Raw genomic sequence first — 144,179 nt, forward strand, 5'->3', positions numbered from 1 at the left:
AGCGGGGTATACTCCGGCCTAGGCTATTTTATACAGCGGGGTATACTCTGGCCTAGGCTATTTTATACAGCGGGGTATACTCTGGCCTAGGCTATTTTATACAGCGGGGTATACTCTGGCCTAGGCTATTTTATACAGCGGGATATACTCTGGCCTAGGCTATTTTATACAGCGGGGTATACTCTGGCCTAGGCCATTTTATACAGCGGGGTATACTCTGGCCTAGGCTATTTTATACAGCGGGGTATACTCTGGCCTAGGCCATTTTATACAGCGGGGTATACTCAGGCCTAGGCTATTTTATACAGCGGGATATACTATGGCCTAGGCTATTTTATACAGCGGGGTATACTCTGGCCTAGGCTATTTTATACAGCGGGGTATACTCTGGCCTAGGCCATTTTATACAGCGGGGTATACTCTGGCCTAGGCTATTTTATACAGCGGGGTATACTCTGGCCTAGGCTATTTTATACAGCGGGGTATACTCTGGCCTAGGCTATTTTATACAGCGGGGTATATTCTGGCCTAGGCTATTTTATACAGCGGGGTATACTCAGGCCTAGGCTATTTTATACAGCGGGGTATACTCTGGCCTAGGCTATTTTATACCCGGGGTATATTCTGGCCTAGACTATTTTATACAGCGGGGTATACTCCGGCCTAGGCCATTTTATACAGCGGGGTATACTCTGGCATAGGCTATTTTATACAGCGGGGTATACTCAGGCCTAGGCTATTTTATACCCGGGTATATTCTGGCCTAGGCTATTTTATACAGCGGGGTATACTCTGGCCTAGGCTATTTTATACCCGGGTATATTCTGGCCTAGGCTATTTTATACAGCGGGGTATACTCTGGCCTAGGCTATTTTATACCCAGGGGTATACTCCGGCCTAGGCTATTTTATACAGCGGGGTATACTCTGGCCTAGGCTATTTTATACAGCAGGGTATACTCTGGCCTAGGCTATTTTATACAGCGGGGTATACTCTGACCTAGGCTATTTTATACAGCGGGGTATACTCTGGCCTAGGCTATTTTATACAGCGGGGTATACTCAGGCCTAGGCTATTTTATACAGCGGGGTATACTCTGGCCTAGGCTATTTTATACAGCGGGGTATACTCTGGCCTAGGCTATTTTATACAGCAGGGTATATTCCGGCCTAGGCTATTTTATACAGCGGGGTATACTCTGGCCTAGGCTATTTTATACAGCGGGGTATACTCTGGCCTAGGCTATTTTATACAGCGGGGTATACTCCGGCCTAGGCTATTTTATACAGCGGGGTATACTCCGGCCTAGGCTATTTTATACAGCGGGGCAGGGGCGTAGCTAAAGGCTTATGGGCCCTGGTGCAAAATGTTAGCTTGGGGCCCCCCATCTCCCCCCGATCAGGCAAAGTCCTATCTAAAGTTATATCCAATTACTCTAATGTGCCACCATGTTCTAATGCCCTGTCACTGCCTCCACCTCATGTACTGCACTACTGCCCCCTATAGATAATGCCCTGTCACTGCCTCCACCTCATGTACTGCACTACTGCCCCCTATAGATAATGGACTGTACTGTGTCATTGTCTAATCATTGGATTCCAATCTTTGACTCTACAGCTGAAAAACTACAACTCTCATCATGAACTGCCAGTTGGAAACGATGGGGGTTGTAGTGCTGCAACCTGAAGAGCCACATGCTGCAAAACTACAACTCCCATTATAAACTGCCAGCAGGGCATGATGAAGTTTGAACTTCTGCAACCTGGAGAAGTCACCTGATATCACCTGCAGTCCTATGTAACACCACAGATAACAGTGATATCCCTCTGAGTACAGATAATGTAGTAGTCACCTGCAGTCCTATGTAACACCACAGATGACACAGTGGTATCTCTGAGTACAGATAATGTAGTAGTCATCTGCAGTCCTATGTAACACCACAGATTACTACATTATCTGTACTCAGAGATATCACTGTGTTATCTGTGGTGTTACATAGGACTGCAGGTGACTACTACATTATCTGTACTCAGAGATATCACTGTGTTATCTGTGGTGTTACATAGGACTGCAGGGGACATCTACTACATGATCTGTACTCAGAGATATCACTGTGTTATCTGTGGTGTTACATAGGACTGCAGGTGACATCTACTACATGATCTGTACTCAGAGATATCACTGTGTTATCTGTGGTGTTACATAGGACTGCAGGTGACTACTACATTATCTGTACTCAGAGATATCACTGTGTTATCTGTGGTGTTACATAGGACTGCAGGTGAGGCCGTTATCTGTGGTGTTACATAGGACTGCAGGGGACATCTACTACATGATCTGTACTCAGAGATATCACTGTGTTATCTGTGGTGTTACATAGGACTGCAGGTGACACCTACTACATTATCTGTACTCAGAGATATCACTGTGTTATCTGTGGTGTTACATAGGACTGCAGGGGACATCTACTACATGATCTGTACTCAGAGATATCACTGTGTTATCTGTGGTGTTACATAGGACTGCAGGTGACATCTACTACATGATCTGTACTCAGAGATATCACTGTGTTATCTGTGCTGTTACATAGGACTGCAGGTGACTACTACATTATCTGTACTCAGAGGGATATCACTGTTATCTGTGGTGTTACATAGGACTGCAGGTGACATCTACTACATTATCTGTACTCAGAGATATCACTGTTATCTGTGGTGTTACATAGGACTGCAGGTGACTACTACATTATCTGTACTCAGAGATATCACTGTGTTATCTGTGGTGTTACATAGGACTGCAGGTGACATCTACTACATGATCTGTACTCAGAGATATCACTGTGTTATCTGTAGTGTTACATAGGACTGCAGGTGACATCTACTACATGATCTGTACTCAGAGATATCACTGTGTTATCTGTGGTGTTACATAGGACTGCAGGTGACATTTACTACATGATCTGTACTCAGAGATATCACTGTGTTATCTGTGGTGTTACATAGGACTGCAGGTGACTACTACATTATCTGTACTCAGAGGGATATCACTGTTATCTGTGGTGTTACATAGGACTGCAGGTGACATCTACTACATTATCTGTACTCAGAGATATCACTGTTATCTGTGGTGTTACATAGGACTGCAGGTGACTACTACATTATCTGTACTCAGAGATATCACTGTGTTATCTGTGGTGTTACATAGGACTGCAGGTGACATCTACTACATGATCTGTACTCAGAGATATCACTGTGTTATCTGTGGTGTTACATAGGACTGCAGGTGACTACTACATTATCTGTACTCAGAGATATCACTGTGTTATCTGTGGTGTTACATAGGACTGCAGGTGACACCTACTACATTATCTGTACTCAGAGATATCACTGTGTTATCTGTGGTGTTACATAGGACTGCAGGGGACACCTACTACATGATCTGTACTCAGAGATATCACTGTGTTATCTGTGGTGTTACATAGGACTGCAGGTGACACCTACTACATTATCTGTACTCAGAGATATCACTGTGTTATCTGTGGTGTTACATAGGACTGCAGGGGACATCTACTACATGATCTGTACTCAGAGATATCACTGTGTTATCTGTGGTGTTACATAGGACTGCAGGTGACATCTACTACATGATCTGTACTCAGAGATATCACTGTGTTATCTGTGCTGTTACATAGGACTGCAGGTGACTACTACATTATCTGTACTCAGAGGGATATCACTGTTATCTGTGGTGTTACATAGGACTGCAGGTGACATCTACTACATTATCTGTACTCAGAGATATCACTGTTATCTGTGGTGTTACATAGGACTGCAGGTGACTACTACATTATCTGTACTCAGAGATATCACTGTGTTATCTGTGGTGTTACATAGGACTGCAGGTGACATCTACTACATGATCTGTACTCAGAGATATCACTGTGTTATCTGTAGTGTTACATAGGACTGCAGGTGACATCTACTACATGATCTGTACTCAGAGATATCACTGTGTTATCTGTGGTGTTACATAGGACTGCAGGTGACATTTACTACATGATCTGTACTCAGAGATATCACTGTGTTATCTGTGGTGTTACATAGGACTGCAGGTGACTACTACATTATCTGTACTCAGAGGGATATCACTGTTATCTGTGGTGTTACATAGGACTGCAGGTGACATCTACTACATTATCTGTACTCAGAGATATCACTGTTATCTGTGGTGTTACATAGGACTGCAGGTGACTACTACATTATCTGTACTCAGAGATATCACTGTGTTATCTGTGGTGTTACATAGGACTGCAGGTGACATCTACTACATGATCTGTACTCAGAGATATCACTGTGTTATCTGTGGTGTTACATAGGACTGCAGGTGACATCTACTACATGATCTGTACTCAGAGATATCACTGTGTTATCTGTGGTGTTACATAGGACTGCAGGTGACATCTACTACATGATCTGTACTCAGAGATATCACTGTGTTATCTGTGGTGTTACATAGGACTGCAGGTGACTACTACATTATCTGTACTCAGAGGGATATCACTGTTATCTGTGGTGTTACATAGGACTGCAGGTGACATCTACTACATTATCTGTACTCAGAGATATCACTGTTATCTGTGGTGTTACATAGGACTGCAGGTGACTACTACATTATCTGTACTCAGAGATATCACTGTGTTATCTGTGGTGTTACATAGGACTGCAGGTGACATCTACTACATGATCTGTACTCAGAGATATCACTGTGTTATCTGTGGTGTTACATAGGACTGCAGGTGACATCTACTACATGATCTGTACTCAGAGATATCTCTGAGTACAGATAATGTAGTAGATGTCACCTGCAGTCCTATGTAACACCACAGATAACACAGTGATATCTCTGAGGACAGATAATGTAGATGCAGCACAAGCTGGAGCTCAACGCGGTAATGGAAGGCACCTGACTGGATATGGAGGGGGGTATACACTGACTGGATATGGAGGGGGGGGTATACACTGACTGGATATGGAGGGGGGTATACACTGACTGGATATGGGGGGGGGGTATACACTGACTGGATATGGAGGGGGGGGGTATACACTGACTGGATATGGAGGGGGGGTATACACTGACTGGATATGGAGGGGGGGGGTATACACTGACTGGATATGGAGGGGGTATACACTGACTGGATATGGAGGGGGGTATACACTGACTGGATATGGGGGGGGGGGTATACACTGACTGGATATGGAGGGGGGTATACACTGACTGGATATGGGGGGGGGTATACACTGACTGGATATGGAGGGGGGGTATACACTGACTGGATATGGAGGGGGGTATACACTGACTGGATATGGAGGGGGGGTATACACTGACTGGATATGGAGGGGGGTATACACTGACTGGATATGGAGGGGGGGTATACACTGACTGGATATGGAGGGGGGTATACACTAACTGGATATGGAGGGGGTATACACTGACTGGATATGGGGGGTATACACTGACTGGATATGGAGGGGGTATACACTGACTGGATATGGGGGGTATACACTGACTGGATATGGAGGGTGCATACTGACTGCACATGCACTCTCCTCTATTTCCTCCTAAAACCTGATCGTCAGCAGCTGCCAGGAAAGGGTTACCAGTTCCTGTGAGGCTGTAGCTCCTCCCACACCCCTCTCAGACACAGCTCCTGGGTGTTCCCTATCAGCTCTGTGGCCAATAGGCCGGATTCCCTCCTTGCTCTGGCCCCTCCCTCTGCCTTTAGGAACCTGAACTTCCTCTTCCTGTTCTCAGTCTCCACAGGACGGACCTGCAGCCGGTTTGTGGGGAGAATCCATGGCTGCTTGTGCTGATGTGAAGCTGCTGGTAACACTATAGGTGTGACCAGGCAGAGGGTGAGGGCTGGTGAGGACACTTGCTGTCTAAGCTCCGCCCCCTCTGGTGAGGACACTTCCTTTCTGAGCTCCGCCCCCCTCTGGTGAGGACACTTGCTGTCTGAGCTCCGCCCCCCTCTGGTGAGGACACTTCCTGTCTGAGCTCCGCCCCCTCTGGTGAGGACACTTGCTTTCTGAGCTCCGCCCCCCTCTGGTGAGGACACTTCCTGTCTGAGCTCCGCCCCCTCTGGTGAGGACACTTCCTGTCTGAGCTCCGCCCCCTCTGGTGAGGACACTTGCTGTCTGAGCTCCGCCCCCTCTGGTGAGGACACTTCCTGTCTGAGCTCCGCCCCCCTCTGGTGAGGACACTTGCTGTCTGAGCTCCGCCCCCCTCTGGTGAGGACACTTCCTGTCTGAGCTCTGCCCCCTCTGGTGAGGACACTTCCTGTCTGAGCTCCGCCCCCTCTGGTGAGGACACTTGCTTTCTGAGCTCCGCCCCCCTCTGGTGAGGACACTTCCTGTCTGAGCTCCGCCCCCTCTGGTGAGGACACTTCCTGTCTGAGCTCCGCCCCCTCTGGTGAGGACACTTCCTGTCTGAGCTCCGCCCCCTCTGGTGAGGACACTTGCTGTCTGAGCTCCGCCCCCTCTGGTGAGGACACTTGCTGTCTGAGCTCCGCCCCCTCTGGTGAGGACACTTGCTGTCTGAGCTCCGCCCCCTCTGGTGAGGACACTTGCTGTCTGAGCTCCGCCCCCTCTGGTGAGGACACTTGCTGTCTGAGCTCCGCCCCCTCTGGTGAGGACACTTGCTGTCTGAGCTCCGCCCCCTCTGGTGGGGACACTTGCTGTCTGAGCTCCGCCTCCTCTGGTGAGGACACTTCCTGTCTGAGCTCCGCCCTCCTCTGGTGAGGACACTTGCTGTCTGAGCTCCGCCCCCTCTGGTGAGGACACTTGCTGTCTGAGCTCCGCCCCCTCTGGTGAGGACACTTGCTGTCTGAGCTCCGCCCCCTCTGGTGAGGACACTTCCTGTCTGAGCTCCGCCCCCTCTGGTGAGACACTTGCTGTCTGAGCTCCGCCCCCTCTGGTGAGGACACTTGCTGTCTGAGCTCCGCCCCCTCTGGTGAGGACACTTCCTGTCTGAGCTCCGCCCCCTCTGGTAATCCCTCAGTAGTTCCCTGGTTGGAGTTTGGAGGTCCCCTCTGTGTATCTGCCCCTCACAGCAGCTGGGCCCCATGCTGGCACTTAGTTTCCAGTGCACCTCATAGTAAGTAATTCCATGTTGCCCAGAGATGCACAGTGCCGGCTATTCTCTCCCTGTTCCATGTGCCCTCCTCCCCATCCCCATCCCCTCCCCATCCCCATCCCCATCCCCATCCCCTCCCCATCCCCCTCCCCATCCCCTTCCCCTCCCCATCCCCTTCCCCTTCCCCTCCCCATCCCCTCCCCATCCCCCTCCCCATCCCCTTCCCCTCCCCATCCCCTTCCCCTTCCCCTCCCCATCCCCCTCCCCATCCCCCTCCCCATCCCCCTCCCCATCCCCCTCCCCATCCCCCTCCCCATCCCCCTCCCCATCCCCATCCCCATCCCCCTCCCCATCCCCATCCCCTTCCCCTCCCCATCCCCTTCCCCTCCCCATCCCCTTCCCATCCCCATCCCCTTCCCATCCCCATCCCCTTCCCATCCCCTTCCCCTCCCCATCCCCCTCCCCCTCCCCCTCCCCATCCCCCTCCCCCTCCCCATCCCCCTCCCCCTCCCCATCCCCATCCCCCTCCCCATCCCCCTCCCCATCCCCCTCCCAATCACCATACAGCCCCCCATCACCATACAGCCTCCCGCCCCCCAATCACCATACCGCCCCCCCCCCATCACCATACAGCCCCCCCCCATCACCATACAGCCCCCCCCCATCACCATACAGCCTCCCCCCATCACCATACAGCCCCCCCCATCACCATACAGCCCCCCATCACCATACAGCCCCCCCCCAATCACCATACAGCCCCCCATCACCATACAGCCTCCCCCCATCACCATACAGCCCCCCCCATCACCATACAGCCCCCCATCACCATACAGCCCCCCCCATCACCATACAGCCTCCCCCCATCACCATACAGCCCCCCCCCATCACCATACAGCCCCCCCAATCACCATACAGCCTCCCCCCATCACCATACAGCCTCCCCCCATCACCATACAGCCTCCCCCCATCACCATACAGCCCCCTCCCCCCATCACCATACATCCCCCCCATCACCATACAGCCCCCCCCCATCACCATACAGCCCCCTCCCCCCATCACCATACAGCCCCCCCCCAATCACCATACAGCCCCCCCCAATCACCATACAGCCCCCCCATCACCATACAGCCCCCCCCCAATCACCATACAGCCCCCCCATCACCATACAGCCCCCCCATCACCATACAGCCCCCCCAATCACCATAAAGCCCCCCCATCACCATACAGCCCCCCCCATCACCATACAGCCCCCCCCCATCACCATACAGCCCCCCCCCCCATCACCATACAGCCCCCCCCCAATCACCATACAGCCCCCCCCCCAATCACCATACAGCCCCCCCCCCCAATCACCATACAGCCTCCCCCCATCACCATACAGCCCCCCCCCATCACCATACAGCCCCCCCCCAATCACCATACAGCCCCCCCCCATCACCATACAGCCCCCCCAATCACCATACAGCCTCCCCCCATCACCATACAGCCTCCCCCCATCACCATACAGCCTCCCCCCTATCACCATACAGCCTCCCTCATCACCATACAGCCTCCCCCCATCACCATACAGCCTCCCCCCATCACCATACAGCCCCCCCCATCACCATACAGCCCCCTCCCCCCATCACCATACAGCCTCCCCCCCATCACCATACAGCCTCCCCCCTATCACCATACAGCCCCCCCTCCCCCCAATCACCATACAGCCCCCTCCCCCCAATCACCATACAGCCCTCCCCCCATCACCATACAGCCCCCCAATCACCATACAGCCCCCCCATCACCATACAGCCCCCCTAATCACCATACAGCCTCCCCCCATCACCATACAGCCCCCCCATCACCATACAGCCCCCCCATCACCATACAGCCCCCCTAATCACCATACAGCCCCCCCCCATCACCATACAGCCCCCTCCCCCCATCACCATACAGCCTCCCCCCTATCACCATACAGCCTCCCTCATCACCATACAGCCCCCCCCCATCACCATACAGCCTCCCCCCAATCACCATACAGCCCCCCCCCATCACCATACAGCCCCCCCCAATCACCATACAGCCTCCCCCATCACCATACAGCCTCCCCCCATCACCATACAGCCCCCCCCAATCACCATACAGCCTCCCCCCATCACCATACAGCCCCCCCCCATCACCATACAGCCCCCCCCCCCCAATCACCATACAGCCCACTGGTGAGGTGGTAGTGCTCTCTAATGAGGGCTCCTCCTCTATAGACTATACTGGTCTCCCTCAGTATCCTGAGGTGAATGGACCATATTGTGATGCTGTTACTGTCCCATATTTGCAGGCACAGGTCCCACTTTAATGTTCCTCCCAGGGTTCGTGGCGCTGTTGTTGCCGCGTTTCAGCCTGGTATCATTCTACGCTACTCCTGACTCCATTCTAGGGATTCCAGGATTGTTTGAGCGTTCCAGATCCGAGGAGTCTGGTCACATAGTGCGCACTGACTTGAGGGGGCGGGGCCCCTCTTCTCCAGGGTGGCGGCCTGGTCCAGAAAAGCACGCCAAGCCCTGATCCTGTGGCTCCAGCGGTGAATTCGCTTTCCCAGGGTGGCGGCCTGGTCCAGACAAACACGCCAAGCCCTGATCCTGTGGCTCCAGCGGTGACCTCGCTTCTCCAGGGTGGCGGCCTGGTCCAGACAAACACGCCAAGCCCTGATCCTGTGGCTCCAGCGGTGACCTCGCTTCTCCAGGGTGGCGGCCTGGTCCAGACAAACACGCCAAGCCCTGATCCTGTGGCTCCAGCAGTGAATTTGCTTTTCCAGGGTGGCGGCCTGGTCCAGACAAACACGCCAAGCCCTGATCCTGTGGCTCCAGCAGTGAATTCGCTTTCCCAGGGTGGCGGCCTGGTCCAGACAAACACGCCAAGCCCTGATCCTGTGGCTCCAGCGGTGAATTTGCTTTCCCAGGGTGGCGGCCTGGTCCAGACAAGCACACTAAGCCCTCATCCAGTTGCTCCAGCAGTGATTTCAGTAATGATGGATCCTCCAGAGCCTTGTCTGACGCTTTCCGCTCCGCCTGTAGTTTGTGAGTAAGTGTCGCTCGGTGGGGTAAGGGGGGGGGGGGGGGTTGACTCCAAAGTTTTAGCTGCCCTGAAAATGTTTGTGGGTAAATTGTCCTCCCCATCTGGTGCCATTTACTTTCAGAGCAGCTGTCCTTCCCTAATAGATGGTGCCCCCCCCCCCCCCCCCCCCCTCCCTCATTAGATGAGGAGGTAAAATAATAATTGTATTCCAGCCAATATATGGACACTTGGTCCTTGGTATCGGTGGATCAATATGTGATGGAAAGGGAATGACCCCCACAGACAGAGTATGCCAAGTCAGCTACCTTGGATTGAGAAGACACCTGGCTCCAGACGTGCTTCACCCGGGTTGGGCTATGGGTCATAGGTCGCTATTCTGAGTCTGAGGACACTTCTATATGTAGGGAAATAAGATGCAGGTACAGTCTAGGATTTTAATCAGCGAATAGCTAGATAGATCATGATAATAGATGACAATGATAGATGACAGTCTGCGGGTATCTCAGCTTAGGCCGGTGTATTAGCACAACTACCTGACTGTCACAATATAGCTCAGTAATGTACATGTCAGACTGTTAGGAGACACTTACATCTGCCTATTACAGTGTGAACAGCACCATCTAGTGGTCATGATTTTAATTACACCTGTGCACATATATACTTTCTGTTTTATACAGACTAATAAGGTTAGTTTTACATGGAATCAAAGTGAGTTGCAATTAAAATAAGATTATTTCATTTAAGTATTTTCACATTTTATCAACAAAAAATGGAAACAAGCTGACATCCAGCGCCATCACTAGCAGCATCGTCCCCATACACTTCACAGAAATCCAAGGCTGGTTGCTGCTTGCCTGTGGCCTGGGTGGTCTCAAATTGTTCTGTATAGTGCATAGGTGTTCTTTATAGATATTCTATATAATGTATAGGTTTTGAGAACTGGTTATATATATATATATATATATATATATATATATATATATTGGGACAGTATTTATGATGCATATAATCACACAGCAGGACAGGACTCCCATAGACACTTTGCTCTGGCTTTGGCTTATGCTTGCACACCAATCATCGCCTCTTTATTGGCCCAACCAGTGGCTCTGGTAACACGTCTCTTTGGGTCCCGTGGCGGTGCGTCACCCAGGTCAGTTTGCAGGTATGTTCAGATAAAAGCACAAGGGCTCCACCTGCAGAGGCCCGTACATCACCATGCGTTCTCCCAGACCTCCGATCCATCTAGATTATAGACCCCAGGTAACGAGCAGTAGGACGCCAGTGAGCGTAACAGCGATGGCTCCTTGATTCTACCAGCACCTCTATAAGTAAGCAGCTGGTATCTTGTGTTTTGGTTTTCAATTCAGTTTTATATAGAGTCTGCTGTCTGGTTGTATATAGAGTCTGCTGTCTGGTTGCTGCCTTGTCTGTACACCTCCTGCTGCGCTTAATATTCTATTATATTGCGCCCCACCACAACCACTCATTGCATTGTTCATATTCTTGCACTAGTTTGTATTCCAGCTCCTCCCTGGAGTGGATGGTTTTTATGAAGCCGGCTTTCCTTCTGCAGAATTGCGGAGGTTGCTGGATCTCCTTGATGGTTTGTTGGGTATGAGGAGGGAACCTTAAGCGGCTTTAGCCCCCTTCTGTCGGGTTATGCCTAAGGGATTTTCGCTTGCTACTTCTCTCTTACTACTGAGGATCCAAGTGGCCTGAACACTGTATACATCTCAGTAGGCCATTAAAGGCTGACCATGGGCTTTGAGGAACAGGCTTGAAACTTAACATGGTAACATCTCTGCCACTATATTAGTAGGATGTTGAGTGTCTCTCCTTCCAAAAAGAGTATAATTATTTGATCATAAAACTAAATAATAATAAAAAAAATAAATAAATTCACCCCATAAATATTTGTCATAAAAGGCACCATTACACAGTACACTTGTTCCTGAAATGCAACAATAAATATTGGCACGGTCATTCAGGCCATTTTGGGCTGTCATGAAGGGGTTAATCATAAAACTAAGAATAAACAAACACACATCTTTCCCATCAGCCCAGTTGGTTTGTGGATGGACATTATGAGTGTGGTCTCATGCATTAATAGCTTGGCTTTCCTTCCTGTCTGTAGACATCTATCTTACCAGTCCTTCACTGCTTAGAATATTATATTTATTTCAGGGTTCACCATGTTCCTGGTATTGATGACATTTGTGCAGTGATAGGTCTCAGTTTTGTTTGCAGGTTGTTTGTAAGCTTCTCTCTGGGTCTAGTATGATGGGCAGGCCATGCCCACCTAGTGGACCTCAATGGATGTCACTTCTCACCGGTCATCCTGGCCATGTGGCAGCATTACGGTAAGGTGTGGGAAGGTGGTTCTCTTTGATGGACTGTTGGGAAATTGCTGCTGATCCTGCCGCACTGCTGAAGTTTACAATTGATCATTCATTGCACTTAAGGTAGTCTGGTTTCTTGGGATCTTGCTCAGAATTGTATTTATGCTTAATGTTGGATAGAGAAGATGTCACTTAGTCTTCCCTATATGCCAGGCTCTTAAGGGGTGAAGAAGGGAGCACATGCCCATGGAGTGCCATCGCCTTTCAATTATCTTGGCTACTTATTCAGCTTTGCCCTTCGGCTTGCAAGTCCTCATACGAGGCCAAGTTGTTTGAGCGGTTTTAGTAGACTTTGATATTTGTGAGGTCCTTTTCTCTTAAATGGGGATATCAGGAGAAAAAACCGATCTGAGTCTGGGTCCATAAGTTAAGGAGTGATTCCGTGATTACAGGGTGTGAGCACCACTGCAGACGGTCTCATGCTCGGCCTGTTCAGAGTGGCTTGTGGTCGACTTTCAGAAATCATGGTTCTAGGTAATAGATTCTTGGTTCACAAGGATTAACCCCCCACTTCTTCACTGTTTTAATCTTGCTCCATTTTTCAGTCTTTTCCATCCCTTGCACTCTCTCCCAGTGGCTTAGAGACACACTCCCTTACATTAGAGGTGGCTATGGAGCAGCAAGACCTTTCCTAGACTGAGTTCATTTGCAATAGGCGTTACCATTTGCTCTTGCTTTGCACACTACATGGGTTTTGAAGCTGCTGTTTTGGTTGTTTTAAATTTATCTTTTTTCTTCTCTAGGTTCACTCATTGGTTTGGATTGTGGAGAACTCTACACTGTGGGCTGCTCAATCTGCAGAGATCAGGCATGGTGACAATAATCTGCGGTGTGTAACATCTAGGACTCTTGGTATGGTATCCACTACCTCTCACTGAACACCCACAAGTCCTGTTTTGTTCGATGATGCTCTAGGGTGGAGCGTCACCGGTTAAAGGGCGATAAAAGATTGATGGCGGTTGATGGAGTGCTCTGATATATATTGAGCTGATGTAATTCTCTTGCATCCAAGATGGCATTAAGCAGGCCCTCTTTGTTGGGTGGTGGTCGGAGCCCCGTGTAGGGCTACAAGGTCTCCTCCGTGGCGGAAATTACCTGCTAAGCAGGCGTGTTGGGTTAGTAAGGCGGACTTGCACGGCAGGAGTCTGTCGTCCGGCATACCCCTTTACACCCCTCGGTCTAAGAGTTCGGCACTACGTGCCCGGTTATTGGTTTGGTTTGAGAAATAATTAAAAGCTGTGGCCGATCACCACCCAGCAAAAGTTATATCAGTGTCTGTGTCTTTATTCCTGGCAGCTATGCTTATTAATTATGGTTTTTGGTTGCTTTGGGTCTATGTGCAGTCAGATACGGCCATAGGACACAGCTTGGGCCGCCAAGGCAGATGTCTGGAGGAGGGGGCGCTGGTACTTGCTGTCATCTGATTAGGTAAGAGGCCCAATCAGATGACAGCATGTGCCAGCGGGCGCAGCGGGACAGATTAGCGCAGTGCTTCCCAACCTTTTCCACCTCGGGGCGCCCCTACTAAATGATGTTCTACAAAATAAGAAAACCGTCATACAGTGACTCACCGGTGATGTCTTCTTTGATCTGAGGCGTCACTTTCCCTTTTCCTCTTCATCCGGCCCAGACCTCCAAGATGATTCCTTCCAGATACGTTTCATCCCCTTAGAACCTGCGAGACAAACAATTTAGGCTCCGCACATTTCTAGCACGTTCCTTCCCTTCCTCCCTCCTGTAGGCTCCCATAGTAACTGCGCTGTGTGGTGTAATGTGCAGTAAAGTGAGTAGGAATGTGGGATGCCCCCTGTATGTAGGATCCCCTGCTGTGCCCCCATGAGCTAATAATGCCCCCAGAGGTGCCCCCCATACAATAATAATGCCCCCAGAGGTGCCCTCATGAGCTAATGGTGCCCCCATGAACAAATAATGGCCCCAGAGGTGCCCCCATACACTAATAACGCCCACAGAGTTGCCCCCTATGAACTAATAATGCCCCCAGAGGTGCCCCCATACACTAATAATGCCCCCAGAGGTGTTCTCATGAGCTAATAGTGCCCCCAGAGGTGCCCCCATGAGCTAATAATGCCCCCAGAGGTGCCCCCATATACTAATAATGCCCCCAGAGGTTCCCCCAAGAACTAATAATGCCCCCAGAGGTGCCCCCAAGAACTAATAATGCCCTCAGAGGTGCCCCCATATACTAATAATGCCCTCAGAGGTGCCCCCATGAACTAATAATGCCCCCAGAGGTGCCCCCATGAACTAATAATGCCCCCAGAGGTGCCCCTAAAAAAACAAACATCCTACTCACCTAATCCGCGCTGTGCAGGCAGCAGCTCTCCTCCTCTTTGGGCTCCATCTTGCGAGCCGCAGGGACGGGACTTCTGGCAGACGTGATGAAGTCACATGATCACGCCTGCCGGAGAGGTCACGGCCCGGCCTCCCATAGGCTGCTGGTATGAAGTGCCGGCAGCCTATGGGAGAGAATACAGGAGGAGGACGCTGACAGGTCCTTCTCCTGTATTCTGATCGCTTTAATGTTCCGCCCGCTCACTGTGCTCACTGTGCGGGCGGAACATCAAAGCGATCTGTGCATCCCGAGAAGCTGCGCGGCCGCAGCTTCTCGGGATGCTTAAAGTGACACTGTCACAAGTGGCAAGGGAGGGCCGTGCGGGCCCCCCTAGTGTAGGGGCCCGGTCGCCATGGCGACCCCGGCGACCCCTATAGCTACACCACTGCCCCAGGGTATACTCTGGCCTAGGCTATTTTATACAGCGGGGTATACTCTGGCCTAGGCCATTTTATACAGCGGGGTATACTCCGGCCTAGGCTATTTTATACAGCGGGGTATACTCCGGCCTAGGCTATTTTATACAGCGGGGTATACTCTGGCCTAGGCCATTTTATACAGCGGGGTATACTCTGGCCTAGGCCATTTTATACAGCGGGGTATACTCTGGCCTAGGCCATTTTATACAGCGGGGTATACTCTGGTCTAGGCTATTTTATACAGCGGGGTATACTCTGGCCTAGGCTATTTTATACAGCGGGGTATACTCTGGCCTAGGCTATTTTATACAGCGGGGTATACTCAGGCCTAGGCTATTTTATACAGCGGGGTATACTCTGGCCTAGGCTATTTTATACAGCGGGGTATACTCTGGTCTAGGCTATTTTATACAGCGGGGTATACTCTGGTCTAGGCTATTTTATACAGCGGGGTATACTCTGGCCTAGGCCATTTTATACAGCGGGGTATACTCTGGTCTAGGCTATTTTATACAGCGGGGTATACTCCGGCCTAGGCTATTTTATACAGCGGGGTATACTCTGGCCTAGGCCATTTTATACAGCGGGGTATACTCTGGTCTAGGCTATTTTATACAGCGGGGTATACTCTGGCCTAGGCTATTTTATACAGCGGGGTATACTCTGGCCTAGGCTATTTTATACAGCGGGGTATACTCCGGCCTAGGCTATTTTATACAGCGGGGTATACTCCGGCCTAGGCTATTTTATACAGCGGGGTATACTCTGGCCTAGGCTATTTTATACAGCGGGGTATACTCTGGCCTAGGCTATTTTATACAGCGGGGTATACTCTGGCCTTCAACACCCCCTATACAAACCTAGCACCACTACACGTGATAAGGATTACTTTGGGTTCAATGACAATAATTAGAGGTCACTATAAGCCAAATGGCATAGGACAAGAAAAAGCGCTCACAAACATTACTATCTTTGCAAACCCAATTAGCTTCCTTACACCACCAGAATAAAATGAAGTCCAGCAAGGACAGGGCCCGTGAAATTTCTAGAATTCATAATAAGCTGCACCTACCTAACCTACACCAACATAACATGGCCCTTAGGAAACTAAGAATGAATTTCCAGTGATAGGATAACAGAGCAGGGGCCTTACTGGCTAAACAACTAAAACTAAAACAATTTGAGGCACAATACTTGGGCTCCTTTACAACACAAGATTATCTATGGGCAGTTGGGATATCCCCTAGAACCATCCCCTCCCTCCCACCCACGGTGACGGCTGGCCTTAAGGTTTGGCCCAACCCCTCCCAAGACATACCCTTAAGAGCTCTCCAATTACTGCTCCGGTACTGACCTCTCCCCGTGGACACGGGCAGGCATTACCACAATAATAGATATTGGTGACTGCTCGGGCCTGCCTCCATTCGAGCAGATTGCCTCCACTCACAACCTTTCCCATAAGGAATTCTTTATGTACTTGTAAATAAGGCGTCTATTGTGTACAATTGAATGGAAATGGGACTCCCCCCAACTTTGAGTCCTATTTTTATAATAAGAACAAACATACCAAGGGGATTTTAGTCATATATGCTTATCTCATGGCTGTAAACAAAACTGGGCCTCCGTCCTTCTGGGTGCAGAGCAGGGAGCAGGATCTGGGTGTGTCATACGCTGCTGAACAGCGGCCATTTGTATATACACTACCAAAATAAACTTCTAAATGTGTCAGTCATATGGAAGGATTGGGCAAATTGCTGTACAATTGGTACTACACGCCCTACTGTCTATCAAAAATCTATCCTTCAGTATCTCCCTTGTGTTGGAGATGTGGGGACCACACCGCCACCCTTATGCATATATGTGGGCGTGTGATCGTATCAAAGGGTTGCGGCCCCAGGTCAAGACTAAAATTAATAGTCTAGTGGGGTATCCTATTCCACAGGGCCCAGCGGCAGCGCTTTTGTCACTGAACCTGGACAACTTACCCCTGCACCACCTCACCCTTGTTTTTCACATCCTAACGGGCACGCGAACGTCCATTGCCAGAAACTGGATATCCCCTACCCTGCCCTCGCTAACTATGATTCTAGCCACGGTACAAGCGAATTACACGATGGAAGAACTTATTGCCCGCCATCAAAGCTCCTCCCAACAATAAAAAGTGGGCGGATTGGCCCGCTCCTTTAGATCCTGCTCCACTCACTGCCCAAGCCCACCTCCATTGGCGTTAATACTATGCAATGCTTCTCAATGATAATTTATGATGTTGTGTCAAGCCAACTCCTACCCCTTCTAGACCACCTGTCTGGAGACAGTTTGTAGTTAATTGTTTGGATTGGTTGTTGACTGATCCCCCCTGTTGTATTTCCATAATACGTATCTTATCCTTCCCTGGCACCCCCCCGACCCCCCCTCTTTCTCCGGATTGCCTGTGTTCAGATAATTCTGGATAATACTGGAGCGAACTGTAATATTAGCACACTTGGCAATTGGCGGGCACTCCCCTGCTATATGTATCACTCCATAAGGGAGTTACTCCCTCCTTGTCTTTTTACAATGTTTTATACTTATTTGAAAATTTCTATAAATAAAGTTTAAAAAAAATAAAATAAAAGCTCCCTGTGAGCGGGGTCGATGGGGATTACCTTTATAGAGGGAAGTGACCGCCATTTGCATCGATCAGGGATCCACAAGCTGCTATAATCTCCAAACCTCCAGACTGTAAGAACTAAGTGCAGCTTCCCAGCTGAAATCTCCCAGCACTCCCTGCTTGCCCCGGGCATTGGCTTTTTGCTGTCCTCTTTGCTCCAGTCTCTGTGCCCCTATAGCTCAATGTCTGCTCACAAGCTTACTGACTGTTTCCAGTATTGGTAATTGTAGGAGAATGCACCCTGTAATCTGACTGCTCTCCCACTCCAGCGTGGCCCCTGATCTCAGGCTGCCATGGGGGGCCGCTCCCCTGCTGTAACCACCCACCCTGCCGTGTCTGCGGTCACTTCTGCTTTGTCTCGCCTGAGTCTCACTATAAGACGGCGGTTTCCTGTGTAAACTGGAGCTGCACTAAATGCTGCTTGTGACCGCTCAGTATAGTCAGCACCATGGAGCGGAGCAGCAAGCATTGGCCCCTGTCCTGCCTGGCCCCTCTGTGCACCGGGATCTTATGGCTGAGCATTGTGGGTAAGCAGCTGAGCTGAAGATTATAGGAATCAATGTTATAACGATGGGGGGTATGAGTGGAATGATCACATGTTGGTCCTGTACAGAGATGGGGCAAGGGCGGGCCCCTGGTGGTCCTGTACAGAGGTGGGGCAAGGGCGGGCCCCTGGCGGTCCTGTACAGAGATGGGGCAAGGGTGAACCCCTGGCGGTCCTGTACAGAGATGGGGCAAGAGCGGAATACGGGGTCCTGTACAGAGATGGGGCAAGGGCGGGCCCCTGACGGTCCTGTACAGAGGTGGGGCAAAGGCGGGCCCCTGGCGGTCCTGTACAGAGGTGGGGCAAGGGCGGGCCCCTGGCGGTCCTGTACAGAGATGGGGCAAGGGTGGGCCCCTGGCGGTCCTGTACAGAGATGGGGCAAGGGCGGGCCCCTGGTGGTCCTATACAGAGGTGGGGCAAGGGCGGGCCCCTGGTGGTCCTGTACAGAGATGGGGCAAGGGTGGGCCCCTGGCGGTCCTGTACAGAGATGGGGCAAGGGTGGGCCCCTGGCGGTCCTGTACAGAGATGGGGCAAGAGGGGAATACGGGGTCCTGTACAGAGATGGGGCAAGAACAGAATCCGGGGTCCTGTACAGAGATTTGGCAAGGGCGGGCCCCTGGCGGTCCTGTACAGAAATGGGGCAAGAGTGGAATCCGGGGTATTCTACAGAGATGAGGCAAGAGCATAATCCGGGGTCCTGTACAGAGATGGGGCAAGAGCATAATCCGGGGTCCTGTACAGAGATGGGGCAAGAGCAGAATCCGGGGTCCTGTACAGAGATTGGGCAAGGGTGGGCCCCTAGCGGTCCTGTACAGAAATGGGGCAAGAGTGGAATCCGGGGTATTCTACAGAGATGAGGCAAGAGCGGAATTCGGGGTCCTGTACAGAGATGGGGCAAGAGCGGATCCCTGGCGGTCCTGTAAAGAGATGAGGCAAGAGCAGAATCCGGAATCCAGTACAGAGATCGGGCAAGAGCGGTCCCCAGGGGTCCAGTAAAGAGATGGGGCAAGAGCGGTCCCCAGGGGGTACAGTACAGAGATGGGGCAGGAGCGGAACACAGGGCCCTGTACAGAGATTGGGCAGGAGCGGAACACAGGGCCCTGTACAGAGATGAACCAAGAGCGGAATCCGGGGTCCTGTACCAAGATAAAGCAAGAGCGAGCCCTGGGGGTCCTGTAAAGAGATGAGGCAAGAGCGGGCCCTGGGGTCCAGTACACAGATGGGGCAAGAGCGGAATCCAGGGTCCTGTACAGAGATGGGGCACGACAAGGCCCTGGGGGTACTGTAAAGAGATGGGGCAAGAGCGGGCCCTGGGGTCCTGTATAGAGATGGGGCAGGAGCGGGCCCTGGGGTCCTGTATAGAGATGGGGCAAAAGCGGGACCCAGGGGTCCAGTACACAGATGGGGCAAGAGCGGAATCCAGGGTCCTGTACAGAGATGGGGCACGAGAAGGCTCTGGGGGTGCTGTAAAGAGATGGGGCAAGAACAGAACCCGGAGTCCAGTACTGAGATGGGGCAAGAGCGGACTCTGAGGGTCCTGTACAGAGATGGGGTAAGAGCGGGTCCCTGGGGGTCCTGTACAGAGATGGGGCAAGAGCAGGCCCTGGGGGTCCTGTGAAGAGATGGGGCGTAAGCGGAAACCTGGGGTCCTGTACAGAGATGGGGCAAGAGCTTGCCCTGGGGGTTCTGTACAGAGATGGGGCAAGAGCGGGCCCTGGGGGTCCTGTAAAGCGATGGGGCATAAACGGGAACCCGGGGTCCCGTACAGAGATGGGGCAAGAGCCTGCCCTGGGGGTCCTGTATAGAGATTAGGCAAAAGCGGGACCCAGGGGTCCAGTACACAGATGGGGCAAGAACGGAATCAAGGATCCTGTACAGAGATGGGGCACGAGAAGGCCCTGGGGTGCTGTAAAGAGATGGGGAAAGAGCAGAACCCCGAGTCCAGTACAGAGATGGGGCAAGAGCGGGCCCCTGGTGGTCCTGTACAGAGATGGGGTAAGAGCGGGCCCCTGGTGGTCCTGTACAGAGGTGGGGCAAGGGCGGGCCCCTGGCGGTCCTGTACAGAGGTGGGGCAAGGGCGGGCCCCTGGCGGTCCTGTACAGAGATGGGGCAAGGGTGGGCCCCTGGCGGTCCTGTACAGAGATGGGGCAACGGCGGGCCCCTGGTGGTCCTATACAGAGGTGGGGCAAGGGCGGGCCCCTGGTGGTCCTGTACAGAGATGGGGCAAGGGTGGGCCCCTGGCGGTCCTGTACAGAGATGGTGCAAGGGTGGGCCCCTGGCGGTCCTGTACAGAGATGGGGCAAGAGGGAAATACGGGGTCCTGTACAGAGATGGGGCAAGAGCAGAATCCGGGGTCCTGTACAGAGATTTGGCAAGGGCGGGCCCCTGGCGGTCCTGTACAGAAATGGGGCAAGAGTGGAATCCGGGGTATTCTACAGAGATGAGGCAAGAGCATAATCCGGGGTCCTGTACAGAGATGGGGCAAGAGCAGAATCCGGGGTCCTGTACAGAGATTGGGCAAGGGCGGGCCCCTGGCGGTCCTGTACAGAAATGGGGCAAGAGTGGAATCCGGGGTATTCTACAGAGATGAGGCAAGAGCATAATCCGGGGTCCTGTACAGAGATGGGGCAAGAGCATAATCCGGGGTCCTGTACAGAGATGGGGCAAGAGCAGAATCCAGGGTCCTGTACAGAGATTGGGCAAGGGTGGGCCCCTAGCGGTCCTGTACAGAAATGGGGCAAGAGTGGAATCCGGGGTATTCTACAGAGATGAGGCAAGAGCGGAATCCGGGGTCCTGTACAGAGATGGGGCAAGAGCGGATCCCTGGCGGTCCTGTAAAGAGATGAGGCAAGAGCAGAATCCGGAATCCAGTACAGAGATCGGGCAAGAGCGGTCCCCAGGGGTCCAGTAAAGAGATGGGGCAAGAGCGGTCCCCAGGGGGTACAGTACAGAGATGGGGCAGGAGCGGAACACAGGGCCCTGTACAGAGATTGGGCAGGAGCGGAACACAGGGCCCTGTACAGAGATTGGGCAGGAGCGGAACACAGGGCCCTGTACCAAGATGAAGCAAGAGCGAGCCCTGGGGGTCCTGTAAAGAGATGAGGCAAGAGCGGGCCCTGGGGTCCAGTACACAGATGGGGCAAGAGCGGAATCCAGGGTCCTGTACAGAGATGGGGCACGACAAGGCCCTGGGGGTGCTGTAAAGAGATGGGGCAAGAGCGGGCCCTGGGGTCCTGTATAGAGATGAGGCAAAAGCGGGACCCAGGGGGCCAGTACAAAGCTGGAAGTCCCGACACTTTGCACATAATAAATATGCATATATTTGAATTGGTGAAGTGCCGGGACTTCCTTCTACATTACATCTGGGACGCCATCCCACCACGAGCACCACCACCACAACAGTGCAGTCTCCACCATTACTTCAGTACACAGATGGGGCAAGAGCGGAATCCAGGGTCCTGTACAGAGATGGGGCACGAGAAGGCCCTGGGGGTGCTGTAAAGAGATGGGGCAAGAGCGGGCCCTGGGGTCCTGTATAGAGATGGGGCAGGAGCGGGCCCTGGGGTCCTGTATAGAGATGGGGCAAAAGCGGGACCCAGGGGTCCAGTACACAGATGGGGCAAGAGCGGAATCCAGGGTCCTGTACAGAGATGGGGCACGAGAAGGCTCTGGGGGTGCTGTAAAGAGATGGGGCAAGAACAGAACCCGGAGTCCAGTACTGAGATGGGGCAACAGCGGACTATGAGGGTCCTGTACAGAGATGGGGTAAGAGCGGGTCCCTGGGGGTCCTGTACAGAGATGGGGCAAGAGCAGGCCCTGGGGGTCCTGTGAAGAGATGGGGCGTAAGCGGAAACCTGGGGTCCTGTACAGAGATGGGGCAAGAGCCTGCCCTGGGGGTTCTGTACAGAGATGGGGCAAGAGCGGGCCCTGGGGGTCCTGTAAAGCGATGGGGCATAAACGGGAACCCGGGGTCCCGTACAGAGATGGGGCAAGAGCCTGCCCTGTGGGTCCTGTATAGAGATTAGGCAAAAGCGGGACCCAGGGGTCCAGTACACAGATGGGGCAAGAACGGAATCAAGGATCCTGTACAGAGATGGGGCACGAGAAGGCCCTGGGGTGCTGTAAAGAGATGGGGAAAGAGCAGAACCCCGAGTCCAGTACAGAGATGGGGCAAGAGCGGACTCTGAGGGTCCTGTACAGAGATGGGGTAAGAGCGGGCCCCTGGTGGTCCTGTACAGAGGTAGGGCAAGGGCGGGCCCCTGGCGGTCCTGTACAGAGGTGGGGCAAGGGCGGGTCCTGGGGTCCTGTACAGAGATGGGGCAGGAGCGGGCCCTGGGGTCCTGTATAGAGATGGGGCAAAAGCGGGACCCAGGGGTCCAGTACACAGATGGGGCAAGAGCGGAATCCGGGGTCCTGTACAGAGATGGGGCAAGAGCGGATCCCTGGCGGTCCTGTAAAGAGATGAGGCAAGAGCAGAATTCGGAATCCAGTACAGAGATGGGGCAAGAGCGGGCCCTGGGGGTCCTGTAAAGAGATGGGGCATAAGCGTGAACCCGGGGTCCTGTACAGAGATGGGGCAAGAGCCTGCCCTGGGGGTCCTGTACAGAGATGGGGCAAGAGCGGGCCCCTGGCGGTCCTGTACAAAGATGGGGCAAGAGTGGGCCCGGGGGTTCTGTACAGAGATGGGGCAAGAGCGGGCCCTGGGGGTCCTGTAAAGAGATGGGGCATAAGCGGGAACCCAGGGTCCTGTACAGAGATGGGGCAACAGCCTGCCCTGGGGGTTCTGTAAAGAGATGGGGCAAGAGCGGGCCCTGGGGGTCCTGTAAAGAGATGGGGCATGAGCGGGAACCCGGGGTCCTGTACAGATATGGGGCAAGAGCCTGCCCTGGGGGTCCTGTACAGAGATGGGGCAAGAGCGGGCCCTGGGGGTCCTGTAAAGAGATGGGGCATTAGCGGAAACCCGGGGGTCCCATAACTAAATGAGCTAGCCAGGACAACCCCTTGGACCCAGACTTTGACATGAAATAGGGGCCCCAAAGGTCCAGCAGAGGATGACCAATTAAAGGAGTAGATCTGGGGCCCTCAGAATCATCCTGATAGAGCCCCAGTCCTATACTAGCCCTGTTGTCTCTTCCTCACAGGCGTCTCCTGGGCTCAGCGAGAGGTGACCATCCAGCAGGGGCCCCTGTACCGCACAGTGGGCTCCCACATCACCATCTGGTGCCAGGTCAGAGGTTACCAGGGCCCCTCAGAGCAGACCTTCCAATACTCCATCTACCTGCCATCCGCCCCCGACAGGGAGGTCCAGATCGTGAGCACCCGGGACCCCTCCTTCTCCTACGCCATCTTCAGCCAGCGTGTCCGCAATGGGGACATCTACATAGAGCGAGTGACCGGTGACCACACTGTCCTACACATCGGCCAGCTGCAGGAACGGGATGCTGGAGAGTACGAATGTCACACTCCCAACACCGACCCCAAGTTCTACGGCAGCTACAGCGCCAAGGTCAACCTGAGCGGTAAGCTGTGCTATATTCTAGAGCTTGTAGTACTGCGCCTAATAGCTGATAATACAGGACTTGGTTATGGATCATTATGTTCTAGTATTTCTAGATAGTCCACAGAAGTTCTTGCTTGTTGACTCATTCTAGAATGCATTCTAGTTTTGAAAAAAAGATGAAACTGTTCTAATTTGGGGAGATTTTTAGAACTTTTTCTAGGTGATTGGTGAAGTATTCCAGAATTTCATCTAGATAGTGTGGGGTTCTTGGTTTGGGATATTCTAGAATTTGTTCCTGGTGCAAGTGGCTGTTACCAGACCTATTCTACATGTTTGATGTATGTTCTAGATCAGCTGAGTGCACTAAGATTGAGTTCCAAAGAGTGTCAGGGAATCCCAGGTTATAGTATAAGCTTCTAGATGAACATGATCCCTCTGTGACGTTCTCTTCCTTCATCTCAGTCCTTCCAGACACTCTACTAGTCACTATGTCGGAGCAGAAGCTGGACAGACTGGAGGGAGGGTCTCTGGAATTGACATGTCAGGTGTCTGGTAACTCCTCTCAGCACACTCATCTCGCTGTCTCCTGGTTTCTGACCACTGACAAAGACCTTCACATCTTGTCCTTGTCTCGAGACTTTGTTCTTGTCCCTGGAAATTCTTTCTCGGAGAGGTTCTCCTCTGGAGACATCCGCCTGGACAAGCTAGGCAATTCTTCATACAGACTGTCCATCAAGGATCTGCGCTTGTCTGACCAGGGAGATGTCTTCTGTCAAGGATCTGAATGGATCCAGGATCCTGATGGGACATGGACAAAGATCAAAGAGAAGAAGTCCCAAAGGACGATGGTCAGGATCTCTGCAAAGCAGGGTAAGTGCAGATGAATGTGGTCTTCACTGATCCTAGAAAATCTGGTTCTAGATCATGTCATGTAATGTTCCTGATATCTCTACATAATCTAGATAAGTAATTCAGAATGAATGCAGCACTCGTGTAGCGATGAATGTGGTGCCAGGCGGTATATACCAGCGACCACCCGGTATATAGGTAATATAAATCAGAAGAATACCGCAGCACTCATGGGATAGAATTCAACACAACGTGTTTATTTTCCCAAACCGCGGTATTCTTCTGATTTACACAATCTAGATAGTGAGTGAGTCATGATATCTACTGTCTGGTATGTTGTTCTGGATACGTCACGGTGGACCTAGTCTTGCTCTTGATGTGTGCTCCGGACAGTGTCAGTGCTCTGGTATCTTATAGAGTAGAGGTTCTAGGTCTACCTGTATAAAATGCATTCTGGAGAGTCCCAATCCAGTTCTGATTCTAGGTGGAGATTTCGAGGTACAAGCAGAGACCACAAACCCTCACGTGGAGCTAAGGAGTCCCCTGGAGATCACCTGCACCGTATCCACACACTGGCTCATTGGTGGCCGCTTCCATGTCACCTGGCTGCTTAATGGCGTCAAGATGACAACATGGGACCCCTCTGGCATCAGCAGCCTCGGAACAAACTACACCGCACGGGGGGCAACGGGGCAAATGTATGTGATAAGAAAAAACCAGGAAACCTGGGCCCTACGCATGGGCCAAACCAGAGAGCAAGATGGAGGCTCCTACCTGTGTGATGTCATGGAGGAGAGGACCCAGAGAAGAAGACAATCCTCCCCAGTACAGGTCACCATAGAAACACCACGTAAGTAACCATAGAGGAGAACAAATATACCGCATAGGGGACAGTATTATAGTAGTTATATTCCTGTATCTAGGAGCAGTATTATAGTAGTTATATCCCTGTATATAGGAGCAGTATTATAGTAGTTATATTCCTGTATCTAGGAGCAGTATTATAGTAGTATATTCCTGTATATAGGAGCAGTATTATAGTAGTTATATCCCTGTATATAGGAGCAGTATTATAGTAGTTATATTCCTGTATATAGGGGGCAGTATTATAGTAGTATATTCCTGTATATAGGGGCAGTATTATAGTAGTTATATTCCTGTATATAGGAGCAGTATTATAGTAGTATATTCCTGTATATAGGAGCAGTATTATAGTAGTATATTCCTGTATATAGGAGCAGTATTATAGTAGTATATCCCTGTATATAGGGAGCAGTATTATAGTAGTATATTCCTGTATATAGGGGGCAGTATTAAAGTAGTTATATTCCTGTATATAGGATCAGTATTATAGTAGTATATTCCTGTATATAGGGGCAGTATTATAGTAGTTATATTCCTGTATATAGGAGCAGTATTATAGTAGTTATATTCCTGTATATAGGGGGCAGTATTATAGTAGGTATATCCCTGTATATAGGATCAGTATTATAGTAGTTATATCCCTGTATATAGGAGCAGTATTATAGTAGTTATATTCCTGTATATAGGAGCAGTATTATAGTAGTATGTTCCTGTATATAGGAGCAGTATTATAGTAGTTATATTCCTGTATATAGGAGCAGTATTATAGTAGTTATATTCCTGTATATAGGAGCAGTATTATAGTAGTTATATTCCCGTATATAGGAGCAGTATTATAGTAGTTATATTCCTGTATATAGGAGCAGTATTATAGTAGTTATATCCCTGTATATAGGAGTAGTATTATAGTAGTTATATTCCTGTATAGAGGAGCAGTATTATAGTAGTTATATTCCTGTATATAGGAGCAGTATTATAGTAGTATGTTCCTGTATATAGGTGCAGTATTATAGTAGTTATATCCCTGTATATAGGGGGCAGTATTATAGTAATTATATCCCTGTATATAGGGGCAGTATTATAGTAGTTATATTCCTGTATATAGGGAGCAGTATTATAGTAGTTATATTCCTGTATATAGGAGCAGTATTATAGTAGTTATATTCCTGTATATAGGAGCAGTATTATAGTAGTTATATCCCTGTATATAGGAGCAGTATTATAGTAGTTATATCCCTGTATATAGGAGCAGTGTTATAGTAGTTATATTCCTGTATATAGGAGCAGTATTATAGTAGTATATTCCTGTATATAGGAGCAGTATTATAGTAGTTATATTCCTGTATATAGGAGCAGTATTATAGTAGTTATATTCCTGTATATAGGAGCAGTATTATAGTAGTATATCCCTGTATATATAATCAGTATTATAGTAGTTATATTCTTGTATATAGGAGCAGTATTATAGTAGTTATATTTCTGTATATAGGGGCAGTATTATAGTAGTATATCCCTGTATATGGGAGCAGTATTATAGTAGTATATTCCTGTATATAGGAGCAGTATTATAGTAGTATATTCCTGTATATAGGAGCAGTATTATAGTAGTATATTCCTGTATATAGGGAGCAGCATTATAGTAGTATATTCTTGTATATAGGAGCAGTATTATAGTAGTATATCCCTGTATATAGGAGCAGTATTATAGTAGTATATCCCTGTATATAGGAGCAGTATTGTAGTAGTTATACTCCTGTATATAGGAGCAGTATTATAGTAGTATGTTCCTGTATATAGGGGCACTATTATAGTAGTTATATTCCTGTATATAGGAGCAGTATTATAGTAGTTATATTCCTGTATATAGGAGCAGTATTATAGTAGTTATATTCCTGTATATAGGAGCAGTATTATAGTAGTTATATCCCTGTATATATAATCAGTATTATAGTAGTTATATTCTTGTATATAGGAGCAGTATTATAGTAGTTATATTCTTGTATATAGGAGCAGTATTATAGTAGTTATATCCCTGTATATAGGAGCAGTATTATAGTAGTTATATTCCTGTATATAGGAGCAGTATTATAGTAGTTATATCCCTGTATATAGGAGCAGTATTATAGTAGTATATTCCTGTATATAGGAGCAGTATTATAGTAGTTATATTCCTGTATATAGGAGCAGTATTATAGTAGTATATTCCTGTATATAGGAGCAGTATTATAGTAGTTATATTCCTGTATATAGGAGCAGTATTATAGTAGTTATATTCCTGTATATAGGAGCAGTATTATAGTAGTTATATCCCTGTATATAGGAGCAGTATTATAGTAGTTATATCCCTGTATATAGGAGCAGTGTTATAGTAGTTATATTCCTGTATATAGGAGCAGTATTATAGTAGTATATTCCTGTATATAGGAGCAGTATTATAGTAGTTATATTCCTGTATATAGGAGCAGTATTATAGTAGTTATATTCCTGTATATAGGAGCAGTATTATAGTAGTATATCCCTGTATATATAATCAGTATTATAGTAGTTATATTCTTGTATATAGGAGCAGTATTATAGTAGTTATATTTCTGTATATAGGGGCAGTATTATAGTAGTATATCCCTGTATATGGGAGCAGTATTATAGTAGTATATTCCTGTATATAGGAGCAGTATTATAGTAGTATATTCCTGTATATAGGAGCAGTATTATAGTAGTATATTCCTGTATATAGGGAGCAGCATTATAGTAGTATATTCTTGTATATAGGAGCAGTATTATAGTAGTATATCCCTGTATATAGGAGCAGTATTATAGTAGTATATCCCTGTATATAGGAGCAGTATTGTAGTAGTTATACTCCTGTATATAGGAGCAGTATTATAGTAGTATGTTCCTGTATATAGGGGCACTATTATAGTAGTTATATTCCTGTATATAGGAGCAGTATTATAGTAGTTATATTCCTGTATATAGGAGCAGTATTATAGTAGTTATATTCCTGTATATAGGAGCAGTATTATAGTAGTTATATCCCTGTATATATAATCAGTATTATAGTAGTTATATTCTTGTATATAGGAGCAGTATTATAGTAGTTATATTCTTGTATATAGGAGCAGTATTATAGTAGTTATATCCCTGTATATAGGAGCAGTATTATAGTAGTTATATTCCTGTATATAGGAGCAGTATTATAGTAGTTATATTCCTGTATATAGGAGTAGTATTATAGTAGTATATTCCTGTATATAGGAGCAGTATTATAGTAGTTATATCCCTATATATAGGAGCAGTATTATAGTAGTTATATCCCTGTATATAGGAGCAGTATTTTTTTTTTTTTTTAATTCTAAATTTTATTACATTTTTAAATTTTTATACATCGGGGGGTACAATTGGCGACTCGCAGGGCGCTGAAATAATCATATACAGACACATAATGCAGACAAACCTAACCACGGCTCCCATAAAGTACACTCATTTGGCATATCAAACCTACATAAAGGATAGGGAGTGAGCTAGCGCTCGACCTTGGAAAGGTCCGGAGACCAACAGAGAACAAAAGAAGGGGGGGGGAGGGGGGGAAAGTGAGGGGGGGGGGGCGGATGGGAAGAGGGGAAGTGCAGAGAGGGGTGGTAGAAGGAGGTAGGCTGCTCCTCACTTAGCCAGCAGAGACCTATATTCAGGAGACTCGGTGAACCTTTCCCAGTAATACCAGGTCTTAAAGAACCTAGAGTTTCGGGCATGAAGTTGAGCAGTCAGGTCCTCCATATGTTTGATGTCCTCCACTTTCCGTATCCACAGTGCAAGGCTAGGGGGGTCAGGTTGGCGCCACAGAGCGGGTATACAGGCCCGGGCGGCATTGATCAGGTGGCGGAGAATCGAGGTACGGTAACTTTTGAGAGGGATGTCGGACACATGCAGGAGGAAAAGAGCAGGCGAGAAAGGGAGGGGGTAGTCAGTAAAAGTGGAGGCAATACGCCAAACCTCTTTCCAGAAAGACTCCAACCGGGGACAACTCCAGAACGTATGGAGGAGGGAGCCCTCCTCGCCGCATTCCCTCCAGCATTGTGGGGACACCTCAGGGAAGATCCTGTGCAGTCGAACAGGCACCCGGTACCAACGGGAGAGGAGCTTGTAGCCCGCTTCCTGTATGCGGGAGGAGATCGAGGAGGAATGCGTGCACCGGAGCACTCTGTCCACCTGTACAGCGGTGAAGGAGGTGTTCAAGTCTTCCTCCCAGGCCCCGAGAAAGGGGGGAGATGGTTGATCGGGGGGTGAGCCCAACATGGCATAGAGGGTGGAAAGAGAGTGTCGGAGAGGGCCGGAGCCCAGGCACAGGGATTCAAAAGGTGTGTGTGGACGGGCAAAGCAGGAGGGCATGGGAAGGGTACGTAGGAAGTGATGGAGCTGAAGTGATCTCCAGAACCCAAAGGGGGTGGGGTCATTAAGGGCGTTAAGGTCAGAGAGCGAGGGCCATGCTGTGCCCCTGAGAAAGGATTGGGCACGAAAGCGACCCTCCCGGGACCAAGTGCGGAAGGCAGGGTCTTCCATCCCCGGGCGGAACGAGGGGTTATCCAGAATTGGGAACAGGGGAGAAGGGTGAGGGGCCATGAAGCTAGCGGAGAGATGCTTATGGCAGACCCGGAGTGTCGGGGCAATAGTGGGGTGGGAGCTCACAAGATTGGCGGAGGCCGGGAGCCAGGGAGCTGCCAGCAAAGACACTGGAGCAACTGCCTTTTCCAGATCCACCCATAGCTTCGAGGAGGAGTGACGGTGCCAGTCCAGCACTCTGGACAGGTGGGAGGCGACATAGTATTGATAGGTGTTGGGCAGTCCCAGACCTCCCTTTGATTTGGGGCGATATAAAACTGTCTTTGCTATGCGTGGTTGTTTGTGAGCCCATATGAATTTAGTAAGAAGTGAGGAGAGTTGCCTGAAGTATGACAGAGGCACCGTGACCGGGAGGGCCTGAAAGAGGTATAGTAAGCGAGGTAGGACATTCATTTTAAAAATTGCACAACGGCCAAACCAGGAGAAGGTGCCTCTGTGCCAGCGAAGCAAGTCCCCTTCTATCGTCTGGAGCATAGGCGGGAAGTTCGTTTTGTACAGGTCAGATGTGGAAGGGGTGAGCTGTACCCCCAAATATTTGAGGGAAGAGCGGGCCCAACGGAAGGGGAAGGACGCCTCGAGAGAGGAAGCTACCTCGGGGGGGAGGGATATGTTGAGAGCCTCCGACTTCTGGAGATTAATTTTATAGTTAGAGAGGGCCTGGTAGCGGGAGAGTTCTGACAGCAGGTTAGGAAGTGAGATTATGGGCCGGGTAAGGAAGAACAGGAGGTCATCCGCGTAAGCCGCAACTCTGTGTTCCACCGGCCCCACCCGTACCCCAGAGATGTCCGGATTACGCCTCACATGCCTGAGGAAGGGTTCCAGGGTCAGGATAAAGATCAGTGGGGAGAGGGGGCAGCCCTGTCGTGTACCGTTCGTGATAGGGAAGGAAGCTGAGAGAAGGCCATTGACCGAAACCCGGGCCGAGGGGTGGGAGTATAAAGAGCCTATCCACTCCAGCATGTGAGGCCCGAGACCAATATGCCTCAGTGTGGCAAAGAGGAAGGGCCAGGCTACACGGTCAAAGGCCTTCTCCGCGTCTGTGGACAGAAGCATGACGGGGAGGGAAGAGGAGCGGGCTAGATGGACGATGTTTATGGCTCTAATGGTATTATCGCGGGCCTCTCGCATGGGCATAAACCCTACTTGGTCAGGGTGTATTATGGCTTGGAGAAATGGGGTAAGACGAGCCGCCAGAATTTTAGAAAAGAATTTGAGGTCCAGGTTCAGGAGGGAAATGGGACGGTAATTTTGGCACAATGAGGGGTCTTTGCCGTCTTTGGGGATGACGGAGATATGGGCGCGGAGGGCATCTAGGGGGAGGGTGGAGCCAGTGGGTACCGAGTTAAAGGCAGACAGGAAGTGGTCCCGGAGGAGAGGCCCAAAGGTTTTGTAATAGGGCAAGGTGAACCCGTCGGGACCTGGGGATTTGCCCGAAGGGGACGTCTTAAGAGCCCAATCCCATTCTGAGGTTGTAATGGGGGATTCAAGCGCGGCGGCTTCCGTCTCTGACAACGTCGGCAGTCCCGATTCTGCCAGGTACGAGGCAACTGCCGAGTGAAAGGGTGGGGAATCCAGTGAGGACGAAGGGGTTGGCAGGCTATAGAGGGAGGTATAATAGTCCTTGAAGGATTCTGCTATCTGGGAAGTTAAGGACTGTTTTGATCCGGAGGAGGAAGTAATCTGGGGGATGAAAGAGCGGGCTCTCTGTTGGCGCAGTGCCCGGGCTAGGGTCTTACCCGGTTTGTTGCCAAATTCAAAATAGTGACGGCGGCATCGCGCTAGAGAGGCCTTGGCGTTTGCAAAGGTGAGATCTCTCAGCTTTCCGCGCAGATCCGCTAATTCCGACCCTGTGGCAGGATCCAGACTCGCCTTATGACGTTTGTCTAAGTCCGCAATACGCGTTATCAGAGACTGTATTTTGGCCAGTCGCTCCTTTTTAAGGCGAGTGGCGAGCTTAATAAACGTCCCCCTTATGAAGCATTTGTGGGCCTCCCATACCACTAACGGAGAAGATTCGGGAGAAGTATTAACAGAGAAATATGTAGAGAGGTCGGTCCGGACTTCGGCCAGGACCCCTGGGTCCCTTAGCAGGGTCTCGTTGAGACGCCAGGACCAGCTTCGCGGTTGGGGAGGAGCGAAGGAGAGAGAGAGTGAGATCAGAGCGTGATCAGAAAAAGAGATGGGGTCAATGGAGGCCGCCGTTACACAGTCCAAGTTTGCATGAGAAATGAAAAAATAGTCAATACGGGAATATACGTTATGCGGATGCGAGAAAAAGGTGTAGTCTTTATCGCGGGGATGGAGCAGCCGCCAGGTGTCCATAAGCTGGTAGGAGTGAAGGGATTGTTTTGCCTGTCTTAAAGAAGAGAAAGAGAGAGCAGAGTGGCCGGAAGAAGAGTCCAGGCGAGGGTCAAGAGCCATGTTGAGATCACCTCCAAGAACAACCACCCCCTCTAGGAAATCCTCGATCTCCGCTAGGTATCTCTGCAGAGAGGCAGCCTGCCCCACATTGGGAAGGTACACCGTGCCGAAGGTGCAAAGGATACCCGCCATTTTCCCCTTCACAAAAAGGAACCGTCCCTCTGCATCGGCTCTCTGATCTATAAATTCCCAGGGGGCCGTATGAGCAAACAATATCGTAACCCCTTTTGTTTTAGAGTCTGGAGAGCAACTGTGGTAAGCATCCGGAAAGTGGCGGTTGGACAACCTTTGCATTTGGTCACTGCGGAAGTGGGTCTCCTGGATAAAGGCCACAGCAGCCTTTTTAGCCCATAGAAGACGCAGCAGAGAGGAGCGCTTCTCCGGGACGTTTAGGCCTTGTGCGTTCAGCGATACACAGAGCACTGTTGACATGACTCAGTGAGGAGCAAGCCTAGGTGACAGGAGAGAAAGAGGAAAAGGGATGGGAAGGAGAGGGGGAGGCTGGAGGGAGAGAAAACCAGAAATGGGGGGAGGGGTAGACTGAAAGGGAATAGGGAGGCAAAAACCTTCCAAGCACTAGGGGGGATGGGAGCCCAAGGGACTACCGTCCGCAAGAAAAAATCCCTGTGCTGAGGACTGCGGGAAAAACGCGGAAGAGCAGGTCAGAGGACCGCGTCCGGGGCCCAAAGTCGGTGGTAATCCTGTGTAGGGACTCCATTATGGAGACGGGAGGGACAGGAAAGACGACGGAAACACTGGTAAACGAGCAGTAGTAGGCAGACAGACAGTAGGAGGGGACATGTATGAGACAAGAAAGGAAGGAACCTCACTCACTGGGGGTGGAGACTCCGCTTTGTTAGTAGGTCAGGGGTGACTGTATAGTAGAGCAAGGGGGAGGAAAGGTAGTGTGGTGTGAGAGGTCAGTCACACAAAGGTAAAGGTGGAGCGATAGCGCCTTCTGGCGGTCCCCCGCAGAGAGATAACTCGAACAAACAAATAGGTCTAATAACATGCTATAACCATATTGGCCCATAAAATCGGGCTACACATCCAGGTGTCCTGTGGGAGTAAGAGGGGGGGGGGGTGGGAAGAGGGGAAGGTAAGGGAGGGAGAAGGAGGGGAGGGGGGGAGAGGGGAGGGGAAGAGGGGGCGGGGGGAAGGGGAGGGAGAGAGCGGGGATGAGAGGGGGAAGGGGTGGTGAGGAAAGAAAGGGGGAGGAGAGGGAAGAGGAAGGGGGGGGGAGGGGGAAAGGGAAAGAGGAGGGGAAGGGGAGGGGGGGGAAGGGGGGGGGGGGGGGGGGGGGGGGGGAGGTAAGGGAGGGGGAAAAAGGGAAGGGGGGGTGGAGGGGGGAGAGGCGAGGGGGGGAGGGGAGCTTTGCGGGGCAAACAGTGATATCGTGGCAGGCCCACCTGCGGCAGATTATAGGTCCATTATTGCCAATGCGGCTGAGGTCTCGATCAGTCCCTGGTCCAGGGGATGGGTGACTGGGGAGAGAGGGGAGGGGGGGGGGGGATATCAGATAAGCGCATGGGTGGGGACTGTAGATGGTCGTTGAATCCGTACCCATGGATATCTGGGGAGGGGGGGGGGGAGGCGTTCAGTGCCCCGGGACTCAGAGGGGGGGGGGGGGGGGGGGGGGGGGGTGGGGGGTATGACCAGAAGTCAACTGGGGGGGGGGAGGACTAGGGAGAGTCGGGCCCATCCTCCAGCTGCAGGTGGTGGGCAGCAACCGCGGCAGATCCCATAACACGGCCAACTTGCTGCTGTCAAGAGTCTTACTTGGCTGGCAGGTTCCTCGGAGTCGGCCTGGCGTTTGTGTGTGCTGCAACTAGCAGGAACTGGAACCGGTCAACTGGATCGCAACGGCGATCACCCGAACATGTAGCCGACTTCAGTGGAGAGGCTGCATCTCAGCGGGGCTCGGGCTGGCGGATCAGAGGTAAACGGTCCCCTCCATGACGGGGGGAACGGGGGCCCCCACGGAGAGGAGAGCGGGATCTTCTCGTTTCCGGTCGTGGTGAACGACTCCCTGCAACAACACCAGCCGGCAGGGGTGGGAGGTCCGGGGTCGTCCAGTCCGGCAGATGAAGCGACGGTATACCGAGAAAATCCAGCGCCCCAGGCAGATCTTGCGGCGCACGAAGCAGGTAAGTGGTCCCGGCATGCCTGATGATGAGGTGGAATGGATAGCCCCATCTATAGGATGCTCCCAGGTCTCTGATGGCATCCAGGAGAGGACGGAGCAAGCGGCGCATAGCCAGGGTGCGCCGGGAGAGGTCCGGGAGGAGAGTGATCTCTGACCCCTCAAACTGCATCGGGCCTCGCTCCCATGCGCGTTGCATTATTGCCTCCTTCTGCTGGTAATAGTGTACTCGGCACAAGACATCCCGGGGGCGGTTTCTGTCGGCCGGACGTTGGCCAGCTACCCTGTGAGTACGGTCCATTTCAATAGGGGTGTCTGAGGGGTCTCCCAGGTAACAATTGAAGATGTGTTTAACTGCACGGGCAAGACGGTCTGGCCCGATATCTTCAGGCAAACCACGGATCTTCACATTATTGCGACGACCCCGGTTCTCGAGGTCGTCCACGTGTGCGATCAAGTCCCGCAAGATTACATCTTGGGAGTCCACGCGGGGGGTAATGGAAGCGAGAGCCTGCTCTGTGACGTCTTGTCTCGCTTCCAGCCCAGACACAGCGGTTGTGATGGAGGACATCGAGGCTTTGATTTCCGCCATGTCCCCGGCCCGACACTCTTCCATGCGCGTCAGTTGGGTGGTAAGCTCCTCTCTGGTGGGGAGGGCCTGAAGCAGGGTTCTCACCTCAGCGAGCAGCGCGTCAGGAGGCGCCGGGCTCTGGGGGTCTTGTGAAGCGGTGGCTGAGGGCGACAGTCCATCTCCCTGCGGGGTACGCAGGATCTGCGGCAGGGTCTGGCTCAGCTCCGGGAATGCAGGAGCAGTCTTCTGCGTGACGCGCCGGGTGGCAGGTGCGGCGGCCATCTTAGTGTGCTGTGAGGAGGACGGGGATTCACTCGCTGCAGACCGGACAAATCGGTCCAGGGAGTTACGGGGATTGACCGACCTGATAGCGGGTGTCTTCCTGCCCCCAGTGGGCATAACGGTGAAGGGGTAGCGGTGTGTGAAGTCCCGGTAATGTATCGTAAGGCCCGGAGCTGCGGTCAGATGCGTCCTCACTCTGCCATGCTCAAGCCACGCCCCAGTCTTTGCTTTTTATAGTATAATTGCAATATGATTGTTCTCAAATTCCAGCTGAAAATTGAGCAACACTGTTATTCACTGTGAGGAGATTATTTCTTCTTTAGAATATTTGGGTAATCTTTTGTGTGGTGAATGTTTTTTTTTTTTTTTTATTTATGCAGAGGTGTTAGTCTCTGTCTCTGTGTGGCAGCAGCTCACTTCTCACAGGCAGAGTCTATAATCAGCTGAGGCTTGGGGTCTGTGTGTTATTTAGGGGGAGTATGCAAAGTAACCCCCTTATCTGTGGCTGTGCTGGCTGTGTGCCTCTTATATATATGTCTGGTCTATGGCTGCCAGACCGGAAGTGTAGGAGCAGTATTATAGTAGTTATATTCCTGTATATAGGAGCAGTATTATAGTAGTTATATCCCTGTATATAGGGAGCAGTATTATAGTAGTTATGTATGAGGTAGATGAAGACAGCACTCACCCGGTATGAGACAGCTCACTTTATTCCATGGATAGCGGGTAGCAGGGAGGGAGAGGTAAGGACGCGCACTGGGACGGCCGTTTCGGGGACACGCCCCCTTTGTCGACCAGGTAATGACGTCATGTGAGGGGAGGTGTGCTATATACACAGGTAGCGTGCACGTGATCAATCAGAAAAAATATATGTTAACAGGTAAATAATATCTTACACAAATACACTTAAATCATTTCGCTCATTGAGGCCGAGCGGGCCCGTGGCGTTGAGTCGGGAGATCCAGAGAGACTCTTTTCTCAAGAGTATCTGGTGCTTATCTGCTCCCTCTGGTACCGAATTAACTCTTTCCAGTCCGAGGAACTTCAAGTCCCTTGTGTCGCCTTTATGGACAGTTCGTACATGTTCTATAAGGCGCGGGACGCCTTTTCCCGTCCTTACAGAATAGGCATGCTCCTTAAACCTTACCCATAAAGGTCTTTTAGTTTTCCCCACATAGAACGCCCCACATGTGCAGACTAGTGCATAAACTACAAATGAGGATTTACATGTAATGAAATCCCTAATCATACACTCATGTCCTCCTAGGGAAATGTAGGATACATTCAGCAATTGGGTGCAGTACTTGCACTGACCACATTTTTTATTTCCCTGGGGCAGTGTCCGAGACAGCCAGTCGGTGTTCTCAACCTGTGAGCTGGGGGTATTTAGATGATCGGCTATAGTTTTGTTTTTCCTATAAGAGACACACGGTTTCCTTTCTGCAATTTCCCTAAGGTCAGGATCTGATTCCAGCAAATGCCAGTGTTTTTTAATGGCCTCTTGTATGGCTAAATTATTGGGGGAGTTCTGGAAAATAAAATTAAACCTTCTATCAAGGGGTTTGTGTTTAGTGGAGGATGACAGAAGATTGTCCCTGTTCTGTATACTGGCCCTGTGACGTGCTTCTTTCACTATAGTGTCGGGGTATCCTCTTTCAGCAAATCTCCTCTCCATCTCGGCAGCCTGTTTATTGAATGAGTCATCAGTAGAATTCACCCTGCGCAGGCGCAGCATCTGGCCATATGGAATTGCTTTCTTAACATGCGCAGGGTGTGAGCTGCCGAAATGGAGAAGGGAGTTGCAAGAGGTAGGTTTCCTGTACACCGAGGTGTGGATCTCATTGTTGTGGATATTAACTTGGACATCCAGGAACTCCAGAGAATGGCCACCGAACTTGGATGTGAAAAACATGTTGACGTGGTTGTGCGCATTAAGGAACTGGATAAAATCAGAAAATTGTGCCTCTGTACCCTGCCAAATAATAAAAATATCGTCGACAAAACGATGGTAAGACCTAATAAACTTAATGTAAGGGTTGTTGGTGGAAAAAACAACATCGTGTTCCAGCTTAGCGAGGAACAGGTTGGCATACGTACAAGAGACCGGCGTGCCCATGGCCGTGCCGATCTCCTGCCGATACCACCTGTCCTCGTAGCGGAACACGTTGTTGGTGAGGATGAAATGTAAAGCTTCGCCAATAAAGTTAACCATAGCTGTAGGGTTATTGCCTTGAGTGACGAACCACCTGACAGCCTCTACACCCGCATCATGTGGGATGCGAGTGTAGAGGCTCTCCACGTCAATCGAGGCCAGGGCACAATCCTCGGTCCATGTGATGTCACTGAGGACTTTAAGAAAGTCACTAGAGTCCTTTAAATAGGTTGGGGTGCTCTTAAGGATCGGGTTAAGGAGCCAGTCTAAGAACTGAGATAGGTTCTCGGTCACAGAGTTAATGGCTGAGACTATAGGTCGCCCAGGTGGTACCTCCAGTGACTTATGCACCTTAGGTAAGAAGTACCACCTGGGCGGTCTGGGAGCATCAGGGAGGAGTTTCTCGGCTAATTTTAGGTCCACTGCACCTTCTCTTGTGTGCTTACTCAATAGCTTCCTAAGTCCTTCTTGTATGCCTATCATAGGGTCCCTGTTTAAAACAGTGTACGTGTTTCTATCCCCTAACTGGCGTTGGGCTTCTGTGTGGTAGTATGATGTGGACATTATGACAGCAGCCCCCCCCTTATCGGCTCTACGTACTATCAGGTCCTGCCGTGACTTCAACCAGCGGATGGCTTTGTTTTCCCTTTCTGTGACATTCATGGATACAGGTGGATATCTGAGTGCCCTGACATCCCTAAGTACGGACTTGTGGAATAAGTCGAGTGGCCCTCCGGGTGTCACCTGTGGGGTAAAAGTAGACTTTTTCCCTCCAGTAAACCTGGAATCTACGGTGGTGGGAGGAGTGTCAGAGGGAGAGGGAATGTCCGCTAGGAACCGCAGACATTCGATCTTCTCGGCATTGAAACCCATAGGTGCTTGGAATCCTAACGGTCCTATGGAGCATCTAGACAGTGTGTTATGCTGTTGTGGTGTAAATTTATTAGTAGCGAAATACTTCACTAAATTGACTTTTCTGATGGCTTTAAATAAGTCAATTTCAAACCCTACAGGGTCAAAACTCTCACATAGACCGAAATTGAGTCCCTTGGATAGGACTTGAAGGCAGTCCGGGGGAATCTCAGTTCCTGAAATGTTGATTACATTGTCCGGTATAGTTAGCGTTTCCACGATACGTTTTTCCTCTTCCTGTCTCCTTTTCCTCGTTGCCCTCCACTTTTTGCCCCCCCTTCTGGTTTTCCTCCTAAAGGGGCAGCTCGGGACGAGTTTGAGGAGGGTGCGGGGTTCATCTCCGTGTTGCTGGTATACTCATCCGATCCACTGGATTCAGACTCCGTGGTATATATATCACTCGTGTATTTACGTCTAGGAGGACCTCTTCTGTGTTTTTGACTCCAGTCAAACACATGTTGGGTCTCATAATCAAGTTTGTCTCTCATAAACTTGTCTTTTTTTCTTTCTTTTGTTTCATTTTGGAGTGTAATCAACTTAGTTTCGAGTCTCGCAAAGAAGGTGTTAGCTTGCTCTTCTAAGACTCTGTTACGTAGCTCATGCTTAGCTTTGCACAGATCTGTGGTGATCAGTTCGTACTCCTTGCAGTGTCGCTGGAGCGTGATAGACATAAGGTGCATTGCATGTTTCTGATGGGCTGTCTGCCAGGCGTGGATGAATTCTGGGTCATCTTGATATAAAGATGGTGCCTTGTATGTCCGCAGGCCTCTCGGGACTCTGTTGTTTTCCTCGTAGGCTCTTAGGGAGTTAATGGTCCAGAATAGTCTGGTCTCCCGATCTGCTAGGTGTGAGATGCGATATTCAAGTGCTCTTGTGCTGATGACCTGCACAGACTCCTTTGCGTTACATGACGCAAAAAACGCGTCCGCTCCCTCCCTCCCTGCTTGTAGAGCCTGCACCGGTGGAGTGGACTCTGCCGTTTGGATCTCCATGCTGGTCGGGTAGTGTGCTGAGTGAAGAGACAGGTATGCAAATGCAGGGGAAAGAGACAGCCGATCTGCACCACTATCCAATGCTCCAGTCTCAATGGGTCCACGGATGTCAGTATGCAGGGTACACCGCGGTATGTATGGCTGGGTGCCGGGGGTGCAAGACAGTAGGGAAGAAATACGTAATGTATGAGGTAGATGAAGACAGCACTCACCCGGTATGAGACAGCTCACTTTATTCCATGGATAGCGGGTAGCAGGGAGGGAGAGGTAAGGACGCGCACTGGGACGGCCGTTTCGGGGACACGCCCCCTTTGTCGACCAGGTAATGACGTCATGTGAGGGGAGGTGTGCTATATACACAGGTAGCGTGCACGTGATCAATCAGAAAAAATATATGTTAACAGGTAAATAATATCTTACACAAATACACTTAGATCATTTCGCTCATTGAGGCCGAGCGGGCCCGTGGCGTTGAGTCGGGAGATCCAGAGAGACTCTTTTCTCAAGAGTATCTGGTGCTTATCTGCTCCCTCTGGTACCAAATTAACTCTTTCCAGTCCGAGGAACTTCAAGTCCCTTGTGTCGCCTTTATGGACAGTTCGTACATGTTCTATAAGGCGCGGGACGCCTTTTCCCGTCCTTACAGAATAGGCATGCTCCTTAAACCTTACCCATAAAGGTCTTTTAGTTTTCCCCACATAGAACGCCCCACATGTGCAGACTAGTGCATAAACTACAAATGAGGATTTACATGTAATGAAATCCCTAATCATACACTCATGTCCTATATACAGGGATATAACTAATATAATACTGCTCCTATATACAGGAATATACTACTATAATACTGCTCCTATATACAGGAATATACTACTATAATACTGCTCCTATATACAGGGATATAACTACTATAATACTGCCCCCTATATACAGGAATATAACTACTATAATACTGCCCCCTATATACAGGAATATATCTACTATAATACTGCTCCTATATACAGGAATATAACTACTATAATACTGCCCCTATATACAGGAATATAACTACTATAATACTGCTCCCTATATACAGGAATATTACTACTATAATACTGCTCCTATATACAGGAATATAACTACTATAATACTGCTCCTATATACAGGAATATAACTACTATAATACTGCTCCTATATACAGGAATATACTACTATAATACTGCTCCTATATACAGGAATATAACTACTATAATACTGCTCCCTATATACAGGGATATAACTACTATAATACTGCTCCTATATACAGGAATATAACTACTATAATACTGCTCCTATATACAGGAATATAACTACTATAATACTGCTCCTATATACAGGAATATAACTACTATAATACTGCTCCTATATACAGGAATATACTACTATAATACTGCTCCTATATACAGGAATATAACTACTATAATACTGCTCCCTATATACAGGGATATAACTACTATAATACTGCTCCTATATACAGGAATATAACTACTATAATACTGCTCCTATATACAGGAAAATAACTACTATAATACTGCCCCTATATACAGGAATATAACTACTATAATACTGCTCCTATACACAGGAATATACTACTATAATACTGCTCCTATATACAGAAAAAGAGGCTGAAAGACAACTCCACAACAGAGAAATTTATGAAAAATTACCATCTGACCCCACAATCAAAATACAAGGTAAAGTGCAATCCTTCCTGAGGAGAAACATGGAGAAAAACGTAATAAGCAAAAAAACGGCTGAAAGACTACTGAGTGACAACCCCAAGAGACCGAGGTGGTACTTTCTACCAAAGACACACAAGTCTCTGGTATCACCACCTGGCAGACCAATAGTGTCGGGGATTGGTAGTCCAACCTAAGCTTTATCTAAATATATAGACTGGCTATTAAGACCAATCTTAAGCTCCATACCCTCCTCCTAAGGACACAACAGAGTTTCTCAAAATCCTTGAAGATGATGATTGGCAGGAAACATGGAATCTGGCAACAATAGACGTGGAGAGCCTGTACACCAAATTTCCCCAGAAAAAGGGCATTGAAGTCATCAGCTTGTTTGTAAGAGCAGCAGAAGAAAATGAAGACTACGTGAATTTCATAGCCGAGGCCCTAGAGCTCATTCTCATGAATAACTGCTTCAGCTTCAATGAGCAATGGTATACACAAAGGTCAGGTACCGCGATGGGGACACCAGTAGCTTGTACATTTGCTAATCTGTATCTAGATGCATTTGAAGAAAAATACGTCTATAACGCAACCAACCCCTTTATCTTAAAAATCAAGAAATACACCAGATTTGTGGATGACATCTTTATAGCATGGGAAGGCACAAAAGAAGAGTCCGAAACATTTGTCAGTTATCTCAACACCACCAATGAATCCAACATGCTCTTCACAAGTAACTACAGTGAACAGTCTGTTGAATTCCTCGATGTCACTGCTGAAAACAGACACAGGGGTCACCACCAAAGGGTACAGAAAACCCACAGCTACAAACAGTTACCTGCATTATAACAGCTTCCATCCGACCCATGTAAAAACTGCTATACCGTATGGGCAATTCATTAGGCTTAAAAAGGTGAATACTACAGAAGCGGATTATGAAGTCCAAGCAGCAGAACTGAAGTCAAACCTTCTGCAGAGAGGATACCCCCTACAAACAATAAATGATGCTCTCAGCAGAGTAAGAGAAATCCCAAGATACCAACTCTTCAAAAAAAAGAAGAAAAAGGTTTCAGAACAAAGGTTCATTTTCACTTTCAGGTACAATCCGGCAGCAAATGCCATTCGGCAAGCAATAAAAGACAACTGGCACATCCTGGAGAATGACAACACAATTGGAGACATTGCAGCCAGAAAGCCCTTAATCTCTTTCAGAAGAAGCAGAACCCTCAAAAACGTGCTAGTATCCAGCAATTTTAAAGATGCCCCCCCAAAAAAGAACAACTGGTTGCAACAATTAAATCCCCCAGGAAACAAAAAATGCGGCCGCTGCAATTACTGCGATTTCATGGAGCAAGGAAACCACACAAAAATAGGAGCGTATGACGTAGAAACACGCCAACCAATATGCTGCAGAAGTGACTACCTCATCTACGTCACCTTCTGCCCCTGCAGAAGATTCTACATAGGATCCACCATCAGGAGTTTCTTCAAAAGGTTTCAGGAGCACCTAAGGTCCATAAGAACAGGACAAGGGTGCCATCACTTGGTAGAGCACATCAGGACTGCCCACAACAGCGACCCCAATACCTTATCCTTTGCCGGCATCGAAAGGGTGAATACCTGGATCCCAGGCACGGACAGACACAAACTCCTTCTGAGGAAAGAAGCCAAGTGGATTGCACGCACCGATGCCCTGGGAGGACTTAGACTAAACGAAAGAAATGAACTCGTAGCTTTCCTGTAATCACTGTAGTGATGCAGGGTTCTCTTAGCCAGACAGCGCTCTTCCCAGAGGACACGTCCCCCGCAGAGAGAGAGACAACACAGCGATCCGGCAGCCCCAGGGAGCCGTAGATCTTTGTTACTTTGTCCTCACCCGTAAATCCACGGAGTGTGACAGCTCAATTAGACCTAGCAGCCTCAGAGGCCAACACAGACATATCACAACCTTCTCTCAATGAGCCTTACGCCATGTGGAATTGTATCGGCTCTGCGAACCCTATAAGGATAAAAGCCGTATATATTGTCACCAGCACTGATTGGTAGTGCAATAACTATTCCTTTTGGTTCTTAGATCCCCACATCTTGTTACACATGTTTTTATTGTAGCACTTGTTCACTTGGTGTTTTGTTTTGGAGTACGTGTATTACACCCCCCCTCCCCCCCTTATCGGTGACGTCAGAAGACGAGACTATAAACTGACAACCGATTCAAACCCCCGGAGGCCAGATGAAGCGGGAAAGTTAGCCCGCGAAACGGCTGTAGCCACGGTGCACAGCACCCTTGGACCTGTCTCCCCCTGCCCTGAAGTCACCTGCATGATGACATCGTATCAATAAATCACCATCACTGCATTAATCCGGTGAGTGCCGCTGGTTTTTACTTTCTCAATGGCTTGTGCTGATTAAATGAATTGCTTTCTCATTTACGCTGAGCACCACTGTGATGCATGAATGTCACTGAGATTTCTCAGTCAACAAAGACTACAACGCTCCTTATCACACAAGGTCACTCAACCTGAACACATAAATAGCTCCATACAACCACGGGTTACTGATAGTGCCAACACATCTACCTGCTTGTGCTTATAGTAGTTATATTCCTATATATATAGGAGCAGTATTATAGTAGTATATTCCTGTGTATAGGGGCAGTATTATAGTAGTTATATTCCTATATATAGGAGCAGTATTATAGTAGTATATTCCTGTATAGAGGAGCAGTATTATAGTAGTATATTCCTGTATATAGGAGCAGTATTATAGTAGTTATATCCCTGTATATAGGAGCAGTATTATAGTAGTTATATCCCTGTATATAGGAGCAGTATTATAGTAGTTATATTCCTGTATATAGGAGCAGTATTATAGTAGTATATTCCTGTATATAGGAGCAGTATTATAGTAGTTATATTCCTGAATATAGGGAGCAGTATTATAGTAGTTATATTCCTGTATATAGGGGGCAGCATTATAGTAGTTATATTCCTGTATATAGGAGCAGTATTATAGTAGTTATATTCCTGTATATAGGAGCAGTAGTATAGTAGTTATATTCCTGTATATAGGGGCAGTATTATAGTAGTTATATTCCTGTATATAGGAGCAGTATTATAGTAGTTATATTCCTGTATATAGGAGCAGTATTATAGTAGTTATATTCCTGTATATAGGGGGCAGTATTATAGTAGTTATATTCCTGTATATAGGAGCAGTATTATAGTAGTTATATCCCTGTATATAGGAGCAGTATTATAGTAGTTATATCCCTGTATATAGGAGCAGTATTATAGTAGTTATATCCCTGTATATAGGAGGAGTATTATAGTAGTATATTCCTGTGTATAGGAGCAGTATTATAGTAGTTATATTCCTGTATATAGGGGCAGTATTATAGTAGTTATATCCCTGTATATAGGAGCAGTATTATAGTAGTTATATTCCTGTATATAGGAGCAGTATTATAGTAGTATATCCCTGTATATAGGATCAGTATTATAGTAGTTATATCCCTGTATATAGGAGCAGTATTATAGTAGTATATTCCTGTGTATAGGAGCAGTATTATAGTAGTTATATTCCTGTATATAGGGGCAGTATTATAGTAGTTATATCCCTGTATATAGGAGCAGTATTATAGTAGTTATATTCCTGTATATAGGAGCAGTATTATAGTAGTTATATTCCTGTATATAGGAGCAGTATTATAGTAGTTATATTCCTGTATATAGGAGCAGTATTATAGTAGTATATCCCTGTGTATAGGAACAGTATTATAGTAGTATATTCCTGTATATAGGAGCAGTATTATAGTAGTTATATTCCTGTATATAGGGAGCAGTATTATAGTAGTTATATCCCTGTATATAGGAGCAGTATTATAGTAGTTATATTCCTGTGTATAGGGGCAGTATTATAGTAGTTATATCCCTGTATATAGGAGCAGTATTATAGTAGTATATTCCTGTATATAGGAGCAGTATTATAGTAGTTATATTTCTGTATATAGGAGCAGTATTATAGTAGTTATATCCTTGTATATAGGAGCAGTATTATAGTAGTTATATTCCTGTATATAGGAGCAGTATTATAGTAGTTATATTCCTGTATATAGGAGCAGTATTATAGTAGTTATATTCCTGTATATAGGAGCAGTATTACAGTAGTTATATTCCTGTATATAGGAGCAGTATTATAGTAGTTATATCCCTGTATATAGGAGCAGTATTATAGTAGTATATTCCTGTATATAGGAGCAGTAATATAGTAGTTATATTCCTGTATATAGAAGCAGTATTATAGTAGTTATATCACACAAGCTACAAAGAGATGTCGGCACTATCGCATTCAGTGGTAAGCAATGCGTTCACAAATGTGTTTTAAGTGTAGGAAGTGTCACTTATGGTGTCTCGGGTAACGGGATTGTTTAGACCCGATAGAGTTGCCTTTATGTGGTGCTCAGACAGGTATGCAGAGGTAAGTTAATCCAATATAATGCACAAGCCAAGTAGTGAAGCAGCAGAAAGATGACCCGTAGCACTCACCAGTCTTCAGGCAGTCCGTATCTTTATTTCAGGGTGACATCAAACAGGTTGGTGTGGGGCAGGGGGAGACAAATCCAGCAGATGCTGTGCCCTCGGGCTACAGCCGTTTCGCGAGTAAACTTCCCGCTTTCTCAAGCCACTGAGGTTCAAACCCGGGAGTCAGTTAGTAACCTCTCACTCTGACGTCACCGGTGGGGGGTGTGACAGCACACAAACATAAACACAAACACACGTGGTGGAAAAGTGACACATTAAAAATGTAACAAGATGTGGAGGAAAGATGGGTTAGTTACATAAAGTACATAGTATTAGGGATCGAAGTGATCCTGAACATTGCTGGCCGCTTCTGAGTAGAATCGGTGTTCCAGTAGTTTTGCCAAAGCAAACTTTATGAATGAACTGTAGAGTAGTAGTGTAGTACCGTTCTTGGCCACACTGGTGCTGTGCTCATACCAGCTTCAGCTAATGTGTCAGTTTTGTATCCAATTGGAGATGAGGCAATTAAATGTGGCAGAAACTTCAATGGGCAGACTTGGTTACAGGAAAGCCACCAGTTCATTGCGCTCATTTAGTCCCAGGCCTCCTAAGGCGTTTGTCCTAGAAATCCATTTTGCCTCTTTCCTTAGAAGCAATTTGTGGCGATCTGTGCCTGGGGACCAGGTGTTAACTCTTTCTATCCCAGCAAAGGACAGGGCATTCTGGTCACTGTTGTGCGCGCTTCTGATGTGGTCGATCAGCCGATAACATCCTTGTCCGGTCCTAATGGATCTAAGGTGTTCTTGGAATCTTTTGAAGAAGCTTCTTATTGTGGATCCTATATAGAATCTCCTACAGGGGCAGAAGATAGCATATACTATGTAGTCGCTACGACAGCAAATGGGTTGGCGTACTTCAGCCTGATAGGCTCCCAGTGTGACCCGGGGGCCTTGTTCCATGAAGTTGCAGTAGTTGCACCTGCCACATTTCTTGTTCCCTGCGGGGTTTAGTTGCTGTAACCAGTTCTTCTTCTGGTTGCCTGATTTAAAGTTACTTGATACCAGGACGTTTTTTAATGTTTTGCTTCTTCTGAATGAAATGAGAGGTTTTTTTGCAGCGATCTCTCCTATGGCGTTATCACTTTCCAGTATATGCCAATTGTTATATATCACTTGTCTTATAGTGTTAGCTGCTGGACTGTACTTGAAGGTGAAGACAAATCTTTGATCTTTTTCTTCCTTTTTCTTTTTTTTAAAAAGGTCCTTCCTGGGTATTTTTCTCACTTTTTCCAGGGCTGTATTTATTACGTGCAGTGGGTACTCCCTTTGGAGCAGGTCAGTTTTGAGTCTTGCTGCTTGTTCTTCAAAGTCCGAATCAGCTTCGTTTATTTTTCTAAGCCTGATGAATTGGCCGTACGGGATCGCTGTTTTCACATGTGTCGGGTGATAACTCTTGAAGTGCAGGTAGCTATTTGTTGCTGTGGGTTTTTTAAAACCTTTTGTGGTGACTCCATCGCAGGTTTTTTCAACTTTTACATCCAGAAACTCTATTGAGGTTTCACTGAAATTGCTTGTAAAGTACATATTGAAAGTGTTATTTGCATTCAGGTATATTATGAATTGATCAAATTCTTCTTTAGTGCCTTCCCAGGCAATGAAGATGTCATCCACAAATCTGGTATATTTTTTAATCTTTAGTATACATGGGTTGGTGGCATTAAAGATAAACTTTTCCTCAAAAGCAGCAAGATAAAGATTTGCAAATGTGCATGCTACCGGCGTCCCCATTGCAGTCCCGGATCTCTGTGTGTACCATTTGTCATTAAAAGTGAAGCAGTTATTAGTGAGTATTAGCTCTAGAGCCTCACAGACAAAGCTTATGAACTCCTCACTTTTTTTCGGCTGCTTGTAAGAAAGAGCCGATTACCTCGATCCCTTTTCCCTGTGGGATCTTGGTGTATAAGCTCTCGACGTCTATCGAAGCTAAATTCCAAGAATTTTCCCACGTGCCATCTTTAAGGATTTTCAGGAATTCGGTCGTATCCTTGCAATAGGATGGAGTTGAGTCCAGTATTGGTCTGAGCAACCAGTCGATGTACTTGGATAAGGATTCAGTGGGGCTGCCTATCCCCGAGACTATTGGTCTACCTGGGGGGGCTGTGAGAGACTTGTGAGTCTTGGGTAGGAAATACCATCTTGGTCTCTTTGGGTTTTCAGCCACTAATTTCTCTGCAGTCTTTTTACTGATCACATTCCTTTCCATGCTTTTTCTCAGAAATGTCTGGATTTTACTCTGGATTTTCACCGTGGGATCAGAGGGGAGGGGGTTCGTAAATTTCTTTGTTCAGGAGTTGTCTTTCTGCTTCTTTTAAGTAGTAGCCCTGTGACATCACTACTATATTGCCGCCTTTGTCGGCCTTTTTTAGGACTAGATCTGTGCGGGATTTTAACCATTTGAGGGCTTTTTGCTCTCTTTGGGTCAAGTTGGGGTCCGCTTGGGGGTAGATGAGTGCCTTCATGTCCCTCTGTACTGCATTGTGGAAAACATCAATATTGCTGCCTTTTTGTATTTGGGGGTTAAAGCTGGATTTTTTTCCCCCTTTGAACTCTGACATGCTGGGTTCAGTGGTATTTATGGCAGTGTCATTACTTAATTCAGCCAGTGTGATTATACTGGCACGTTCCTCTGCCGAGAGGTCTGAGGCTGCGCTGAAGCCTAGGGGTCCCACTACTGTCTGCATTTTTCAAGCAGAACAAGTATAATAACCAAAATAAAGAAAAACGGGAAGGTGAAATGCAGACAGTAGTGGGACCCCTAGGCTTCAGCGCAGCCTCAGACCTCTCGGCAGAGGAACGTGCCAGTATAATCACACTGGCTGAATTAAGTAATGACACTGCCATAAATACCACTGAACCCAGCATGTCAGAGTTCAAAGGGGGAAAAAAATCCAGCTTTAACCCCCAAATACAAAAAGGCAGCAATATTGATGTTTTCCACAATGCAGTACAGAGGGACATGAAGGCACTCATCTACCCCCAAGCGGACCCCAACTTGACCCAAAGAGAGCAAAAAGCCCTCAAATGGTTAAAATCCCGCACAGATCTAGTCCTAAAAAAGGCCGACAAAGGCGGCAATATAGTAGTGATGTCACAGGGCTACTACTTAAAAGAAGCAGAAAGACAACTCCTGAACAAAGAAATTTACGAACCCCCTCCCCTCTGATCCCACGGTGAAAATCCAGAGTAAAATCCAGACATTTCTGAGAAAAAGCATGGAAAGGAATGTGATCAGTAAAAAGACTGCAGAGAAATTAGTGGCTGAAAACCCAAAGAGACCAAGATGGTATTTCCTACCCAAGACTCACAAGTCTCTCACAGCCCCCCAGGTAGACCAATAGTCTCGGGGATAGGCAGCCCCACTGAATCCTTATCCAAGTACATCGACTGGTTGCTCAGACCAATACTGGACTCAACTCCATCCTATTGCAAGGATACGACCGAATTCCTGAAAATCCTTAAAGATGGCACGTGGGAAAATTCTTGGAATTTAGCTTCGATAGACGTCGAGAGCTTATACACCAAGATCCCACAGGGAAAAGGGATCGAGGTAATCGGCTCTTTCTTACAAGCAGCCGAAAAAAGTGAGGAGTTCATAAGCTTTGTCTGTGAGGCTCTAGAGCTAATACTCACTAATAACTGCTTCACTATTAATGACAAATGGTACACACAGAGATCCGGGACTGCAATGGGGACGCCGGTAGCATGCACATTTGCAAATCTTTATCTTGCTGCTTTTGAGGAAAAGTTTATCTTTGATGCCACCAACCCATGTATACTAAAGATTAAAAAATATACCAGATTTGTGGATGACATCTTCATTGCCTGGGAAGGCACTAGAGAAGAATTTGATCAATTCATAATATACCTGAATGCAAATAACACTTTCAATATGTACTTTACAAGCAATTTCAGTGAAACCTCAATAGAGTTTCTGGATGTAAAAGTTGAAAAAACCTGTGATGGAGTCACCACAAAAGGTTTTAAAAAACCCACAGCAACAAATAGCTACCTGCACTTCAACAGTTATCACCCGACACATGTGAAAACAGCGATCCCGTACGGCCAATTCATCAGGCTTAGAAAAATAAACGAAGCTGATTCGGACTTTGAAGAACAAGCAGCAAGACTCAAAACTGACCTGCTCCAAAGGGAGTACCCACTGCACGTAATAAATACAGCCCTGGAAAAAGTGAGAGAAATACCCAGGAAGGACCTTTTTAAAAAAAAGAAAAAGGAAGAAAAAGATCAAAGATTTGTCTTCACCTTCAAGTACAGTCCAGCAGCTAACACTATAAGACAAGTGATATATAACAATTGGCATATACTGGAAAGTGATAACGCCATAGGAGAGATCGCTGCAAAAAAACCTCTCATTTCATTCAGAAGAAGCAAAACATTAAAAAACGTCCTGGTATCAAGTAACTTTAAATCAGGCAACCAGAAGAAGAACTGGTTACAGCAACTAAACCCCGCAGGGAACAAGAAATGTGGCAGGTGCAACTACTGCAACTTCATGGAACAAGGCCCCCGGGTCACACTGGGAGCCTATCAGGCTGAAGTACGCCAACCCATTTGCTGTCGTAGCGACTACATAGTATATGCTATCTTCTGCCCCTGTAGGAGATTCTATATAGGATCCACAATAAGAAGCTTCTTCAAAAGATTCCAAGAACACCTTAGATCCATTAGGACCGGACAAGGATGTTATCGGCTGATCGACCACATCAGAAGCGCGCACAACAGTGACCAGAATGCCCTGTCCTTTGCTGGGATAGAAAGAGTTAACACCTGGTCCCCAGGCACAGACCGCCACAAATTGCTTCTAAGGAAAGAGGCAAAATGGATTTCTAGGACAAACGCCTTAGGAGGCCTGGGACTAAATGAGCGCAATGAACTGGTGGCTTTCCTGTAACCAAGTCTGCCCATTGAAGTTTCTGCCACATTTAATTGCCTCATCTCCAATTGGATACAAAACTGACACATTAGCTGAAGCTGGTATGAGCGCAGCACCAGTGTGGCCAAGAACGGTACTACACTACTACTCTACAGTTCATTCATAAAGTTTGCTTTGGCATAACTACTGGAACACCGATTCTACTCAGAAGCGGCCAGCAATGTTCAGGATCACTTCGATCCCTAATACTATGTACTTTATGTAACTAACCCATCTTTCCTCCACATCTTGTTACATTTTTAATGTGTCACTTTTCCACCACGTGTGTTTGTGTTTATGTTTGTGTGCTGTCACACCCCCCACCGGTGACGTCAGAGTGAGAGGTTACTAACTGACTCCCGGGTTTGAACCTCAGTGGCTTGAGAAAGCGGGAAGTTTACTCGCGAAACGGCTGTAGCCCGAGGGCACAGCATCTGCTGGATCTGTCTCCCCCTGCCCCACACCAACCTGTTTGATGTCACCCTGAAATAAAGATACGGACTGCCTGAAGACTGGTGAGTGCTACGGGTCATCTTTCTGCTGCTTCACTACTTGGCTTGTGCATTATAGTAGTTATATCCCTGTATATAGGAGCAGTATTATAGTAGTTATGCGGTTCAGGGAAGAAACAGAGTGCTGCACCTCAAAATTAGCAGGATATGTCTGTGCTCACATGTCTGGACCCTATGTCTTCCCCATTCTGTGAGAGCAGCAATGGTAAGTGTAATACCATATCCATACTTGTGTCGTTTGGGGGCAGCCTTCCCCGCCGGTGGTGCTGGCCGGGTTTTGGTGGGGCTTTTTGGGTCTGGTCCTGTGACATTGGGGTTGCAGGGCCGTTCCATGGCCTCCCTTCCCTGCATGTGCACGGTTTGCGGGGTTGGCGGTCGCTGACCGACACGGTGTGGAGTTAGCGTAGGGACCCGTGTGGACCAGAGGACCTGCGCGGTGGTACACGGGGCAATATGGCTTGATCAATTCATATACAGACACTCTGGTGTTGATTTTTAATATAGGCCTAGCGGCATTAGTATCAGCCATAGATGGGATGTGCAGCCGTTCCATTCTCTCCAGTTCGTGATTATAGTAGTTATATTCTTGTATATAAGAGCAGTATTATAGTAGTTATATTCCTGTATATAGGAGCAGTATTATAGTAGTTATATTCCTGTATATAGGAGCAGTATTATAGTAGTTATATTCCTGTATATAGGGGCAGTATTATAGTAGTATATCCCTGTATATAGGGAACAGTATTATAGTAGTTATATTCCTGTATATAGGGGCAGTATTATAGTAGTTATATTCCTGTATATAAGAGCAGTATTATAGTAGTATATTCCTGTATATAGGAGCAGTATTATAGTAGTTATATCCCTGTATATAGGAGCAGTATTATAGTAGTTATATCCCTGTATATAGGAGCAGTATTATAGTAGTTATATCCCTGTATATAGGGGCAGTATTATAGTAGTTATATCCCTGTATATAGGAGCAGTATTATAGTAGTTATATCCCTGTATATAGGAGCAGTATTATAGTAGTTATATCCCTGTATATAGGGGCAGTATTATAGTAGTTATATTCCTGTATATAGGGGCAGTATTATAGTAGTTATATCCCTGTATATAGGAGCAGTATTATAGTAGTATATTCCTGTATATAGGGGCAGTATTATAGTAGTATATCTCTGTATATAGGAGCAGTATTATAGTAGTTATATTCCTGTATATAGGAGCAGTATTATAGTAGTTATATCCCTGTATATAGGAGCAGTATTATAGTAGTTATATTCCTGTATATAGTAGCAGTATTATAGTAGTTATATCCCTGTATATAGGGGCAGTATTATAGTAGTATATCCCTGTATATAGGAGCAGTATTATAGTAGTATATTCCTGTATATAGGGGGCAGTATTATAATAGTTATATCCCTGTATATAGGGAGCAGTATTATAGTAGTTATATCCCTGTATATAGGGAGCAGTATTATAGTAGTATATTACTGTATATAGGAGCAGTATTATAGTAGTATATTACTGTATATAGGAGCAGTATTATAGTAGTTATATTCCTGTATATAGGGGCAGTATTATAGTAGTATATTCCTGTATATAGGGGCAGTATTATAGTAGTTATATCCCTGTATATAGGAGCAGTATAATAGTAGTTATATTCCTGTATATAGGATCAGTATTATAGTAGTTATATTCCTGTATATAGGATCAGTATTATAGTAGTTATATCCCTGTATATAGAGGGCAGTATTATAGTAGTATATTCCTGTATATAGGGGCAGTATTATAGTAGTTATATCCCTGTATATAGGAGCAGTATAATAGTAGTTATATTCCTGTATATAGGAGCAGTATTATAGTAGTTATATTCCTGTATATAGGAGCAGTATTATAGTAGTTATATTCCTGTATATAGGAGCAGTATTATAGTAGTATATTCCTGTATATAGGAGCAGTATTATAGTAGTTATATTCCTGTATATAGGATCAGTATTATAGTAGTTATATCCCTGTATATAGGATCAGTATTATAGTAGTTATATCCCTGTATATAGAGGGCAGTATTATAGTAGTATATTCCTGTATATAGGGGGCAGTATTATAGTAGTTATATCCCTGTATATAGAGGGCAGTATTATAGTAGTATATTCCTGTATATAGGAGCAGTATTATAGTAGTTATATTCCTGTATATAGGATCAGTATTATAGTAGTTATATCCCTGTATATAGGATCAGTATTATAGTAGTTATATCCCTGTATATAGAGGGCAGTATTATAGTAGTATATTCCTGTATATAGGGGGCAGTATTATAGTAGTATATTCCTGTATATAGGGGCAGTATTATAGTAGGTATATTACTGTATATAGGGAGCAGTATTATAGTAGTATATTCCTGTATATAGGGGGCAGTATTATAGTAGTATATTCCTGTATATAGGGAGCAGTATTATAGTAGTTATATCCCTGTACATAGGAGCAGTATTATAGTAGTTATATTCCTGTATATAGGAGCAGTATTATAGTAGTTTTATTCCTGTATATAGGGGGCAGTATTATAGTAGTATATTCCTGTATATAGGGGCAGTATTATAGTAGTTATATTCCTGTATATAGGAGCAGTATTATAGTAGTTATATTCCTGTATATAGGAGCAGTATTATAGTAGTTATATTCCTGTATATAGGAGCAGTATTATAGTAGTATATTCCTGTATATAGGAGCAGTATTATAGTAGTTATATTCCTGTATATAGGAGCAGTATTATAGTAGTTATATTCCTGTATATAGGAGCAGTATTATAGTAGTATATTCCTGTATATAGGATCAGTATTATAGTAGTTATATTCCTGTATATAGGATCAGTATTATAGTAGTTATATCCCTGTATATAGAGGGCAGTATTATAGTAGTTATATTCCTGTATATAGGAGCAGTATTATAGTAGTTATATTCCTGTATATAGGAGCACTATTATAGTAGTTATATTCCTGTATATAGGAGCAGTATTATAGTAGTTATATCCCTGTATATAGGAGCAGTATTATAGTAGTTATATCCCTGTATATAGGAGCAGTATTATAGTAGTTATATTCCTGTATATAGGAGCAGTATTATAGTAGTATATTCCTGTATATAGGGGCAGTATTATAGTAGTATATTCCTGTATATAGGAGCAGTATTATAGTAGTTATATTCCTGTATATAGGAGCAGTATTATAGTAGTTATATTATTTTCTATAGGTTCTCCTCCTCAGAGTGTAGCACTGTATAGCAATGTTTCGGAGATGTATGAAGGGGATTCGGTGAGGCTCTTCTGTCAGGTCTCCTCAGTCTCGCAGTGTATGGCGGTGACTTGGCTCTCTCTACGGCCCTCGGGGCATTGGGTGAAGGTCGCTTCCCTGAGATGTAATGGAGAGTTGGAGGCGGCTGGTGAATATGTCCGGAGATATGAGAGCGGTCACCTGACGGCACAGAGACTCAGAGATGGTCTTCACTGTTTGACGTTGGACAACGTGGTGGAAGGAGACGGAGGAGCGTACAGCTGCCACCTCACAGAACTGACACTACAACGTGATGAGACACGGAGATATGAGACTTACGACAGTAATCAGATCCTTATCAATGTGAAGCGTCTCGGTAAGAGTCACGGGCAAGGGATCCTTCGGCCTGTAATCACACATTATATCCATAGGGAATGGCTGATAACAGGGAGCAGTAGATAGCAGTCACTGATCTAAGAGGTTTTCAGAACAGATACTAAGAACTTAAAGGGACTGTGTCACCTAAATTTTCTCTTACCCATTAGAGTCAGAGGCAAAAACTCCTTCTTTTATTCTAATCTGTTTTTTCATTTTCTGACTGTAATTGTTTTTCATTTTCCTTTTCATAAATTGTTATGGGGCGGCCATATTGCCTTGGCTGTAATTAACAGCACTAAGTGACATGCTTTACAGCCAGGGTGGATTTGTTTTAAATCAAACTGATTTAAATCACGATTTAAATCACGATTTAAATCACTAGTCCGGAAGGCTTGATTTAAATCAGTGATTTAAATCAAAGTTTCTACCTAAACTAGTTCTTGCTACTTTAACATGCAAGTAGATGAAGATTTTTAGAATCACTTTTTATATTACTTTTTTCTCCCCAGTTTAATGGGTTAATCATTCATATTTGGACACCACTCTTCTGTTGTACTTAGGAAGGAGAAAAATAATCCTGAACTTAATAACAATTTAAATGGATTTATTCAACTGAAACAATAACAACATTACAGCATACGTTATTTGCTTAAACAAACATCCATGTTAACTAATTTGGCTAAACAAAAAAAAAAAAAAAATAGTCCAAACAATCAGAAACATATTGTCTAACTTCTTGGACTTGGTACTGAAGGGGATGATTCTGTATTCATAGGTTTGTAGAACAATAGGATTAAGGTCTTTTTCTCAACTCTGTTCATGTTGTAACATTTGAGAACATATACAGCCTTTATTCTACTGAGTTAAACAACTCAGCTTTATCTCATGATGGAAGAACCTTTGGATGGTAAAATATTTTCCTCAAAAAGCAGTTTATTGAAAAAAATCCGATTTAAATCAAAAAAATCCGATTTAAATCAAAAAAATCCGATTTTTTTGATTTTTTTAAAAAAATCATTGATTTTTATCCACCCTGTTTACAGCCAACCTCATGGATATAGACGACAATAGACAGACACTGTCTTCTTGAGATGAATGTGACACATTACTGAGCGCGCTCTGTGACCTGTGAAGAGGTCATTCCACAGGGAGCTGCTATTGTCTCCTCTATCTACTGGTGTCAATGACGCTGCAATGCTGTACAGATCACTTTACTGCAGCCTCCTCTTATCACCACACAACCAGAACAGGGAGTCTCAGCTTAGTTTTAGTCCCAGTGGTGAGAAGGAGAACTGCAGCATATCAGGATTATTATATAATATAGAAATAAAAATGGAAAAAGTCACCAAAAATCAGTTTGACATAAAAACATTATTTATACAACCAGTCATTTTCTGATGAGGCCGCCCCGATAATGGGAACGTCTAAGTGCTTTCTAATAGGTAGAAAAGGTAGGTTCCATATATGTGATAGCGAGCAAAGATGAGACAGCAAGAACAGGGCGGAAGGAAAACCACAAAACCGATAAATACGTCACAGATGTCTACATGATCATAACCGGAGAAAGAGACATAACAGAGAGAGAGATAACAGAGAGAGAGAGAGAGAGATAACACACAGAGAGAGAGAGAGAGAGAGAGAGAGAGATAACACAGAGAGAGATAACAGAGAGAGAGATAACACAGAGAGAGAGAGAGAGAGATAACACAGAGAGAGAGATAACACACAGAGAGAGAGAGATAACAGAGAGAGAGAGAGAGATAACACAGATAGAGATAACAGAGAGAGAGATAACAGAGAGAGAGAGATAACACAGAGAGAGAGAGAGAGAGAGATAACACAGAGAGAGAGAGATAACACAGAGAGAGAGAGAGATAACACAGAGAGAGAGAGAGATAACACAGAGAGAGAGAGATAACACAGAGAGATAACACAGAGAGAGAGATAACAGAGAGAGAGAGAGGGAGAGATAACACAGAGAGAGAGAGAGATAACACACAGAGAGAGAGAGAGAGAGATAACACAGATAGAGAGGGAGAGATAACACAGAGAGAGAGAGAGATAACACAGAGAGAGAGAGAGAGAGAGAGATAACACAGATAGAGAGAGAGAGATAACACAGAGAGAGAGAGAGAGGGAGAGATAACACAGAGAGAGAGAGAGAGAGATAACACAGAGAGAGAGAGAGGGAGAGATAACACAGAGAGAGAGAGAGATAACACAGAGAGAGAGAGAGATAACACAGAGAGAGAGATAACACAGAGAGAGAGAGAGATAACACAGAGAGAGAGAGAGAGAGAGATAACACAGAGAGAGAGATAACACAGAGAGAGAGAGATAACACAGAGAGAGAGAGAGGGAGAGATAACACAGAGAGAGAGAGAGAGAGAGATAACAGAGAGAGAGAGATAACACAGAGAGAGAGAGATAACACAGAGAGAGAGAGAGATAATACAGAGAGAGAGAGATAACACAGAGAGAGAGAGGGAGAGATAACACAGAGAGAGAGAGGGAGAGATAACACAGAGAGAGAGAGATAACACAGAGAGAGAGAGAGATAACACACAGAGAGAGAGAGATAACACAGAGAGAGAGAGATAACACAGAGAGAGAGAGATAACACAGAGAGAGAGAGATAACACAGAGAGAGGGAGAGATAACACAGAGAGAGAGATAACACAGAGAGAGAGAGATAACACAGAGAGAGAGAGATAACACAGAGAGAGAGAGATAACACAGAGAGAGAGAGATAACACAGAGAGAGACATAACAGAGAGAGAGAGACATAACACAGAGAGAGAGAGAGAGAGATAACAGAGAGAGAGGGAGAGATAACACAGAGAGAGAGAGAGATAACACAGAGAGAGAGAGATAACAGAGAGAGAGAGATAACACAGAGAGAGAGAGAGAGGGAGAGATAACACAGAGAGAGAGAGAGAGATAACACAGAGAGAGAGAGAGATAACACAGATAGAGAGGGAGAGATAACACAGAGAGAGAGAGAGAGAGGGAGAGATAACACAGAGAGAGAGAGAGAGAGAGATAACACAGATAGAGAGAGAGAGAGGGAGAGATAACACAGAGAGAGAGAGAGAGAGAGATAACACAGAGAGAGAGAGAGAGGGAGAGATAACACAGAGAGAGAGATAACACAGAGAGAGAGATAACACAGAGAGAGAGAGAGATAACACAGAGAGAGAGATAACACAGAGAGAGAGAGAGATAACACAGAGAGAGAGATAACACAGAGAGAGAGATAACACAGAGAGAGAGGGAGAGATAACACAGAGAGAGAGATAACACAGAGAGAGAGAGATAACACAGAGAGAGAGATAACACAGAGAGAGAGAGATAACACAGAGAGAGAGGGAGAGATAACACAGAGAGAGAGATAACACAGAGAGAGAGATAACACAGAGAGAGAGAGATAACACAGAGAGAGAGGGAGAGATAACACAGAGAGAGAGAGATAACACAGAGAGAGAGAGATAACACAGAGAGAGAGAGATAACACAGAGAGAGAGAGATAACACAGAGAGAGACATAACAGAGAGAGAGAGACATAACACAGAGAGAGAGAGAGATAACAGAGAGAGAGAGGGAGAGATAACAGAGAGAGAGGGAGAGATAACACAGAGAGAGAGAGAGATAACACACACAGAGAGAGAGAGATAACACAGAGAGAGAGATAACACAGAGAGAGAGATAACAGAGAGAGAGAGAGAGAAAGAGATAACACAGAGAGAGAGAGAGAGATAACACAGAGAGATAACACAGAGAGAGAGAGAGAGAGAGAACACAGAGAGAGAGAGAGAGATAACACAGAGAGAGAGAGAGATAACACAGAGAGAGAGAGAGATAACACAGAGAGAGAGAGAGATAACACAGAGAGAGAGAGAGAGAGGGAGAGATAACACAGAGAGAGAGAGAGAGAGATAACACAGAGAGAGAGAGAGAGATAACACACAGAGAGAGAGAGAGAGAGAGATAACACAGAGAGAGAGAGATAACACAGAGAGAGAGAGATAACACAGAGAGATAACACAGAGAGAGAGAGAGATAACACAGAGAGAGAGAGAGAGAGAGAACACAGAGAGAGAGAGAGAGAGAGAGATAACAGAGAGAGAGGGAGAGATAACACAGAGAGAGAGAGATAACACACACAGAGAGAGAGAGATAACACAGAGAGAGAGATAACACAGAGAGAGAGATAACAGAGAGAGAGAGAGAGAAAGAGATAACACAGAGAGAGAGAGAGAGATAACACAGAGAGAGAGAGAGAGAGAGAGAGAACACAGAGAGAGAGAGAGAGATAACACAGAGAGAGAGAGAGATAACACAGAGAGAGAGAGAGAGATAACACAGAGAGAGAGAGAGATAACACAGATAGAGAGAGAGAGAGGGAGAGATAACACAGAGAGAGAGAGAGAGAGAGAGATAACACACAGAGAGAGAGAGAGATAACACACAGAGAGAGAGAGAGAGAGAGATAACACAGAGAGAGAGAGATAACACAGAGAGAGAGAGATAACACAGAGAGATAACACAGAGAGAGAGAGAGATAACACAGAGAGAGAGAGAGAGATAACACAGAGAGAGAGAGATAACACAGAGAGATAACACAGAGAGAGAGAGAGAGAGAGAGAGAGATAACACAGAGAGAGAGAGATAACACAGAGAGAGAGAGAGATAACACAGAGAGAGAGAGATAACACAGAGAGAGAGAGATAACACAGAGAGATAACACAGAGAGAGAGAGAGAGATAACACAGAGAGAGAGAGAGAGAGAGATAACACAGAGAGAGAGAGAGATAACACAGAGAGAGAGAGATAACAGAGAGAGAGAGAGAGATAACACAGAGAGAGAGAGAGAGATAACACAGAGAGAGAGAGAGAGAGAGATAACACAGAGAGAGAGAGAGATAACACAGAGAGAGAGAGATAACAGAGAGAGAGAGAGAGATAACACAGAGAGAGAGAGAGATAACAGAGAGAGAGAGATAACACAGAGAGAGAGATAACACAGAGAGAGAGAGATAACACAGAGAGATAACACAGAGAGAGAGAGAGATAACACAGAGAGAGAGAGAGAGATAACACAGAGAGAGAGAGAGAGATAACACAGAGAGAGAGATAACAGAGAGAGAGAGAGAGAGAGAAAGAGATAACACAGAGAGAGAGAGAGAGATAACACAGAGAGAGAGAGAGAGAGAGAACACAGAGAGAGAGAGAGATAACACAGAGAGAGAGAGAGAGATAACACAGAGAGAGAGATAACAGAGAGAGAGAGAGAAAGAGATAACACAGAGAGAGAGAGAGAGATAACACAGAGAGAGAGAGAGAGAACACACAGAGAGAGAGAGAGAACACAGAGAGAGAGAGAGAGAACACAGAGAGAGAGAGAGAGATAACACACACAGAGAGAGAGAGAGAGAGAGAGGGAGAGATAACACAGAGAGAGAGAGAGATAACACACAGAGAGAGAGAGATAACACAGAGAGAGAGAGAGAGAGATAACACAGAGAGAGAGAGAGAGAGATAACAGAGAGAGATATAACAGAGAGAGAGAGATAACACAGAGAGAGAGAGAGAGATATAACAGAGAGAGAGAACAGAGAGAGAGAACAGAGAGAGAGAACAGAGAGAGAGAACAGAGAGAGAGAACAGAGAGAGAGAACAGAGAGAGATATAACAAAGAGAGAGATAACAGAGAGAGATATAACAAGGAGAGAGATAACAGAGAGAAAGATAACAGAGAGAGAGAGAGAGATGACAGAGAGAGAGAGAGAGAGAGAGAGAAGAAAGAGAGAGATAACAGATAGAGAGAGATAACAGATAGATAGATTAAAGATAGATAGGAGATCTAGTACCAAGGGGTATGGACTAGTACTGGGCATCAGTACCGAGGGGAATGGGCTAGTACTGGGGATCAGTTCCTGAGGGGAATGGACTAGTACTGGGGATCAGTTCCTGAGGGGTATGGGCTAGTACTGGGGATCAGTACCGAGGGGAATGGGCTAGTACTGGGGATCAGTTCCTGAGGGGTATGGGCTAGTACTGGGGATCAGTTCCTGAGGGGAATGGACTAGTACTGGGGATCAGTTCCTGAGGGGAATGGACTAGTACTGGGCATCAGTACCGAGGGGAATGGGCTAGTACTGGGGATCAGTTCCTGAGGGGTATGGGCTAGTACTGGGGATCAGTTCCTGAGGGGTATGGACTAGTACTGGGGATCAGTACCGAGGGGAATGGGCTAGTACTGGGGATCAGTTCCTGAGGGGAATGGACTAGTACTGGGCATCAGTACCGAGGGGAATGGGCTAGTACTGGGGATCAGTTCCTGAGGGGTATGGGCTAGTACTGGGGATCAGTTCCTGAGGGGTATGGGCTAGTACTGGGGATCAGTTCCTGAGGGGTATGGGCTAGTACTGGGGATCAGTTCCTGAGGGGTATGGGCTAGTACTGGGGATCAGTTCCTGAGGGGTATGGGCTAGTACCGGGCATCAGTACCGAGGGGAATGGACATAACATAACACAGAGAGAGACATAACAGAGAGAGAGAGAGAGAGACATAACACCGAGAGAGAGACACAACACAGAGAGAGAGAGAGAGAGACATAACAGAGAGAGAGAGATAACAGAGAGATAACAGAGAGAGAGAGATAACACACAGACAGAGAACACACAGAGAGAGATAACAGAGAGAGAGATAACAGAGAGAGAGATAACAGAGAGAGATAACAGAGAGATATAACAAAGAGACAGATAACAGAGAGAGAGAAAGAGAACAGAGAGAGAGATAACAGAGAGATATATAACAAAGAGAGAGATAACAGAGAGAGATAACAGAGAGAGAGAGAGAGAGAAGAAAGAGAGAGATAACAGATAGAGAGAGAGATAACAGATAGATAGAGGGGTATGAGGGGTATGGACTAGTACCGGGCATCAGTACCAAGGGGAATGGACTAGTACTGGGGATCAATTCCTGAGGGGAATGGACTAGTATCGGGGATTAGTACCGAGGGGAATGGACTAGTACTGGGGATCAATTCCTGAGGGGAATGGACTAGTACTGGGGATCAATTCCTGAGGGGTATGGACTAGTACTGGGGATCAATTCCTGAGGGGAATGGACTAGTACTGGGGATCAATTCCTGAGGGGAATGGACTAGTATCGGGGATCAGTACCGAGGGGAATGGACTAGTACTGGGGATCAGTTCCTGAGGGGAATGGACTAGTACCGGGCATCAGTTCCTGAGGGGTATGGACTAGTACCGGGCATCAGTACCGAGGAAAATGAACAAGTACCGGGGATCACTACCGAGGGGAATGGACTAGTACTGGGGATCACTACCGAGGGGAATGGACTAGTACCGGGCATCAGTACCAAGGGGAATGGACTAGTACTGGGGATCAGTTCCTGAGGGGTATGGACTAGTACCGGGCATCAGTACCGAGGGGAATGGACTAGTAACGGGCATCAGTTCCTGAGGGGAATGGACTAGTACCGGGCATCAGTACCGAGGAAAATGGACAATTACCGGGGATCAGTACCGAGGGGAATGGACTAGTACCGGGGATCAGTACTGAGGGGAATGGACTAGTACTGGGGATCAGTACTGAGGGGAATGGACTAGTACTGGGCATCAGTACCGAGGGGAATGGACTAGTACCGGCATCAGTACCGAGAGGAATGGACTAGTACCGGGCATCAGTACCGAGGGGAATGGACTAGTACTGGGCATCAGTACCGAGGGGAATGGACTAGTACCGGGCATCAGGTCCTGAGGGGAATGGACTAGTACCGGGCATCAGTACCGAGGGGAATGGACTAGTACTGGGGATCAGTTCCTGAGGGGTACGGACTAGTATCGGGCAACAGTACCGAGGGGAACGGACTAGTACCGGGCATCAGTTCCTGAGGGGTACGGACTAGTATCGGGGATTAGTACCGAGGGGAATAGACTAGTACCGGGCATCAGTACCGAGGGGAATGGACTAGTAACGGGCATCAGTACCGAGGGGAATGGACTAGTACTGGGGATCAGTTCCTGAGAGGTATGGACTAGTACCGGGCATCAGTACCGAGGGGAATGGACTAGTAACGGGCATCAGTTCCTGAGGGGAATGGACTAGTACCGGGCATCAGTACCGAGGAAAATGGACAATTACCGGGGATCAGTACCGAGGGGAATGGACTAGTACTGGGGATCAGTACTAAGGGGAATGGACTAGTACTGGGCATCAGTACCGAGGGGAATGGACTAGTACCGGCATCAGTACCGAGGGGAATGGACTAGTACCGGGCATCAGTACCGAGGGGAATGGACTAGTACTGGGCATCAGTACCGAGGGGAATGGACTAGTACCGGGGATCAGTTCCTAAGGGGAATGGACTAGAACTGGGCATCAGTACCGAGGGGAATGGACTAGTACTGGAGATCAGTTCCTGAGGGGTACGGACTAGTACCGGGCATCAGTTCCTGAGGGGTATGGATTAGTATCGGGGATTAGTACAGAGGGGAATGGACTAGTACCGGGCATCAGTACCGAGGGGAATGGACTAGTACCGGGGATCAGTTCCTGAGGGGTATGGACTAGTACCGGGCATCAGTACCGAGGGGAATGGACTAGTACTTGGGATCAGTACCAAGGGGAATGGACTAGTACCGGGGATCAGTTCCTGAGGGGTATGGACTAGTACCGGGCATCAGTTTTTGAGGGGAATGGACTAGTACTGGGGGTTCCTGAGGGGAATGGACTAGTACCGGGCATCAGTACCGAGGGGAATGGACTAGTACTGGGGATCAGTTCCTGAGGGGAATGGACTAGTACTGGGGATCAGTTCCTGAGGGGAATGGAATAATAACGGGCATCAGTACAGAGGGGAATGGACTAGTACTGGGGATCAGTTCCTGAGGGGAATGGACTAGTACCGGGCATCAGTACGGAGGGGAATGGACTAGTACTGGGGATCAATTCCTGAGGGGTATGGACTAGTATCGGGCAACAGTACCGAGGGGAATGGACTAGTACTGGGGATCAATTCCTGAGGGGTATGGACTAGTATCGGGCAACAGTACCGAGGGGAACGGACTAGTACCGGGCATCAGTACCGAGGGGAATGGACTAGTACTTGGGATCAGTACCAAGGGGGAATGGACTAGTACCGGGCATCAGTACAGAGGGAAATGGACTAGTACTGGGGATCATTTCCTGAGGGGTATGGACTAGTACTGGGGATGAGTTCCTGAGGGGTATGGACTAGTACCAGGCATCAGTTTTTGAGGGGAATTGACTAGTACTGGGGATTAGTACCAAGGGGATTGGACTAGTACCGGGTATCAGTACCGAGGGGAATGGACTAGTACTGGGGATCAGTTCCTGAGGGGAATGGACTAGTACTGGGGATCAGTTCCTGAGGGGAATGGACTAGTACCGGGCATCAGTACCGAGGGGAATGGACTAGTACTGGGGATCAGTTCCTGAGGGAAATGGACTAGTAACGGGCTTCAGTACCGAGGGGAATGGACTAGTACTGGGGATCAATTCCTGAGGGGTATGGACTAGTACCGGGCATCAGTATGAAGGGGAATGAACTAGTACTGGGGATCAGTTCCTGAGGGGAATGGACTAGTACTGGGGATCAGTTCCTGAGGGGAATGGACTAGTACTGGGGATCAGTTTCTGAGGGGAATGGACTAGTAACGGGGATCAGTTCCTGAGCGGTATGGACTAGTACTGGGGATCAGTTCCTGAGGGGAATGGACTAGTACTGGGCAACAGTACCGAGGGGAACGGACTAGTACTGGGCATCAGTACCGAGGGGAATGGACTAGTACTTGGGATCAGTACCAAGGGGAATGGATTAGTACCGGGGATCAGTTCCTGAGGGGTATAGACTAGTACCGGGCATCAGTTTTTGAGGGGCATGGACTAGTACCGGGCATCAGTTCCTGAGGGGTATGGACTAGTACCGGGCATCAGTACCAAGGGGATTGGACTAGTACCGGGCATCAGTACCGAGGGGAATGGACTAGTACTGGGCATCAGTACCGAGGGGAATGGACTAGTACCGGGGATAAGTTCCTGAGGGGTATGGACTAGTACCGGGCATCAGTACCAAGGGGAATGGACTAGTACCGGGCATCAGTACCGAGGGGAATGGACTAGTACCGGGCATCAGTACCGAGGGGAATGGACTAGTACCGGGCATCAGTACCGAGGGGAATGGACTAGTACCGGGCATCAGTTCCTGAGGGGAATGGACTAGTACTGGGCATCAGTACCGAGGGGAATGGACTAGTACCGGGCATCAGTACCGAGGGGAATGGACTAGTACCGGGCATCAGTTCCTGAGGGGAATGGACTAGTACTGGGCATCAGTACCGATGGGAATGGACTAGTACTGGGGATCAGTTCCTGAGGGGTACGGACTAGTACCGGGCATCAGTTCCTTAAGGGGGAATGGACTAGTATCGCTGAATAGTACCGAGGGGAATGGACTAGTACCGGACATCAGTACCGAGGGGAATGGACTAGTACCGGGGATCAGTTCCTGAGGGGTATGGACTAGTACCGGGCATCAGTACCGAGGGGAATGGACTAGTACTTGGGATCAGTACCAAGGGGAATGGACTAGTACCGGGGATCAGTTCCTGAGGGGTATAGACTAGTACCGGGCATCAGTTTTTGAGGGGAATGGACTAGTACTGGGGATCAGTTCCTGAGGGGAATGGACTAGTACTGGGGATCAGTTCCTGAGGTGAATGGACTAGTACCGGGCATCAGTACCGAGGGAAATGAACTTGTACCGGGCATCAGTACCGAGGGGAATGGACTAGTACCGGGCATCAGTACCGAGGGGAATGGACTAGTACTGGGGATCAATTCCTGAAGGGTATGGACTAGTACCGGGCATCAGTACCAAGGGGAATGGACTAGTACCGGGCATCAGTTCCTGAGGGTTATGGACTAGTATCAGGGATTAGTACCGAGGGGAATGGACTAGTACCGGACATCAGTACCGAGGGGAATGGACTAGTACCGTACATCAGTACCGAGAGGAATGGACTAGTACCGGGCATCAGTACCGAGGGGAATGGACTAGTACTGGGGATCAGTTCCTGAGGGGAATGGACTAGTACTGTGGATCAGTTCCTGAGGGGAATGGACTAGTACTGGGGATCAGTTCCTGAGGGGAATGGACTAGTACCGGGCATCAGTACCGAGGGGAATGGACTAGTACTGGGGATAAGTTCCTAAGGGGAATGGACTAGTACTGGGGATCAGTTCCTGAGGGGAATGGACTAGTACCGGGCATCAGTACCGAGGGGAATGGACTAGTACCGGGCATCAGTTCCTGAGGGGAATGGACTAGTACTGGGGATCAGTTCCAGAGGGGAATGGACTAGTACTGGGGATCAGTTCCTGAGGGGAATGGACTAGTACTGGGCATCAGTTCCTGAGGGGTACGGACTAGTACCGGGCATCAGTTCCTGAGGGGTATGGACTAGTACTGGGGATCAGTTCCAGAGGGGAATGGACTAGTACTGGGGATCAGTTCCTGAGGGGAATGGACTAGTACTGGGCATCAGTACCAAGGGGAATGGACTAGTACCGGGCAACAGTACCGAGGGGAACGGACTAGTACTGGGGATAAGTTCCTAAGGGGAATGGACTAGTACTGGGGATCAGTTCCTGAGGGGAATGGACTAGTACCGGGCATCAGTACCGAGGGGAATGGACTAGTACCGGGCATCAGTTCCTGAGGGGAATGGACTAGTACCGGGCATCAGTTCCTGAGGGGTACGGACTAGTACCGGGCATCAGTTCCTGAGGGGAATGGACTAGTACCGGGCATCAGTACGGAGGGGAATGGACTAGTACCGGGCATCAGTACCGAGGAGAATGGACTAGTACTGGGGATCAATTCCTGAGGGGTATGGACTAGTACCGGGCATCAGTTCCTGAGGGGAATGGACTAGTACCGGGCATCAGTACGGAGGGGAATGGACTAGTACCGGGCATCAGTACCGAGGAGAATGGACTAGTACTGGGGATCAATTCCTGAGGGGTATGGACTAGTACCGGGCATCAGTACCAAGGGGAATGGACTAGTACTGGGGATCAGTTTCTGAGGGGAATGGACTAGTACTGGGGATCAGTTCCTGAGGGAAATGGACTAGTAACTGGCTTCAGTACCGAGGGGAATGGACTAGTACCGAGGGGAATGGACTAGTACCGGGCATCAGTTCCTGAGTGGAATGGACTAGTATCAGGCATCAGTACCGAGGGGAATGGACTAGTACCGAGGGGAATGGACTAGTTCTGGGGATCAGTTCCTGAGGGGTACGGACTAGTACCGGGCATCAGTTCCTGAGGGGTATGGACTAGTATCGGGGATTAGTACCGATGGGAATAGACTAGTACCGGACATCAGTACCAAGGGGAATGGACTAGTACCGGGAATCAGTTCCTGAGGGGTATGGACTAGTACCGGGCATCATTACCGAGGGGAATGGACTAGTACTTGGGATCAGTACCAACGGGAATGGACTAGTACCGGGGATCAGTTTCTGAGGGGTATAGACTAGTACCGGGCATCAGTTTTTGAGGGGAATGGACTAGTACTGCGGATCAGTTCCTGAGGGGAATGGACTAGTACTGGGGATCAGTTCCTGAGGTGAATGGACTAGTACCGGGCATCAGTACCGAGGGGAATGGACTAGTATTGGGGATCAGTTCCTGAGGTGAATGGACTAGTACCGGGCATCAGTACCGAGGGAAATGAACTTGTACCGGGCATCAGTACCGAGGGGAATGGACTAGTACCGGGCATCAGTACCGAGGGGAATGGACTAGTACTGGGGATCAATTCCTGAAGGGTATGGACTAGTACCGGGCATCAGTACCAAGGGGAATGGACTAGTATCGGGCATCAGTTCCTGAGGGTTATGGACTAGTATCAGGGATTAGTACCGAGGGGAATGGACTAGTACCGGACATCAGTACCGAGGGGAATGGACTAGTACCGGACATCAGTACCGAGGGGAATGGACTAGTACCAGGCATCAGTACCGAGGGGAATGGACTAGTACCAGGCATCAGTACCGAGGGGAATGGACTAGTACCGGGCATCAGTACCGAGGGGAATGGACTAGTACCGGGCATCAGTACCGAGGGGAATGGACTAGTACCAGGCATCAGTACCGAGGGGAATGGACTAGTACCGGGCATCAGTACCTAGGGGAATGGACTAGTACCGGGCATCAGTACCGAGGGGAATGGACTAGTACCAGGCATCAGTACCGAGGGGAATGGACTAGTACCGGGCATCAGTACCGAGGGGAATGGACTAGTACTGGGGATCAATTCCTGAAGGGTATGGAGTAGTACTGGGGATCAATTCCTGAGGGGTATGGACTAGTACCGGGTATCAGTACCAAGGGGAATGGACTAGTACTGGGGATCAGTTCCTGAGGGGAATGGACTAGTACCAGGCATCAGTACCGAGGGGAATGGACTAGTACTGGGGATCAGTTCCTGAGGGGAATGGACTAGTACCGGGCATCAGTACCGAGGGGAATGGACTAGTACTGAGGGGAATGGACTAGTACCGGGCATCAGTTCCTGAGGGGAATGGACTAGTACCAGGCATCAGTACCGAGGGGAATGGACTAGTACCGGGCATCAGTACCGAGGGGAATGGACTAGTACCGGGCATCAGTACCGAGGGGAATGGACTAGTACCAGGCATCAGTACCGAGGGGAATGGACTAGTACCGGGCATCAGTACCGAGGGGAATGGACTAGTACTGGGGATCAATTCCTGAAGGGTATGGAGTAGTACTGGGGATCAATTCCTGAGGGGTATGGACTAGTACCGGGCATCAGTACAAAGGGGAATGGACTAGTACTGGGGATCAGTTCCTGAGGGGAATGGACTAGTACCGGGCATCAGTACCGAGGGGAATGGACTAGTACCGAGGGGAATGGACTAGTACCGGGCATCAGTACCGAGGGGAATGGACTAGTACTGGGGATCAGTTCCTGAGGGGAATGGACTAGTACCGGGTATCAGTACCGAGGGGAATGGACTAGTACTGGGGATCAGTTCCTGAGGGGAATGGACTAGTACCGGGTATCAGTACCGAGGGGAATGGACTAGTACTGGGGATCAGTTCCTGAGGGGAATGGACTTGTACCGAGGGGAATGGACTAGTACCGGGCATCAGTTCCTGAGGGGAATGGACTAGTACCGGGCATCAGTACCGAGGGGAATGGACTAGTACCGGGCATCAGTACCGAGGGGAATGGACTAGTTCCGGGCATCAGTACCGAGGGCAATGGACTAGCACCGGGCTTCAGTTCCTGAGGGGAATGGACTAGTACCAGGCATCAGTACCGAGGGGAATGGACTAGTACTGGGGATCAGTTCCTGAGGGGAATAGACTAGCACCAGGCATCAGTACCGAGGGGAATGGACTAGTTCTGGGGATCAGTTCCTGAGGGGAATGGACTAGTACCGGGCATCAGTACCGAGGGGAATGGACTAGTACTGCGGATCAGTTCCTGAGGGGAATGGACTTGTACCAGACATCAGTACCGAGGGGAATGGACTAGAACCGGGGATCAGTTCTTGAGGGGTATGGACTAGTACTGGGGATCAGTCCCGAGGGGAATGGATTAGTACTGGGGATCAGTCCCGAGGGGTATGGACTAGTACCGAGCATCAGTTCCTGAGGGGTATGGACTAGTACCGGGGATCAGTACCGAGGGGAATGGACAAGTATCGGGGATCAGTACCGAGGGGAATGGACAAGTATCGGGGATCAGTACCGAGGGGAATGGACTAGTACCGGGCATCAGTACAAAGGGGAATGGACTAGCACCGGGGATCAGTTCCTGAGGGGAATGGACTAGTACCGGGTATCAGTACCGAGGGGAATGGACTAGTACTGGGGATCAGTACCGAGGGGAATGGACTAGTACTGGGGATCAGTTCCTGAGGGGTATGGGCTAGTACCGGGCATCAGTACCGAGGGGAATGGACTAGTACTGGTCATCAGTACCGATGGGAATGGACTAGTACCGGGCATCAGTTCCTGAGGGGAATGGACTAGTACTGGGCATCAGTATAGTGGGGAATGGACTAGTACTTGGGATCAGTACCGAGGGGAATGGACTAGTACTGGGGATCAGTTCCTGAGGGGTATGGACTAGTACCGGGCATCAGTACCGAGGGGAATGGACTAGTACTGGGCATCAGTACCGATGGGAATGGACTAGTACCGGGCATCAGTTCCTGAGTGGAATGGACTAGTACTGGGCATCAGTTCCTGAGGGGAATGGACTAGTACTGGGCATCAGTTCCTGAGGGGAATGGACTAGTACTGGGGATCTTCTCTCGCCCTCGTGTCTCTTGCCTTCTCTCTTCTTGCTCTCACGTCTCGGCTCTCGCCCTCGCGTCACATCTCTCGCCCTCATGTCATGGCTCTCACCCTAGCGTCATGTCTCTTGCCCTCTGTCTTCTCACCCTCATGTCTTGTCTCTCCCTCCGGCGTGTCCTTGCCCTCTGTCTTCTCGCCCTCATGTCTTGTCTCTCGCCCTCTGTCTTCTCACCCTCATGTCTTGTCTCTCGCTCTCTGACTTCTCACCCTCATGTCTTGTCTCTCGCCCTCTGTCTTCTCACCCTCATGTCTTGTCTCTCGCCCTCTGTCTTCTCACCCTCATGTCTTGTCTCTCCCTCTGACGTCTCCTTGCCCTCTGTCTTCTCGCCCTCATGTCCTTTCCTTTGCCCTCACGTTTGCTCGCCCTCTCTCTTCTCACCCTCGTGTCTCCTTGCCCTCTGTCTTCTCACCCTCACGTCTTCTCGCCCTCACTTCTCTCGCTCTCTGCAGGTGCAGGGCTGGAGGTGGTGCTCATGTCTCGGGACCAGCAGGTGACATCCGGGACCTCCGCCAGTCTCTTCTGTAAGATGTCGGCTGGGTACAGTCTCCAGAATAAGCTTCTCTCTTGGTCCTGGGACTTCCAGCTGACTTCTGGATCATTCCAGAACCTGGTGACTGTGTCTGGGGATGGCGGCCTATCCTGGAAGGACTCTGTGCCTGGCTTCCAATCAGAGGCCCAGATCTCCATAGTGGGACATCTAAATACCCTGAAGATCTACCGGGTGCAGCGGCATCATCAGGGAGCATACCGCTGCAGGGTCGAAGTCCGGAGGAGAGACGCCAGTGTGCCCCCCGCCTCCGCTTACTCGATTACTATGAGTGTGAATGTCCAGTTACCAGGTATGTATCTCAGCAGACACAGTTCACACATGATGGGCTTAGATACACACTAAGATATCCTCTCTCCTCTGCAGCCTCTCATCTCCTGGTGGACGCTTCTCATCGGGACGTGTTGGTGACCGGCGGGCAGGACCAGGCTCTTGTGCATTGTAACATCACAGCCATCACCCCGGGCACCGTCCACCATGTTGGGTGGTTCCTGGAGTCGCCCACTTCACCCACAGTAAACATCCTAAACCTGACTGACATGGGGCTGACCTTCCACCATCCCTCATTTCCTGGGTTCCTGAGTGAACGAGTTTCCCCCCGCACCATCATCCTGCGTATCCTGCGCCCGCAGCTCTTGGGGTCCTTCTACTGCGCAGTGCGAGAGCTGCTACAGGAGAGCGGAAAATGGGTGACCCTGGCGGAACACAACTCTGGGATCACACGACTCAAGCTCAAGCCCTCAGGTAAGGCGGTACAGTGCCCGCCAGGTACAATGGCCTCCTACATCCCCTTAGCTAAGAAGGTACTGTGCCCGCCAGGTACAATGGCCTCCACCATCCCCTCAGCTAAGAAGGTACTGTGCCCGCCAGGTACAATGGCCTCCTACATCCCCTTAGCTAAGAAGGTACTGTGCCCGCCAGGTACAATGGCCTCCACCATCCCCTCAGCTAAGAAGGTACTGTGCCCGCCAGGTACAATGGCCTCCACCATCCCCTCAGCTAAGAAGGTACTGTGCCCGCCAGGTACAATAGAAAAAACAAAGGGCGACAGCGCTCCATGGCGAGGATCAGAAGGGCAAGGTGAAAAAGGGATAGGGGTGCACGGCAACCCTCACCTGATGTGGTTGTGCAAAGGGAGGCACAACACTCTGCAGCGTATATATCAAGGACCGCAGCCACTCCCGATATCCAACAGGAAACAATGATGCAAACAACCTCCAACTCCAGACTACACGGACCTGCGCCCCATAATCCGTGTAGTCTGGAGTTGGAGGTTGTTTGCATCATTGTCGCCAGGTACAATGGCCTCCTACATCCCCTTTAGGTAAGAAGGTACCGTGCCCGCCAGGTACAATGGCCTCCTACAGCCAACAGTGCCCACCAGGTACAATGGCCTCCACCATCCCCTCATATTATTTTGGTCTAAGAACTTGTCTCTCCTGTTTTGAAGCTTCTACTGTTGTTGCTGTGACCAGATCCTGTGGTAGACTGTTCCACAGATTCACAGTTCTCATGGTAAAGAAGACTTGTCGCCTCCGGAGATTGAACCTTTTTTTTCTCCAGGCGGAGGCAGCGCCCCCTTGTCTCTCCGGGCGGAGGCAGCGCCCCCTTGTCTCTCCAGGCGGAGGCAGCGCCCCCTTGTCTCTCCAGGCGGAGGCAGCGCCCCCTTGTCTCTCCAGGCGGAGGCAGCTCCCCCTTGTCTCTACAGGCGGAGGCAGCGCCCCCTTGTCTCTCTGGGTGGAGGCAGCGCCCCCTTGTCTCTCTGGGTGGAGGCAGCGCCCCCTTGTCTCTCTGGGTGGAGGCAGCGCCCCCTTGTCTCTCTGGGTGGAGGCAGCGCCCCCTTGTCTCTCTGGGTGGAGGCAGCGCCCCCTTGTCTCTCTGGGTGGAGGCAGCGCCCCCTTGTCTCTCTGGGTGAAGGCAGCGCCCCCTTGTCTCTCTGGGTGGAGGCAGCGCCCCCTTGTCTCTCTGGGTGGAGGCAGCGCCCCCTTGTCTCTCTGGGTGGAGGCAGCGCCCCCTTGTCTCTCTGGGTGGAGGCAGCGCCCCCTTGTCTCTCTGGGTGGAGGCAGCACCCCCTTGATTAACTTATTTAAATATATCTCCCCTTAACCTCTTAATGACATAGGGCGTATATTTACGCCCTGATGCCGTCAGGGACGTTCAGAGCGGGGCCGCGCGGCGGCCGCGCTCTGAACCGCGGCGGTCCCAGGTGCTGCTTGTAGCCCGGGACTGCAGGTATTAGCGGGCACGGTCCGATCGCCGTGCCCGCTAATACAGTAATCAGATGCAGCTGTCAAAGTTGACAGCTGCATTCGATTACCGGACGCAGCGTCATCCTTGGTGTCTAGTGGGGAGATCGCTCCTCCGGGATGTTATCCCGGAGGAGCGATCTCCGTAACTGAAGCCGGCCGGGGACCGCTCCAAGATGGCGCTGTCCCCGGCTCGGCACTCATTTACTTCCGGCTGCAGCAGCCGAAAGCAAACGAGTGCCGATCTCATGGATCTCTGCAGCATATCTATGCTTCAGAGATCTCTATGAGAGATCAAAGTGTATATACTAGAAGTCCCCCAGGGGGAATAACCCTAACCCCAGGGGGAGAATAACCCTAACCCCAGGGGGGGACTAACCCTAACCCCAGGGGAGAATAACCCTAACCCCAGGGGGGAATAACCCTAACCCCAGGGGGGGGGCTAACCCTAACCCCAGGGGAGAATAACCCTAACCCCAGGGGGGAATAACCCTAACCCCAGGGGAGAATAACCCTAACCCCAGGGGGAATAACCCTAACCCCAGGGGGAATAACCCTAACCCCAGGGGGGGAATAACCCTAACCCCAGGGGGGGAATAACCCTAACCCCAGGGGGGGAATAACCCTAACCCCAGGGGGGGAATAACCCTAACCCCAGGGGGGGAATAACCCTAACCCCAGGGGGGGAATAACCCTAACCCCAGGGGGGGAATAACCCTAACCCCGGGGGGGGGAATAACCCTAACCCCGCGGGGGAAATAACCCTAACCCCGCGGGGGAAATAACCCTAACCCCGGGGGGGGAATAACCCTAACCCCAGGGGAGGAATAACCCTAACCCCAGGGGAGGAATAACCCTAACCCCGCGGGGGGAATAACCCTAACCCCGGGGGGGGAATAACCCTAACCCCGCGGGGGGAATAACCCTAACCCCAGGGGGGCTTCTAGTATAAGTGTAAAAGTAAAAAAAAAAAGTGTTGTTTATAGTAAAAAGCCCCCTCCCCTAATAAAAGTCTGAATCACCCCCCTTTTCCCAGGTAATTAATAAAAGTAAACAAATAAATAAATAAATAAACATGTTTGGTATCGCCGCGTGCGTAATCGCCCGAACTAATAATTAATCACATTCCTGATCTCGCCCGGTAAACGGCGTCAGTGCAAAAAAATCCCAAAGTGCAAAATTGCGCATTTTTGGTCGCATCAAATCCAGAAAAATTGTAATAAAAAGCGATCAAAAAGTCGCATATGCGCAATCAAGGTACCGATAGAAAGATCACATCATGGCGCAAAAACTGACACCTGACACAGCCCCATAGACCAAAGGATAAAAGCGCTATAAGCCTGGGAATGGAGCAATTTTAAGTGACGTATATTTGTTGACAACGGTTTGAATTTTTTACAGGCCATCAGATACAATATAAGTTATACATGTTATATATCGTTTTAATCGTAACGACTTGAGGAACATATATAACAAGTCAGTTTTACCCCAGGGCGAATGACGTAATAACACATTTCCCCCAAATAAAAGAAATGCGTTTTTTTTTTTCAATTTCACTACAGTTTGAATTTTTTCCTGGATTCGCAGTGTAATTTATGCAAAAATTCAGCCTGTAATTGCAAAGTACAATTAGTGACGCATAAAAATAAGGGGTCATGTGGGTCTCTAGGTGGAAAAATGCAAGTGCTATGTAAGTATGTATGTATGTATGTAAGTATGTATGTATGTATGTATGTATGTATGTAAGTATGTATGTATGTATGTATGTATGTATGTAAGTATGTATGTATGTATGTATGTAAGTATGTATGTATGTAAGTATGTATGTATGTATGTATGTATGTAAGTATGTATGTATGTAAGTATGTATGTATGTATGTATGTAAGTATGTATGTAAGTATGTATGTATGTAAGTATGTATGTATGTATGTAAGTATGTATGTATGTATGTATGTAAGTATGTATGTAAGTATGTAAGTATGTATGTATGTATGTAAGTATGTATGTAAGTATGTATGTATGTATGTATGTATGTAAGTATGTATGTATGTATGTATGTATGTAAGTATGTATGTATGTAAGTATGTATGTATGTAAGTATGTATGTATGTATGTATGTAAGTATGTATGTATGTATGTATGTAAGTATGTATGTATGTATGTATGTAAGTATGTATGTAAGTATGTATGTAAGTATGTATGTAAGTATGTATGTAAGTATGTATGTATGTATGTATGTATGTAAGTATGTATGTATGTAAGTATGTATGTATGTAAGTATGTATGTAAGTATGTATGTAAGTATGTATGTATGTATGTATGTATGTATGTAAGTATGTATGTAAGTATGTATGTAAGTATGTATGTATGTAAGTATGTATGTATGTAAGTATGTATGTATGTAAGTATGTATGTAAGTATGTATGTAAGTATGTATGTAAGTATGTATGTATGTAAGTATGTATGTATGTATGTATGTAAGTATGTATGTAAGTATGTATGTAAGTATGTATGTATGTAAGTATGTATGTAAGTATGTATGTATGTAAGTATGTATGTATGTATGTATGTATGTAAGTATGTATGTATGTATGTATGTATGTATGTAAGTATGTATGTATGTATGTATGTATGTAAGTATGTATGTAAGTATGTATGTATGTATGTATGTATGTATGTAAGTATGTATGTATGTAAGTATGTATGTAAGTATGTATGTATGTAAGTATGTATGTATGTATGTAAGTATGTATGTATGTATGTAAGTATGTATGTATGTATGTATGTAAGTATGTATGTATGTAAGTATGTATGTATGTATGTATGGCCTTATATACACAAGGAGGAAAAAAACAAAACGCAAAAATCGAAATTGGCCCGGTCCTTAAGGGGTTAAACGTCTCTTCTCCAGACTAAACAAATGTAATTCTATTATCTCTCCTCATAACTAAGATGCTCCATTCCCCTTATTAGTTTAGTGGCCGTCTTTGTTCCCTCTCCAGCTCTAGAACGTCCTTTTTATGAATCGGTTTCCAAAACTGGACGGCGACTCCAGATGAGGCCGCACCAAAGCTTTATAGGGGGGTAATATTATATCCCTGTCCCCAGAGTCCAGGCCTGGTATATACATGACAATATCCTGCTGGCCTTACAAGCAGCTGACTGACATTGTGGACTGTTCTGTAGTCTATTATCTATGAGTTACCCCCAGATCCTTCTCTATCAGCGACTGCACCAGTGTAACCACCCAAGGACATATGCGGCTGCAGGTTATTACTCCCCCCTAGGACATATAATGCTGCAGGTTATTACTCCCCCTAGGACATAGGATGCTGCAGGTTATTACTCTCCCCCCCCCCCCCATGACATATGCTGCAGGTTATTACCCCCCCCCCCCCCCAGGGCATAGGATGCTGCAGGTTATGACTCCTCCTACGACATAGGATGCTGCAGGTTATTACTCCTCCTAGGACATAGGATGCTGCAGGTTATTACTCCCCCCAGGACATAGGATACTGCAGGTTATTACTCCCCCCCAGGACATAGGATGCTGCAGGTTATTACTCCCCCCAGGACATAGGATACTGCAGGTTATTACTCCCCCCAGGACATAGGATGCTGCAGGTTATTACTCCCCCCCCAGTAGATAGGATGCTGCAGGTTATTACTCCCCCCCAGGACATAGGATACTGCAGGTTATTACTCCCCCCAGGACATAGGATACTGCAGGTTATTACTCCCCCCCAGGACATAGGATACTGCAGGTTATTACTCCCCCCAGGACATAGGATACTGCAGGTTATTACTCCCCCCTAGGACATAGGATGCTGCAGGTTATTACTCCTAGGACATAGGATGCTGCAGGTTATTACTCCCCCTAGGACATAGGATGCTGCAGGTTATTACTCCCCCCAGGACATAGGATACTGCAGGTTATTACTCCCCCCCAGGACATAGGATGCTGCAGGTTATTACTCCCCCCAGGACATAGGGTGCTGCAGGTTATTCCTCCCTATAGGACATAGGATGCTTCAGGTTATTACTCCCCCCCAGGACATAGGATGCTGCAGGTTATTACTCCCCCCAGGACATAGGATACTGCAGGTTATTACTCCCCCCAGGACATAGGATACTGCAGGTTATTACTCCCCCAGGACATAGGATGCTGCAGGTTATTACTCCCCCCCCCCAGTAGATAGGATGCTGCAGGTTATTACTCCCCCCCAGGACATAGGATATTGCAGGTATTTACTCCCCCAGGACATAGGATGCTGCAGGTTATTACTCCCCCCAGGACATAGGATACTGCAGGTTATTACTCCCCCCAGGACATAGGATACTGCAGGTTATTACTCCCCCCAGGACATAGGATACTGCAGGTTATTACTCCCCCCAGGATATAGGATACTGCAGGTTATTACTCCCCCCCAGGACATAGGATACTGCAGGTTATTACTCCCCCCAGGACATAGGATGCTGCAGGTTATTACTCCCCCCAGGACATATGATACTGCAGGTTATTACTCCCCCCAGGACATAGGATGCTGCAGGTTATTACTCCCCCCAGGACATAGGATGCTGCAGGTTATTACTCCCCCCCAGGACATAGGATGCTGCAGGTTATTACTCCCCCCAGGACATAGGATGCTTTAGGTTATTACTCCCCCCAGGACATAGGATGCTGCAGGTTATTACTCCCCCCCAGGACATAGGATACTGCAGGTTATTACTCCCCCCAGGACATATAATGCTGCAGGTTATTACTCCCCCCAGGACATTAGATACTGCAGGTTATTACTCCCCCCCAGGACATAGGATGCTGCAGGTTATTACTCCCCCCAGGACATAGGATGCTGCAGGTTATTACTCCCCCCAGGACATAGGATGCTGCAGGTTATTACTCCCCCCAGGACATAGGATGCTGCAGGTTATTACTCCCCCCAGGACATAGGATACTGCAGGTTATTACTCCCCCCAGGACATAGGATACTGCAGGTTATTACTCCCCCCAGGACATAGGATGCTGCAGGTTATTACTCCCCCCAGGACATAGGATGCTGCAGGTTATTACTCCCCCCAGGACATAGGATACTGCAGGTTATTACTCCCCCCCCCCCCCCAGTAGATAGGATGCTGCAGGTTATTACTCCCCCAGGACATAGGATGCTGCAGGTTATTACTCCCCCCAGGACATAGGATGCTGCAGGTTATTACTCCCCCCAGGACATAGGATGCTGCAGGTTATTACTCCCCCCAGGACATAGGATGCTGCAGGTTATTACTCCCCCCAGGACATAGGATACTGCAGGTTATTACTCCCCCCAGGACATAGGATGCTGCAGGTTATTACTCCCCCCAGGACATAGGATGCTTTAGGTTATTACTCCCCCCAGGACATAGGATGCTGCAGGTTAATACTCCCCCAGGACATAGGATACTGCATGTTATTACTCCCCCCAGGACATAGGATGCTGCAGGTTATTACTCCCCCCAGGACATAGGATGCTTTAGGTTATTACTCCCCCCAGGACATAGGATGCTGCAGGTTAATACTCCCCCCAGGACATATGATGTATGTGGGTTATTAGTACCCAGGTGCATAACTTTACATTTATCTACATTGAACCTCATTTGCCAAGTGGACGCCCAAACACTCAGTGTGTCTAAGTCATCCTGTAACATCTGCACATCCTCCATAGACTGTACTGTACTACAAAGCCTGTAACATCTGCACATCTTCCATAGACTGTACTGTACTACAAAGCCTGTAACATCTGCACATCCTCCATAGACTGTACTGTACTACAAAGCCTGTAACATCTGCACATCCTCCATAGACTGTACTACAAAGCCTGTAACATCTGCTCATCCTTCATAGACTGTACTGTACTAAAAAGCCTGTAACATCTGCTCATCCTTCTTAGACTGTACTGTACTACAAAGCTTGGTGTCATCTGCACATCCTCCATAGACTGGACTGTACTACAAAGCCTGTAACATCTGCACATCCTCCATAGACTGTACTACAAAGCCTGTAACATCTGCACATCTTCCATAGACTGTACTGTACTACAAAGCCTGTAACATCTGCACATCCTCCATAGACTGTCCTGTACTACAAAGCCTGTAACATCTGCACATCCTCCATAGACTGTACTGTACTACACATCCTGTAACATCTGCACATCCTCCATAGACTGTACTACAAAGCCTGTAACATCTGCACATCCTCCATAGACTGTACTGTACTACAAAGCCTGTAACATCTGCACATCCTCCATAGACTGTACTACAAAGCCTGTAACATCTGCACATCTTCCATAGACTGGACTGTACTACAAAGCTTGGTGTCATCTGCACATCCTCCATAGACTGTACTGTACTACAAAGCCTGTAACATCTGCCCATCCTCCATGGACTGTACTGTACTACAAAGCCTGTAACATCTGCACATCCTTCATAGACTGTACTGTACTACAAAGCCTGTAACATCTGCCCATCCTCCATGGACTGTACTGTACTACAAAGCCTGTAACATCTGCACATCCTCCATAGACTGTACTGTACTACAAAGCCTGTAACATCTGCCCATCCTCCATGGACTGTACTGTACTACAAAGCCTGTAACATCTGCACATCCTCCATAGACTGTACTGTACTACAAAGCCTGTAACCTCTGCACATCCTCCATAGACTGTACTGTACTACAAAGCCTGTAACATCTGCACATCCTCCATAGACTGTACTGTACTACACATCCTGTAACATCTGCACATCCTCCATAGACTGTACTGTACTACAAAGCCTGTAACATCTGCACATCCTCCATAGACTGTACTGTACTACAAAGCCTGTAACATCTGCACATCCTCCATAGACTGTACTGTACTACAAAGCCTGTAACATCTGCACATCCTCCATAGACTGTACTGTACTACACATCCTGTAACATCTGCACATCCTCCATAGACTGTACTGTACTACAAAGCCTGTAACATCTGCACATCCTCCATAGACTGTACTGTACTACAAAGCCTGTAACATCTGCACATCCTCCATAGACTGTACTACAAAGCCTGTAACATCTGCACATCTTCCATAGACTGGACTGTACTACAAAGCTTGGTGTCATCTGCACATCCTCCATAGACTGTACTGTACTACACAGCCTGTAACATCTGCACATCCTCCATAGACTGTACTGTACTACAAAGCCTGTAACATCTGCACATCCTCCATAGACTGTACTGTACTACAAAGCCTGTAACATCTGCACATCCTCCATAGACTGTACTGTACTACAAAGCCTGTAACATCTGCACATCCTCCATAGACTGTACTGTACTACAAAGCCTGTAACATCTGCACATCCTCCATAGACTGTACTGTACTACAAAGCCTGTAACATCTGCACATCCTCCATAGACTGTACTGTACTACACATCCTGTAACATCTGCACATCCTCCATAGACTGTACTGTACTACAAAGCCTGTAACATCTGCACATCCTCCATAGACTGTACTGTACTACAAAGCCTGTAACATCTGCACATCCTCCATAGACTGTACTACAAAGCCTGTAACATCTGCACATCATCTATAGACTGTACTGTACTGTACTACAAAGCCTGTAACATCTGCTCATCCTTCATAGACTGTACTGTACTACAAAGCCTGTAACATCTGCTCATCCTTCATAGACTGTACTGTACTACACAGCCTGTAACATCTGCACATCCTCCATAGACTGTACTGTACTACAAAGCCTGTAACATCTGCACATTCTCCATAGACTGTACTACAAAGCCTGTAACATCTGCTCATCCTTCATAGACTGTACTGTACTAAAAAGCCTGTAACATCTGCTCATCCTTCATAGACTGTACTGTACTACAAAGCTTGGTGTCATCTGCACATCCCCCATAGACTGGACTGTACTACAAAGCCTGTAACATCTGCACATCCTCCATAGACTGTACTACAAAGCCTGTAACATCTGCACATCTTCCATAGACTGTACTGTACTACAAAGCCTGTAACATCTGCACATCCTCCATAGACTGTACTGTACTACAAAGCCTGTAACATCTGCACATCCTCCATAGACTGTACTGTACTACAAAGCCTGTAACATCTGCACATCCTCCATAGACTGTACTACAAAGCCTGTAACATCTGCACATCCTCCATAGACTGTACTGTACTACACATCCTGTAACATCTGCACATCCTCCATAGACTGTACTGTACTACAAAGCCTGTAACATCTGCACATCCTCCATAGACTGTACTGTACTACAAAGCCTGTAACATCTGCCCATCCTCCATGGACTGTACTGTACTACAAAGCCTGTAACATCTGCACATCCTCCATAGACTGTACTGTACTACAAAGCCTGTAACATCTGCACATCCTCCATAGACTGTACTGTACTACAAAGCCTGTAACATCTGCACATCCTCCATAGACTGTACTGTACTACAAAGCCTGTAACATCTGCACATCCTCCATAGACTGTACTGTACTACAAAGCCTGTAACATCTGCCCATCCTCCATGGACTGTACTGTACTACACATCCTGTAACATCTGCACATCCTCCATAGACTGTACTACAAAGCCTGTAACATCTGCACATCATCTATAGACTGTACTGTACTGTACTACAAAGCCTGTAACATCTGCACATCCTCCATAGACTGTACTGTACTACAAAGCCTGTAACATCTGCCCATCCTCCATAGACTGTACTGTACTACAAAGCCTGTAACATCTGCACATCCTCCATAGACTGTACTGTACTACACAGCCTGTAACATCTGCACATCCTCCATAGACTGTACTGTACTACAAAGCCTGTAACATCTGCACATCCTCCATAGACTGTACTGTACTACAAAGCCTGTAACATCTGCACATCCTCCATAGACTGTACTGTACTACAAAGCCTGTAACATCTGCACATCCTCCATAGACTGTACTGTACTACAAAGCCTGTAACATCTGCACATCCTCCATAGACTGTACTGTACTACACATCCTGTAACATCTGCACATCCTCCATAGACTGTACTGTACTACAAAGCCTGTAACATCTGCACATCCTCCATAGACTGTACTGTACTACACATCCTGTAACATCTGCACATCCTCCATAGACTGTACTGTACTACAAAGCCTGTAACATCTGCACATCCTCCATAGACTGTACCGTACTACAAAGCTTGGTGTCATCTGCAAAGATAGAAACATTGCTGTTAATTCCATTCTCAATATCATTAATAAACAAGCTAAACAGAAGAGGGCCCAGTACTGACCCTTGGGGTACACCACTTATTACCGGGGACCATTCGGAGTAGGAATCATTGACCACCACTCTCTGGGTACGATTATTAAGCCAGTTTTACAGTTACACATTAAATTTTCCAAACCGATAGACTTTAACTTACCCATCAGACGTCCATGAGGAACTGTGTCACACACTTCTGCAAAATCCAGGTACACGATATCCACAGCTGCGCCCCCCCCATCCAGGTACACGATATCCACAGCCGCCCCCCCCCCCATCCAGGTACACAATATCCACAGCCGTCCCCCCCCCCCCATCCAGGTACACGATATCCACAGCCGTCCCCCCCCCCCCATCCAGGTACACGATATCCACAGCTGCGCCCCCCCCATCCAGGTACACGATATCCACAGCCGCGCCGCCATCCAGGTACACGATATCCACAGCTGCGCCCCCCCCATCCAGGTACACGATATCCACAGCTGCGCCCCCCCCATCCAGGTACACTATATCCACAGCCGCCCCCCCCCATCCAGGTACACGATATCCACAGCCACCCCCCATCCAGGTACACGATATCCACAGCTGCGCCCCCCCCCCCATCCAGGTACACGATATCCACAGCCGTCCCCCCCCCCCATCCAGGTACACGATATCCACAGCCGTCCCCCCCCCCCCATCCAGGTACACGATATCCACAGCTGCGCCCCCCCCCATCCAGGTACACGATATCCACAGCCGCCCCCCATCCAGGTACACGATATCCACAGCCGCCCCCCATCCAGGTTCACTATATCCACAGCCGCCCCCCCCCCCCCCCATCCAGGTACACGATATCCACAGCCCCCCCCCCCCATCCAGGTACACGATATCCACAGCCGCCCCCCATCCAGGTTCACTATATCCACAGCCGCCCCCCCCCCCCCATCCAGGTACACGATATCCACAGCCGCCCCCCATCCAGGTACACGATATCCACAGCCGCCCCCCCCCCATCCAGGTACACGATATCCACAGCCGCCCCCCATCCAGGTTCACTATATCCACAGCCGTCCCCCATCCAGGTACACGATATCCACAGCCACCCCCCATCCAGGTACACGATATCCACAGCCGCCCCCCATCCAGGTACACTATATCCACAGCCGTCCCCCCAAAGCCCCCCCCGCCCATCCAGGTAAGCGATATCCACAGCCGTCCCCCCCGATCCAGGTACACGATATCCACAGCCGCCCCACATCCAGGTACACTATATCCACAGCCGTCCCCCCCCCCCCCCCATCCAGGTACACGATATCCACAGCCACACCGCCATCCAGGCTTCTACTTACCTCTTCATAGAAACATATTAGGTTGGTTTGACAGCTTCTGTCCTTAGTAAAACCATGCTGGTTATCACCTATAATACTATTAGCCACTACATATTGCTGGATGTAGTCCCTTATATACTATTACCCCCTATATATTCCTGGATGTAGTCCCTTATATACTATTACCCCTACATATTCCTGGATGTAGTCCCTTATATACTATTACCCCTACATATTCCTGGATGTAGTCCCTTATAAGCCCCTCAAATAGTTTCCCCACAATGGACGTTAAGCTTACGGGTCTATAGTTACCTGGGGAAGTTCAAGAGCCCTTTTTGAAGATAGGCACTACATTTGCCTTACGCCAGTCCCTCGGCACAATACCAGTAAGCAAAGGCAAAGTAAGGGGGTACCGCGCCCGCCAGGTACAATGGCCTCCTACATCCCCTTAAGAAGGTACTGTGCCCGCCAGGTACAATGGCCTCCTACAGCGGACCGTGCCTGCCAGGTACAATGGCCTCCACTATCCCCTCAGGTAAGGAGGTACTGTGCCCGCCAGGTACAATGGCCTCCTACAGCCAACAGTGCCAACCAGGTACAATGGCCTCCACCCTCCCCTCAGGTAAGGAGGTACCGTGCCCGCCAGGTACAATGGCCTCCACCCTCCCCTCAGGTAAGGAGGTACTGTGCCCGCCAGGTACAATGGCCTCTAACATCCCCTTTAGGTAAGAAGGTACTGTGCCCGCCAGGTACAATGGCCTCCTACAGCCAACAGTGCCAACCAGGTACAATGGCCTCCTACATCCCCTTTAGGTAAGAAGGTACCGTGCCCGCCAGGTACAATGGCCTCCTACAGCCAACAGTGCCCACCAGGTACAATGGCCTCCTACAGCCAACAGTGCCCACCAGGTACAATGGCCTCCACCATCCCCTCAGGTAAGAAGGTACTGTGCCCGCCAGGTACAATGGCCTCCTACAGCCAACAGTGCCCGCCAGGTACAATGGCCTACTACAGCCAACAGTGCCCACCAGGTACAATGGCCTACTACAGCCCCTCAGGCAAGGGGTAACCGTGCCCGCCAGGTACAATGGCCTCCTACATCCCCTTTAGGTAAGAAGGTACTGTGGCCGCCAGGTACAATGGCCCCCTACAGCCAACCATGCCCGCCAGGTACAATGGCCTCCACCATCCCCTTTAGGTAAGAAGGTACCGTGTCCGCCAGGTACAATGGCCTCCACCATCCCCTTTAGGTAAGAAGGTACCGTGCCCGCCAGGTACAATGGCCTCCTACATCCCCTTTAGGTAAGAAGGTACCGTGCCTACCAGGTACAATGGCCCCCACCATCCCCTCAGGTAAGGAGGTGCAGTAGCCGTCGGGATACCTGTGGTGCTTTGTAAAAGTACAGTCACCGATGTGGAAGCTGGCAGGAGCCGTCCTTGACCAGTAGCCAGAAACAGGATGATGGAGTAGGGGGGCACTTCAGCAATGGCAACTTCTCTGAATGCCTGACTTGAGCTCTCACAGCGTGGACATGCAGACTCCTCAGCGGTAGTCGCACCTCACGTGTGTAGCATTGCCTGGCTCTGGACTCTAGGGGCTGCTTCCCTATAGGTGGAGAGAGGCCTGAGGTAACTTCAGAGCCCATTGGTTCAGGGGAAGTGGGAGTTGTCCTAGACAGAGCGTCTTCACAAGCAGGTGGCAGAATGCAGACACAGTTAACCCTTATTTCTCCTTCAAAACAGGCTCCATGTCAGTGAATAGAGGTGGTGCGATACACTGAGGCGGCGTGATACACAGCTTCTGCGATACACTGAGGCGGCGTGATACACAGGTGGTGCGATACGCTGAGGTGGTGCGATACACTGAGGCGGCGTGATACACAGGTGGTGCGATACGCTGAGGTGGTGCGATACACTGAGGCGGCGTGATACACAGGTGGTGCGATACGCTGAGGTGGTGCGATACACAGGTGGTGCGATACACTGAGGCGGCGTGATACACAGGCGGTGCGATACACTGAGGCGGCGTGATACACAGGCGGTGCGATACGTACAGGTGGTGCCATACGCAGAGGCGCCGCGATACATAGAGGAGGTACAATATGCAGAGGTGGTGCGATACATACAGGTGGTGCAATACGCAGAGGTGGTACAGTATATACAGGTGGTGCAATACGCAGAGGTGGTACAGTACATACAGGTGGTGCGATACGCAGAGGTGGTACAGTACATACAGGTGGTGCAATACACAGAGGTGGTACAGTACATACAGGTGGTGCGATACGCAGAGGTGGTACAGTACATACAGGTGGTGCGATACGCAGAGGAGGTACAGTACATACAGGTGGTGCGATACACAGGTGGTACAGTACATACAGGTGGTGCGATACACAGGTGGTGCGATACGCTGAGGTGGTGCGATACACTGAGGCGGCGTGATACACAGGTGGTGCGATACGCTGAGGTGGTGCGATACACAGGTGGTGCGATACACTGAGGCGGCGTGATACACAGGCGGTGCGATACACTGAGGCGGCGTGATACACAGGCGGTGCGATACGTACAGGTGGTGCCATACGCAGAGGCGCCGCGATACATAGAGGAGGTACAATATGCAGAGGTGGTGCGATACATACAGGTGGTGCAATACGCAGAGGTGGTACAGTATATACAGGTGGTGCAATACGCAGAGGTGGTACAGTACATACAGGTGGTGCGATACGCAGAGGAGGTACAGTACATACAGGTGGTGCAATACGCAGAGGAGGTACAGTACATACAGGTGGTGCAATACGCAGAGGAGGTACAGTACATACAGGTGGTGCGATACACAGGTGGTGCGATACGCAGAGGTGGTACAGTACATACAGGTGGTGCAATACGCAGAGGTGGTACAGTACATACAGGTGGTGCAATACGCAGAGGAGGTACAGTACATACAGGTGGTGCGATACACAGGTGGTGCGATACGCAGAGGTGGTACCACATACAGGTGGTGCAATACGCAGAGGTGGTACAGTATATACAGGTGGTGCAATACGCAGAGGTGGTACAGTACATACAGGTGGTGCGATACACAGGTGGTACAGTACATACAGGTGGTGCGATACACAGGTGGTACAGTACATACAGGTGGTGCAATACACAGAGGTGGTACAGTACATACAGGTGGTGCGATACGCAGAGGTGGTACAGTACATACAGGTGGTGCAATACGCAGAGGTGGTACAGTACATACAGGTGGTGCAATACACAGAGGTGGTACAGTACATACAGGTGGTGCGATACACAGGTGGTACAGTACATACAGGTGGTGCAATACGCAGAGGTGGTACAGTACATACAGGTGGTGCAATACACAGAGGTGGTACAGTACATACAGGTGGTGCGATACACAGGTGGTACAGTACATACAGGTGGTGCGATACACAGGTGGTACAGTACATACAGGTGGTGCGATACGCAGAGGTGGTACAGTACATACAGGTGGTGCGATACGCAGAGGTGGTACAGTACATACAGGTGGTGCGATACACAGGTGGTACAGTACATACAGGTGGTGCAATACGCAGAGGTGGTACAGTACATACAGGTGGTGCAATACACAGAGGTGGTACAGTACATACAGGTGGTGCGATACACAGGTGGTACAGTACATACAGGTGGTGCGATACACAGGTGGTACAGTACATACAGGTGGTGCAATACACAGAGGTGGTACAGTACATACAGGTGGTGCGATACGCAGAGGAGGTACAGTACATACAGGTGGTGCGATACGCAGAGGAGGTACAGTACATACAGGTGGTGCGATACACAGGTGGTGCGATACGCAGAGGTGGTACAGTACATACAGGTGGTGCGATACACAGGTGGTACAGTACATACAGGTGGTGCGATACACAGGTGGTACAGTACATACAGGTGGTGCGATACACAGGTGGTGCGATACGCAGAGGTGGTACAGTACATACAGGTGGTGCAATACGCAGAGGTGGTACAGTACATACAGGTGGTGCGATACACAGGTGGTACAGTACATACAGGTGGTGCGATACACAGGTGGTACAGTACATACAGGTGGTGCGATACACAGGTGGTGCGATACGCAGAGGTGGTACAGTACATACAGGTGGTGCAATACGCAGAGGTGGTACAGTACATACAGGTGGTGCAATACGCAGAGGTGGTACAGTACATACAGGTGGTGCGATACACAGGTGGTGCGATACGCAGAGGTGGTACAGTACATACAGGTGGTGCGATACACAGGTGGTGCAGTACATACAGGTGGTGCGATACGCAGAGGTGGTACAGTACATACAGGTGGTGCGATACGCAGAGGAGGTACAGTACATACAGGTGGTGCGATACGCAGAGGTGGTACAGTACATACAGGTGGTGCGATACGCAGAGGAGGTACAGTACATACAGGTGGTGCGATACACAGGTGGTGCGATACGCAGAGGTGGTACAGTACATACAGGTGGTGCGATACGCAGGTATAATACGCAGAGGTGGTGCGATACGGAGAGGTGGTGTGATATACAGAGGTGGTACAGTACATACAGGTGGTGCGATACGCAGAGGTGGTACAGTACATACAGGTGGTGCGATACACAGGTGGTGCGATACGCAGAGGCGGTGCGATGGATATCATACCCATCTGAAGCACAGACTCAGCACAATGGCCAGCCTTGGGGAAAAAGTCCCTAATCCTGACTGATGTAATATTACCCCTGGTGATCCTATCTGCCCAACCTCGCCCCCTCACCCTGGTCCTTACCCCCTCACCCAGGTCCTTATCCTCGCCCCCTCACCCAGGTCCTCGCCCCCTCACCCAGGTCCTCGCCCCCTCACCCAGGTCCTCGCCCCCTCACCCAGGTCCTCGCCCCCTCACCCAGGTCCTCGCCCTCTCACCCAGGTCCTCACCCCCTCACCCAGGTCCTCGCCCCCTCACCCTGGTCCTCACCCCCTCACCCAGGTCCTTATCCTCGCCCCCTCACCCAGGTCCTCGCCCCCTCACCCAGGTCCTCGCCCCCTCACCCAGGTCCTTATCCTCGCCCCCTCACCCAGGTCCTCGCCCCCTCACCCAGGTCCTCGCCCTCTCACCCAGGTCCTCACCCCCTCACCCTGGTCCTCGCCCCCTCACCCTGGTCCTCACCCCCTCACCCAGGTCCTTATCCTCACCCAGGTCCTCATCCTCGCCCCCTCACTAAGGTCCTTACCCCCTTACCCATGTCCTCATCCTCGCCCCCTCACCCTGGTCCTTACCCCCTCACCCAGGTCCTCATCCTCGCCCCCTCACCCAGGTCCTCGCCCCCTCACCCAGGTCCTCGCCCCCTCACCCAGGTCCTCGCCCCCTCACCCAGGTCCTCGCCCCCTCACCCAGGTCCTCGCCCCCTCACCCAGGTCCTCGCCCCCTCACCCTGGTCCTTACCCCCTCACCCAGGTCCTTATCCTCACCCAGGTCCTCATCCTCGCCCCCTCACTAAGGTCCTTACCCCCTCACCCAGGTCCTCATCCTCGCCCCCTCACCCTGGTCCTTACCCCCTCACCCAGGTCCTCATCCTCGCCCCCTCACCCTGGTCCTTACCCCCTCACCCAGGTCCTCATCCTCGCCCCCTCACCCTGGTCCTTACCCCCTCACCCAGGTCCTTATCCTCACCCCCTCACCCAGGTCCTCGCCCCCTCACCCAGGTCCTCGCCCCCTCACCCTGGTCCTTACCCCCTCACCCAGGTCCTCATCCTCGCCCCCTCACTAAGATCCTTACCCCCTCACCCAGGTCCTCATCCTCGCCCCCTCACCCTGGTCCTTACCCCCTCACCCAGGTCCTCATCCTCGCCCCCTCACCCTGGTCCTTACCCCCTCACCCAGGTCCTTATCCTCACCCCCTCACCCAGGTCCTCGCCCCCTCACCCAGGTCCTCGCCCCCTCACCCAGGTCCTCGCCCCCTCACCCAGGTCCTCGCCCCCTCACCCTGGTCCTTACCCCCTCACCCAGGTCCTTATCCTCACCCCCTCACCCAGGTCCTTATCCTTATCCCCTCACCCAGGTCCTCATCCTCGCCCCCTCACCCTGGTCCTCGCCCCCTCACCCAGGTCCTTATCCTCGCCCCCTCACCCAGGTCCTCGCCCCCTCACCCAGGTCCTCGCCCCCTCACCCAGGTCCTCGCCCCCTCACCCAGGTCCTCGCCCCCTCACCCAGGTCCTTATCCTCACCCCCTCACCCAGGTCCTCGCCCCCTCACCCAGGTCCTTATCCTCACCCCCTCACCCAGGTCCTCGCCCCCTCACCCAGGTCCTCGCCCCCTCACCCAGGTCCTCGCCCCCTCACCCAGGTCCTTGCCCCCTCACCCAGGTCCTTGCCCCCTCACCCAGGTCCTTGCCCCCTCACCCAGGTCCTCGCCCCCTCACCCAGGTCCTTATCCTCGCCCCCTCACCCAGGTTCTTATCCTCGCCCCTTTCACCCAGGTCCTCGCCCGCTCACCCAGGTCCTCGCCCCCTCACCCAGGTCCTCGCCCCCTCACCCAGGTCCTTATCCTCACCCCCTCACCCAGGTCCTCGCCCCCTCACCCAGGTCCTTATCCTCACCCCCTCACCCAGGTCCTCGCCCCCTCACCCAGGTCCTTATCCTCACCCCCTCACCCAGGTCCTCGCCCCCTCACCCCGGTCCTTATCCTCACCCCCTCACCCAGGTCCTCGCCCCCTCACCCAGGTCCTCGCCCCCTCACCCAAGTCCTTGCCCCCTCACCCAGGTCCTCGCCCCCTCACCCAGGTCCTTATCCTCGCCCCCTCACCCAGGTTCTTATCCTCGCCCCTTTCACCCAGGTCCTCGCCCCCTCACCCAGGTCCTCGCCCCCTCACCCAGGTCCTCGCCCCCTCACCCAGGTCCTCGCCCCCTCACCCAGGTCCTCGCCCCCTCACCCAGGTCCTCGCCCCCTCACCCAGGTCCTCGCCCCCTCACCCAGGTCCTCGCCCCCTCACCCAGGTCCTCGCCCACCTGATATTCTCTTGTTTTTCTATTGCAGATAAAACACTGAAAGTCCTTAAAGTGAATGTGAGCTGTGCGGTGGCCGCGGGGGGTGAGGTGGTGCTGCGCTGCCCCCTGGAGGAGGTCAGGAGCTCGGCAGCCCTCTACTCTGTGTCCTGGTACCATCAGACTTCCCCTGTCTCCTACCCCAGCCTCCTGTACAGGATCACCTGGGAGGGGGTGACAGAGTATGCGGGGGCGCTGGAGGGGCGGCTGCAGATGGTGGCTGCAGTGCGGGGCAATTACAGCCTAATCCTGCGCAGTGTGGGCCCGGAGGATGCTGGGAGCTATCACTGCCGGCTGGAGGAGTGGAGGCTGCAGGAGGACGGCTGGAGGCTGGAGGCTGTCAATACCTCAGGATACCTGCAGATCAGGGTCACCGGGCCAGGTACATGCTGTTGGCTACACCCCATGATTGTGAAGTTCTGGATCAGTATAGTGCAGTGGTGTACGGTCCTAGATCAGTATAGCGTGAGGGTGCGGTTCTGGATGAGTATAGCATAGGGGTGTGTGGTTCTAGGTCAGTATAGTGCAGGGGTGTGTGGTTCTAGGTCAGTATAGTGCAGGGGTGTGGTTCTGGATCAGTATAGCGCAGGGGTGTGGTTCTGGATCAGTATAGCGCAGGGGTGTGTGGTTCTGGATCAGTATAGCGCAGGGGTGCGGTTCTGGATCAGTATAGTGAAGGGGTATGTGGTTCTGGATCAGTACAGTGCAGGGGTGTGGTTCTGGATCAGTATAGCGCAGGGGGTGTGTGGTTCTGGATCAGTATAGTGCAGGGGTGCGGTTCTGGATCAGTATAGTGCGGGGGTTGTTCTGGATCAGTATAGTGCAGGGGTGTGTGGTTCTGGATCAGTACAGTGCAGGGGTGTGGTTCTGGATCAGTATAGCGCGGGGTTGTTCTGGATCAGTATAGCGCAGGGGTGCCGTTCTAGATCAGTATAGAGCGGGGGTGAGGTTCTGGATCAGTATAGCGCGGGGGTTGTTCTGGATCAGTATAGTGCACGGGTGTGGTTCTGGATCAATATAGTGCAGGGGTGCGGTTCTGGATCAGCATAGCGCGGGGGTGCGGATCCGGATGAGTATAGCGTAGGGGTGTGTTGTTCTGGGTCAGTATAGCGTGCGGGGGTGGTTCTGGATCAGCATAGCGCAGGGGTGTGTGGTTCTGGATCAGTATAGAGCAGGGGAGTGCGGTTCTGGATCAGTATAGCGCAGGGGAGTGCGGTTCTGGATCAGTATAGCGGGGTGTGGTTCTGGATCACTATAACGTGGGGGTGTGGTTCTGGATCAGTATAGCGTGGGGTTGTTCTCGATCAGTATAGCGCAGGGGTGTGTGGTTCTGGATAAGTATAGTGTAGGGGTGCGGTTCTGGATCAGTATAGTGCAGGGGTTGTTCTGGATCAGTATAGCGCAGGGGTGTGAGGTTCTGGATCAGTATAGCGCGGGGGTTGTTCTGGATCAGTATAGCGCAGGGTTGTGTGGTTCTGGATCAGTATAGTGCGGGGGTTCTCGATCAGTATAGCACAGGTGTATGGTTCTGGATCAGTATAGCGCAGGGGTGCCGTTCTGGATTAGTATAGAGCGGGGGTGAGCTTCTGGATCAGTATAGTGCAGGGGTTGTTCTGGATCAGCATAGCGCGGGGGTGCGGTTCCGGATGAGTATAGCGTAGGGGTGTGTTGTTCTGGATCAGCATAGCGCAGGGGTGTGTGGTTCTGGATCATTTTGGTGCGGAGTGTGTGGTTCTGGATGAGTATAGTGCAGGGCTGTGTGGTTCTGGATCAGTATAGCGAGGAGAGTGCGGTTATGGATCAGTATAGCGCAGGGGAGTGCGGTTCTGGATCAGTATAGCGCAGGGGAGTGCGGTTCTGGATCAGTATAGCGCAGGGGAGTGTGGTTCTGGATCAGTATAGCGTGGGGGTGGTTCTGGATCAGTATAGCGTGGGTGTGTGGTTCTGGATCAGCATAGCGTGGGGATGCGGTTCTGGATCAGTATAGGGCGGGGTGCCGTTCTGGATCAATATAGCACAGGGATGTGGTTCTGGATCAGTATAACGTGGGGGTGGTTCTGGATCAGTATAGTGCAGGTGTGCGGTTCTGGATCAGTATAGCACAGGTGTGCGGTTCTGGATCAGTATAGCGCAGGTGTGTGGTTCTGGATCAGTATAGTGCAGGGGTTGTTCTGGATCAGTATAGCACAGGTGTGCGGTTCTAGATCAGTATAGCACAGGTGTGTGGTTCTGGATCAGTATAGTGCAGGGGTTGTTCTGGATCAGTATAGCACAGGTGTGCGGTTCTAGATCAGTATAGCGCAGGTGTGCGGTTCTGGATCAGTATTGCGCAGGTGTGCGGTTCTGGATCAGTATAGCACAGGTGTGCGCTTCTGGATCAGTAAAGCAAAGGGATGCGGTTCTGGATCAGTATAGCGCGGGGGTGGTTCTGGATCAGTATAGCGCGGGTGTGTGGTTCTGGATCAGTATAGTGCGAGGTGGTTCTGGATCAGTATAGCACAGGTGTGTGGTTCTGGATCAGTATAGTGCGGGGGTTGTTCTGGATCAGTATAGCGCAGGTGTGCGGTTCTGGATCAGTATAGCGCAGGTGTGCGGTTCTGGATCAGTATAGCGCAGGTGTGCGGTTCTGGATCAGTATAGCGCAGGTGTGCGGTTCTGGATCAGTATAGCACAGGTGTGCGGTTCTGGATCAGTATAGCACAGGTGTGCGGTTCTGGATCAGTATAGCGCAGGTGTGCGGTTCTGGATCAGTATAGCGCAGGTGTGCGGTTCTGGATCAGTATAGCACAGGTGTGCGGTTCTGGATCAGTATCATAGGATTGGGAGTTCTGAATGGATATAACATGGTGGTTGTGGATTCTTGACCGTCATCATCCTCTCTCTTCCCAGACGATCGGCTGAGCGTGAACAGCACGGCATTAACCCTTGTGGCTCCAGAAGATTCCAGTCTGGCTCTGCCCTGCCATGTGGTGTCCTCCTCTGTCTCTGGCTCCATCTTCTCCATCACCTGGTGGAGGGTCCTGCTCTCCGGGCATCGGCTGCTCTTCAATGCCAGTCACCTGGGTCAGATAGCATACCCCAGTGAGGAGGGCGGCCGGCTCCAGTATCAGCGGGCAGAAGAACTGACCTTCCAGCTGAGGATCCTCCGCACACATGTGGCGGACACTGGTATCTACTACTGCCAGGTCCAGGAGTGGGTGCAGGGGCCCCGCCAGGGCTGGTACCAGATAGCACAAGAAACCGGAGGGAACCTGTCTGTAACCATCCAGGCAGCAGGTACATTACTGCATCACGTCTCATCCTCCAGAGCTGCACTCACTATTCTGCTCTTACATCATGCCCTATCCTCCAGAACTGCACTCACTATTCTGCTGTTACATCATGTCTCATCCTCCAGAGCTGCACTCACTATTCTGCTCTTACATCATGCCCTATCCTCCAGAACTGCACTCACTGTTCTGCTCTTACATCATGACTCATCCTCCAGAGCTGCACTCACTATTCTGCTCTTACATCCTGTCTCATCCTCCAGAGCTGCACTCACTGTTCTGCTGCACTCACTGTTCTGCTGTTACATTCTGTCTCATCCTCCAGAGCTGCACTCACTATTCTGCTCTTACATCCTGTCTCATCCTCCAGAGCTGCACTCACTGTTCTGCTGCACTCACTGTTCTGCTGTTACATTCTGTCTCATCCTCCAGAGCTGCACTCACTATTCTGCTCTTACATCCTGTCTCATCCTCCAGAGCTGCACTCACTATTCTGCTCTTACATCCTGTCTCATCCTCCAGAGCTGCACTCACTATTCTGCTGTTACATCCTGTCTCATCCTCCAGAGCTGCACTCACTATTCTGCTCTTACATCCTGTCTCATCCTCCAGAGCTGCACTCACTATTCTGCTCTTACATCCTGTCTCATCCTCCAGAGCTGCACTCACTATTCTGCTCTTACATCCTGTCTCATCCTCCAGAGCTGCACTCACTATTCTGCTCTTACATCCTGTCTCATCCTCCAGAGCTGCACTCACTATTCTGCTCTTACATCCTGTCTCATCCTCCAGAGCTGCACTCACTATTCTGCTGTTACATCCTGTCTCATCCTCCAGAGCTGCACTCACTATTCTGCTGTTACATCCTGTCTCATCCTCCAGAGCTGCACTCACTATTCTGCTGTTACATCCTGTCCCATCCTCCAGAGCTGCACTCACTATTCTGCTCTTACATCCTGTCTCATCCTCCAGAGCTGCACTCACTATTCTGCTCTTACATCCTGTCTCATCCTCCAGAGCTGCACTCACGGTTCTGCTGTTACATCAGGTCTGATCCCGGGTCGTCTCTGTTTCCTCGCAGGTATCAGCTCTCCCATCTGTTCGCCTCCATGGCTCTTCTTCTTCCTGCTCTTGGTCTTAGTGATCTTCCTTTTGCTGCTTCTGGCTCTTGGGTTGAGACTTCTGACAAGATGGAAGATTATGAGGACCAGCAAGAGACCCATAAGGAACGGGAAGGGTCTGTGGTCTTCAGTGAAGATGTCAGAGATGGACACTGACCAGACAGAGGAGAAGTCTAAGACTGAGGAGGCAGAAGCTATCCAGCTGCAACCTACACAGAGCCTTAGTCACTGACTAACAGTGATGCTGCAGGACAGGCAGTGTTCACTCTGCACTACAGATTGTGGATAATGGTAAAAATCTCAAGGCTTTCCTGACTGTAGTCGTAGTCAGGCTCTCGCAAGCTAAAATCCTTGCACATACCTTAAAGGGACACTGTCACTTTTTTTTTTTTTTTTTTTTATTAAAAACTGTAACTATAAAAAATAAGTGGTTTAACATTTTTTATTTTTATTTTTACATTTGGCATCAGAGTTTTAAAACACTGTGTTGCCTGCATAGGGGGCTGCCATGTTTGCTAGCCTCTGTGTGTAGTGTCCTCTCACGACACTTACACATTCACTATACGGCTGATACAGTGCATTGAACCCAATGGATGGAGTCCGTCTGGTTGACTTGCACTGTATCTCATAAGCTGTGGGCTCCGCATGTACAGACATATGGGCAGCACACAGCCTCCTCATACTCCGCCCCCATGTTTGTGAAGCCTTTTAGAAAGTAAAGTGTGCTGCAGGCTCACAAACAATGTAACCAAACACCAGCTCCCCCCCCCCCCCCCCTGCGCCGCCGCCGCCGACCTCCTCACCCATGACAGCAGGGAGAGCGTCCAGCAGTGAGGATCCCCCTCTGCACCCCCTGCAGCAGCCGGGCCGGAGGAGAGACTGTAAGGACCTGACAACTCCCCGCCCCTCTCCCACCCTGCCTGACCATCTCACTGCTCCAAACCCCACAACTACTACCCCCAGCCTCCCAGCCCCACTGCTACAGCCTATAACTATTACCCCCAGCCTCCCAGCCCCACTGCTACACCCCACAACTACTACCCCCAGCCTCCCAGCTCTCGCAGGCTGAAATCCTTGCACATACCTTAAAGAGTGGTTGCAGAGCACACTGGGGTCTCTGGGGTGAGAGGACAACAAAGAAACACCAGGGAGACCCCCTCCCTACACAGCACGAGACTGCAGGGGCGGTACAAGCACTCCTGCTCAGGGATTGGCTATGCTGGGCCCCACCTCCTCCTTTGGTGACGCCCCTGCTGTACTTTTTTTTTTTTATTAGATAATTTTTATTCAGATTTTCCAAACATACAAATTATAGACAGACATTTAGAAAGGTAATACTGTGAAACTCCAGAAAGTACAGTCATATAGTGCGAGCATGTCTCCTGATTCCTTCATCACTAAATCAGACAGTTATGCTATAGCTCTCTTCAATACTACATATTCTAGCGAGTATCTCAATAAAACAAACAAAAAAGAAAAAAAAAAAATATATATATATATACATATTAGCAGAACAAAAACAAAAACCAAGAGTAAACATCTAACAGTGCGCACACGTGGCTTGTACTAGAGATCATCGCAAGGCATAAAGAATATTTGGTATCAGAGAGATTCCTACGGTGAGGTCTTGGAATCTGGCCGGTGGAGCTAATACCTCTAGCAATAGGAGGCCACACTGGTCTACCCATTCGCCACTTGGTAAAGCATAACCTGGATAGGGTTTCTACAACACTCCCAAAGTGCCCTCGATGGCAGGCCTGCCGTGTCTATCCAGCGTCCCCAAATTTTTTCAAACTTGTGCGAACACTTCCTCCTGATCTAGACCCCTCTTTCCAATCTAATAACATTATTCATTTTATTAATGAATTCTTGCACCGTGGGAGAGTCTGTCTGAATCCACCTGGAAGCTATGACTTTTTAGGCCTGATAGAACATTCTCTGTATCGCAATCTTATCTGTGTCCTCAATGTTTGGGAAATCAATGATCCCGAGTATGCAGGTTTTTGGAGCCATGGGAGTGGTGAAGCCGTATATTCTCTCAATTATACCTACTACTCCCTTCCAGAATTCTTCTAACTGGCTGCATTCCCACATCATATGGAGGAGAGAAGCGTTTTCCGACTTGCACCTCGGGCAGTCAGCAGAAGGCCAGGCTCCAATTTTATATAAAAAGACCGGAGTTTTATAAGCCCTATGTAATAAGAACAGCTGTGAGAGCCTCTGTGACTCACTTAAAGGGAACCTGTCACCCCCCGTGCCGGGGTGACAGGCTCCCGACCCCCAGTTAGAGCACCCTATACTCACCTCATCCCGCCGGGTCCCGCTTCTGGAGGTGGTCGGGTGATGTAGATCTTAGCCGCTGCCGAACCCCGCGCGCGCGCTGAGAGATGAGTCCAACACCCATAGAGAATGATGGGAGAGTCCAGCGCTCCGTCATTCTCTATGAGCGTTGGACTCATCTCTCAGCGTGCGCGCCGGGCTGCAGCGGCTGAGATCTTCATCACCCGACCACCTCCAGAAGCGGGACCCGGCGGGATGAGGTGAGTATAGGGGGCTCTAACGGGGGGTCGGGAGCCTGTCACCCCGGCACGGGGGGTGACAGGTTCCCTTTAAGGACACTATAGTAGGGAGTTCCAAGACATCGTTCCAGTGTTCATCAGACAGACTGCCCACATCATTTTCCCATTTTTCCCTTATTGTCAATGGAAATCTAGTGAGGTGTTCCTGTAACAGTTGGGCATACAGTGTTGAGATCAGACCCCTAGCAGAGTCACCCTTGGATATGTAATCCAGCGCTGTGTGGGATGTAGTTATGAGCTGCGTCTGCTGGGCCTGGGCCTGACAGGCATGCCGTAATTGGAGGTATTGATAAAATCTGGTATGTGGGATGTCAAAAGTAGTGCGTATGTGTTCAAAAGTGGCAATCTCGCCATTTTGCAGAATCTGAGACAGAAACAGCACCCCCTTATCTTCCCACGTGGAAAACCCTTCTAGTTTAAAGAATTCTGCTAGCAAGGGGTTACGCCACAGAGGTGTAAAGTTGGTAAGTCCGTCAAGGTCAAGCAAGGACTTTCCTTTCGTCCATACCTTAGCCATTAGTGTCAGTGTCGGGAGTGTCCTTCCCTCCCACTTGGTTTCCCCCGTCTCCAGGGCCATTATAGGTATCCTGTGCCCACTCAACCATCTGACTAGTGATCCTGTCTGTCCATCAAAGCCTATTGTACCCCATCCCTTAAAGTGCTGCAGTTGGGAGGCTATAAAATATATATAGGGGTTTGGGAGGGCCAGGCCTCCTGCGTTTTTTGGTCTTTGGAGCGTCTCAAGTTTAATTCTCGGCCTCCCTCTGTGCCATACCAAGTCTCGGAATATACCTTGGATCCTATGGAAGAGACGCAGGGGAATCCAGACCGGTGAATTGTGAAGGACATAAAGTAACTGTGGCATCAAGATCATTTTTAACAGGTTACCCCGTCCTATAGTGGATAGCGGAAGCCGACACCCCGTATCCACTTTTAATGTGAACTTAGAAAGTAAGGGTGTCAGATTTTTAGCGATAAAGTCCACTATGGAAGGGGTAATTATGAGTCCTAAATATTTGAACTCAGTAACAATTTGTAATTTAGTAGAGGTCATCAGTCCGTCTGTCGGAAGCGGTTTTAAGGGTAGGATAACTGATTTAGTCCAGTTTAAGGATAGTCCTGATCGTGGCCCAAATTCCTCAATTATGGACATAATATTAGGGAGGGAGGTGAGCACGTTGCCAACATACAGGAGCATGTCATCAGCGTACAACGACACACGCTCCTCCATATTGCCCCTGACAAATCCCTGAAAGGATACAGATTCGTGGAGTATGCAGGCAAGCGGTTCTATAGTGATCACGAAGAGGAGGGGCGACAGGGGGCAGCCCTGCCTCGTGCCCCTCCCCAACGCAAACCCCCCAGACAAGGCCCCATTAGCCCATATCCTTGCTCTAGGTTGCGAGTACAAAAGCTGGACCCATTTCAGGTAAGTGGACCCAAAGCCCATTTTTTTCATGACAGCCCATAGGAAGGCCCACTCGACGCTGTCGAAAGCCTTCGCAGCGTCGAGTGAGACCACCGCCGGGCACTCCGCCTCTCCCGCCCCTAGCTGAATATTCATGTGTAAAGGGCGCAAGTTTAGGGCCGTTGATCTGTCTGGCATAAAGCCGGACTGGTCTCGGTGTATCAGAGATGTAATTACTTGCGTTAACCTATTAGCTAGTGCCCGGGCCAGCAATTTGACATCATTAGTCAGGAGGGATATGGGCCTGTAGGATCCCGGCTCCCTTGGGTCCTTGCCAGGCTTTGGAATCACAACTATAGTGGCTTCTCTCATGGTGGGAGGCAGTAAGCCATCCCTCAGGGAATCCTGGTAAACCTCCAGCAGGTGGGGCAGCAAAACAGCTTGGTGCTTTTTGTAGAACTCGGCTGGGAGGCCGTCACACCCAGGGGCCTTCTCATTAGAGAAGGACTTAAGCGCCTCTTCTAGCTCCTCAATGGTTAGAGGCTCGTGCAACAGCTCCCTCTGCTCAGAAGTCAGTCTGGGAAGACTGACAGATTGTAAGTATTGGTCCAACTCGTTCTCTGACGCTGTTAGGGTAGAAGTATAGGTATCAGCATAATAGTTAAACAGTACATCTAAAATGTCTTTGTCAGTATTAACTAACCGTCCCCCAGCATCTGTCAGTTCTATGATATGGTTAGGGCCCTCTTGGGACTCAACTATAGTGGCCAATAAGTGTCCGGCACTCTCCCCTTCCTGAAAGAAACGTTGCTTCTGGAAGAAGCGCTTATCTTCAGCGACTTTTAGCAGATGGTCGTTATAGGACTGTTGTGCTTCTTCCCACCTAGTTTTGGCCAGTGTAGTAGGATTTGATACCATAGCACATTCCGAGCGTTGCACCTGGTCCCTCAATGCTACAGTCAGTTGTTTAGACTTGGTTTTGTGGGCGCTAATCTTTTGTATGTAGATTCCCCTGGCGAACGCCTTCATGGTCTCCCAAACACAGAGAGTGGAGGCAGACCCTGCATTAATACGGAAAAATTCTGTTAGGGCTATTTCGACAGAGGAATCCACATCTACCAATTGCATCCAGAAAGGATGAAGCCTCCATGGCATTGGACTCCCTCCCCGTCCCGAACCCAGCACAAGGCAGACCTTAAGTGGTGAGTGATCAGAAACCCCTCTAGGCAAATATTGGATGTCTGAAACATAGGAGAGTAATGAAGGGGTGCCTATTGCCATATCTATCCTGGAGAGGGTGCGGTGAGAGCCGAAATAGCAGGAATATTGTTTAGTACTAGGATTGCGCAATCTCCACAGGTCGCTCAAACCACACTCCTCCAGCAGACGAGACAACGACGTGGCTCCCCCCCCTGTTTGCACGGCACCAGGAGAAAAACGGTCAAGTTGTGGGCACAGGACATTGTTAAAATCTCCTATTATGAGGACAGGCACCGTCGGTAAGGACGCAACGTATGCCAGCACACATTTCAGCACCTCCACATTATAAGGCGGTGGTATGTACAGCGCCACCAGTATCATAGTGACTCCATAGATTTCGCAGTACAGGCACACATAGCGTCCCTCACTATCTATTTTGGAGGAGTGGCACACAAAAGGTATCTGTCTATGTATAAGAATACTGACTCCTCTAGCATGCGTAGAGAAGGTAGAGTGATACGCCTCCTGCACCCATGGCTTACGTAGCCGTTGTATGTCATCCCTGGTCAAATGGGTTTCAGAAAGACACACAACTGTCGGATGGAAGGAGTGTATGTAGGAGAAAATGGCACATCTTTTAGTGGCATCTTTCAACCCCCTGACATTCCATGCTAAGACATTAACAGTAGTAGTAGACCTGGCCATTGCATATACAGAGTTATACAGTGTAGAAGGATAATGTTCCATCTTAGCCCAGCTATACTTCTCACCCACATGGCGTGTGCACAATAACAGTATACGAAAAAAAAGGGGAAAAGAAAAACAGAACAGGAAAAAGAAACCTGGGAAACAGACATAGTTCCCTTCCAAGAGAACCAGTGAGGCAGAAAAAAGTCTGAGCTCTCCGTCAGCTTAACAGCGTGTAGACTTAGATAACCATAGTGGCACCTCCTCCCACACTTCCTCAGGCGGATCGGGTTGAAGGTGTCCCCGTGACACCGTGGCATAACCTCAGAAAGGTTAGGTAGATTGCTTGAACAGAACAGAACCGTTGCAACTTAGAGAACTCTCCCGCCCCCCAAAAAAAGGAAAAAAGAGGTGCAGGAATTAGCATGTAGAGATCACCAGACACGGATGGCACAGTTCAGGTGTTCTGGCGAAGGGTACGTTCATTATTATCCAACCATTGCAATGCTGCCTTGGGTGTGTCAAAAAAGTGGGTAGTTCCTAGAGCAACCACTCGTAACTTCGCTGGATAGATGGTGGAGTATGGGACTTGCAGAGCCCGTAGGCGCTTGCGTATATCTATGAACTGCGCTCTTCTCTTCTGGACATCTGCTGAGAAATCGGGGTAAACAGATATCTTCACACCTTCAATGGTCAGATCATCATGGTTCCTGGCCAGTCGTAAGATGGTGTCCCTGTCCCGGAAGTGAAGGATGCGCATAATCACAGGTCTCGGCGGGGCCCCTGGCGGTGGCAGGCGAAATGGGACCCGATGCGCCCTTTCGATGGCAAAGAGGTGGGAGAGGTTATCAGCTCCCATCTTGTCCTTGAACCAAGTTTCAAAGTAGGCCACTGCATCTTTTCCTTCCGCCTTTTCAGGGACTCCCAACAAGCGTAGGTTATTGCGTCGCAGCCTATTTTCCATGTCATCAGACTTATCGATCAGCAGGGCCACATTATGTATAATACGTTTCATATCTCGTTTCATAGGTTGCGATTGGTCCTCTAGCTCGCTCACCCGACCCTCCACCTCACTGATGCGCTCCTTCACCTTCCTCATGTCTTGTCTGACCAGGTTAATGTCCTCTTTCAGACTCCCTATATGTGTATGCAGGGAGGCGCTGACTTGGGAGAGGGCTGCATATACATCCTTAATTGTGGGATTGTCAGCAGGGGGGGGAAGCTGTGTCGCCATGTTATTGTCCCTTACTGGAGGGAGGTCCTGCTGTACCTTGTTGGACCGCCGGTCCGGGGCTCCCTCCTCCACCATTCTACTCCCGGTACTTGTGTCGGGCATCGAGGAGTCCGATTCCTCCTCCTGGGGATCAGCATCAGACCAGGTAGTGTGCCTGACAAACTGCTTCAGGCGGGAGGCTGTTGTCTTGTTGCGCTGCCTAGTAGCGGCGCCATTTTGAGAGCGCAGCGCGGCGGACCCGCCAGCCTTCCCCTCGGTCCCTCTCCTCTGTCCGCGCTTCATTGTGCTCCAGACTCGGCCCACGGGGTCTCTGTCCCTGGAGCTCCTGGCAGGTCCACTTAATATCAGGGTACTGTCACGGGGGATACGGGTATCAGGATGGTATGTGTGGGAGCTCGGTATCTGTGCTGCCGCTCACATTGCACTCAGGCCACGCCCCCGCCCCTGCTGTACTTCACCATCTATACACCCTAATAAATGTCTAATGGCCGTCCAATCAATAGTATCACAGCGCACCATCCAAGATAGCCTAACATGGCTGATACCAGAGAGTAATAGATTGTATATACCTGTCCTACAGTCACCTCCCCCCCAGCCTGACATGGCTGATACCAGAGAGTAATAGATTGTATATACCTGTCCTACAGTCACCTCCCCCCCCCCCCAGCCTGACATGGCTGATACCAGAGAGTAATAGATTGTATATACACCTGTCCTACAGTCACCTCCCCCCCCCCCAGCCTGACATGGCTGATACCAGAGAGTAATAGATTGTATATACTTGTCCTACAGTCACCTCCCCCCCAGCCTGACATGGCTGATACCAGAGAGTAATAGATTGTATATACCTGTCCTACAGTCACCTCCCCCCCCCCAGCCTGACATGGCTGATACCAGAGAGTAATAGATTGTATATACCTGTCCTACAGTCACCTCCCCCCCCCCCTAGCCTGACATGGCTGATACCAGAGAGTAATAGATTGTATATACCTGTCCTACAGTCACCTCCCCCCCCCCCCCTAGCCTGACATGGCTGATACCAGAGAGTAATAGATTGTAACTCTTTTATTTTATATATAAAAAAAAAAAAATACAAAACATAACCCGGCATATCAGCCATAACAATAAATCATAAACAAATGAAATAACAGAAATATAAACAATTCATAATAAAATAGAACGGCCGATTCCGGCATATACAGATCCTATATATATATAACCCTGTCTGGTCCAGGACACCATACAGTCACATATATATATATATACACACACACACACATATTATATACATTATATACACCTATATACTCACACATGTATATAAAAATAACCAAGAAAATAAATAACCAAATAAGCAACAATATTCTTCAGAACAGTCCATCAATATCCATAACCGACTACATAAAACAAAGACAGACCGAAAAATAACCAAACTCAATTTTTTTATTTTATTTTATTTTTTCCTCTTTCTCATAATCATAATCTATATCATAAAAATGAAAGTCTGTCTGTCTGTCCTTCTGTCTGTCTGTCCTTCTGTCTGTCTGTCCTTCTGTCTGTCTGTCCTTCTGTCTGTCCGTCTGTCCCATATAGACTTCCAAACGCCTGAACCGTCTGACCCCAAATTTGGCCCACAGATACATTGGGTGCCCGGGAAGGTTATTGCGAAGGTCCCGTCCCCGCCAGATGTACAGGATGGGAGGGGGAGGGGAAAGAGAGGCGCCCCATAGAGATGAATGGGAAAATCTCCTCACTGCACACACAGGTGATATAATTAGCTGCAGCAGACGCGGCAGTTGGAGCCTTAGCAACCAATAGGATTACTGCTTTCATTTTCACAGGGAGCAATGGTTGCTAGGGAAGCTGCCTCACAACATCCACAGTAATAACTGGTAGACCCCCTACTCCACCTATACAGTACAGGTATACAGGACCCCCTACTCCATCTATACAGTACATGTATACAGGACCCCCTACTCCAACTATACATTACATGTATATACACGGCACTACAGGTATACAGGACCCCCTACTCCATCTATACATTACATGTATATACAGGGCACTACAGGTATACCAAACTGTGACTGGATAACACTGCCACACCAGACCTGATCAATACCGCTATACTGTGCTGGATAACACTGTCATACCAGACCTGACCAATACCGCCATACTGTGACTGGATAACACTGCCATACCAGACCTGACCAATACCGCCATACTGTGACTGGATAACACTGCCATACCAGACCTGACCAATACCGGCAAACTGTGACTGGGTAACACCGCCACACCAGACCTGACCAATTCCGCCATACTGTGACTGGATAACACCATCATATCAGACCTGACCAATACTGCCACACTGTGACTGAATAACACCGCTATACCAGACCTGACCAATACCACCATACCGTGACTGGATAACACCTCCATACCAGACATGACCAATACAGACACACTGTGACTGAATAACACTGCTATACGGGTAAATACAACCCTGCAGGTATACAGGACACTACAGGTATACAGGACCCCAAAATTATACACTACAGGTGCACGGGACCTCCACAAAACTATATACTACAGGTATACAGGACCCCAAAACTATATACTACAGGTATACAGGACCTCCACCAACTATATACTTCAGGTATACAGAACCTCCACCAACTATATACTAAAGGTATACAGGACCCCAAACTATACACTACAGGTATACAGGACCCCAAAACTATACACTACAGGTATACAGGACCCCAAAACTATACACTACAGGTATACAGGAACTCCACCAACTATATACTACAGGTATATAGGACCCCAATCTACACACTACAGGTATACAGGACCTCAAAACTATACACTACAGGTATACAGGACCTACACCAACTCTATAATACAGGTATACAGCACCTTCACCAACTCTATACTACAAGTATTCAGGACCCCAAATATACTACAGGTATACAGGAACTCCACCAGCTATATACTACAGGTATATAGGACCCCAAACTATACACTACAGGTATACAGGACCTCCACCAACTCTATACTATAGTTATACAGGACCCTCAAACTATTTACTACAGGTATACAGGACCCCCGAACTATATACTACAGGTATACAAGACCTCCACCAATTATACACTACAGGTATCCAGGACCCTCAAACTATAAACTACAGGTATACAAGACCTCCACCAACTATACATTACAGGTATACAGCACCAACTATATACTACAGGTATACAGGACCCCCGAACTATACAGTACAGGTATACAGGACCTTCACCAACTGTACACTGCAGGTATACAGGAACTCCCTCAACTATACACTACAGGTATACAGCCCCCCCCAAAATACACACTACAGGTATAAAGGCCCCCCCAACTATACACTATAGGTATACAGCCCCAACTAAGCACTACAGATATGTGAGACCCCTAAAAACTATACATTGTGGGTATACAGAACCCCTCCAACTATGCACTACAGGTATACACTAATTCCACTGAAACAATACCTTTAGCTTGGCCTCCTGGGCACCTTAGAACAAATCTAATTAACACACTGACACTTTATACCCGGGCAGAGCCGGGTACATTTTCTAGTAATATAATATAATACAACCCTCCCCCCCCCCCAACCACCTCCCGGACCTCTCTATACCCCCATATATACAACTATAATACAATACAACAAAGCCCCCCCACCTCCCATACCCCTCTATACCCACATATATACAACTATAATACAATACAACAAAGCCCCCGCCCCCCCCATACCCCTCTATACCCACATATATACAACTATAATACAATACAACAGAACCCCCTCCCCCCAACCTCCCATACCCCTCTATACCCACATATATACAACTATAATACAATACAACAGAACCCCCTCCCCAACCTCCCATACCCCTCTATACCTACATATATACAACTATAATACAATACAACAGAACCCCCTCCCCCCAACCTCCCATACCCCTCTATACCCACATATATACAACTATAATACAATACAACAGAACCCCCTCCCCACCTCCCATACCCCTCTATACCCACATATATACAACTATAATACAACAGAACCCCCTCCCCCCGCCCCCCCATACCCCTCTATACCCACATATATACAACTATAATACAATACAGCCCCCTCCCCCCCCATACCCCTCTATACCCACATATATACAACTATAATACAATACAACAAAGCCCCCCCCCACCTCCCATACCCCTCTATACCCACATATATACAACTATGATACAATACAACAGAACCCCCTCCCCCCAACCTCCCATACCCCTCTATACCCACATATATACAACTATAATACAATACAGCCCCCCAACCTCCCATACCCCTCTATACTCACATATATACAACTATAATACAATACAGCAAAGCCCCCTCCCATACCCCTCTATACCCACATATATACAACTATAATACAACAGAACCCCCTCCCCCCATACCCCTCTATACCCACATATATACAACTATAATACAACAGAACCCCCTCCCCCCCAACCTCCCATACCCCTCTATACCCACATATATACAACTATAATACAATACAGCCCCCTCCCCCCCCATACCCCTCTATACCCACATATATACAACTATAATACAATACAACAAAGCCCCCCCCCCATACCCCTCTATACCCACATATATACAACTATAATACAATACAACAGAACCCCCTCCCCCCAACCTCCCATACCCCTCTATACCCACATATATACAACTATAATACAATACAACAGAGCCCCCCCCATACCCCTCTATACCCACATATATACAACTATAATACAATACAGCAAAGCCCCCTCCCCCCCATCCCCCTCTATACCCACATATATACAACTATAATACAATACAACAGAGCCCCCCCCATACCCCTCTATACCCACATATATACAACTATAATACAATACAGCAAAGCCCCCTCCCCCCCATACCCCTCTATACCCACATATATACAACTATAATACAATACAACAGAGCCCCCCCCATACCCCTCTATACCCACATATATACAACTATAATACAATACAGCAAAGCCCCCTCCCCCCCATACCCCTCTATACCCACATATATACAACTATAATACAATACAGCCCCCCCATACCCCTCTATACCCACATATATACAACTATAATACAATACAACAGAGCCCCCCCCATACCCCTCTATACCCACATATATACAACTATAATACAATACAGCAAAGCCCCCTCCCCCCCATACCCCTCTATACCCACATATATACAACTATAATACAATACAGCCCCCCCATACCCCTCTATACCCACATATATACAACTATAATACAATACAACAGAACCCCCTCCCCCCAACCTCCCATACCCCTCTATACCCACATATATACAACTATAATACAATACAACAGAACCCCCTCCCCCCAACCTCCCATACCCCTCTATACCCACATATATACAACTATAATACAATACAACAAAGCCCCCGCCCCCCCCATACCCTTATATATACAACTATAATACAATACAACAAAGCCCCCGCCCCCCCCACCTCCCATACCCCTCTATACCCACATATATACAACTATAATACAATACAGCCCCCTCCTCCCATACCCCTCTATACCCACATTTATACAACCATAATACAATACAGCCCCCCCCCATACCCCTCTATACTCACATATATACAACTATAATACAATACAACAAAGCCCCCGCCCCCCCATACCCCTCTTTACCCACATATATACAACTATAATACAATATACCCTACACCATAACCCCCCAACCTCCCATACTTTACAAATCCCCAACACCATAGACCACCCAGCAAACCCTCAGGGCTCAGGTTCGATGTCTGTAAGCCATCTACATCCTATCCATCACAAAAACAAAACAAAAATCTAAGGTGATAGCGTCAGCCCCTCACCAGGAAAGAGACTACTCGGCTAAGGCACCTTAAAGGAAATCCCCCTCCAAAGGGTCGATGCCTTAGATGCCCCCAACCTTTCTTACTCCAAGGAGCGCACCTTCACCAGGTCACCGAGCGTGTTCCTACAAACCTCATCCACAGGGAGGATTTTCTGTCTCGTCGAAACTAAACACTGAGCGTGCCACGTGTGATACCTGACCACTACACTGACTAAGAATAAAGTGCAGCGGTCCCTACCGCCCAGGTCTTTGAACGTTCCATAGGTCCACTCAGCATAGGAAAGGGCAGCCAGCCTCGGCCAGCGGATGGAAGCGCCCACCCTTTGATATACCTCTATATTAAAAGGACAATGAAGCAGGAAGTGATCCATGTTCTCCAACGCTCCCCCACACTCCTCTCGGGGACACCCCTTCTCGTCAGAGTTCCTGTACTTCCCATTGTCCTTCACATATAGCCTACCATGGAAGCCGCGCCAGGTCAAATCCCAAAACTTTAGGGGGATCCTAGGTGAATTTAAAAGAGACAACCCAATCCCCTGATCCCCACCTGGGCATTCCTTGAGGGCCAGTGGTTTCTGGAAATGGCTCAGTAAGACCCTCTCGTCGAGGATTCTCCTCGGGAGAGTTGTCACCTCCCACATTCCCAGCCCCCACCGCCTGATGACCTTCAGAACCAGTGCAGCATAAGTCGGGAGATGCCCGTGTGGCGTGCGAAGATCCTTCATTCGACCGCCTATCTCCCATTCCTGGAAGAAAGGCTGAAACCATTTCCTGCAAGAGACTACCCACGGAGGAGCCCTCTCTTTCCAGAGGTTCGCAACATTGGTCTTTAAAAAGGTGTTTACTAAAAACACCAACGGGTTGACCATACCCAACCCGCCTAGTCTCCTCGTGCGGTAAGTCACCTCCCTCTTAACTAGGTTAAGTCTGTTCCCCCACAACATTAGGAAGAACAGACCGTAGACCCGCGTCCAGAGGGGTTCCGGCAAAAGGCTCACACTGCCCAAGTAGATTAACAACGGGAGCAAGAAAGACTTGATCAAGAAGACCCTTTCCCTAAAGGTCAAAGACCAACCTTTCCACTGTTCCACTCTTTTGGAGACATCTTCCAGTCTGCTCTCCCAATTTCGTGTGGGGTAATCCCCGGGACCAAATTCGATGCCCAGAATTTTAGCAGATTCCTGGGGCACAGGGAGGGTGTCCGGGAGACAAAACTCATGGTCTCCTCCTCCCAACTAAAGACTTTTGCACTTGTCACAGTTGATTTTAGACCCGGATGCCTCCGAGTAGCAATCCACCTCCGACATCACCCACTCCGCCTCCCCCTGGGAAGAGACAAAAATGGAGACATCATCGGCGTACGCCACTACCCTCAAGGCAGAGTCCGGCACCGCCAGGTCCATCCTCACCCCCGCCAACGGTCCACCATCTATCCTTCGGAGGAAGGGGTCGATGGCAAACGCATAAAGCAGAGGGCTTAAAGGACAGCCCTGACGTACACCAGACTCCACCGCAAAAGGACAGCCCACCCAACCGTTCACCAACGGAAAAGTCTCAGCCCCTGTGTACAATGTTCTCAGCCAATCGACGAACCTCCCCAGCAGACCGTATTTCAAAAGAGTAGACCAGAGGTACTCGTGATCAACCCGATCAAAAGCCTTTGCTTGATCCAAGGACAGTAGAAACCCCTTCCAGTGATCAGCCCTACCCTGCTCCACGGCCTCGCGGACACAGAGCACAGCACTAAAAGTGCTACGACCGGGAACAGAGCAGTGCTGGGCCCCCGAAAGGAGCTGGGGTGCAAATTTCACCAACCTGTTGAATAGCACTTTTGCCAGGATCTTTCTGTCCACATTGAGAAGCACTATGGGACGCCAATTCTCAATGTGGGACGGGTCTTTACCCTTTGACAGGATGATCAGAGCCGACCTTCTCATAGGCCTCGGCAGAGTGCCCAAGGAGAGAGACTCATTTATTACCTCAGTCAAGAGGGGAACCAAAGCGTCCTTAAAGGTCTTATAAAATTCGGACGTTAAGCCATCCGGCCCTGGTGACTTTTTGAGGGCGAGCCTCTCAATCGCCAGCCTGACTTCCTCTTCTCTGATCTTCTCTGTCAAAACATTAAGAGATGGGTCTACTCCTGACCGGGAAATGGCATCAGCCAGGAAAGACGACGTCCTGCCTCGATCGAGATCCCTCTTCCCCAAGAGATGCGAGTAGAAGGCTCTGATGACCTCCAAGATCCGTGATCTGGACTTGTTCAGAGATCCTGTACTATCGACCAGGCCTGACACAAACTTACAATCCACTGACATCTTACAGCTCCTACAAGGGTCGGGCGAGCGGTACTTCCCAAAATCCCTCTCGAAAACCAAAGATGTGTGTCTATCGTACTGGCACGTCTTCAGCAAAGACTTCACTCTGGAGATCTCCTCTCTGTCACCTCCATTCGAGACAAGGACCTCGAGTTTCCTCCTTAGTGCCTGATATAGGTGATTCCTATTCAGACTCCTAAGGTTCGCGGTCTGGCGGAAGAATTTCGCCGCCCGTTTTTTTAAAAAACCTTTATTTAATATTCATAGCAGTAGTACAGACAACCACACATGGCATAAACACGGTTTCGGTGCACAATTCATATATGTACGGATGGTAAATGCAGGCAGTATACACGCAGTAATAACAGGGTATTGACACCGACAAACCAAAGGGGGGGGGGGCAAGTAAAATTTAGAAAATGAACTACCAACTGAGGACAAATGTAACACACACCTACACACACAAAACCAGTCATACACGGCACTCCCTCCCCAACCCGCGAGGCCCCCATGAGAGGACCTGATATAGCGACAGAACCTTAACCGGGCCTTACATTAGTCTCTTCTAGAGATATCCAGTGGATCCATATCTTTTTGAACTTTTGTGGGCATTTCCTGCTCTCATACAGAGCCTTGTATAGCGGGACATACGTGTTGACTAATCGTATCCACCTAGTTAAAGAAGGAACATCTGGGCTCTTCCATTCCATTATAATGACTTTGCGGGCACAAAACAGAAGGAAACGAATGAACAACCTATAGTATTTGCTGTGTGTCACCTCATTGATTAGACCCAGCAAACAGATCTCAGGAGAGCAGATAAGAGGAAATTCTAAATGGTCGGCCATAAAGGCCATAACTTCTCTCCAGAAAGGCATAACTCTCAGGCAGTCCCAGACCGCATGCAAAAATGACCCCACTGCCCCTTGGCATCGGAAGCAGACAGCTGAAGTCATAACACCCATCATGCATAGCCGCTCAGGGGTATAGTATAACCTAAGTAGAAACCAAAACTGTATGAGCACATCTCTAGAACTCACTACTGTGGGATAGAAAGTGGCTTCCACCTCCCTCCAGCGAGTCGCTGTCAGGGTCGGTATGTCCTGCACCCACAGCTCAAGGGCTCTGGCAAAGGGGGAAGCACCCTCTGATTGCCGCAGCTGATATACTTGCGTCAGTGGCTTGGGCAGGTCTGCGGCGCCCAGAAGTTCCGGCTCAGAAAATGCCAGGGGAAGCCTGAGGGTGTTAAATTGTGATTTTTCCGCACGCCGCAGTTGAAGATAGTGGAAAAAGGCCGTCTGTGGTACACCATAGGCAGACTTCATGTGGTCAAAGGATAAGAACACATGTGACTCAGAGAACAGGTGAGACAGGAATTTCACACCATGTTTGCCCCACAGGACAGAGCCAGGGAGCGACAGCAAGTGCGGTAAATGAGGATTAAGCCACAAGGGCATTCTAGGGGAGAATTTATCATTAGGCTTCATCCTGTGGGCCACAGACCATACCCTTGCCACGGTCAGAATTGGGGCCACATACGAGGAGGAGGGAGTATAGCGATAAAGGGAATTCGGGAGCCCTTCATAAGAGCACCTGCCACATTCACCGCGGGGTTCCTCAGATCTAGGTCCAACCACCAATTCGCATATACAAGCTGGGAGGCAAGGAAATAGTTTCGGACATTAGGAGCAGCCAACCCGCCCTGACGCTTGGACGCTTGCAATGAAGCTAGCTTAATTTGCGGGGGTTTCCCCTGCCAATAAAACGATCTCAACATTTTCTCAATGCGCCCAAAGAAGGCACGGCCTGGGAAAGAGGGAGACGCATGGAAGAAGTAAATAAATTTAGGCAGATAAATCATTTTGAAGATATTAATTCTCCCCATCAGGGATAGGGGCAGAGAAGACCAGGCTCGAAGACAGGCCTCGGTAGTGGTTACCAGGGGCTCCAGGTTCAGAGGAATGTAACTCTCAAGGGACGCAGTGACCTCAACCCCCAAATACCTAAATTGCTGAACTACCTGCAGAGGGACAGGAAGTGGGGACACGCTGGTGTAGGCAGCCGAGAGAGGGAGCAGGGAGGATTTGGACCAGTTGACCCTTAGGCCTGATACAGCACCAAAGGAGTCAAGGATGGCAAGCAAGTTCCTTAAGGAGGAGTCTACATCAGCCAGATACACCAGCGTGTTGTCCGCATACATAGATATCTTCTCCACCAAGGTGCCCCTTGTAATGCCACAGACCGAGGGGGAGACACGGATGACCGCTGCCAGAGGCTCCATAGCTATTGCAAATAGAAAGGGGGAGAGCGGGCATCCCTGCCTCGTCCCACGCTCCAGGGGGAAGGGTGCAGAGATATCCAAGTTAGTACGGATACGAGCCAGCGGAGCAGTATACAGCAAACAAACCCAGGCAATGAATTCAGGACCAAAGTGAAGTCCCGCCAGGAGAGCCCACAGATATGGCCACTCCACCGAGTCAAATGCCTTATATATGTCAAGGATAAGGACAAAGCCCGGAGATGCATCAGCACAGGCAGCAGCTATGTTCAGGTGGAGGCGCTGGATATTAATATCTGTGGCCCGACCCGGCATGAACTCGGTCTGGTCCAGATGGACTACAGAAGAGATAACAGTAACCAGGCGGGTTGCAAGAATTTTAGCTAGAACCTTCGCGTCAAAGTTCAATAAAGAGATGGGACGATAGGAGTCAGGCAACCTGGCGTCCTTACCCGGTTTTAGTAGAAGTATAATGAGGGCCTCCCTGAGAGAGTCCGAGAGTTTACCAGAGTCCAGGGCACCCTGAAATAGGGAGAGTAGCCGAGGGGCCAACAGCTCCCCGTTGAGCTGGAACCAGTCTCCTACAAGCCTGTCTAGCCCAGGGGTCTTACCCGGTGGCATTGCCTTAATAGCTTCCACTATCTCCTCCACCGTGATGGGAGAGTCCAAGAGCCCTGCTTGGGAATCCGTGAGAGGTGTTAGGGGGAGGTCTGCAAGAAACCCTACGATGTCCTGAGGTGTTAGTGTATATTTAGAAGAATATAGGTCTTTATAGAAGTGGAAGAAAACTTTATTCATGTCTACAGACTTAGCAATCTCATCTCCACTGGAGTCCAGCACTAACGGAATAGATGTAAGGCTGCTCATTCCTGGCTAAATAGCCTGTAGCCTGCCATTTTTATCCTCAAATTCGAATATAGAAGCTTCTCTGGCTAGCAGTTTCCTGTCTGCCCGCTCCTTTTGAACCACCACCAGGGTTCTCTGCTTTTTAGCCCACTCTATAATTATCATCCGAAGGGTCAGAGACAAGACGTGCCTCAGCCTGCAACATTTCCCTGCTCAGCGTCTCCTCTCTCTCCCGACATCGAGCCCGCAGACTTTTAACACTGGTGACGAAGGCGCCCCGGACGGTAGCTTTATACGCATCCCAGCGTATCAGTGGATCAGGGTAATCAGAATTGTGCTCCCAATAACCAGCGTGCACAGAACGCAGTGCGTCCTGCACATCGGGGGAGCTCAGCCAACCAGGGTGCATCCGCCACACTATCAGGGAGGGGTGAGTCTTCAAGCGCACAGAGAGAACGACAGCAGAATGGTCTGATATCCCCCGAGCGGTATACTCAATAGAGTGGACAAGTGGCAACAGATCAGGGGATACCAGAGCAAGATCTATTCTGGAAAAGGATTTATGTACCGAGAAGTAGAAGGAATACCTGGTATCCCTCGGATATTTCCAGCGCCAAACGTCAGTGAGGTTGAGGGCCGAACTCCAAGACAAAAAATGCGGGGACGCTGCATCCACCCCACTGGACCTATCTAAGTGAGGATGGAGAACAGCATTAAAATCGCCTATGTATATGACAGGATCTGGAGGAAAGGAAGCCAGTTTCCTTGAGATGTGCTCAAGTAAGGAGACAGAGAAGGGAGGGGGGGACATAGACACTAACAAGAGTAAAGGACAGAGAGTTGTACCTGCAGTGAATAATAACATAGCGGCCAAAATGATCACAGGCCACCTGGGTGACATTAAGGGGCAAGGCCTTGGATAGCAGGACGGAGACCCCCCTGGCATACGTGGAGTAAGTAGCATGATAACCACTAGCTATCCAAGCTTTCTTGAGTGCCAGGACCTTCTGGCCTGTAAGATGAGTCTCAGAGAGACATACTATGTGAGGGGCATGTTTTTTAATAAAATCAAAGCATAGGGCGCGTTTATGTTTGGAATTGAGCCCTCTCACATTCCAACAAAAAATCTTCAGAGTGGCCATAGTAAGGGAAGATAAAATATATCATACGGGTATAGAAACCAGAGAATCCAGGATAACAACTCCCACAGGGAGGGGAGAGAGGCCCGCCATACATTCACACACGCACACAACAAACACATAAGCAAAACGGTAAATATCTTCAGCTACTCTAAGATTAACTGGTAGAGCAACTATTCTGAAGGACTGTAGAAAGTAACACCCTGTCTAACACTACAACCTGTGCAGACCTAGACCCTAGAACTAGTGAACCCCCTAGGGCCGAAGTCTCTGCCCTAACTGAACCTAAAACTAACAGTAGTTATGCATTTACTGTCCAATATACTGAAAAAAGGAAAAACTGGAACAATACAAAACTCCAACAGCATTCCCTGGCAAGGAGTGCCACTGCCACGACATCACCCAGGACACTAGAGTTGTAGAGGGTAGAAACATTTGCAAATGGTGTCCTGGAGGAATGTCAAGAGACAGGTAACTATCGGATGTCCTGCCACAGAACTAGAGGTGCTCAGTCAGAAGCCCGGTCGGCAGCCTCCGGAGGGATCGGTGGGGCAGCCTCAGCCCACTGTAACGCCTCAGCTGCTGACGAGAAGAATCTTGTGTCTCTGCCGTCGATGACCCTCAGTCTGGCCGGATAAAGCATAGCATACTTGTAGCCTTTCACCCGCAACTTCGCCCTGACCTCCGTGAACTGAGTGCGCGTTTTGCGTAAGTCCACCGAGAAGTCTGGATAGAAAGAGACTCTGGAATTGTCCACCTTAATTTCTCCTTTTATGCGAACCACCCGGAGCACAGCATCCCTGTCTCGGAAGTGAAGAAAACGGGCCAGAAACGGGCGAGGAGGAGCCCCAGGAGGAGGAGCTCTAGCCGGGACCCTGTGTGCCCTTTCCACGGTGAAGTAGTCAGAGAACATATCTTCCGGAAGTATGTCTTTCAGCCATGTTTCAACAAAACGAACAGGGTCTTGGCCCTCAGCTTTTTCAGGCAGCCCAATAATACGGACATTGTTGCGTCTCAGGCAATTTTCAAAGTCGTCTGCCCGCTCAGTGACTGCCTTTATTTGTCTGTGCATCTCTGTGAGCTGGGCTGGAATGGGGCGGACGGTGTCCTCAACATCCGAGACTCTCCTCTCTACCTCGGTCGTGCGCTCCCGCAGCTCTTGTGTCTCATGCCGTAGGATAACGAAGTCCTGCCGCAACTCATCCACCTTAGACACCATCATAGTTTGACAGGCAGTGATGGCGGCCAGGACCTCAGACAACTTCTGGTAGATAGTGGATGCTGAATATTGTGATCTCTCAGGAGAGTGCAGGCGGGGAGGGCTCATGGACCCTTCAAAGACAGAAAGAGGCGAGGGAGCGTCGTCCCTGCCAGGTGAGCGTGCAAACTTTTCCAACTTTTGGGCGGCCTGAGCCTGAACCTTGTCAGATAAGGGTGCGTGTAAGGCCATCTCCCCCTCCTGCCCCTTTAGAGCCAGAGTCCTCATCAGACACAACTTTAGCATGTTCAGGAGCGGGCCCCTTAGTTTTCTTTTTGGGGCCTCCCTTAAAGCCTCCCATGGCGCACACTGACAGGATGAAAACACAGGGGGGCACTTGCGGATAGCCGGGCAGGCAGCACACGGAGGGCAGCACCCGTATGCAGTAGTCAGAAGTCCCAGCAGTACAGGTCTACACAGTTCTATGGAGATGCCCTATGTCCTTGCACTCAGCGGGGGAGAGAGAGACAGGCGTCTGCAGAGGGAGGCAAGTTCATGGGACACAGGTGCGCCAATTTATAGGGGCCTTCCGTGTTAGGGTGCGGAGCTCACTGGATCAGAGCACACACAGGGTCTCCTCATTACCTCCACACTCCCGCGACAGAAATGGAGGGGCAGCTGGGACAGCAGGGGGGACCGCCACAACAGGGCACAGGGCAGAACTCGAGCCAGGGCAGGAGAGAGGTCCGGCAGGCAGCAGTCACAGCCACCACACAGTACCTGTTACGAGTTCCGGCTAGAAGGGCACCAAGATCCCGGATGCTGCTGCTGTGCTGGTATGCCGCGTGTCCAAGATGGCGCCGGCCGCGCCGGAAAAAGCGCGCGCACCAGCCAGCCCGTTACTGGCACCGCTCCGAGTGGGATCAAGCAGCCCAGCGGCCGATCAGCAGTCCGGTCCGGGCCCCGATCGATCGCTCCAGCACGTCCACCCACACACCAGCCAAGATGGGAGCCGCTCCGTTGAGTCAGGGCGGGAGGGAGGAGGGCGCACACCGACAGCTCTCCCGGCAGCCGCTCCACACACAGCACCCCAAGGGGGAACTCACCAGGCACCGGCAGGCAGTCCCCGGGCAGGAGGGGCAGCCCCAACAGCAGGATGGTCACAGGCAGGGAGGACCAGGTGCCGCGCAGAGGCACAGGCATACAGGAGTCTTCCCTCGGAGCAGAAGTCCACAGGCAGGGGAGCTGGGCCCACCGTCCGTTGGGGGGGGGGGGCACTGCACCGGGGATCGGAGGGCTCAACACACACTTGGCCACCAAACACCCGTTCCGTGGGGTCACAGGGAGAGGCAGAGACAGTCCAGGCACCAAACATTGGCGTTCAGGGTGAGTTATCAGGGTAAAACTGCCAGGGAAGTGCGGAGCTCCTCTAACACGCTGCTGCTCAGTCGGCCATCAAGCCACGCCCCCCCTCGCCGCCAGTTTTTTGAACATCTCCCACCACTCTGACTTAGTGCTGCATAAGTCCAGCAATGGTACCTGGCTCTGCAGAAACTCCTCAAAGGATTGTCTGATTTCCTCGACTTCCAGGAGAGACGAATTCAGCTTCCACAATCCCTTTCCCATCCTGGGGGTCTCTGAAACATTCAAAGAAAAGATAATCAAACAGTGATCAGAGAATTCTACCTCCACCACCTGTAAAGGTGAAGAGACAGCCTCCTCCTTAACAAAAAACCTATCTATCCTAGACCTGACCTCTCTACCCCTAAAATAGGTGAACCCACTGTGGTCTGGAGTATGTCGGATGTGGACATCCACCAGACGAGTCTCACTGACTATGCTGTTCAGAGCGGCGCTATCATAACCTAGCCGATCTCTGGAGCCTCCTCTATCTCGGGACCTTGTTACAGCATTGAAGTCCCCTCCAAAGATGACCTGCCGGCTAGTAAAAAGTAGAGGCTTAATCCTCATAAAGAGACTTTTGCGGTCCCATTTAGTTTGTGGACCGTAGATGTTTATGAGGCGCAGTTCTTGTCCCTTCATGAGGACGTCTAATACCAGACATCTCCCCATTTCTAGCTCGATTACGCGTCTGCATTCAACCTGTGCGGTATTAAAAAGAACCGCCACCCTGCTATACGGCTCGGCCGCAAGAGACCAGTGAGAGGGGCCATGCCTCCCCTCACGCTTCGCCTTATGTATAGTTGCTAGATCTGTAAGTCTGGTCTCTTGCAAAAAGAAAATGTCGGCCTGTATTCGACCGAGAAAATCAAAGGCCATAAATCTTGCCGTATCTGACTTTATGCTGGCGACGTTAATACTCGCCAGAGTCAACGGGGAGGGTGCCGCCATCATGGGTGATCAAGCTTGACAGCCCTCTTTCTCCCTCCCCCTTCCTTGTGCTTAATATCTTCATCAGACTTTCTTTCCTTTCCCCTTTTCAAGCACACAGACACATCCATATTTACGGGGCGTGTTCCCTCCTCCACACAAGTCACACTCTGCACCCCACATGGTCCCGAGACAGGTCCTCCCCCCGTTACCTGAGAGGAAGACCTGACACCCCTCAGAGACCTCACTTCAGACACCGGCACCGACTCCCCAGCCCCCTCATCAGAGAAGGAAATATCCCTGAGGGCCCGGTACCGATTAGGGCAGCCTACCAGAGGGGAGCCAGCAGGTTCTTCCGCCGGTATCTGGACAAGGGTGAGGGGAACGGAATGATCCCACTCAAGGGAAGAAGACTCCTTCTTCCTCACCCTCTTTCTCTTTTTTCTGGCACCCGATCTTCTCTTATTCTCTAGCCACTGTTTGCTTTCCTCATCCAGACTCTCTGCGGGAGAGGAGGTTGCAGTAGTGGCCCTCTCCTCCTCCTCTCTATCCAGTCTCCTGGACTCCTCCTCCAACTCACTGTCCCTCAGGTCCTCAGCAATCTCCACCACCTCAGGCTCAGGTACAGGGACCTCCTCAGCTGCCACCTGAGGTGCCCCCTCCCTTTGCCTCTGGCGTGTCTCCATACGCTTCAGCTTGGATGGTGTTAATTTCCTCTTCCCTGGACCAGTAGCCTCCCTGCCTCTGCTGGTACCTTCTCCGGTAGGGTCAGCCTCACAGCTAACCCCAGCCGAAGTTTGGACCGCATTGGCAAAGGAGACCGGACAGCGGCTGAAAGGGTGACCGAGATCACCACACAGGTTGCAACAAATGGACCCACAGGCTGCGGCAAGATGTCCTATCCCTCCACACAGGGCGCATTTCTGCACCTTACATTGTGCACTAAAGTGTGTGGGGTCACCGCACCTATGGCAGACCTTCGGCTACCCCTGGTAGAAGACCAGAATCCTGTCCCTCCCCAAGAAAGTGGAAGAGGGAATGTGGGTGACAGAATTACCTGAAACCTTCAACTTGACCATGAAGGTCCAGGCCCCCGACCAGATACCAAACTCATCCCTGTTCTTCTGGGAAATGTTGACCACCTCTCCGTAACGCCCAATCCAGGTCATGATGTCTATGCAAGAAAGAGATTCGTTACATGTTAATACCGTCACTTTCTTGATGTTGTTCTGACGAGAGACTGCTTGGACAGCAAAGTCTCTCCATTCGGGTTCTATCTTTGCCAGCTCGTACCGAGAACAAAAAAGCTCAAGCCCTTCAGCCCGGACGAAGCGGACATCGAAAATCGGGGAACCATGAGGATGTATCAGGGCAAAGATGTCACTAGCCCTGAAATCCATCTTGAGGAGGAGCTCCACTACTTTAGTTCTATTAGGACAGGGATCATTGCCCCTCCACCTAAGACGGACCACACTCCTCCTGGCCACCCCGGACCCGGCTGTGGGGAGTGACCATGATTCCTCCCCGCTCCTTTGCTCTCGGAAGGCGGCTAAGCCATGCCTCTCTATCCAGAAAGACAACTCTACCTCTCTACCCTCTACAGTAATAGATCTATCCCCCCTCCGCAAGGCCTCCAAGAAGCGCCTTTGGGTGTCACTATTCCCAGGACCAGGGGGTGCAGCTCTCTCATACAGCCTACGTGCCCCGGCAGCAACACTCGCATAGCTCCTCACCGCTGCTGCCGGGGGTTCAGACATGCCAACCACACCAGCATCTCTCTCCACAGGAACCATGCATCCATCCCCTCCACTCATCCTCCGATCCCCAACATCCATCCTCTCATCATCTTCCCCATCCTCCCTCGCTCCCTCTCCACCATTCACACCACCATTCAGTCCTGGACCAGAAGGCACAGACAGGGTAATGCAAGGAGTGACCTCAGCTTCCCCGGGAGAACCTGGCAAGTCTCCGTCCGCTGCTGTAACAGCAGCAGGCTTCAACTTCTCGCCAGGAACCCCCTCCACCTCACCGGTCACATGACTTGTCGCCATCTTTACAGCAGTAGTTAGTCTGGATGCTTTCACAACCCCTCCATCAGCAGCATGTTTAGTCTCTTGCATGGCCCCAGTATGTGTGGGAACAGTCTCTTTGAGGTTTTTGATTTCCTTAGCGGCAGCATTTGCCAGTCCAGCTGTGGCCGGTTTTATTATTCCTGCCGAGGTGCCACCTGTCCCAGCAGCCGACACGGTTCCTCCACTAGAAACCACCACAGGTGACACCCCGACAGCAGACCCCACCGCAGAGCCTGCTTTACCGCCCAGCACCCCGTGGCACCGCTCACCTGCGCCCTTGCTCCTAATCTCTGACATAGGGTCCACAGCCTTAACCTTGTCCGATTTGCTGTGGCCCCCCGATGCCAGAGACATGCAGCCACCCGCTGGGCCGCCAACCTTCCCAACAATGTCCGGCTTCACAGCCGTAATCGCCCTGACCCTCTTACTGCTACCACAAGCCGAAACAGCATCATGTGATGTTACTGAGGGAACCTTCATACTCTGCCCACCCCTCATCCCCTGCTGAGAGCCCGCCACAGGGCACCTACTAGGTGGAGCTGGGGAAAGGGGGGCATTAGATGGAGACTCACCCATTTCTGGTCCAACCACCCGCACCGGAGATTCCATCTGTATGATGGCCGCCATCAGGTCCCCTCCTGGGTCGCTGCTGTCACCGTCTGGGCCTCTGGGTCCTGGAGCTGAGGGCTGTCCGGGGCAGATCCCACTCTGGGACATCTGGGTCACATCAGGAGCCTCGGCCTCCTCCGCTCTCTCCATGTAGTCACTCTGGCTTAACCCCTTGTTCATTTGGTCAAACCTGGCCTGGTTCAGCAGCTTCTCCTGGAAGGGACCGCTGTTCCTCTGAATGTCCATGTTTTCCTTTTCCAGTAAATTAATTTCCGTTTTTATTCTCATTACCAGCTTGTTGGCCTCCGTGCGCTTCCGTCCTGACGTGTTGGTCACCTGGACTCGGGCGCATCGCAGCTCAGCACGCAGTTTGCACAGTTCTTTACCATTCAGTTCATAGCTCTTAAGAAAATAGGCAATTCTGGATCCATAAACGTCAGTCGTCTCCTCAGGGCTCCTCACACCCCAGTCCTTCACCTCCAACACAGCCTCCCGGCTATAGCTAGAAACCAGAGGGGGGGCAGAGGCAGCATCACTGCGACCCCCGCCAGATCTCCATACCCCCTCCGAATAGGCCAGTTGCTGTGCACCATCCACCAATATTATGTGGGCGATCACTCTATGGTTGTACTATTGGTCTGTATATAGTGTGTATATAGAGTCATTATACAGGGGTCAGTCTATGGCAGTAATTTTGGTCTGTATATAGTGTCATTATGCAGTGGTCACTCTATGGCGGTAATATTGGTCTGTATATAGTGTCATTATGCAGTGGTCACTCTTTGGCATTAATATTGGTCTGTATATAGCGTATATATATACTCATTACTGCCATAGATTGACTACCACATAATGACACTATATACAGACCAATATTACCGCCATACAGTGACCGCCACATAATGACTCTATATACACACTATATACAGACCAATAGTACAACCATAAAGTGATCACCCACATAATATTGGTTTGTATATAGAGTCATTATACAGGGGTCAGTCTATGGCAGTAATTTTGGTCTGTATATAGAGTCATTATGCAGTGGTCACTCTTTGGCATTAATATTGGTCTGTATATAGGGTATATATAGAGTCATTATTGCCATAGATTGACTACCACATAATGACACTATATACAGTACAGCCACAGTACAGTATATATAGTACAGCCATAGAGTGATCGCCACATAATATTGGTCTGCATACAGTGTATATAGAGTCATTATACAGGGGTCAGTCTATGGCAGTAATATTGGTCTGTATATAGTGTCATTATGCAGTGGTCACTCTATGGCGGTAATATTGGTCTGTATATAGAGTCATTATGCAGTGGTCACTCTATGGCGGTAATATTGGTCTGTATATAGAGTCATTATACAGGGGTCAGTCTATGGCAGTAATATTGGTCTGTATATAGAGTGTATATAAAGTCATTATACAAGGGTCAGCCTATGGCAATAATATTGGTCTGTATATAGCGTAGAGTCATTACTGCCATAGATTGACTGCCACATAATGACTCTATATATACACTATATACACCAATAGTACAGCCATAGGGTGACAACCACATAATATTGGTCTGTATACAGTGTATATAAAAAAATGTAAATCAGCTCACCAGACCTTGTTTTGATGGTGTGTATGGCTCTCCTATTTTCCGAGCACGAGAGACTTTTATTGCGAGCCGTATCCCGTTCAGTCCAATATGAAAGAGAAAAAACTTATCGTCTCCAGCTCTTCAGTAAAAATCCAAAGTTTATTTTAAGGCATCATAAAAAGTACAAGCATTTTAAAAACACGCCGACGCGTTGCGAGGAGTACACCTCTTAATCATGGCAAAGATAAGCATAGACTAAGCTTGCAGGGTATAAATACATGTCCTTTGTAACTAAACTGACGCCTCCTCCCGGAACTGCCCTCTAATACATACAACACCTGGGTAGAAAAAGCACACACATACGTAAAAAGAATGGGAGGGGTAACGGGGAAGGAAAGAGGGGGGGGGGGGGGAAGGGAAAGGGAACGAAGAAAGGAAAAGAAGAAAAAGAAAAAGAAAAAGGAGGGGGGGGAGGAGGGGGAGGGGGGGGGGGAAGGGAAAGGGAACGAAGAAAGGAAAAGAAGAAAAAGAAAAAGAAAAAGGAGGGGGGGGGAGGAGGGGGAGGGGGGGGGGGGAAGGGAAAGGGAACGAAGAAAGGAAAAGAAGAAAAAGAAAAAGAAAAAGGAGGGGGGGGGGAGGAGGGGGAGGGGGGGGGGGAAGGGAAAGGGAACGAAGAAAGGAAAAGAAGAAAAAGAAAAAGGAGGGGGGGGGGAGGAGGGGGAGGGGAAGGGAAAGGGAACGAAGAAAGGAAAAGAAGAAAAAGAAAAAGAAAAAGGAGGGGGGGGAGGAGGGGGGGAAGGGAAAGGGAACGAAGAAAGGAAAAGAAGAAAAAGAAAAAGAAAAAGGAGGGGGGGGGAGGGGGGGGGGGAAGGGAAAGGGAACGAAGAAAGGAAAAGAAGAAAAAGAAAAAGGAGGGGGGGGGGGAGGAGGGGGAGGGGGGGGGGAAGGGCAAAAAGAAGAAAAACAAAAAATGGAGAAAAAAGAAAAATCATGGTATAAATAACTTTGTATAAATTAGTATACATAGAATAAATCATTTTTATAGTTCAACCCATAAGGAAACCTAGTATTAAATTTGAGAATCCAAAAGGCTTCTCGCTTTCTCAAAATGCCCTCCCTATCTCCTCCTCTCTTGGGGTAAAACACTCTTTCTATTGCACTTATTTGTAAAGTATCCAAGTTGCCCTCATGGCATTCTATAAAGTGCTTAGAAAAACCAGATATCCATCTCTGTGAGAAACCAGAACTTGCATTTTTGATGTCTCTGATATGTTCTCCAATACAAATTTTTAATTTTCTAATACTGGAGCCAATGTATTGTACGTTACATGCTGCACATTCAGCTATATATACTAGGTGAGTGGAATTGCAATTGATCGTAGATTTTATCATATGGTTATATCCCGTGCTGCATGCTGTAACTGTCGTTTGTTTTTTAACAAACACACACATGCCGCATCGCAGCTGGGCACATTTGAAAAAACCTGTACATGAAAGCCAGGTGTTGGTTTTCCTTTCAGTGGAGCTGAGGACACTCGGGGATAATAAGTTGCCTATGGTCTGTCCTCTACGGGCTACACACCTGATTCCAGGACTAAGTAACTGTTCACATTTGGAATCTTCATAAAGCATAGGTAAATATTTTTGTACTATATTGCAGATGTTGTTGTATTGTGGACTATAAGTTGTAGAGAAAGTAAGAAAGTGTTTGTTGTCATTATTATTTTTTCTGCTTTTTTGGGAATTTTTGTTTTTATTTTCCCTATTCACTCCATCATTGTCCGCATTCCTATCTTGCAGGTGGTGTAGCCTAGTATGTTTCTCCGCTATATTGCGGGCTCGTCTAATTACATGCCACTTATAACCTCTAGCTATCAGCCTTTTCTCTAGATCCTGTGCGGCGTCCGAATAGGTGTCAAGTTCAGAGCAATTGCGTCGTGCTCTGATAAACTCCCCAATAGGTAAATTCCGGGTAACATGTGAGGGATGACTACTCTTGGCATGTAGAAGACCATTTCCCGAACTGGGCTTACGATAGAGGCTAGTGTGAATTCTCCCTTCCGAAAAACTCAAAGTAATGTCTAAAAAAGAAATAGACTCCACCTTGAATTCATATGTAAATTTTAAATTAAGGGTGTTGGAATTTAAGTATTTTAGAAAATCCTGTGCCTGTAGCTCTGTGCCCAGCCATACCAGGAGGAGGTCGTCAATACACCTCCCGTACCATCCGATGACTCCAAGGTAGGGGTTATGAGTGCTGTATAGGACGACCTCCTCCCAGTATGCCATGTAGATGTTGGCTAATGACGGGGAGAAACTATCCCCCATCGGGCAACCCACCAACTGTAAATAAAAAGTGTCTGAAAATTGAAAAAAATTATTTGACAGTAAAAAATTCGTTACTTCCAGGATATAATCTTGCAAACTTAAATCATAATTGCTATATTTTCGTAGATGGAATTTTAACGCATGTATGGCCCGATCATGTGGTATGCTGGGGTACAAGGCCGCCACATCACATGACAGCCATGCTCCCCCAGCAAAACTCGGAAGTTTTTGGATGTTATTTAATAAACTTTTGCTATCTCTAATATAACCTGTTGTTCTTTTTGCTAAAGGTTGCAAAAGGTTATCAAGCCATATACAAAGGCGTTCTTGTAGGGAATTTATCCCCGAAACTATTGGGCGTAAAGGGGGCGGAAAAATGTTTTTATGTACCTTAGGCAAAGTGTGAAACACCGGGACAACCGGAAACTCGGGTAACAGGTAGTCTCGCTGTTTCACGCTAAGAACTCCCAACTCTACCCCCAAATCCAAGACATTTGTCAAAAGTTTTTTAACTTTCATGGTGGGATCACACAATAGCTTTTTATAAGTGACATTATCCCCCAAAATTTTATGTACTTCATGGATATAGAGGGTTTTGTCTAGAACGACTATGGCGCCCCCCTTATCCGATTTCCGTATTATCAGGTTAGGATTGTCATGTAACTCTTTTAATGCCAATCTTTCACCTTTGGTAAGATTATCCCTCACCCTAGTTGTTTCCAACCCATCACTCAAATTAGTGAGTTCCTCTTCAACCTTATGTTGGAACGTATCCATAGCAGAGGCTCTAGAGTTAATGGGGTAGAAATTTGGGTTAGGAATAGTTAATCTATTCGTGGTGCTTAGAAGTTGCCCAGAGTCCATATGACCAGCACTCTGTAAATCTAACATGGTCTGTATGGACACCTGTTCACGGAACCTGAGATGTGGGGGTACCTTGTCATTACCAATAATATTTAGATCATTAACAGTATTGTCAGCTGGTACATTTAAACTCATATCTTCCCTCCCCTGTGTTTTTAAAATGCTTGTACTTTTTATGATGCCTTAAAATAAACTTTGGATTTTTACTGAAGAGCTGGAGACGCTGGAGAAGTTTTTTCTCTTTCATATTTATTTTTTTTCTAAATGTATTTTATATAATAATGGCTACTCCAGTAATACACACAAATCAAATGATGGATGTTAATGAAATACTTGATAATACGGAACGTCGTAGGATGGTGACGGACATTTTCTCTGGGGGTGAAGCAACTAACAATGTGTATAATGCAGACACGCAAAAATTGGCATGGACTTTTGAAAAAAACAAAAAGAAACAACTAAAACTTTGGTGGCATGTGACAACACTTAAACAATATGCCGAGAGAAAAATGATCCCCCGAGGATTAAGAGTCCGTAAACCTCCTAACCCTTTAGAAGATGAGGAATACATTACAGAATGGAATGAAGCGTTATCTGTATGTTCCTTTACCCTCATCTCAATGATCATCAAAAAAGGTGAAAAGAAATTGGAAGATTTAAATAGCACCATCACAGACCTGGAAGCAAACCTACAAACCTTTAAGGATAAACCAGATTTCTCAGCAATCATGAATGCCACCAATAAAATTTTAGATGATTTTGAAAAGGACATTGTGGAAGAGAAAAAATCTAAATTTAATCGGGATCTAAAGGACTATTCCACTAATCAAGTCTACACATGGTGGGAACATCGCAGGAAACAAAGAACTTTGCAAATGAATACAACAGCTGCAACTAATAAAATTAGTAAAAATGTTACTTTTGACACCACGGACGTGGATTCATCTGATACTCAGGGGGAACTGTCAGAACGTGAGGAACAACCGCCCCCCAACAGTCATCGGGGAAGACAAACATTCAGAACCCCACGAGCACGTAACCAAGTACGACATACTAGCCATGACCCACCTAATACTCGCTCAAGGGTTAACAACACAGAAGAGTCAGCTCCAAAAAACGATCTAAATCCCGCAGGGCGGGCAGGAAGCACCGGGCGCGGAAGACGGACAAACTAAGGTAACTCTAGACAGTGCTCTAGATGTATATAATCTTTCAGCTTGTATCCTTACCACCGACCAAACTAGAGTACTGTCTAGAGGCCTAACGTTTGTTCCAACTAAAAACTTTGACCTATACAGGACACTTCAAGATGTTAATCGCTTTGTGAGAACGCTTACCATCAAGAGACATTTCTCGGAGGAGGAATCTCTACAGGGGAGGGAAGATATGAGTTTAAATGTACCAGCTGACAATACTGTTAATGATCTAAATATTATTGGTAATGACAAGGTACCCCCACATCTTAGGTTCCGTGAACAGGTGTCCATACAGACCATGTTAGATTTACAGAGTGCTGGTCATATGGACTCTGGGCAACTTCTAAGCACCACGAATAGATTAACTATTCCTAACCCAAATTTCTACCCCATTAACTCTAGAGCCTCTGCTATGGATACGTTCCAACATAAGGTTGAAGAGGAACTCACTAATTTGAGTGATGGGTTGGAAACAACTAGGGTGAGGGATAATCTTACCAAAGGTGAAAGATTGGCATTAAAAGAGTTACATGACAATCCTAACCTGATAATACGGAAATCGGATAAGGGGGGCGCCATAGTCGTTCTAGACAAAACCCTCTATATCCATGAAGTACATAAAATTTTGGGGGATAATGTCACTTATAAAAAGCTATTGTGTGATCCCACCATGAAAGTTAAAAAACTTTTGACAAATGTCTTGGATTTGGGGGTAGAGTTGGGAGTTCTTAGCGTGAAACAGCGAGACTACCTGTTACCCGAGTTTCCGGTTGTCCCGGTGTTTCACACTTTGCCTAAGGTACATAAAAACATTTTTCCGCCCCCTTTACGCCCAATAGTTTCGGGGATAAATTCCCTACAAGAACGCCTTTGTATATGGCTTGATAACCTTTTGCAACCTTTAGCACAAAGAACAACAGGTTATATTAGAGATAGCAAAAGTTTATTAAATAACATCCAAAAACTTCCGAGTTTTGCTGGGGGAGCATGGCTGTCATGTGATGTGGCGGCCTTGTACCCCAGCATACCACATGATCGGGCCATACATGCGTTAAAATTCCATCTACGAAAATATAGCAATTATGATTTAAGTTTGCAAGATTATATCCTGGAAGTAACGAATTTTTTACTGTCAAATAATTTTTTTCAATTTTCAGACACTTTTTATTTACAGTTGGTGGGTTGCCCGATGGGGGATAGTTTCTCCCCGTCATTAGCCAACATCTACATGGCATACTGGGAGGAGGTCGTCCTATACAACACTCATAACCCCTACCTTGGAGTCATTGGATGGTACGGGAGGTATATTGACGACCTCCTCCTGGTATGGCTGGGCACAGAGCTACAGGCACAGGATTTTCTAAAATACTTAAATTCCAACACCCTTAATTTAAAATTTACATATGAATTCAAGGTGGAGTCTATTTCTTTTTTAGACATTACTTTGAGTTTTTCGGAAGGGAGAATTCACACTAGCCTCTATCGTAAGCCCAGTTCGGGAAATGGTCTTCTACATGCCAAGAGTAGTCATCCCTCACATGTTACCCGGAATTTACCTATTGGGGAGTTTATCAGAGCACGACGCAATTGCTCTGAACTTGACACCTATTCGGACGCCGCACAGGATCTAGAGAAAAGGCTGATAGCTAGAGGTTATAAGTGGCATGTAATTAAACGAGCCCGCAATATAGCGGAGAAACATACTAGGCTACACCACCTGCAAGATAGGAATGCGGACAATGATGGAGTGAATAGGGAAAATAAAAACAAAAATTCCCAAAAAAGCAGAAAAAATAATAATGACAACAAACACTTTCTTACTTTCTCTACAACTTATAGTCCACAATACAACAACATCTGCAATATAGTACAAAAATATTTACCTATGCTTTATGAAGATTCCAAATGTGAACAGTTACTTAGTCCTGGAATAAGGTGTGTAGCCCGTAGAGGACAGACCATAGGCAACTTATTATCCCCGAGTGTCCTCAGCTCCACTGAAAGGAAAACCAACACCTGGCTTTCATGTACAGGTTTTTTCAAATGTGCCCAGCTGCGATGCGGCATGTGTGTGTTTGTTAAAAAACAAACGACAGTTACAGCATGCAGTACGGGATATAACCATATGATAAAATCTACGATCAATTGCAATTCCACTCACCTAGTATATATAGCTGAATGTGCAGCATGTAACGTACAATACATTGGCTCCAGTATTAGAAAATTAAAAATTTGCATTGGAGAACATATCAGAGACATAAAAAATGCAAGTTCTGGTTTCTCACAGAGATGGATATCTGGTTTTTCTAAGCACTTTATAGAATGCCATGAGGGCAACCTAGATACTTTACAGATAAGTGCAATAGAAAGAGTGTTTTACCCCAAGAGAGGAGGAGATAGGGAGGGCATTTTGAGAAAGCGAGAAGCCTTTTGGATTCTCAAATTTAATACTAGGTTTCCTTATGGGTTGAACTATAAAAATGATTTATTCTATGTATACTAATTTATACAAAGTTATTTATACCATGATTTTTCTTTTTTCTCCATTTTTTGTTTTTCTTCTTTTTGCCCTTCCCCCCCCCCCCTCCCCCTCCTCCCCCCCCCCCTCCTTTTTCTTTTTCTTTTTCTTCTTTTCCTTTCTTCGTTCCCTTTCCCTTCCCCTCCTCCTCCCCCCCCCCTCCTTTTTCTTTTTCTTTTTCTTCTTTTCCTTTCTTCGTTCCCTTTCCCTTCCCCCCCCCCTCTTTCCTTCCCCGTTACCCCTCCCATTCTTTTTACGTATGTGTGTGCTTTTTCTACCCAGGTGTTGTATGTATTAGAGGGCAGTTCCGGGAGGAGGCGTCAGTTTAGTTACAAAGGACATGTATTTATACCCTGCAAGCTTAGTCTATGCTTATCTTTGCCATGATTAAGAGGTGTACTCCTCGCATATAGTGTCATTATGTGGTAGTCAATCTATGGCAATAATGACTCTATATATACGCTATATACAGACCAATATTAATGCCAAAGAGTGACCACTGCATAATGACTCTATATATAGACCAAAATTACTGCCATAGACTGACCCCTGTATAATGACTCTATATACAGACCAAAATTACTGCCATAGACTGACCCCTGTATAATGACTCTATATACACACTATATACAGACCAATAGTACAACCATAGAGTGATCGCCCACATAATATTGGTCTGTATATAGTGTGTATATAGAGTCATTATACAGGGGTCAGTCTATGGCAGTAATATTGGTCTGTATATAGCGTATATATATACACTCATTACTGCCATAGATTGACTACCACATAATGACACTATATACAGACCAATATTACCGCCATACAGTGACCACCACATAATGACTCTATATACACACTATATACAGACCAATAGTACAACCATAGAGTGATCGCCCACATAATATTGGTCTGTATATAGTGTGTATATAGAGTCATTATGTGGTGGTCACTGTATGGCGGTAATATTGGTCTGTATATAGTGTCATTATGTGGTAGTCAATCTATGGCAGTAATGACTATATATACGATATATACAGACCAATATTAATGCCAAAGAGTGACCACTGCATAATGACACTATATACAGACCAATATTACCGCCATAGAGTGACCACTGCATAATGACACTATATACAGACCAATATTACTGCCATAGAGTGACCACTGCATAATGACACTATATACAGACCAATATTACCGCCATAGAGTGACCACTGCATAATGACACTATATACAGACCAATATTACTGCCATAGACTGACCCCTGTATAATGACTCTATATACACACTATATACAGACCAATATTACCATCATACAGTGACCACCACATAATGACACTATATACAGACCAATATTACCGCCATATGGTGACCACCACCAGTGACTGAATACCACCTTATTTTTTTCTCAATAAAATACACCGTATTGCCTTAGTGATGTCATCATACACTATACATAGGAGCTGCAGCAATTACATAGGACTGATGAGGCTGGAGAATGGCTGCAGCTCCTATATACAGTACATTCACCTCAACACTTGGAGTCAGCAGTGCTAATACACACACACTAATATATATATATATATATATATACACACACACTCACACACCCATGAAAACAGATTATACAGATACAAACCATCCAGTCCACACACTATACACAGGACATGTAACACACACTACATTCATCTATTATACACATAGCATTCATACACACTACATGTACAGAATACTTACCCCCTCTAGCATGCTGGGTGTAGTGGTGCATCCCCCTCATGTTCCTTAGCAGCAGGCTGTCACCCTCACCCGGCAGCCCTCTCCTCCATCGTCCCGACAGCTCCACACCAGAGCAGGAAGTCACGTGCAGAGAGGAGCTGGAGGGAGGGGGAGGGGGAGCAGACACGGAGCCCAGCGTCCTGCAGCCTCTGTGTGACCCCTGATGGCAGCAGCAAGGGATCACTGCCAGACGCTGGAGGACGCTGTCTGTGCTCTCCTCTCCACTGGAACTGCGGTAGGGGGCCCCTGGGGGATGGGGGCCCTGGGCATTTGCCCTGCTTGCCCCCCCCCTAATGCCGGCCCTGGTCACCAGACTCACAGCGATCCCAGCAGCAGAGAGCTCCACCTGCACCACCACACCTGACCAGGAGAGGAATCAGCTGTCACCTCCCCTCCCCCAGCCTGACATGGCTGATACCAGAGAGGAATAGATTGTATATACCTGTCCTACATTTACCTCCCCCCCCCCCCCCCAGCCTGACATGGCTGATACCAGAGAGTAATAGATTGTAATACAGGGTGTAATACCTATGATCACCACCAGGTGGCTCTAGCCTCAAGTGATATCACTATATCCAGGGTGTAATACCTCCGATCACCACCAGGTGGCTCTAGCCTCATGTAACATCACTATATCCAGGGTGTAATACCTCTGATCACCACCAGGTGGCTCTATCCTCATGTGATATCACTATATCCAGGGTGTAATACCTCCGATCACCGCCAGGTGGCTCTAGTCTCATGTGACTTCATTATATACAGGGTGTAATACCTATGATCACCACCAGGTGGCTCTAGCCTCATGTGATATCACTATATCCAGGGTGTAATACCTCCGATCACCACCAGGTGGCTCTATCCTCATGTGATATCACTATATCCAGGGTGTAATACCTCTGATCACCACCAGGTGGCTCTATCCTCATGTGATATCACTATATCCAGGGTGTAATACCTCCGATCACCACCAGGTGGCTCTATCCTCATGTGATATCACTATATCCAGGGTGTAATACCTCTGATCACCACCAGGTGGCTCTATCCTCATGTGATATCACTATATCCAGGGTGTAATACCTCCGATCACCACCAGGTGGCTCTATCCTCATGTGATATCACTATATCCAGGGTGTAATACCTCTGATCACAACCAGGTGGCTCTAGCCTCAAGTGATATCACTATATCCAGGGTGTAATACCTCTGATCACCACCAGGTGGCTCTATCCTCATGTGATATCACTATATGCAGGGTGTAATACCTCCGATCACCACCAGGTGGCTCTAGCCTCATGTGATGTCACTATATGCAGGGTGTAATACCTCCGATCACCACCAGGTGGCTCTAGCCTCAAGTGATATCACTATATCCAGGGTGTAATACCTCCGATCACCACCAGGTGGCTCTATCCTCATGTGATATCACTATATCCAGGGTGTAATACCTCCGATCACCACTAGGTGGCTCTATCCTCATGTGATATCACTATATCCAGGGTGTAATACCTCCGATCACCACCAGGTGGCTCTATCCTCATGTGATATCACTATATCCAGGGTGTAATACCTCTGATCACCACCAGGTGGCTCTATCCTCATGTGATATCACTATATGCAGGGTGTAATACCTCTGATCACCACCAGGTGGCTCTATCCTCATGTGATATCACTATATCCAGGGTGTAATACCTCTGATCACAACCAGGTGGCTCTAGCCTCAAGTGATATCACTATATCCAGGGTGTAATACCTCCGATCACCACCAGGTGGCTCTATCCTCATGTGATATCACTATATCCAGGGTGTAATACCTCCGATCACCACCAGGTGGCTCTAGCCTCATGTGATGTCACTATATGCAGGGTGTAATACCTCCGATCACCACCAGGTGGCTCTAGCCTCAAGTGATATCACTATATCCAGGGTGTAATACCTCCGATCACCACCAGGTGGCTCTATCCTCATGTGATATCACTATATCCAGGGTGTAATACCTCCGATCACCACTAGGTGGCTCTATCCTCATGTGATATCACTATATCCAGGGTGTAATACCTCCGATCACCACCAGGTGGCTCTATCCTCATGTGATATCACTATATCCAGGGTGTAATACCTCTGATCACCACCAGGTGGCTCTATCCTCATGTGATATCACTATATGCAGGGTGTAATACCTCTGATCACCACCAGGTGGCTCTAGCCTCATGTGATATCACTATATCCAGGGTGTAATACCTCTGATCACCACCAGGTGGCTCTAGCCTCATGTGATGTCACTATATCCAGGGTGTAATACCTCCGATCACCACCAGGTGGCTCTAGCCTGCTAATAAGCTCTGATCCTGGAAGGAGATGATTTGGTGGGGGGCGGGCTACTGCCACCAGCCAACCCGGGCTCCAATCCTTCCCCTGTGATCGCTCCATGTGACTGGTCGCCAGCTGTCCCCCATACACTTGGTATCGCCCCCCCCCGGGTCACATGGTCTGTCCTTTATGGCGCGGTCAGGCAGTGATTCTTGCCGACTCATTATTAGCGATTCCGCTGCTTATTGTACTGGGAATAAAGCTGATAAATTATTCATGGATTCAAAGTATACGGCGGAGGGAGGGGGCACGTATATACGGCGGAGGGAGGGAGCACGTATATACGGCGGAGGGAGGGGGCACGTATATACGGCGGAGGGAGGGGGGCACGTATATACGGCGGAGGGAGGGGGGCACGTATATACGGCGGAGGGAGGGGGGCACGTATATACGGCGGAGGGAGGGGGGCACGTATATACGGCGGAGGGAGGGGGGCACGTATATACAGCGGAGGGAGGGGGCACGTATATACGGCGGAGGGAGGGGGCACGTATATACGGCGGAGGGAGGGGGGCGTATATACAACGGAGGGAGGGGGGCGTATATACAGCGGAGGGAGGGGGCACGTATATACAGCGGAGGGAGGGGGGCACGTATATACAGCGGAGGAAGGGGACGTATATACAGCGGAGCGAGGGGGCACGTATATACAGCGGAGGGAGGGGGGCGTATATACAGGGGAGGGAGGGGGCACGTATATACAGCGGAGGGAGGGGGCACGTATATACTGCGGAGGGAGGGGGCACGTATATACAGCAGAGGGAGGGGGCACGTATATACGGCGGAGGGAGGGAGCACGTATATACAGCGGAGGGAGGAGGCGTATATACGGCGGAGGGAGGGGGCACGTATATACAGCGGAGGGAGGGGGCGTATATACGGCGGAGGGAGGGAGCACGTATATACAGCGGAGGGAGGAGGCGTATATACAGCGGAGGGGGGCACGTATATACAGCGGAGGGAGGGGGCGTATATACAGCGGAGGGAGGGGGCGTATATATGGCGGATGGAGGGGGCACGTATATACGGCGGAGGGAGGGGGCACGTATATACGGCGGAGGGAGGGGGGCGTATATACAGCGGAGGGAGGGGGGCACATATATACAGCGGAGGGGGGGGCACCTATATACAGCGGAGGGAGGGGGCGTATATACAGCGGAGGGAGGGGGCACGTATATACGGCGGAGGGAGGGGGCACGTATATACGGCGGAGGGAGGGAGCACGTATATACGGCGGAGGGAGGGGGGCGTATATACAGCGGAGGGAGGGGGGCACATATATACAGTGGAGGGGGGCACGTATATACAGCGGAGGGAGGGGGCACGTATATACAGCGGAGGGAGGGGGCACGTATATACTGCGGAGGGAGGGGGCACGTATATACGGCGGAGGGAGGGGGGGCGTATATACAGCGGAGGGAGGGGGGCATGTATATACAGAGGAGGGAGGGGGGCACGTATATACAGCGGAGGGAGGGGGGCACATATATACGGCGGAGGGAGGGGGCACGTATATACGGCGGAGGGAGGGGGGCGTATATACAACGGAGGGAGGGAGCACGTATATACGGCGGAGGGAGGGGGGCACGTATATACGGCGGAGGGAGGGGGCACGTATATACGGCGGAGGGAGGGGGGGCGTATATACAGCGGAGGGAGGGGGGCATGTATATACAGAGGAGGGAGGGGGCACGTATATACTGCGGAGGGAGGGGGCACGTATATACGGCGGAGGGAGGGGGCACGTATATACAGCGGAGGGAGGGGGGCGTATATACAGCGGAGGGAGGGGGCATGTATATACAGAGGAGGGAGGGGGCACGTATATACGGCGGAGGGAGGGGGGCGTATATACGGCGGAGGGAGGGGGCACGTATATACAGCGGAGGGAGGGGGCACGTATATACAGCGGAGGGAGGGGGCGTATATACGGCGGAGGGAGGGGGGCACGTATATACGGCGGAGGGAGGGGGCACGTATATACAGCGGAGGGAGGGGGGCGTATATACAGCGGAGGGAGGGGGCACGTATATACAGCGGAGGGAGGGGGGCGTATATACAGCGGAGGGAGGGGGCATGTATATACAGAGGAGGGAGGGGGCACGTATATACGGCGGAGGGAGGGGGGGCGTATATACGGCGGAGGGAGGGGGCGTATATACGGCGGAGGGAGGGGGGCACGTATATACGGCGGAGGGAGGGGGCACGTATATACAGCGGAGGGAGGGGGCGTATATACAGCGGAGGGAGGGGGCACGTATATACGGCGGAGGGAGGGGGGCGTATATACAGCGGAGGGAGGGGGCACGTATATACAGCGGAGGGAGGGGGCACGTATATACAGCGGAGGGAGGGGGGCACGTATATACGGCGGAGGGAGGGGGGCACGTATATACAGCGGAGGGAGGGGGCACGTATATACGGCGGAGGGAGGGGGCACGTATATACAGCGGAGGGAGGGGGCGTATATACAGCGGAGGGAGGGGGCACGTATATACTGCGGAGGGAGAGAGCACGTATATACGGCGGAGGGAGGGGGGCACGTATATACGGCGGAGGGAGGGGGCGTATATACGGCGGAGGGAGGGAGCACATATATACAGCGGAGGGAGGGGGCACGTATATACGGCGGAGGGAGGGGGCACGTATATACGGCGGAGGGAGGGGGGCACATATATACAGCGGAGGGAGGGGGGCACATATATACAGCGGAGGGGGGCACGTATATACAGCGGAGGGAGGGGGCGTATATACAGCGGAGGGAGGGGGCGTATATATGGCGGATGGAGGGGGCACGTATATACGGCGGAGGGAGGGAGCACATATATACAGCGGAGGGAGGGGGGCACATATATACAGCGGAGGGGGGCACGTATATACAGCGGAGGGAGGGGGCGTATATATGGCGGATGGAGGGGGCACGTATATACGGCGGAGGGAGGGGGCACGTATATACGGCGGAGGGAGGGGGCGTATATACAGCGGAGGGAGGGGGGCACATATATACAGCGGAGGGGGGGGCACGTATATACAGCGGAGGGAGGGGGCGTATATACAGCGGAGGGAGGGGGCACGTATATACGGCGGAGGGAGGGGGCACGTATATACGGCGGAGGGAGGGGGGCCGTATATACGGCGGAGGGAGGGGGCACGTATATACGGCGGAGGGAGGGGGGCACGTATATACGGCGGAGGGAGGGGGGCACGTATATACAGCGGAGGGAGGGGGCACGTATATACAGCGGAGGGAGGGGGGCACGTATAATACGGCGGAGGGAGGGGGCGTATATACAGCGGAGCGGGAGGGAGGAGCACGTATATAAGGCGGGAGGGAGGGGGCACGTATATACGGCGGAGGGAGGGAGCACGTATATAACGGCGGAGTGGAGGGGGGCACGTATATACAGCGGAGGGAGGGGGGCACATATATACAGCGGAGGGAGGGGGGCACATATATACAGTGGAGGGGGGCACGTATATACAGCGGAGGGGGGGGGCACGTATATACAGCGGAGGGAGGGGGCACGTATATACGGCGGAGGGAGGGAGCACGTATATACGGCGGAGGGAGGGGGCACGTATATACGGCGGAGGGAGGGGGCACGTATATACAGCGGAGGGAGGGGGGCGTATATACAGCGGAGGGAGGGGGCACGTATATACGGCGGAGGGAGGGGGCACGTATATACGGCGGAGGGAGGGAGCACGTATATACGGCGGAGGGAGGGGGGGCGTATATACAGCGGAGGGAGGGGGGCACATATATACAGTGGAGGGGGGGCACGTATATACAGCGGAGGGGGGGGGGGGCACGTATATACAGCGGAGGGAGGGGGCACGTATATACGGCGGAGGGAGGGAGCACGTATATACAGCGGAGGGAGGGGGGCGTATATACAGCGGAGGGAGGGGGCATGTATATACAGAGGAGGGAGGGGGCACGTATATACGGCGGAGGGAGGGGGGGCGTATATACAGCGGAGGGAGGGGGGCGTATATACAGCGGAGGGAGGGGGGCATGTATATACAGAGGAGGGAGGGGGCACGTATATACGGCGGAGGGAGGGGGCACGTATATACGGCGGAGGGAGGGGGCGTATATACGGCGGAGGGAGGGGGGCACGTATATACGGCGGAGGGAGGGGGCACGTATATACAGCGGAGGGAGGGGGGCGCGTATATACAGAGGAGGGAGGGGGCACGTATATACTGCGGAGGGAGGAGGCACGTATATACGGCGGAGGGAGGGGGCACGTATATACGGCGGAGGGGGGGGCACGTATATACGGCGGAGGGAGGGGGCACGTATATACTGCGGAGGGAGGGGGGCGTATATACAGCGGAGGGAGGGGGGCACATATATACAGCGGAGGGGGGGGGCACGTATATACAGCGGAGGGAGGGGGCGTATATACAGCGGAGGGAGGGGGCACGTATATACAGCGGAGGGAGGGGGCACGTATATACAGCGGAGGGAGGGGGGCACATATATACAGCGGAGGGAGGGGGCAACGTATATACAGCGGAGGGAGGGGGCACGTATAATACAGCGGAGGGGAGGGGGGCACGTATATACTGCGGAGGGAGGAGGGCAATTATATATACGGAGGAGGGAGGGGGGCACGTATATACAGCGGAGGGGGGGGGGCACGTATATACAGCGGAGGGAGGGGGCACGTATATACAGCGGAGGGAGGGGGGCACGTATATACTGCGGAGGGAGGGAGCACGTATATACAGCGGCGGGAGGGGGGCACGTATATACGGCGGAGGGAGGGGGGCACATATATACAGCGGAGGGGGGCACGTATATACGGCGGAGGGAGGGGGGCACATATATACAGCGGAGGGGGGCACGTATATACAGCGGAGGGAGGGGGGGCACGTATATACGGCGGAGGGAGGGGGCACGTATATACAGCGGAGGGAGGGGGCACATATATACAGCGGAGGGAGGGGCCGTATTACAACAGCGGAGAGGAGGGGGGGTTCGTATATACGGCGGAGGGAGGGGGGGCATGTATATTACAGCGGAGGGAGGGGGCACGTATATACAGCGGAGGGAGGGGGCGTATATACAGCGGAGGGAGGGGGGCACGTATATACGGCGGAGGGAGGGGGCACGTATATACAGCGGAGGGAGGGGGCACGTATATACGGAGGAGGGGGGGGCGTATATACGGCGGAGGGAGGGGGCACATATATACAGCGGAGGGAGGGGGCACGTATATACTGCGAAGGGAGGGGGCACGTATATACAGCGGAGGGAGGGGGCACGTATATACAGCGGAGGGAGGGGGCACGTATATACAGCGGAGGGAGGGGGCACATATATACAGCGGAGGGAGGGGGCACTTATATACAGCGGAGGGAGGGGGCACATATATACAGCGGAGGGAGGGGGCACGTATATACAGCGGAGGGAGGGGGCGTATATACAGCGGAGGGAGGGGGCACGTATATACTGCGGAGGGGGCACGTATATACGGCGGAGGGAGGGGGCACGTATATACTGCGGAGGGAGGGGGCACGTATATACAGCGGAGGGAGGGGGGCACATATATACAGCGGAGGGGGGCACGTATATACGGCGGAGGGAGGGGGCGTATATACAGCGGAGGGAGGGGGGTACGTATATACAGCGGAGGGAGGGGGCACATATATACAGCGGAGGGAGGGGGCACGTATATACTGCGGAGGGAGGGGGCACGTATATACTGCGGAGGGAGGGGGGCACTTACATACAGCGGAGGGAGGGGGGCGTATATACTCCGGAGGGAGGGGGGCACTTACATACAGCGGAGGGAGGGGGGCGTATATACAGCAGAGGGAGGGGGGCACGTATATACGGCGGAGGGAGGGGGCACATATATACAGCGGAGGGAGGGGGCACGTATATACAGAGGAGGGAGGGGGGCAAGTATATACGGCGGAGGGAGGGGGCACGTATATACAGGGGAGGGAGGGGGCACGTATATACAGCGGAGGGAGGGGGCACGTATATACAGAGGAGGGAGGGGGGCAAGTATATACGGCGGAGGGAGGGGGCACGTATATACAGCGGAGGGAGGGGGCGTATATACGGCGGAGGGAGGGGGGCACGTATATACAGTGGAGGGAGGGGGCACGTATATACAGGGGAGGGAGGGGGCACGTATATACGGCGGAGGGAGGGGGGCAAGTATATACGGCGGAGGGAGGGGGGCACGTATATACAGCGGAGGGAGGGGGGGCGTATATACAGCGGAGGGAGGGGGGGCGTATATACAGCGGAGGGAGGGGGCACATATATACAGCGGAGGGAGGGGGCACGTATATACAGCGGAGGGAGGGGGGCGTATATACAACGGAGGGAGGGGGGGCGTATATACAGCGGAGGGAGGGGGGCACGTATATACAGGGGAGGGAGGGGGCACGTATATACAGCGGAGGGAGGGGGGCACGTATATACGGCGGAGGGAGGGGGGCAAGTATATACGGCGGAGGGAGGGGGGCACATATATACAGCGGAGGGAGGGGGGCGTATATACAGCGGAGGGAGGGGGGCGTATATACAACGGAGGGAGGGGGCGTATATACAGCGGAGGGAGGGGGGCATGTATATACAGAGGAGGGAGGGGGGTACGTATATACAGCGGAGGGAGGGGGGCGTATATACAGCGGAGGGAGGGGGGCACATATATACAGCGGAGGGAGGGGGCAAGTATATACGGCGGAGGGAGGGGGCACGTATATACAGCGGAGGGAGGGGGGCGTGTATACAGCGGAGGGAGGGGGGCAAGTATATACGGCGGAGGGAGGGGGCACATATATACAGCGGAGGGAGGGGGCAAGTATATACGGCGGAGGGAGGGGGCACGTATATACAGCGGAGGGAGGGGGGCGTGTATACAGCGGAGGGAGGGGGCACGTATATACAGTGGAGGGAGGGGGGCGTATATACAACGGAGGGAGGGGGGGCGTATATACAGCGGAGAGAGGGGGGCGTATATACAACGGAGGGAAGGGGGGCGTATATACAGCGGAGGGAGGGGGGGGCGTATATACAGTGGAGGGAGGGGGCACATATATACAACAGAGGGAGGGGGGCAAGTATATACGGCGGAGGGAGGGGGGCGTATATACAACGGAGGGAGGGGGGGCGTATATACGGCGGAGGGAGGGGGCACGTATATACAGCGGAGGGAGGGGGCACATATATACAACGGAGGGAGGGGGGGCGTATATACAGCGGAGGGAGGGGGGCACGTATATACAGGGGAGGGAGGGGGGTACGTATATACAACGGAGGGAGGGGGGGGGCGTATATACAGCGGAGGGAGGGGGCACGTATATACAGCGGAGGGAGGGGGCACATATATACAACGGAGGGAGGGGGGGCGTATATACAGAGGAGGGAGGGGGGTACGTATATACAGCGGAGGGAGGGGGCACATATATACAGCGGAGGGGGGCACGTATATACAACAGAGGGAGGGGGGCACGTATATACAGCGGAGGGAGGGGGGCACGTATATACAGGGGAGGGAGGGGGGTACGTATATACAACGGAGGGAGGGGGCGTATATACAGCGGAGGGAGGGGGGCGTATATACAGCGGAGGGAGGGGGGCGTATATACAGCGGAGGGAGGGGGCACGTATATACAGCGGAGGGAGGGGGGCGTATATACAGCGGAGGGAGGGGGGCACGTATATACGGCGGAGGGAGGGGGCACGTATATACAGCGGAGGGAGGGGGCGTATATACAGCGGAGGGAGGGGGGCGTATATACAGCGGAGGGAGGGGGCGTATATACAGCGGAGGGAGGGGGCACGTATATACAGCGGAGGGAGGGGGCGTATATACAGCGGAGGGAGGGGGCGTATATACAGCGGAGGGAGGGGGCACGTATATACAGCGGAGGGAGGGGGGCACATATATACAGCGGAGGGAGGGGGCGTAAATACAGCGGAGGGAGGGGGCGTATATACAGCGGAGGGAGGGGGGCGTATATACAGCGGAGGGAGGGGGCACGTATATACAGTGGAGGGAGGGGGCACGTATATACAACGGAGGGAGGGGGCACGTATATACAGCGGAGGGAGGGGGCACATATATACAGCGGAGGGAGGGGGGGGCGTACATACAGCGGAGGGAGGGGGCGTATATACAGCGGAGGGAGGGGGCGTATATACAGCGGAGGGAGGGGGCACGTATATACAGTGGAGGGAGGGGGGCACGTATATACAGTGGAGGGAGGGGGCACGTATATACAGCGGAGGGAGGGGGCACGTATATACAGCGGAGGGAGGGGGCGTATATACAGCGGAGGGAGGGGGGGTACGTATATACAGCGGAGGGGGGGGCACGTATATACAGCGGAGGGGGGGGCACGTATATACAGCGGAGGGAGGGGGCGTATATACAGCGGAGGGAGGGGGCACATATATACAGCGGAGGGAGGGGGCACGTATATACAGCGGAGGGGGGGGCACGTATATACAGCGGAGGGGGGGGGCACGTATATACAGCGGAGGGAGGGGGCGTATATACAGCGGAGGGAGGGGGCACATATATACAGCGGAGGGAGGGGGCACGTATATACGGCGGAGGGAGGGGGCACATATATACGGCGGAGGGAGGGGGCACGTATATACGGCGGAGGGAGGGGGCACGTATATACGGCGGAGGGAGGGGGCACATATATACAGCGGAGGGAGGGGGCACGTATATACGGCGGAGGGAGGGGGCACGTATATACGGCGGAGCGAGGGAGCACGTATATACAGCGGAGGGAGGGGGGCGTGTATACAGCGGAGGGAGGGGGCACGTATATACGGCGGAGGGAGGGGGCACGTATATACTGCGGAGGGAGGGGGCACGTGTATACTGCGGAGGGAGGGGGCACGTATATACGGCGGAGGGAGGGGGGCACGTATATACAGGGGAGGGAGGGGGCACGTATATACAACGGAGGGAGGGGGGCGTATATACAGCGGAGGGAGGGGGGCGTATATACAGCGGAGGGAGGGGAGCGTATATACAACGGAGGGAGGGGGGCGTATATACAACGGAGGGAGGGGGCGTATATACAGCGGAGGGAGGGGGCGTATAAACGGCGGAGGGAGGGGGGCACGTATATACAGCGGAGGGAGGGGGCACGTATATACAGCGGTGGGAGGGGGGGCGTATATACAGCGGAGGGAGGGGGGCACGTATATACGGCGGAGGGAGGGGGCACGTATATACGGCGGAGGGAGGGAGCACGTATATACTGCGGAGGGAGGGGGCACGTATATACGGAGGAGGGAGGGGGCACGTATATACGGAGGAGGGAGGGGGCACGTATATACGGCGGAGGGAGGGGGGCATGTATATACAGCGGAGGGAGGGGGGCACGTATATACTGCGGAGGGAGGGGGGGCATGTATATACAGCGGAGGGAGGGGGCACGTATATACGGAGGAGGGAGGGGGCACGTATATACGGAGGAGGGAGGGGGCACGTATATACAGCGGTGGGAGGGGGGCACGTATATACAGCGGAGGGAGGGGGCACGTATATACTGCGGAGGGAGGGGGCACGTATATACAGCGGTGGGAGGGGGGCACTTACATACAGCGGAGGGAGGGGGGCACTTACATACGGCGGAGGGAGGGGGCACGTATATACGGCTGAGGGAGGGGGCACGTATATACTGCGGAGGGAGGGGGCACGTATATACAGCGGTGGGAGGGGGGCACTTACATACAGCGGTGGGAGGGGGGCACTTACATACGGCGGAGGGAGGGGGCACGTATATACGGCTGAGGGAGGGGGCACGTATATACTGCGGAGGGAGGGGGCACGTATATACGGAGGAGGGAGGGGGCACGTATATACAGCGGAGGGAGGGGGGCACGTATATACGGCGGAGGGAGGGGGCACGTATATACGGCGGAGGGAGGGGGCGTATATACAGCGGAGGGAGGGGGGGGGGCGTATATACAGCGGAGGGAGGGGGCGTATATACAGCGGAGGGAGGGGGCACGTATATACAACAGAGGGAGGGGGGCACGTACATACGGCGGAGGGAGGGGGCACGTATTTACGGCGGAGGGAGGGGGCACGTATATACAGCGGAGGGAGGCAGCGTATATACAGCGGAGTGAGGGGGCGTATATACAGCGGAGGGAGGGGGCACGTATATACAGCGGAGGG

The 144,179-nt window shown here is 49.5% G+C and overlaps 1 protein-coding gene across 2 annotated transcripts; it reads left to right on the forward strand.

Moving 5' to 3' along the window:
• Window positions 1-18,447: 18,447 nt before the first annotated feature.
• Window positions 18,448-95,872, forward strand: LOC138767322 (immunoglobulin superfamily member 2-like). 2 transcript variants are annotated; one of them, XM_069944786.1, is made up of 10 exons: window positions 18,448-18,530; window positions 23,689-24,066; window positions 24,510-24,917; window positions 25,381-25,746; window positions 54,821-55,216; window positions 71,122-71,511; window positions 71,586-71,963; window positions 91,098-91,487; window positions 93,995-94,381; window positions 95,456-95,872. In XM_069944786.1, exons 1-10 carry the CDS (start codon window positions 18,452-18,454, stop codon window positions 95,725-95,727), a joined length of 3,444 nt encoding a protein of 1,147 aa, XP_069800887.1. In that variant the 5' UTR covers window positions 18,448-18,451; the 3' UTR covers window positions 95,728-95,872. The 2 variants fall into 2 exon arrangements, with proteins under 2 accessions (XP_069800887.1, XP_069800885.1); XM_069944784.1 differs by lacking the exon at window positions 25,381-25,746.
• Window positions 95,873-144,179: the final 48,307 nt, after the last annotated feature.

The sequence above is a fragment of the Dendropsophus ebraccatus genome, chromosome 11 (assembly GCF_027789765.1).
Source record: "Dendropsophus ebraccatus isolate aDenEbr1 chromosome 11, aDenEbr1.pat, whole genome shotgun sequence".
Classification (NCBI taxonomy): domain Eukaryota; kingdom Metazoa; phylum Chordata; class Amphibia; order Anura; family Hylidae; genus Dendropsophus; species Dendropsophus ebraccatus.

What these genes read in the sequence shown, in the direction of transcription:
- LOC138767322 (XM_069944786.1), top strand. Translation starts at nt 18,452, where the DNA reads ATGGAGCGGAGCAGCAAGCATTGGCCCCTGTCCTGCCTGGCCCCTCTG. An exon ending in TGTGAATGTCCAGTTACCAG is followed by an intron (nt 71,512 to 71,585) that starts GTATGTATCTCA and finishes TCTCCTCTGCAG; the next exon opens with CCTCTCATCTCCTGGTGGAC. An exon ending in GATCAGGGTCACCGGGCCAG is followed by an intron (nt 91,488 to 93,994) that starts GTACATGCTGTT and finishes CTCTCTTCCCAG; the next exon opens with ACGATCGGCTGAGCGTGAAC.